The sequence below is a fragment of the Microtus oregoni genome, unplaced genomic scaffold (genome assembly GCF_018167655.1).
Source record: "Microtus oregoni isolate MIOR12 unplaced genomic scaffold, Mior012 000044F_ref0000062, whole genome shotgun sequence".
Classification (NCBI taxonomy): Eukaryota; Metazoa; Chordata; class Mammalia; order Rodentia; family Cricetidae; genus Microtus; species Microtus oregoni.
The window spans coordinates 16,449,889-16,594,067 of NW_024543218.1; the positions used below are offsets into that span (position 1 = coordinate 16,449,889).

Sequence of the window (144,179 nt, forward strand, 5' to 3'; positions counted from 1 at the left end):
TTGGTTTAGTTCTGTCTTATTTAGACAAAAGGGGGAGATGTAGGGTTAAGCCAGCCCCTTTAGGGGGCGGGTTTGCCTCGGGCGAATGCGTATGGATAAATCGGGCTCTTGGGAGGCAGCTTGTCCCTTTTCCTGCCTCCTGTGAAATGGCTGTGCGGGAACCTCGGTTCTGTAAGTTTATTTAAACATTAAAGTTGTATATATTCTTTAATATCTGCCTGCATTTATTCACGCCGATACACTGATTAGTTCTGGGTTCCAAGAGACAATCTGTCTCAAAAGAAACAGACAAACAAACAAACAAATAAATAAATTAACAAAAGAAATAAGGCTGAAGAGTAATGAAGAAAAGAGACGCAATTCTTGCCTTTTGTTTTGACATAAATATGTACACAACAGAAAATCAGCAACCAACACACACACACATGCACAATTCACACATCCATTTATCTTTTTATATGTATTATAGTACTTAGGATGGATATCAAGATCTTATGTTGGAAGCTATATTATCTACAGAATTTATAAGACTGAATTATCACTCTAAGTCATTAATTTTGTGTGTATTTGTTACTACATAAATAGGAAGAAAATAGAAGCTTAATTGGATTTGATTGTTTGTTTTCTGATTGAATGAAAACTCAAGAAAATCTTGGCTTTCAACCTGACCATTCTCTCTGGGGCAGTTTGGCAAAAAACAGAGAAATGCTTTCCCTCTGCCTCTGTTCTTTCATGGACCAGTGAAAAAGTATTTTCCCTATATAAACTAAAATCCCCAACCTAACTCTACTGATTTTATTTACTATAACTACAAGCCCATTCTGACAGTATAGTGTTTTAACATGGCATGCTGGGATATGGAGATGAACTGGACTGGACTGGCAAAGATGGCATTTCTTCTAGAGTTCCACTTCATTTTTCTCTGTATACTAATTAATTGTTGACAACATGTCCCTCATCTCTTTCTTCCTAGCCTCTAGTTCTCATGTACTCATCACCATCATGAAATTGCAGTTGCTTAGAATTGCCATCTTATTACATGACCAATTAACCTATTTAACCCTAGCTACAATTATAAAGGGATATCACTTAAATTATTTCATTTCTAGAGAGATACTGAATCCTGGGGCCCACTCAAAGATGTAGACCAGACTGCAGCAGGGTCAGCATTGAGATTTGGAGACATCAGGTGCAAGGCAGAGGAAACGCACGTCCATTCTGATCCTAAATATTGGAGAAAAACGGAACTTAGTGTACAAGCAATAACAACCATGGAGTAGTTTGCATCTCATCCAACTCTCTGTGGCAAGCTAAGAAAGAAGAAGCTGTCCACAGAAATTGTTGACCTTGGTTCTATCAAACTAAAATTAAAATATTAGAATTGATTAGGGGAAGTAAGAGTTATTGAAAGGAATATGTACTTTTTCAAGTTGCCTTTGTGTTCAGAGCGTAACCACAGTGTGCCTGCCTATAAAAGGAGCTGACACCTGTAGATTTCTCACCAGGACAATTTGTCCACTTGTCCTTGAGAGTAACTATATAGAAATGATAATATTTTATTAGAAAAGAAAGCACTTCTGCATGGCTTTGAAAATGTTACCATGTCTCAGTGTGATGTATGAGACTAGATAGCCCAGGGACCTAGAGTAAAACCAAATACTTCTGTTCTTTAAAAAAAAAATTGACAGCAAGATGACAATTAATGACATTTTGCTATACTCATAGATCCCTGTTCAGTCATCATCAATTACCCTTCCTCCTGCAGCAGATAGAAACAAATACAGAAACCCACAGACAGACATACAGAAAGTGAGAGACCTTGGAACGCTCAGCTGTAAATGAGTCTCCATCAAATCTCTCTATTTCTTTATTATTGTTACACTCATAAGTCATTGTGTGTGTATGTATGCGTGCATGCACATACATGTGTGTATGTACAAAGGCATAAATATAGCATACTGTCCGTGTGTGTGGTGGGCCCATATTTCTACACTGTGTGACAGCGGAGTTCTCAGGCTGTTGCTACCCTAACAAAAGCTCAGCATCTGTTGCTCCTTTTCTTTTGTAAATATGTAGATCTCCTGAGAAGAGGTGTGAAGTCCAAGCTTGTTACAATAGCACTTTCATCGGACTGCAGAGTTAGGCTGTTTGAGCATCAAATATGGAACTCCCAGAGAGAAGACGGGGGGGGGGGGGGGGGGGGGGGGGGGGGCGGCTGTGGACTGACTCTAAGCTTTCCACTCTGAACTCAGTCGGGAAACTACCAGACCTTGGGTTATTCTTTGTGAAGAGTCGGTTCAGAGTAGGGAATTTGACGAAAACAAAACAGAGTGTGCACCCAAATATGAAAACTAAAGCTGTATTTATGACAGGTAGACTGGCTTGTGCAATAGTGCCCTAGACCTGTCACTTACAAAGGGTAATTCTGTGTGTTGTAAATAAAGGAACCGCTATGCTCAGTGGAACAGTGGGAAGCATGTCCCATGTAAGCCATATTAAAGAAGATGTCAGAGGGACAGTCAACACAGCAGGCTAAAATCTGAGAAAATACCATCCGATTCAATGAAAAATAAAGAAAGCTCTGAGACAGCTTTAGCTTCAGTCTTTCGATTTCCAAAGCAGTAACAGGATGATATTCTGTAGCTTTCATAGACAATGACTGTGATCCAAACATGGAATCCAGAAAATTTGAGGTAATCAAATTACATTTCTACATCGGTTCATCTTGAGGACGAGGGTCACAGTGAAAGTGCACAGTTATTTGTTAGTTTGGTAACAAATCAAAATGAGGATAAAAATGCTACAAAACTACAAATCTAATTAGGTAAAACAGGAAGCTGCACTGAAATCGTAAATGTGTTTTTGCTTGGAATGTCTGTGAAGTCATGAAATAGCAAAAACCCGTATCTTAGTGTCTCCGCCACTTTCACATAATATGCAAGGCTGGAAAATTTATAAAGAGCAAAGATGTACTTCATACAGCTGGGGAGGCTTAGAATCTAGTGTCAGGAAGCTGCCAGGGCATCCCACAGTATGGATGTGAAATTTGAGTTCAGAGTTTCCTCTTTCTTTCTATAAAGCCACAAATTTCAGTATAGGGCCCAGGCCTCCTCAGTTCACCCAGTCATATTTGCCTCCTAGAGTCCTGATCTCCAAATGCCACAACATATTGAATTTGGGGTTAAGTTGTCAAATATCAGTCGCATACAAACAACAGCATACTTCAAAGATTGCAGAGGGAGAAGACATTTCATTGTGTTCTCAGGGCCTTGCTCTATAAACTTCTTTAAAGATACAGTGCGTTATAACATTCAAATAGGAATGGCACCATTATTAACCAGTACTAGATGAAGAGTACCTACTTAGGTTGGTCTTCCATGCATGCCTTCTTCAACAAATCTAATTTTCAATCATTTATAATTTTATTATAATTACTCTTCCTTTACAATGGTAGCAATCTCCATTCTATGGATAAAGTTAAAAGTATTGGCAACAAAATCACAATAGCTGTGAAGGCTTGATTATTTGCCTGGTACTCAGGATTTCATACAGAGCAAACCTATAACAATCAAGCTTCCCTGGTTTTCGTCTGGGCAATTCAGCCAATTCTTGTCTGCAACTTGGGTGTCTCTAGACTTGATGATATGTGTTTTATAACTTTTAATGTAACTAAGAAAATCGAAGTAAATTTAAAAAAAAACACTATAAACACCAAAATAGTCAGGGTAAAATGCCTGGGAAACAGGCCAATGGGATTGTGAAGTACAAAACTGAATCTAAATGTATTTTAACTATGAAGGCAGGGTTATGAAAAGGAAATCAAAGAAAATTTCCTAAGTTAGCTTTAAAATTGCAAATCTCCCATAGATTTCACTACATTATTAAAAATAACAGCTGTCCCAAAATTGAGAGCATTATTTTTCTCTCATTTGACTTTTCCAGTATCAGTAGCCACATAAGACACTAGGAGGGTTTTAACCACAAAGGTGAATTATGTAGAAAGTTTTTGAGACATTTCACACAAAATGCTCACCAATATCTATTTGTTAAGCACTGATTATGATTTAAATCTCCAAACCCTAAAATGGGGTTTGGAAAAGTTACTTGGCAGTTAAGAGTGGGATCAGGTTCCCAGCACATGGAGGGGGAAGTGCCAAACAGCCAGTGACCCCAGCTCCAGGGAATCTGATGCATCTCTGGTCTCTATGGGTACACACACAGACATATAGACACACACAGACACAGACACAGACACACACACACACACACTGAAAGAATGATTGAATAAATGAATGAATGAGTGATTAAGAAATCTTCTTTATACCTAAATAACAACAACATTTGTGAGGGTTTCACAAATACTGTACTCTCTTCTGTGTGGTTAAAATTCACATAAACTTCAAATTGACAGCAACTATTAAGATGAACGGTCTATTTTGTACCCCTTTCCTAAGATGATAAAAATGAGTCAAAGCAAGATGGAGTAACAATGCCCAAGTTAAGCAATTAGTAATGGAGTCAGACTGTGAACCCAGACTGCTATAGAATAGCATACTAAGCATTCTGTGATAACAGTTGCAGTACTGATCACAGTATTAAATAAACACATTAACAATAAGAAGGGTAGTGAGTAGTTCAACAGACAAAAAAAAACATGCAAAAATATATAACTATTGTGCCCTTCACTATATTGTCACATTGACAATATAGATACCAGCATATCTGGTACTGCGGTTTTGTGAGCTAAAATTGCATTAGTGTTCAGAGAAACTCCAAAGCCATGAGTGCAGAGAAGTGGGCGAGTCTTATGATGGCTCCTTTGGAAATAAGATAATTCTTTAAATACCTCTGACAGACAAGCAATCGTGGGTTTGAAATCTTGATTTGGCTGTGGAAAATTAGCCTATCAGAGATGTCACCTCTACCAGTTGGCAGCATTCAGGGAGAACTCACACATTTCCACTTTTCAAAGAGGAAGCAGAGAGGGAAATCAGAGAAGCATCACCTTTCACGATAGCCACAAATAGCATAAAATACCTTGGGGTAACCCTGACCAAGGAAGTGAAAGATCTACTTGACAAGAACTATAAGTCTTTGAAGAAAGAAATTGAAGAAGACACCAGAAAATGGAAAGACCTCCCTTGCTCTTGGATTGGGAGGATCAACATAGTAAAAATGGCAATTCTACCAAAAGCAATCTATAGATTCAATGCAATCCCCATCAAAATCCCATCAAAATTCTTCACAGATCTGGAGAAGACAATAATCAACTTTATATGGAAAAACAAAAAACCCAGGATAGCCAAAACAATCTTATACAATAAAGGATTGTCTGGAGCCATTACCATCCCTGACTTCAAACTCTATTACAGAGCTACAGTATTGAAAACAGCTTGGTATTGGCATAAAAACAGAGAAGTCGACCAATGGAATCGAATAGAAGACCCTGACATTAACCCACAAACCTATGAACACCTGATCTTCGATAGAGGTTGAGCATTCTTGAATCGGGTTAAATAGAAGAGTGGTTTTTCAGAGATGTATTGAAATGAAGGGTATCTTATGAACACTAAAGTGTTACTGGCTCTAAGAATGGAAACAGACTGTATGTGCACTAGTCTGGATCCCCTGCTCATGGATGTGTGATCAGATTGGTCAGGCTTAAGCCAAGAGGCAGGAAATAAGAATGTGATTGGAATGGCAGTACCCAAAAGGGCTCCGCTCTGCATAGCCCTGTAATAGGAGACTGCTCATTTGTTTCCCAGCTGCCCAGAGCTAAATAATCACAAAGAAACTATATTAATTACAAGACTGACCATTGACTCTGGCGTCTTACTAGCTAGCTCTGATATCTTAAATTAATCTATTTCTATCAAACTGTGTATCTCCACAAGGCTGTGGCCTACCAGTAAAGTTCCCAAGTTTCCAACATGTCCTCCTCTGTGGGAAGCTACATGGTGTCCCCCTGACTCTTTCTCTGATCTCTCTATGTCTTTTCTAGCCTCGCTATATTCTGCTCTGCTATAGATAAGAGCAGCTTTATTCATTAACCAATCAAAGCAACACATATACAGAAGGACATCCCATGTCATCTCCCCTTTTCTATCTAATTAAATAGGAAGGTTTTAACTTTAACATAACAAAATGTTATGTTTTGTTTTATATACATAATAAAAATAGGTATAAAGCAAGAATTACAATATTTAGTCATCTATCCTATCTTTGTGAACCAAAAGTTTTATATCTAACTTATCTTTGTCATAACTAAGGAAAACTATAATTATAATTATCTAGTCTTCAACTCCATGAAAGACTCCAGAAGGATATAATATTACCTAAGTAAACAGGAAGTACATTGGAAACAACATCTAAAACTCTAGAATTGATGGAGACATCTTGCTGCCTGGACAGTCACTCAAAGTTCTTCTGTAATATTGAGACATCAATCTTCAGGCTACAGGTCCATAGTATCCAGCAGACTTTATTATACAATAGAAAATTTGAAGATTTGTTCTGCCATGTAATGGGAAAGTTTGTCAGTCACTTTTTTTGTGTGTCCTGCTGAATATCTGGCATATTCTTTATAAAGCAAGAACTCTGAAGGACTGTCTCACTTTTAGGCATGTTCATTTTTCTTTGGGTCCTGCATGTTCAGTTCATACAGCATAACATCAAGCAGTCCAGGCAAGAGCAGTTTATTGCCCAAATGGCCAGCCTTGTCACAATGAAGGCAAATTGTATAATGAGTTTCTTCAGTCATCCTCTCTGAAGTAATTTGTGCTACCAAAAGCAGACATGTCTCACTGTCAAGAAATGCCTAATTTCTTAAAACATTTAAATGCCATATTCTATAGGTCTTTGAAGCATTGAAGGTTATCTATCTAACTGAAATATATCTCTATATATTAAGAAAACCTAAATAATATGACTATAAGCTTGACTATTATAAATGACTCTCTATTAATCTACAAGTTTTAATTATATATTACATTTTAAATAATCTCTATAAACATATAACCTTAAATAAGAATAGAAATATATTTATAACAAAACTGACAGCAAATTTTTATCAATAAACCAAAGCAAAATCATACCAATGCAAAGTATTCATCTTTATATTATATCTCCCTTAGCCTTTTTTAAAGAAAGAGTTTGACTGTGACCATTTAACCATTTATAATCAATCCCCTTTAAATGAAAACAAACATTTATAAACAATCATTTTGGGAATTTGGACATAGTTTTCTCCAAACTGCTTCCTGCTGTTTGTTGCACAAATTATTTTTAGGGTCATGCAGACCTTTTGAGGGGTCTTGTTCCATCAAACCACATAAACCTGGATAGAATCAACAGGTTCTCATCTCCCATGGAAACAAAAGAAGAACCTCTTTTCCAAAGCAAGATATCCCTAGACCCAAATTTTGAGGTCAAGATGACTTTAAAATATTTATGTTGGTTTAGCTTAGCAGGCCCCTGAATCAAATTTCTCTCTGTAGTCAAGAAATTCAAAGGAAACACAATAATATGCATAATCCAGACTGAATTTTCCATCTTTACATGGCTTATTTTTTATTCTATAACTTTTTTAATATTTATTTTATGTTTACTCCTTTTATCTATGACTGTCTGTACTGTTATTTTACTTTTACTGTCTCTTTAAGGACTTTATTTTATAACTGTCTATAATCTTTCCCCCCTCTCTCCCAAGCCTATGCACATTTTTATACACACTGTGTCTCATTTAGAGTTCCTTTATGTCTGAATCTGTCTTATTATATATCTGAAATCCTTTTCTGACAAAGAGCATTTTAAAATGACAAGCAGTATGGTTGAGGCAGTCCTGGGTGCTGGTTCCACCTCTCTTGGCCTTTCAATTTGGCAGAGGTACATTTTCTGCCAGCTCTGGGTGGGAGCCATGCTCACCACCTCAACTCTGGGAATCACCAAGCAACACTTAAACCCTTTTTGTCTGAGTAAAAGCTAAATCTGTCATGTAGCATGCTGTGCAGCTTGGAGATATCTGTGTGTATGGCATCAGGAATCCCTCTGTGTATGCCTAGAAGACCTAATCCAGCTACTTGCTCAGGCAGGGATGCTGAGCAACAGGTATCCTTTCAGTTACTTTCCCCCTAACCCCTAGAGGGCATAGAAGCACCTGAACCAGAAGTGTGTGGGCATACAAGCCCAGACCAGAAGTATGTGGCAGGTCATGCTGGTTAGCCCCAAATGTAATGGGTGCCATTCTGTAGAAGGAGACAGCTCATTTGTTTTCTGGCCACCCAGACCCAAATAATCACAAGCAACTACAATAATTACAATGCTGTCTGGCCAATGACTCTAGTGGATTTCTAGCTAGCTCTTACATCTTAAATTAACCCATTTCTATCAAACTATGTACCGCCACAAGGCTGTGGCCTACTGGTAAGGTTCTTAAGGTTCCAGTGTGTCCTTCTCTTTTGGCAGCTACATGACAAAAATAAGAATTAAGAGGATTAAACAAAAACCACCACAGTGAGGCTGGGGAAAACAGCCCAACAGAAGGAAATGGGCTCCAAGAGCAGGCTTAAGAGAACTGTTGAGGAAAATTGCTTTAACCATATAAAAGTGTGCTACATTTGTTTATGCTGCATTTGTTTAATTATATAAAAATGCTATGCTGTTTCACCTTGCTTGCCTAAGGCACTTGACTGGTCTAATAAAAAGCGAATGACCAATAGTTAGGAAGTAGAGGTACAGAAGAGAGGTTGGAGGGGTTATCTGACAGAAAGAATAAGTAGAAAGAGAGAGAAAGAGAGGTAGAGAAAGAGGGGAGAGAGAGAGGAAAGAGGGAGGATGGACACACTGGGACAAGCCAGCCAGGCAGTCATTAGGCAGACAAATATAGAGGGAGCAGTGAAAGCATGACATACAGATCAAAATTAAGGTAGAAAGTCCCAAGGCAAAATATAGATGCAGAGAAACAGGTTAAAATAAGTTATAATAGCTAGAATGAAATACTCAAAAAAAAAAACCAAGTCTGAGCATTCATAACTAATAATAAGTCTACATGCCATGATTTTGGAGCTGGTTGGTGACCCAAAAGAAAGCTTACCAGAGAGACCCACTGGTTCACAACACTCAGAGGTCCCAAAAAAATATTAAGCTGAAAGCTATGATATATATGTAGAGTATGTGGTGCAGCCCCTGTAGGCCCTGTGCTTACTGCTTTAGTCTCTGAGAGCTCATAAGAGCCTTGCTTAGTTGATTCAGAGTGGCCTGTTCTCCTGGTGTCCTCCATCTTCTCTGGGTCTAACACTCTTTCTAACTCCTCTTCCACCGGGTTTCCTGAACCCTTACAGAAGGAATCTGACGGAGACATAGCTGTGTGTTTCAAGAACTCTCTCTTTCTCTGTGTAATGTCTGGCTGTGGGTCTCTGCAACTCTTCCCATCTGCTTCAGGAGGAAGCTACTCTGATGATGACTGAATATGATACTAATTTATGAGTATGGAAGAATATCTTTAGGAGTAATTTTATTTATATGTATTATATGTTTTTATAAATATAAATATATGTATATATACATATATGCATACATACACACAAACATACATACATACACACACACACACACACACACACATATACAGTGTTTGGTTATTATCTTGTCCCTTGTTCTTGGACACCCAAGCAATCATTGTCATGGAGTCAAATCAGACATTGGTTGGTTACTCCCCTATTCTCTATGCCACCATTATCCCAGTATATTTTATAGGCAAAGCAGAATTTAGCTGAAAGGTTTTGTGGCTAGGTTTGTTTCTTTGTATCTCTTTTGGTAGCCTGCAGAGTGTTCCCACACCAGCAGTACTAAAATGTAGGAGTAAAGGTTTTATGTAGGCACAAGCTCAACTTCTCCATGTTCAGCGAGTTGTGTGGGTGTTGTCCTCAGCAATGGGGCCTTGCTGTCAATTTGTGGGGGACAACTTATTTTTTTTAGCAAACAGTCTGGATTGTTTGTGAATTTCTATGGGATCCTTTTGACCAACATCTCAATTAGCTGAAATCAAGTCTGGATACTGGAAGCTTCATTTGATGCGAAAGGATGGGCAATTGGTGTTCTGTCGCCATCATTATTTGGAAACTTCATTAGGGTTGCCTTTATATTTCATAGGAAGTTTACATTTCACTAAGTTTTTATATCAACCCTCAGGTGTTCTTTAGTTTTTGCTGTCTGTCTCCTCCCTCCCTCCCTCCCTCCACCCCACTTCCGCTCTGCCTTCCTACTTTATCCTACCCTCCCTCCTCCATTCCAGTCCATCCACAAAATCTATTCTATTTTGCCCTCCCAGGGAGATCCAAGTGCTCTCCGACTGCCAATCCCTCCCTTCCTCTATGTGTAACCTTCTGGGTCTATGGATTGTAGCTTGATTAACATTTGTTTAATGGTTAGTATCCAGATATCAGTGAATATATAGCATATTTATCTTTCTGCATCTGAATTACTCAGAATGCTTTATTCTACTTCCATCCATTTGTCTGAAAATTATATGATGTCATTTTATAAAGAGCTGATTAATAGTCCACTATGCAAATGTACCACGTTTTCTTTATTCATTCTTTTGTTGAGGGACATCTAGGTTACTCTCAATTTCTGGCCGTTATGAATAGAGCAGCAATGAACAGGGTACAGCATATGTCCCTGTGGCAGGATAAAGTTCCTTTGGGCATATGCTCCAGAGTAGTATAGTTGATCTTGAGGGAGATAGACTCACATCTTTCTGAGAAACTACCTAGGCAGCATTTTAAAGCATATGCACATGACACTTAGAGAAAGCCTCAGTCAAACACAAGGCACTGTTTGCACGTAGTATAAAAAAGAAGCTGGAACGTTGATATGAGCTCAAAGAAAGAAAGGCTTTGACAAGGAGGCTTTCAATAATACTCAATTATATTAAGTCAGAGCTAGTGTGGATTAAAATAGAGGGCAACATAGTCCCAATTCTATTATTAAGCATGCCAATCTAGATTTCAAGGGGTTGACTGACTTTCATCAACAATTTTAAGGGGAAGCTCAACAAAGGCAAGAAAACAGGGGGGAAAGAGATAAAACACCCTTTCAACCATAAACTAGTAATGATTCAGAGAAAAAGAACTTCCCAACTAGAGATGCAGACAGAGAATATGCAGAGTTCCAGATGGCCAATTTGAACTTAAAGATTTAGTAATGTCCTCTTTCTCTGTCTTTCTCTCTCTTATGAAGCTTTAAGTAAGTTAATGGTTATGTGTTTGACTGTGTTCCTAAATGTCTTGAATCACATATGACCTCTGAATTATATGCATCTGGATGAAGTTGTTACTCAGCACGTATGTTATCCAGCTTCTGTAATTACAAAACACATCTGTGATAACAAACTTATGAAGGGAGAGGGCTTATCTTGACTTATGGGTTTGGATAGATTGATCCCACTGTTTTAACTCTGAGGCAAGGCGTCATGCTGGAAGCACATGGGAAAACGAATCCACTCACCTCTTATGCCATGCAGTAAAGAAAACAAGAAGGGGCCAGATTCACACAAGCCTCTTCTAAAGGACACCCTCATGACCTAAGGACCCCAACTTCTCCAAGATTCTACCACCTGCCTTCTAACTACCCTTGGACAAAAAAAAAATTATACATGGGTCTTTGGAGGACATTTAACAGCAAAACTATAGCAGCAGCTAAAGGGTAATAACTGATTGAAGAGAAAATGATGAAGCATTTGTTTTGGGCAAGGTGATCTAGGGAGTTGAATTCCCATAAGGGGCTTGCATGCAGGCAATTTTTATATCAAATTTTAGAAGAACATGTAGATAGGGCAAACTCAAACTTCTCAGACAAGTAAAGCCAAGAAGACAGAGCACTGGAAACAGAAAAGAAGCTCCCGAACACGGATACCTAAGTTCTAATGCAAAATGAGTTCAGTCAACAGGGTTGTAAAATTTTAAAAATTTAAATTTATTAGGATGTATTAGTAGCACAGTTACACAGAGTAGACTTCAGGGATTCACCAATGATGGTCACCAATATGTGCTTCTTCGTGGTTTTTAAACCCTATTTTCCATCATTCAAATTTATTCAGATAATGGTTGAATTTCATACAGAGCTTCACAATCTGGGTCTGACAGGTCTTCCATTAGTAAAAATGAATGGAAACGTACATTTCATGAAAGGCACATAAAATAATCTAAACTAACACGGGAGGAATTTCGATAACCTCAATAATTTCTTGACATTGCAAATAAGAAAACCATTTCCCCCAAAGTAAACCACGTGAATGCAATTCATGATTCTCCATACACTTACGTGTGCACACATGCCAACAAGAAGACTAAGGAAATGGTAACATCTGAGGCGAGTGAGGAACCGCACGCTGGTACAGTCTATAGAAAGACTTAACTTTACAGGATGAGTCAAAGAGGGGACTGAGCCGGGCAATGTTACTCATTTTGCCAACACAAGGGCACATGGACACACTGTAAACGATGAAAAGAAAAACGACACTAACAAGGTTCAGTATGTAGCTCTTATGTAACAGATATGTAAGCACACACATACACACTCACTGATCTTGTTCAATACTACTATTCAATGTCTAAGTATAACTGTCCGCTTAATGTCAGAAACCACAGTGTAGCTTTAAATGAATATGAATTCCGGCGAGTGGAAGGAATTTGGAAATCGAAGGGAAAAGAAGCAATTTTTGACATAAAGTGATAAACTTGAAACTAGTGAATTACAAAGCTTGTATGCTATCAGTAATAGAGGATTTTCTGGTTAGCTTCCAAACAAGGAACTATCATGTATGCTTAAATATGAGGGACTTGCCAAAGAAAATACATACATGAATGTCTCAAAATTCACCCACAAAAATGTTTTCACCACTCACCTAAACTTTGCCATAAATAAACTATGTTTTTAAGGGTATAAAATTAATCTGGCATCACCCAAAAGCAATGCAGAAATGCCATCCGGGTACTAAGGTTCAATTGAAACAAAGTGGTGGACTAAAAGCGAAGTGTTTTTAAGTCTAAGATCCTGTATCTTCAAAATTCTGAACCTTTAGCTTCTTCAGACAAATTTATGGTAGAATCGTAACATCATGCATCCTGTAAAGAAAATGTCAATGCACACGATGCTTGCTTAACTGATACAAGGGCAGTGTGCTAACCTCGGTAAGAACGTCCCCGTGACACACAGAACCTTTAGAGGACAGCTCGTGGTATTAAAATAGTCTGTGCAATGTTTGTACAAATAACATTTTATGAATACAAGTATACATATAATCAAGGAAAGGGCCGTGACATTTCCTAATATTAATTATGGTACCTAAAATTCATAGGACACGAACATAAATAAAGCTGTTTGAAACTGGCAAACACGGAGCTATTCTGTGTCATTCAGTACAAGGTACTTAATAGTTATATTATTTCCAAAGCCATCACACTGGAATCGTAAGTTGCCACTCTTACAACCTAAACATAATATGGGAAATCAAAAGATATAAATACATCTTACATTTGCATATTTACACTTACACAGAAGTCATCAGTTACACTTGAGCCCAGCTTCCACATCACACCTCCCTTTGACATTGCAAGACCCTCTTTCCCCTTTGAGAAAGGTCCTAGTCCTTCCAGATAAAGACACAAAACAGAACAACTTTGGTCACGTCCAGGATGCATTTGCCGTACACTACATTCTGTGTGGCTGGGAGACTCTAGTCTAGAGAGATCCATAGAGAAGTACTCATTTGGTTTGAAAATGCTTGTTACTACCAACTGCGACACTTAGAAGAGGCCGCAATCTTTTAGGTTATTTTTTATGATGACGTCGGTGACAGCGTCAAACACGAACTGCACGTTCTTGGTGTCCGTAGCACACGTGAAGTGGGTGTAGATTTCCTTTGTGTCCTTCCGCTTATTGAGGTCTTCAAACTGACACTGGATATACGCAGCTGCCTCTTCATAGGTGTTGGATCCTGAGACGGAGAAAAAGAAGCATGCAAAAAGTTAGAGTGGTATAGGGTTAAGTACAATACGCCTTTAAACACAGGCCACTTTTCTGCATGAAAACTATAGGGACTCCATAACTCCACTTAACCCTCTAGAACAAAATGATTTCTTTTTCCAGTTGAAAAACACCTGGGTAAACGCCTCTTCACAACTCACCTTTAACCTTAAGAAGTCCTTCCCATGGTAGTCTATGTTTGCTCCGTTTCTGCGTAAGTTTCCAAGAGCTAGACCCCTTTCTATCACTGTCTATCATCGACATCCCCACGCTGGAGAATTCAAGCCACCGAACCCTAATGGTGGCTTAGTAATATTGAGATAACCCAGCGGTGAATCAGCAATGCCAGCTGAATCCGTTTCTCTCCCCCTTCATATTTTCTCATTAGTCATCTTTTTGTCATCATTTTTATTCAAAATCGATATCATGTCTCTAATATGGTAAATGTTATGAAGTTACCAAAAAAAGAAAAAAAAATGATGTCCTACTCCTGCTTTTAGGTGAGGGGCTTGAGTCTGGCTCTGAGCAAGAACAATTTAGAAAGGGCCTGGCAGAATCAGGGCATAAGCACACACATCCTCTGACCCAGAAATTCCAGTTGTTAGGTATAGGTTCAGTAGAGCTTTGTTATGGTCAAAGAAAGTTCACAAATAATGTTAGCACAACACGACCTTCTACTGGAGGAAATAGGGCCTGCAGAGAGCAATTTGGGCTGACAACATAATTTTGCCCAGTTAAGAATAAATACAACTATGAAAGGATAGTTTGCAAAAGGAATACAGGTCTGCAGACAGACTTTGGTGAAACCGTAGCTCTCAGTGATAGGAGAGGAAGTGCATTGCAAGGAAAACACCCAAGGGGCTGGCAGGGCCACCCAGGCTTTATCCATACAAAGCCATAGCCATAAGATTCTGATGCTATGCCAGAAACAACTGAGCCATTCACAGAGCAAGTAAGTAGTGCAGATTTGAAATTATAATCTTAGCCTTTGGGATATCAAATAATTATGCGATATTCAGTGTTTATCAAAGACACTTCCTTTCTGCATCCAACGATACTCTAATTAAAAAGCAGCTTGACTGGGGCAGATCTGCAGACATTGCGTGATGCACTGGGGTCTGAAGTTGGACTCCGTGGCTGCACCGAGCTCTTGTTCTTGTCAGAACGGGGTTGGCCAAGTACAAACCCAATATCAGCTCTGTGAAGACACTCACTCAACACTCACTAGCAACCCACCCACTGTAATGCTAACTCAGATTTTATTTAGACTTTACGAAGTTCTTGAGAATTTTTTTGTTCTTTCAAATAGACTAAGGCAAAGGTTAAAATATTTATATTTAGAGTTCATACAAACTAACGGCAGTTTTGTTTTTTGAAGGGAAAGGGCCCCTCACTTAAATATATATAATACATATTTAATTATGTCATATTAATATATATATAATATATATATATATATATACATACATGTATATGAAAACTGATTTACTTTGCTTGTACGTGAAGCCTGGAACAGCAGGAGTGGGTAGATATTTCTCTTCTCGGCACTCAATTTTTGTTTTGGAAACAGGTTCTCAGATACCCTGGTCTGTCTTTCCACTTACTACGTAGCCCAAGATGGCCTTGAAGTACTAATCTCCCTGCTTCACCTTCCATGTCTGGGGCTTACAAGCGTGAACACCAGACTCATGTTCAATAGCAGCTCGCGATGTATTCCATGGAACTAAACCAAATTTCAACCAACGCTTTATCCCAATTCCTGACTTTACAGACGAGGCACTGGAACCTAGAAAAGGCATCTGCCTTGTTCAAGATTGTGGATTTAATTCTGTAAAAGCTGGGTCTTTCCTTCAAATCTGCTGTGCTCTAGGAGCTCATTGGCCAGAGCATCAACACTGGGACGAGCTGCCCTACTGGCTCCTCTTCCCTGGTCTGCTCAAGTCATGCTCCGTCCATTAGGCTGAGTGACTACTATTGTTCGTCATGGGCTTATTAGCATGTGTGGGTGTTTGCCACGAGATAGAGAACAGAGACAGATCTTATCTTTGCTCATCAAATCTGTCATTAGCTTATTGTATGAGCAAGTCAGTTTTTAAATTCATTAAAGACATGGAATCACCTTAGGAAATTACCAGAAAGCTTTTCCAGAAAACGGACAAGAGAAAACTCATCCGCATCTTCAAGATATATTTGTGTTCAGTTTGGAAAAATACTATGTCCTCCAGTGCAAGAATTAGTAAGCCAACAAACTCAAGCCAACAACTGAAAATCATGCTTTCGGGGAAGTTTCGCTTAGATACACATGATTTGCTAAGTTAATCTAAGAGTCCAATACCTGCATATTCCGGGTAGCAGATTGTGAGGGGGCTCTTCTTGATTTTTTCTTCAAAGAGATCCTTCTTGTTTAGGAAGAGGATAATGGAGGTGTCTGTAAACCACTTGTTGTTACATATACTGTCAAACAACTTCATGCTTTCATGCATTCGATTCTGGAACATAAAAAAAATCATTTTCATGAGCAGCGAAGGCTTTCAGGAAGATTGTTTTTATTTAATTAACATTTTTCCTTTAGTTTTCATACTGACCATAGTTCCCGTCCCTCTTCTCTTGTTTCCCCCTCCCCTACACTCCAACTAGCCGCCTCTCCATCCACCTCCTCCTCCTCCTCCTCCTTCTCTACTCAGAAAGGGCCAGCCTCTGATATGACCTTGACGCCCCCTGGCTCCTACTATCCCTCCTCCCTTTCCTCAGTAGGGCTCCAGAGTTCTGCCCAGCATTATTTGTCATAGCCAGAACCTGGAAACAATCTAGATGCCCCTCTATTGAAGAATAGATAAGGAAAATGTGATACATTACACAATGGAGTATTACTCAGTGGTGAACATCAATGGCCTCATGAAATTTGCAGGCAAGTGTATGGAATTAAAAAAAAAAATCATTCTGAGTGAGGTAACCCAGACTCAGAAAGACAAACATGGTGTGTGCTCCCTCATAAGTACATATTAGGAGTAAGGTATAGGATAACCAGCCTATAACCCACAACCCCAGAGAGGCTAGATAACATGAGAGGTTAGCTACAGGTTGCATGGATTTCACTGGGAAGCAGAAATAGAAGAGACCTCCTAGGTAATCAGGGGTGGGAGAGCAGGGGATGGGAACTTGAGGAAGCAGGTTATGTGGGTTGCGTGTGAGGTGGATTGGGGGCTGGAAGAGAGGGAGAATAATGAAAGAGACATCTTGATAGGGCAGGGCATTCGGGGTTAGGGAGAAACCTGGTGCCAGGGAGGCTCCAAGGAATCCACAAGGACCCAGCTACGACCACTAGCAATAGTGGAGAGGGTGCCTGTACTGGCCTTCTCCTGTAATCAGATTGGTGACTGTCCCAATTGTAACCATAGAGCCATCATCACTCAGTAACCAATGGAAGCAGATGCAGAGATGCCCAGTCAAGCACTGGGGAACTGTTTTAAAAAGAACAAACATTGCACCAGACCAGATCTTTGCAGCTGAAAACCGTTCAACACCCCGAAGGACGTCCCAGCTGTTATCTCATCTCCAATTTTGTCTTAACCTGCTCTGTCTGAGTCACTTGGGCTGATTTCAAACTCAAGCAAAGAAAGCCTTAGCCGGTTTATTCCCTGTGCTGAGACAGAGGCTGGCCCTGAGTGAAAGCTATTACCTCCTCATGGGAAACGAACCTCTCTTCTTTCCTACAAGTAACAACAATTTTCTAGAAGCCAGCAGGAGACCCTGCACAGCTAGGCCTGAGACAATGATCATGCAGACCAGGGTTTGACCCAGACAGTGGAATGATGCATACTCCTCCCCCTTGACTTCCGACTTCTTCTTCCTTATTTAGAATCCAAGAGCTTTTCTCACTATCCAACTATGAGCATCTAAGATGCTGAGACCCTGTTCTTCCCATAAGGCTGTACTGAAGGAATATCTTCTACTTATTCCTAGCCAGTTACCTCCTAATTAGACTACTGAGATGAGTGGTGGCCAGGTCTACTTGACTGAGACCTCTATCCAGTCAGGTCTCCCAATCAAGAACTTATAAGCATTCCATAGCAATACATTTTTGTCATCTCTACACAAGCAGAACTTGGATTTTAGATAAGCTGACTGTCTCGGTATCACCTCATCACCGCTGGCTCAGTGCCCACTGTGTAATGTCTTATGCCTGAGGTCCTGCTGCTGTAGCATGTTGTAACCCAGGGGTGTTCATGTCTGAACCCATCAAAGAAATGTCACTGTCGTGCAGATCACCTAGGCTGAAGACGCTTTGGAGAGTAGTTATTAAATTGAGCAAACTGAAATCCAAGTAGGTCAACACTGTGGATACGAGCAAAGATGACTTCCAGTTTTATCCGCTACCCTTTGAGGGACTGAGTTCAAAGAGGACACTGCCATATTTTACAGCGTAGGAATGAAAGAAATGTATACGTGACGCTGTATTTTCCCTTCTGGCCAACAGCTGTTTGTACTTGATGTAGAAAAACCTGAAATCTTCCCCCTTGAAATTTTCTTTGTACTTAAGGCCCAGAACTTTAAATCTGGATCCAAAAATGGTTCCCCGGGAGAACAATGCATTTGTAAAACGCTATTTGAAAATTATTTTTCTATACATAATTAAGGGTAGCATATATCAAAACAACAAGCTATCAGAGTAACTCGTGAGAAAGTGTGAGCCTGAAGCGGATGCAGGAAATGCACAGGTGTGTGTGTGTGGGCACCTACGCCTCCCAGCATCTCTACCCTCCAGGCTGCAGTAGAGAAGCCACAGCGAACAGCCTGAACTTTCAAACACTTCCTTTGTAAGCCTGGATTTCTCACAAGAGTTCTTGGCAACATCTGCCGCTGCCGGCGTTTCATGCTGCACCCCAGAAGTGCTTCTACTTGCCATTTCTTCATCCTCAGCTAGAACCAGGTCGTAGTCACTCAGGGCCACACAGAAGATGATGGCTGTCACGCCCTCGAAGCAGTGGATCCACTTCTTCCGTTCTGACCTCTGTCCCCCCACGTCGAACATTCTGTAAGAGGAAGATTTATGACTTGACACCACATTCAATGTTCAAAAGCCCCGACAAGTTCTGCAACGCCAACAGAAATGCTCCGCATAGCTTGGGGACTGTGGGATGGGAAGAAAGGGACAGAGTGGGAGGGGAAAAAATGTTACCAATTTGTTTTCTCAAAGGCCCAGGGTGGGGGGTTAAGTTATTTTTTTTTAAATAAATTCTTTGATTGCAGCAAGAGTAACTCTAAACCAAATGAAAAATATTCTTAACAAACAACACATATGGGCCCTTGATGTGTCTCAGAAGCCTGAGTTCAATCCTTCGGTCCTTTCCACAGGCACTCTGTGGCATGTGTGTATGTGTGAGTTCATGTGCACACACACATACACACACACAAGTGATGAATAATTAAAATTCATTTTTTTAAACAGTACAGACATCCATGAACAATCATGAAAGCACTTAGGATATCAAACCAGCAACAGATTAAAGGACCTCACTGCTTGTAAATACTGACAGCCACATAAAGCAATGGAGGAAGCCGGAGACCAAAGGAAACACACTCGACTTGCCAGTTCCAAGCAATAGAGCCACAGGACAGGGCTCCCTGTTCGTACTGAGAAATGAGTTCGGGCAGGATGTTGGAACGTCAGGGAAACCATCTCAGTAAGAAGAGGGTTATGAGACAAAGTAATTTTAGAAAATGACCAAGAGGTTTGTCTAAATTAAAGACTAAAATGAGAGAGGCGGGGGGAAGAGGTAACAGACCAATAAAATAAGAATTCCTCAATAATTATATAATATATAACTATGGACAACGGGAGGTTAGTGTGCATGGTTCTGGCACAATCAAACAATATAATGCCAATGACCTTTTCTTCCTGTTCCTGGCAAGGATATGAAGTTAAGCCAAAGTTTAAATTTGCATAGACTACATTATACTGCCTAGAAATAGCCACTTATATAATGGAAACACTGCGTAAACAGGCACATTTTAAAGGCCCCATTTATCTCAATGGCGCACTAATTAAAGCCACTCCTGGTTAATTCCCCACAGAGAAGCAGTGGCCTAAAACCAAATCTGAATCCGTCCACCAGTGCCGTCACTTTTGCCGTCTTGATTTAGCTGGATGTTAACCTGCTCGTTAATGTTTGCTATAGCAGAACGATCCTACCACAGCAGACATCAGAGCAGACAGGCTAAAAGGAGAACAGAGGGTAGAGGGGTAAGATGCAACCCAGTGTAAAGGAGAACAAAGGGAGAACCGATTTAATTCCATTAACATTAATACAAGAATACAATTTGTAAACAATTTTACCATAAGCTTAGAGAGTTTTTTCACACAGCACGCCTCGCCCATCCATCTGGAACAACCCATCCCTTCCTCCACTTTCTCTGTCTGCTCTGCTCACTCCGTGACTCAGTCACCTACTAGTGCTTCTATGTTACTGATGTGGTCGACGTCTAGAGATGCCTGACTTTAAGCAAAGCAGACTCTCCTTAATGGGGTAGCGAGGCTCCCTGCACTCAGCCAGGAGGGCTAGAACCAAAGCTAGGGTTTCTCAGACAAGAGATGAAAATATCCTCATGATGCCACCACAGCTTTTAGTTGAGCCTGACAGTCTGCTCTGCAAACTCAGGTCTGCCCGTGCCTTCGAACAACTTAATCATTCCTGCTCTCTGGAGAATACTGAGTGGAACAAAAGGAAGTACCAATAAAGGGGGATACAGTAACAAAGATCTCCAGGTGTGAAAACGAAAAGGGGCTTGGAACTGGATACATGAGTAGCATCTTCAAGTGTCCTGAATTACTTCACATAAAAAGAAACAACCAGATTTTCTTGAAATATAGACAACAAAGTTAATTTTATTTCAAATTCAGATGAAAGCAAAACCCCCGGAGTTTCTACAGTCTTAGAGAGTGCATAGACTATGATGAACAGCATGCAAATACCAAACTGCTAAGAAACAGTTTTAATGAGTTCTCAGAGGAAAGGGAAAATGCCCACTGTGGAGAAGGTGATGCTGTAACAGACGGGCAGAAGTGGCTGCTTAGCTTATCTGCACCAGTTTGTATGTAGTGGACTTCCCTTCTTATAGGAACACAATAGCAGAAAAGCAAACTTGAGGAATGAACTCCAAGCCAAAAGGGAGTCCTCCTCCCCCACACAGGAAAGAGCGACATATGACCGCACAGTTGGCAGAGGTATAAGCCAAGGTGTGCCATGAATTGCCAGCAGCTACCAGACACTAAAATCAGGTCAGGAATATTCTTCCCTGGAGCCTTGAGAGGGAGCACAGTCTCCCAACACACTGATTTCAGTTCTAACCTGAAAAAAAAAGGAGGATGATGATGTTTACTTGTTCATGAACCCATTTTTGGGCAATTTGCATGGCAACCCCCGGGAGTGATAATATTATTTGCAAAGAATATTCTTTACTCGTAAGCTCTATTTTCTGCCTTAGCAATTACCATCTCCTAAAAATGAAATATCTGCTTATTTATCTGCCTTTTTCCTTAAACAGTTTAAAAGCAAAGACTGTCTCTCTTTGCTTGTTTATGTCCCCAACATTTGATACACAAAGAACTTACTACTAAATAAATCAACCATGCCTACTGAAGACTTTTCAACATTTTCAAGAAATAATAGACTAACGTTGTGTTTAAGATTTGGAAATACTTTCTATATCAGGGGAATGTTAAAACCAAAGAGATTTCATTATAATGTGACAGTCAGATAATTTGAGTAGAGAAGGAACCTCCCCAATTTATTTAACTTATGAATTATAAATGAATGATGGTCCTTCATACATAGGTCATAAAATGGAAAATTCATTCTACAGCAGTGGTTCCCAAGTAGCATCAATCAGAAACAACAGTCGGGAGATGCTGAAGTCACTGGTCAGAGACTGTGTTTTGAGAAAGAACCTGAAATCCAAGGAGCAACAATAGTTGTGACCAGATTTTGTTTAAATTTATAACTATTTAAAGAGCTAAATGAAGATAATAACCAGATTAACTATTTTTACTACTCTTTTCAGATTCCATATAAATCAGGGTACTCAGAAATGTCATAATTATTTATTCATAAAATGTTATTAATGTAATTCTTTGATACATTTTTTCTCAAATTCTGAGTATCTATTTAAACAATAAAAATTCCTCATAAAATCTGTTCTCCTTTATATGAAAAGGCTGTTAACAACTAGAGAATCAGGTTGAATTTCTTAGGTGTTTTTGTGATGTGAAGTCAAAGGAAATGTTTCCTGAAATGCACTACCTTAGCCTTTGAAATCATCTAGGACCAAGTGGCCAGGACTGACCAGTACAGAATCAGCTAACTCTATATGACTATCAAGCTCATTAAGAGAACAGCGTGTCCCAAAATCTATTACACATTTATATTATAGAAAGGAAATGGCAGGTTTTCTTAAGTCAGGTCAATTTTATGACAGAAAGGATACATGAAATCGATATCTGGAAATAAATAACCAGAGCTGCTCAATTCTTTCATTAGACAAAGACCCTGACCATAAAAGCCCAGTCATATAGCTAGATACTTAAACTCTAAGAAATTCTCTCATAATTCATCTTCTATTTGCTAAGCAATCGTATAAAAATACAAAATCTATGTCATTTACCAGTGAAAGTCAGACAAAGAATTGTAACAGGAAATATACAGAGCATTACTAAGAGAGTACCACAGTCAATGGTTCATAGTAGATTTATTCTAAGTACATTTCTGCCCTAGTCCATTTCAGGCCAATTTAACACAGAAAAAGAAAAGTTATAAAAGCATATATAAGCAATCATTGTGATTTACAGCCCCAAATCCAAAAGAAGAGCATTTACCTAGTATTAGAGTAACCTGTGTTTATCTCTACGTCACTATATGAAAAGTGAAACTGAGCACATCCTGTAACACTGTCCCTCAAGGGTCCTCACCCCTGGAGTAAAAATAGTTTTCTGAGAGGATCACAGTGACAGCCAACCTCATCAAATCCTAGGGTCTATTTGATGTTGAAATGACTACTTTGACAAAGCTTGGAAACGTATGCTCTGGTAGCAAACACGTAAGACTATCCTGAACACAGTTAAAGTGATTTCATACGGCCAGACTGTCTTATGACTGAAATAATACAATGGCATGAGCCACCATCACCTGTCACATTGGTGGAGTTTTATCTTTACATAATTATTTTCAAAAGAAAAACAGACTCATTTTGTTATTGCAGTCCTGATTAAAGGCAACATGCTAATATCCAAGCATCTCAGTGGGGTTTACCAAGCTACATAGTGGAGTAATCACTGTCCAAATTCCTTCTGTTTTAACTGAAATGCTTTCCAATTCCTCCTTAGACCACATGACTTCACCATCAGCCATTTCCTCACCAAAACACACTTTTTTAGTCCATGGTCACTAAAACTCGAAAAACTTGCGGATGTGGCAGGGCACCCTTTTAAATCCAGAACTCCAAAAGGCAGAGATGCAGGCGGATCACTATGAATCTGAGACTAGCCATAGTGAGCTCTAGCCAGCCAGGGCTACAAACTAAGACCCTGTCTCTAAAACAAAGCAGAAAAAAAAAATGAACAAACAAAACCTAAGTAGACAAAATTTTTGAAAAATCAGACTTGAAGATGTTTTGTAGTTAGGCAAATATGTTTTAAGTCTTCAAACAATAAACATTTTAAGATTAAATATCATTGCATAGTTTTAACACAAATGGATATGTCTGTTGTGGCAGTCCCCTCTGTGTGTCGTGATTATAATTAGTGAATAAAGAAACTGCCTTGGCCTGTTGATAGGGCAGAACTTAGGTAGGCTGGGAAAACTGGACTGAATGCTGGGAGAAGGAAGGCAAAGAGAGAGATGCCATGGAGTTGCCGCCACCGGATATAGACCTGCTGAAACTTTGTTGGTAGGCCACAACCTTGTGGTGATATACGGATGAATAGAAATGGACTAAATTAAGATATAAGAGTTAGCCAATAAGAAGTTAGAGTTAATGGGCCAGGAAGTGATTTAATTAATACAATTTCTGTATTGTTATATCAGATGTAAGCTAGCTGGGCGGCTGGGAACCAACAAGCAGACCCCCTGCAACTTATGTCCCCAGAGCAGACATTGCATATGGCTACTTAATAACCTACAAATTTATCAGGAGGGTTACATGGCAAGAGATTCAGTAGAAAGGAAAAATATACCCACTATGAGGTGCAAAAAAAAAAAAAAAAAAGGAAGTGGAAACAATAAGAGTGAATTCAAAATCATTCCTACTAAATAAAATTTGTATTGAAGATAAACAGTCTACACCTTCCCTTAAGACAGTAGGGAAATGGCCACTCTTTCGAGGTAGAGGACATTATAAGAAATTAGAAAAGAACTGATGTTCTTTGGGAATTCCTGATAACACAGTGACATTGACATTAGCAGGTAGGCTTCACTTAAAGCACACACACACACACACACACACAAGGAGAGAGAGAGAGAGAGAGAGAGAGAGAGAGAGAGAGACAGAGAGAGACAGAGAGAGACAGAGAGAAGCAAGCTGAGATGCTCCAACTTCCCAGCGTGGAGCACTGAGCCTTCATTAGGAAGTGAACTGACAATGGTTTGTTTTGCTAACAAATCTCCAACTGACAATCTCCTTGACAAAATATCTTTAAAAAAAAATCTGTTCCTTTGTCCTTATCATTGGAGAGAGCTGAAGCTACCTGAAGCAGTCTAACCCATGATTCATAGTAAATCTTTCTTTTGAATGACAATCTTGAACCAGAGCATTTTACAGGCAAAGCAAAACAAAACAGAAGATAATTTCAATGACAACATAAACTAGTCCATTTCAAGCTGATGTGGACAAGGGCTGTGGAACAGATGATACAGCAGTTGCTGCTAGCTTTGCCTTTTGTTCCTTTGTGCCTTCAGCTTTTCAGATACTGTGACGATGTTGTAGAAGAAAAGCTAAGGGTATATATATATATATATATATATATATATATATATATATTCTTTTTAAAACAATCTTATTTTCCATACCAATTCCAGTTCTCTCTCCACCCCTCCCCCATCCACTCCTTAGCAGGCTGAAGCCTGCATGGGGAGTCAACAAAGTCTGTCACATCACTTGCGGAAGGACCAAGGCCCTCCCTCCTGTACCTAGGCTGAGCAAGGTATCCCTTCATAGGGATAAACTTTAAAGAGCCAGTTCATGCACAAGGGATAAATACTGGTTCCAATGCTAGTGGCCCCACAAACTGCCCAAGCCACACTGCCACGCACATTCAGAGGGCCCAGTTGGGTCCTATGCAGGTTCCCCAGCTGTCAATACAGAGTCAGTAAGTTCCCAGTAGCTCAGGTCAGCTGTTTCAGTAGGTTTCCCTATCATGGTCTTGGCCCCATTGCTCATAATATTATTCTTCCCTATGTCTGGACAACAGGAGTCCATACCAGTGCTTATGTGTGGATCTCTGCATCTGTTTTCATCAGTTGTTACTAGATGAAGGTTCTATGATGACAATTAGTCATCAATCTCATTACAAGGGAAGGGCACTTAAGGTACCCTCCCCACTATTGCTTAGATTCTTAGTGGAGGTCATCCTTGTGAATTCTTGGGAATTTTCCTAGTGCCACATGTCTCCTCACTAGCCCCATTATGGCTCTCTATATCAAGATGTCTCTTTCCTTGTATCCCCTCTCTGTTCTTCACCCACTTGACCTTCCTGATCCCTCATATTCTCCCGCCTGGCTCCCCCTATCCCCTCCCCACTCCTCTACCAGCCTCCCTACTCCCCCCATGCTTCCAATTTTCTAAAGAGATCTTTTCTATTTCCTCTTTCCAGGAGGGGGAATCTTGTGGGATAATGCTCTTGTACACTGTAAATATTTGACACTCATATTGGTTTAATAAAATACGGATTGGCCATTAGCTAGGCAGGAAGAATAGGTAGGGTGACAAGATTAGGAGAATTCTCAGAAGAGGAAAGGCAGAGAGTCAGTCACCAGCCAGAAGCAGAGGAAGCAAGATGAGAATGCCTCACTGAGAAAAGGTAGCAAGCCATGTGGCTAAACATAGACAAGAATTATGGGTTAAAGTTGTAAGAGATAACTAATGAAAAGCCTGAGCTAATAGGCCAAATATTTTATTATTAATATAATCCTCTGTGTGTTTCTTTGTGACTGAATGGCTGTGGAACTAGGCAGAACAAAAACTTCTGCCTACACAGGGATCCAAGTATGTCTTTCTTTGAGTTCTCCTTGTTTCCTTTATTCTCTAGGGTTGTGGACTGTAGGATGGTTATTCTTTACATTATGTCTAATATCCACTTATGCGTGAGTACATACCATGTTTGTCATTTTGGGTCTGGGTTACCTCACTTGGATTTTTTTCTAGTTCCATCCATTTGATGCAAATTTAAAGATGCTATTTTTTTTAAGCCACAGAGTAGTACTCCATTGTGCAACTGTACTACATTAACTTTATCTATTTTTTGGTTGAGGAGCATCCAGGCTGTTTCCAGGTTCTGGCTATTATGAATGATGCTTCTATGAACATAGTTGAACAAATATTCTTGTAGTATGAATGTGAATCCTTTGAGTATATCCCCAAGAGTAGTATTGCTGTGTCTTGAGATAGACTGATTCCCATTTTTTGATAAACCATGGTACTGATTTCCAAAGTAGTTGTACAAGTTTGCACTTCCATCAGCAATAAAGGAGTGTTTCCCTTACTCCAAATCCTCTCTAGCATAATCTTTCATTAGTGTTTTTAATTTTAGTCATTTTGACAGGGGTAAGATGGTATCTTAGAGTTGTTTTGATTTATATTTCTCTGATGGCTAAGAATGTTGAGTAGTTCTTTAAGTACCTTTTAGCCATTTGAGATTTTTTTGTTTAGAATTCTCTATTTAGATATGTACTCCAATTTTAAATTGGATTATTTGATATTTTGATGTGTAGCTTCTTGAGTTCTTTGTATATTTTGAAGATCTGCCCTCTGTTGGGTGTGTGGTTGAAGATTTTTTCCCATCTGTAGGTTGCCGTTTTGTCTTGTTGACTGTGTCCTTTGCCTTACAGAAGCTTCTCAGTTTCAGGAGGTCCTATTTTTTAATTGTTGATCTGAGTGTCTGTGCTGCTTGTGTTGTGTTCAGGAAGGGGTCTCCTATGCCAATGAATGGAAGGATACATCCCACCTTCTTTACCATTAGTTTCAATGTGGGTGGATTTATATGGAGGCCTTGGATCCATTTGAACTTGAGTTTTATGTAAGGGGTAAGATATGAACCTATCTGCATTCTTCTACATGCAGATATTCAGTTATGCTAGCACCATTTGTTGAATGACGATGCTTTCTTTTTTTCATTGTATAATTTTAGTTTCTTTCTCAGAAATCAGATGTTCATAGGTGTGTGGATTCTTTGGGTCTTTGATTCGATTCCATTGGTTCACCTGTCTGTTTTTGCACCAATACCAAGCTATTTTCACTACAATAGTTCTATAGTAGAGTTTGAAGCCACAAACCACGTAAAATATCTTGTTGTGACTCTAAACAAACAAATTAAAGACCTGTATGATAAGAACTTTTAAGTATTTAAATAAAAATATTTTGAAGAAGATATCAGAAAATGAAAAGATCTCCCACGCTCTTGGATAGGAAGTATTAGCATAGTAAAAATGGCAATCTTATGAAAAGCAATACAATGCAATTCCCATCAAAATCACAGCACAATTCTTCACAGATCTTGAAAGAACAATACTTTACTTCATATGGAAAAATAGAAAACCCAGGATAGTCAAAACAATCTTGTATAATAAAGGGTGTATGTATGTATGTATGTATATATATATATATATATATATATATTAATCATATACAGTTTGAATTTATATAAAGCAAACATAAAGCACTAAAAATAACCTGGAAAAGAAAATGTGTAATGCAAAACATAGGGTATGAATATCATGACAACAGTTTTCATAAGGAGGACTTATCATAAATTTCATTTCTAATAACTTCCGTCGTGACAAGCTGGGGTCTGCTCAGTCTCAGTCATGGGATCTGTCGCGTCCCGAGGGAACATGAAGGCACCTGCGTGGACTTACACATGAATATAGCTGCAGTGTCCCTAGACTTATCTTACTCACACTGGTTTAAGGAAACAACCAAAGGAAACCCCCGCCTGCTGAGCCAAGGAAAATGATACAAAACCCACGCAGCACATTTAATTCCAGGCTTGTATCCTTCCTCTGGGGCTACTAATTAGCTGTTACGTATATGGTCTAGGGAACATGGTATTTAATATAGTCTGAGTAATCTACCATCAGGTTTATGTGACAGGGGGGGCCCAGCAAGCTGTCCAAAGCTTTACATCAAAGAGGATCCTTGCCTCTGGACACAGAACTAACACTTAGGGGATGTGCCAGTTTAAATGAAATTAACCATAAAGCATGCGGTATTGAAAAACAATTTCCTCCAGTTCCTGTATAGTGCTTCAAAATAGAGAACCATGATATGAAGGAGGGAAGATTGATAATGAAAATCATAAACAAGTATATAATTATTTGAAACATCAAGTAACAGCACAGTGGTCTTAGATTTCTATGAAAACACAGGCAGTTTGTTTCAGTAAAAGATTCTGTAGCCAAGTCATTGTTTTCATGCATACATATTTATGTAAAATAAGTAGCCTTGTTTTCCTTGATTCTATCGTCATTACTTAAATGAGAGTAAGGTGGACAAAATGAGGAGCAGCAGGGTACACGTTCAGCAGTTCTGACTGGGAAGGCATTGGTTTAGCAAGTCGAGCAATACAGCAAAGAAATGGGGGTCAAAAAATGAATATAAAACTCCAGCAGCAGGTATTGACAAGGGAACACTGGATGAAAGAAACTACCAAGGAGGCTTTACGACTGGAGGTGGACTGGCAAATTAAAATTTGGGTTTGGCTAGGATTCAATCCCTGTCTTTCTCATGTTTTTGAAAAGTATTATTTATTAGAAGATACAGTTTTATGAATGTCTATATGATTATTCATTGCCTTCCTCTGAAACTGGCTCATTCCAAGGAAGGAGATGGAAGGAACATCCCCCATACCCTTTCATTCCTAATGCTCCATTATGTACCACTATTCACATGCAGTAGGTTCACACTGGGACACACTTGAAACAAACATTGCCCCCCACCAGACTTCAAATATCAGTTTGCTTCATGAAATTTTTCAAGAAAAAATTAAAAGGCACCTTTGTGTGGTGATATTTTGTTTCTGATCTAACAAATAAAGCTTGCCTGAAGATCAGAGTGACGAGGGAGCCACTAGTTAGCCATACAGGCCAGGCAGTGGTGGCAAACACCTTTAATCACAGGACTCGGGTGGCAGAGGCAGATGGATCTCTATGAGTTCAAGGTGGCCCTGGGCTACACAAGATTGAAACATTTTAAAAGAGAAATGGAGCCAGGTGGTGATGGCTCACACCTTTAATCCCAGCACTAGGAAGGTAGAGAAGGGAAGGGATATCACTTGTTGGAGTGGGGAATGTAAGGTGGGAGGAGACAGGAGCTCAGTGCACTCAGTCTAAGAACTCAGTTTGAGGATTTCATGGAGACAGGATCTTGCCCATCCTGGGTCTAGATTTGGTAAAGGTCTCTCTAGTATCTGGCTCCTTTACTTCTCTGATCTTTCAGCATGGATCCCCTAATATCTGATTCAAAAGTTTTAAGTAATAAGACAAATTAGAATTCACACAACACCTTTCTTGAAACAGTTTTCTAAGTAAGCACATATTCTATAACTAAAGCTTCCCATTTTACCTAAAGACACACAGTGATGCTCTCGTTAGACATATGCTCATATATTAAAGACACATCTTCTGTTTAGTCAAAATAGCCAGACACTATTATGGTTTGGGCACCTGAAAAATAGCAGGCAAAGGGCACTTGTCTGGTTATTTTTCCTTAAATAAAAGTTAAAATATTCTTCTGAAAATGTTGTTCTCACTCATTTCCATGCAATTATCTGTCTAATCTTCTGAAAAAAAAATTCCCAACAGTAAAAATGTCATAAACATTTATTACTTTGCCTTTTGTTTCTAAAGCAATGCATTTTATAACCAAGCTTATGAACAATATATTTGAAAGTTACTCACTTAAAATGAAGATCTTTAAAAGTAAAATGGGTCTCCACAATTCCTGTTGTTTTCACCCTGGTTCTCAGGACGTCCTGCTGAGTTGGGATATAATTTGGCTGTGCTATTCTGTCCAAGTCATTCAAGTAACTGAAAACAAATAACAACCACATTGTCAAGAGGGACTAGAGCCAAATAAGAGTGCTCAAAACAATAACTACAGCATAGTTTAGTTATGCAGTGCCCTGAAGTCTTCAAGGGTCTTTATGATCAATAAAACAACCAGTTTAAGCCTCTATGTCACATAGTTACTCACAAATCTTTTAGTACCTGTTCAAATTTGTTTTCTGGTTATAGAAATTCAAAGGAAGGTGGCTTAAAAATGCCTAAACTGAAAACCATCATGAGCTGTTTCTTAAAACTCTAACTTACACTTTTTGTATAACGCCATGCTTGGGTCTATACTTTGGCCTCCGCTGAAGACCTCACAGGACTTAATTGTGGAGGCGGTGGTAAGCAAGCTCAGCAAACACTGGGTGGGATGTTCTTTCCTTCTAGCCCTCTATTTCACTGTTCTGTTCTCAGATTCAACAGCTCTACAAACATCGAGTCCCCCAAAACAACATAGGCTCTTGTCAGTGGCCTTAGTTGCCCATCACAATTAAAGAATAAGACACTACTGTTAAAGGTGCCACACACTCCAGCTTAAGATATAGAAGAAGCAAGTTAGAACAATTTCTTCCCTGGAGGCAAGTGTCCCAAAGGTGCTATGCAGCTGCTGAGGGAGAGAAGACACCACAGGGCTGGTGAACCCTATGATTCCAACATCCAAGCTGCCAAGCAAGACGTTCCCATCTTTCAACAGTGGCACCGCTCTCACAGAGGTAATCATCTGCTGTCTGATCTTATTTCAGACCTGCGCCACAGCTGAGAATCCCACTAACAACCTTTGTCTGGGGAAGTCGTAGGCCCAACTATAGTTACTAAATTGATATAACATAAAGCTACTTTCTAAATATCTATGTTTATGCTCACAGACAAAAGCTACTCTCAGTCTTAACCAGAGAAGCCTCTTTCTACGGTAATTGATGGTGAACATTGAGACTCGACGATGTCTAAGAGGAAGAGAGGAAAAGATGTCTGAGGTCTCCAACCTAAACAAGACATTGACACCACCCTCTCTAAGGCACGGAGAACTTAGGAAGAGGAGGAGGGTGTATAAGAGCCAGATCAGTCCTCTGAGAAAAGCAGAGTGAGTTTTTGAAGTTTCAGTGACATTCTAGGAGGTAAATTGGAGAAAACCCTCTTCTATACAGTTCTAATTAGAGATTAAACATGAAAGATGCTTTTCGGAAACATGGGTAATAGCAGCATTGCTACCACAAACATATACACACACATGACAGAGAAAGCATTCAAATATTATCACTCAGAAATCATGAGTATAAGAACGTGCCAGGCAGTTCTCCAGAACAAATGACCTGGAGATGGATTTGTTAGCATGATTCATTAAAGCTGTAAGATGATTCATTAAAGCTGGGTTTTGAGTTTAAGCTATGGCTACTTACTATGCAGCAGAATCATTCAGCTGGTACTCCCGGGATCTGTTGAAGCAGGCTTGCACACCGCTGTCTTTCCACAATCTCTTTATGACTCCGGCAAGCTCTGCCGTCATGAAGCCTTCTTCTGCAGCCCCAGCGAGCACGAAGAGTTGGCGAGCGTCATCCTGCACATTCGACGGAACCAGAGGTGTTAGAGTTAAAAGATCCAGATGGAGAGATGAGCAAGAAGAAAAAATGCAATTGTGAGTTTCCTTCGTGGTTTTTATAAAGGGCCACAACGTTTCTCTATCTAAAGCACCACTTGCAAAGTTGGCTTATGCAAAACAAAGTGATAAACAGATGTCACAAGCCTCTGCTTGGTGGTCCAGGTGGCAGCTATTTAAGCACCTGGAGCAATAAGAATAACTAATCATGGCCTGTGAAGAGACCTCTGCTATCCACTGACAGAATGCTGTCGACTGAAGCTCATTTAAAACAAAAAAGATGGATGATTCAGAAAGTCATTCTTCTCCAGAGACTTTTAATCAAAGAAGCACAGCATCATTAAAGACTACCTAAAGCACAATCTAATTAAGTGTTAGCATTTTGATACAGTTTACAGATGCAAAATATTGTCAGGGAAGAGAGAAATCAATGTGGCGAAAGCAACAATGGTTTCACAGATTCTCACTATGTACACATACTGATAATCAGGGAGAGAGAAGCTAGGAGCAGGGTCTGTTAACCCAGGCATAAGGACAGACATCTGCAGGCTTTGGAGTAGATACACCCACAATCCACGTGAGGACAACACACACCAAGCTCTAAGAGAAAGAAGACTGGATATAAAGGGGGCCTGGTTCTGCGTTGGAGATGAAGCTGCTAACAGTTACCGAACCACAAATAACCAACCACTCGTAGTCACTGTGGCCAAAGAGAAACAGGGGAGGAGCCTCTGGGTGTGATCCAGGCTGCCTTACACAGCCATGCGCCAGGCAGAATAAGCTCCCGTTTCAAGGAGTCTTCCACATCTGGGCTGTAGTGTAGCACATCTTTGCTAAGACCAGACACATATTCAAGTTCTGAGCTCCGAGTGTGGGTAGTAATTACCATCCCTGGTGGCAGAGTGGAGACTTTAGGGAGAAACTGTCTAAAAAGGAAACCTTGGTGTCACAAGTTACTACTTTACTCGGGTTATTTTTAGCTTGAGATGTGTGGTTTTGTTTAGTGGGGGGTGGAAAAAAAAACACTGCTATTCCCAAGGGCCATTCTTCCTAGCTACATCTGGCTCTCCAATCTTCAGGTTGAAGGTATTTGAAAAGCACCTACTGGGGATGTATAGAGGCTTTAATATTTTGTTATTCTTATCACTATTCTATGCAAAATGCTGTATAAAATCTATTAGCCTATATGATCAGGTTATTATTAACAGCAACCTAAAAATGATTTAATATACACAGGTAGGATTTCTGTAGATTACATATAAATACACTTTTGGCTTTTCTAAAGTAGGTGTTTACTACACAGTCCTGACTAGCCTTGAACTGGGGATGCTCCTGCCTCACTGCCAAGTATGGATACTACAGAAGGGGACCACCACATCTGGAAGCCAAATTATAAATAAACTTGATCACCTTCAGATGTTAGTATTTGCTGGGCTTCCTTGAACTAATCGCCCACCACTACTGGGGGATGAAAGCATTGCAGCTGAGTCTTACAGACAGACGACGAAGTATAAGGAAGAAATATGTCTCAAGACAGGCTTGTGGAACAGACAAGCTGACGATACAAACTCCTCCTACCGCTAATTCATGAAACATTTTCTTTTCAGCTGGAACTCATCATAGAAACTAATTAAGTTTCTCGGCATGGGAACACATTATCCAAGCATATGTTTTCTTCCTTAGTAAACCACAAGAGAACTGTGTGCAAGCCAGCAACATGCACACGTCCTTAGTACAGCAGTCCCTCAGACTGCAGCCACGCTTGGGTACCTTGGACCTAGCTCCAGGAGCAATAAGGCCACCCACCTTCCACGTAATAACCTATGCACAAACAACCTGCCGATTTTATTTACCGAACCACAGAAAACGTGATTTTGCTTAGAAAAATACTTAAGTAGTTTTTAAAACTGCACTCCAATTATGCGATCTCTCGTCAATGATTGTGAAGCTTTGGCAGAAGAGAACAAGACCCTCCAGGTTATATCATCGGGTCGAGGCCCTTTCTTGCATACTTTCTAGGAAGAGGCCCTAAAGAAAACACGTAAGGAACTTTAGACGCTGTATTTATAAACTGCACTTCCCTCCCGAGGCACTCAAATGTCTCTTCCGTTTTTAGACTGCACACGTCAGTGAGACCACGCGATCCCTTTCTTTCCATGTCTGCCTTATTCGACTTAAGTCAGAATCCTCCAAGTCAGAAGAAAATGTTGGCCGAATGTGCAGAGGTAGAAAATTAAAATGTGCCCCCCCCCCCACCAGGGGAAAGGAAGTGGGTGAAGCAACAGGAAGTGTTCTTCAAAGGATAAGCAGCAAAAAGCAGTTTGAGATTAGGTAGTACGAGGAGCAATTGCACAGCACCTAAACTAAACATATAAATTGCATTTTATTAGGATTATGTTAATTAAGCTCATGTTAGCCACTCCCCTAAATGTGAGATACAGGACATGTCAATTCACTTTCCTGTAGTAACTACGCTATTATCCTGTGGATTCCATAACATCGAATTGCAAACTCCCAAACTACACAGTAAAACTAGCATTAAAAAAAAAAAAGAAAAAGGAAACTCTCTTCTTCACAAAATGTCAAGGAGCTTCTTCCCCTAAAGTAACTGGAAGCCTGGCATGGTGTGATGGTGGACAACTGTAGTCCTGGTACTCAGGCTTCTGATACAGGAGCATCTTCAGTACTAGGCCAGCCTGGGTTGCATAGTGTGTGCAAAGTCAGTCTAAATTACAGTGAAACCCTGTCACAGGAAAAACTAATGGATTTGAGCAGAAAGCACTATAGGAAGATGTCTACCTAACCTTCTGTGTTGCACAACCCAAGCGATTTGCCTCAAATCACATAAATCAGTACAAAAAACAATCAGCAAGTCCTTATTGTCTGAAATAATTGCCTAGAAATATAAAATATTTGTCTAATAAAATAAGTCCTTTTCTTCTCTAAAGCAAGAAAACAAAACTGTAGGACAATGACAGTGTTTATACTCCACTCTGGAACAAGTGGAGTATATGCAAAATGTACATAAAACAAAACTCAGAATCATTTGTCGGCATCGACAGGAACACATGCGGTAAGAGGTAAAAGGCACGGCGACACAGAAGAGAGGGCTGGAGTGAGGTAAGCCTGAAGCAGTTTACAGGAGCCTGAAATGGTGCTGAAAGCAAAGAAGGGCTGGAGGGCACAGCTCAGAGCTAGACTTAGTTTGATTTCCAGTCTCCCTACCGTGTCCAGACCAGACCACACTCCACATACTAGATAGCGCGGCAAGCAGCATGTGGGGCACAGTTTATGTATATAATGCCCACACACATAGAAATAAATATTAAACAAATTAATTTTTCTTTTTAAAGACAGAATGGACATGAACATGGAAATAAGCCAATTGAAATGTGATCTGAGAGGGTAAATCCTAGCTCATAACTGAGCTTTGGAGTTCATAAAGAAGCCACTTCAGTACTGTATTAGGGAGACGACACAGGCTTAGCCAGGGGTAGCTAAACACTGGGCTGGGCTGTGCATTTTATGTGAAACTATCTTATTCTCTACAAGATTCAGAAGCCTCTATCCAGGATGGGGAACACTTTGAAGGACCAGGATGGTTCACTTTTGACATGCTAAGGATCACAAAAGGCACAAAAAGTGTATATTTCCTATTGGGTACAGAGCAGCAACAATGCACTCTCAGGGCCAAACACATCGGGATTCATTCAGAAGCTCAAACACTCTTTAGTAGTCAAAGCAATCTGAAATATGAAATCCCCAGGGGAGGCTTTTAAAGTAATCATGACAGAGAAGACAAAATGCCAGTAATCTTTGCACACCGAGCATCAAAAGACCCGTCTGAAATACAAGATGAACAATATGATAAACTAGATGAAAAGCAGTGATAGCTCTGAACTGAAGCTTGTAAGGATAACTTTGGGCCATCAGGTCTGACATATGAATGGACATCCCTTGTCCCAGAGCTTACATCATTTATAATATTTGTCAGTGATATTGGAAATCACACAATGATAGCTTATGTGTAACCTACTACATTCCTATAAATATGTTGCTATATATATATATGTATATACACTACATGTATACACACACATATATATACAAATAATATATATAAACAATACACATATAAATATATATACAAACAATACACATATACACAAAGAATAACAAATATTCATAAATAAATAATAAATAAAAAGTTCTGAAGAACCTTAATCGGGCAAACAAAGGCTTCAGTGTGTTTGACACTCTGTGGCTCAGTGGCAACCTCAGATGATGAAGGGTTGCTTTAAGGAGCATGAAACTAAATATATTTTCTCTACAATCACAAGTAAAAATGACAAAAAATTCGTCAGTCATTTTCTTTCGCCACAGTATTTAAAAGGGTAAATTTTGAGGTAAGTCTAAAAAAAAAATAAAAAATAAGTTAATTTTAATTCCATTTAAGATGGCAAAATTTTTTGCTAAATTTCAGTGAATTGATGAGGGATCATAAGCTTCATTGTATTAGGAAAGGAAATTACTGATATTACCAAAAATAATTTTATTCATGTTTATGACAATAAATATATCCAAATTCATAAAAATAAAATGTACTGTCATTTTTGCTTTTCATGTGGATGTTCAGAAGTCAACAGAAACCCAGAAAGACATGATAATTAAACATAAACTGACACAAGGACATAGCCTATGCTGGAAGAACACATTACCCTTCAAATTTTCCTGTCATCCTCAGATGGAAACACACACAACTCCGAGCTCCTCACCTCTCTGCTCTAACATAAAGTGGACCACTACTGCGAATACCTCCGGTGCTCATCCAGCAGGCCCAGCGAGGAAAAATGCATCAGGGACATTTTGAAGAAATGAGATTCAGAAAGAGTAGAAATTACTGGCTATTAAAAACCTACAGTATGTGGAACAGTCTGAATTTAATACAAGCCAAGAAGATAAAATAACCAACATAAGCTTGTATGATAGAATGAATCATTGTAAAAGTATGTGCTTCTCTGCAAACACTGATAGGTAACAAGCTATAAATAGGAAAGTAAACACAGCTTATACTATCCATACTAGTAGCTAATAAGTTATTAATATGGAAGCATAGATATGGAATATTGTGTTCATCCAACAGAAGTTTTCGGAGGGACTAAGGAACAAACAAAGATACCAAAATTCACTGCCTTGCAGAACCTTTAAAGTGGGCATAAATATTTGGTAAATCCTTGGTCAACTGAAGATGTTCTATATAAAACATAGCAGAAATAATACTGTAGGGAGTTTAAATAATGAAAAAAAATGAGATGAAGGATAATAAACAAAACATAAGAAACTAGTTACTAATTACTATTGGGGAACAAAAGGCTAATGCAAATGGACTTACAAACCAGCAAACAGTGGGTAAGCAAACAGGGCACAAGCCACAACAGAAAATAATACATAGCAAGTAAGGGTGTGGAAAACCACACACCTGAAAGAATTCGCATTACACTGAGCTAGGACTCACTAACCACCACAAAGCAGGCAATTCCCTTAACTTTGGCTGCCTTGGGTAAATATATATATTTTTTATATACACACACACACACACACACACACACACAATTTATACTCAGATTGCTGCCAAGGTGAACTGTTAAATATTCCCCAACAGCCATCTTGCAAATCAGGCAGACAGACATAGAGTAAGCAACAAGCTGATGAAAACAAACCACACAAGTATTCAAGGAGAAAAGTGACCATCTTCTTAGGGCAAACTGAGGCTGGTCAAGAAGATGCTTAGTGGACCTTGGGCAGGCTCAGGGTTCCTCATAGCATAAGGCATGAGTGAAATTATTAGCTATGTTTATAATAATAAACATCCTAGAATACATACATAATAATATAATATAAATAATAATAAAATCCTATATAATAATAAAGCTGTAATAATAGTTTAGATTCATTACCAATTTATTTCAGATCTAATACTACTAGAAAAATAAAGTCCAATGATATATAAATAAAACTTCCTATCTTCAAAGCTATCTTAGCAAACATTCTCTGCCAATCACTATGAATCCATATAAACATGCTTTCTGCCTGGCCTCATTCTGTGTATTTTACTGTAGGCTAGACCATTGCTCTAATTAGAGTAACAAGGGCCTATTATATGTTAACAGTTCTACACAAAGCTTCCTACCACATAATAATCTAAATTATCAATGCTTCAGTATGCATAGATGGACCACCCTCACTCTGAGAAAGATTTAAAGAGACAGCAGCCATAAATTTAACTGTACTATGTCAATCTTGAGAATTATTTGCTGTGGAATAATCCTTCTGAACACTGTGAATATGTATTACTTTCAAGGGTTAATAAAGAACTGACTGGCCTATAGCTGGGCAGGAAGAGATTGGGCGGAAGACCCAGATTAAATGGATGCTGGGAAGAAGAAAGGCAGAGTCTGGAGTAGCGAGGATACACAAAGAAAAGCAAAATGGAATGGACATGCCATACTGAGGAAAGGTTCCAAGCCATGGGAAAGATCATAGATAAATATGGGCTAAATTAAAATCTAGTTAGCTAGAACAAGCCTGAGCTATTGGTAGAGCATTTATAATTAATATTAAGCCTCTCTGTATTTATTTGGGAGCTGTTGGTGGGAAAGAAACATCCACCAACAATAATTTTTCACAATTAAAATATATAATGTGAGCTGTGGTCATATCAGTCTGAACATGCCTGACCTTGCCTAAAATAGCCAATGTATATACTGTGTACAAACCTGCTATTTGTAGAAATTACCATACATTGGTCATAACTTCTGAAAAGTCTATTCCTTTTCCCCTCACTTCTCAAGAAGCAAACTGCATATTAAGATATAATCTCAATGCAGATGGGGGAAATCTCACGGGGCCCCACTCCTAGATGAGGAGTGATAAGCAATGAACAATGGCTGAGAGAGGGTGAGATTATCTCCCATAAGCATAGCCCTCTTACCCCATGTTATATATGAATACATATTATTTATATAATAAATATATGTTTATTCATTTATGTGTATATGTAACAACATGGTTAAAAAAGGAGTCCTGAATTAGGGAATAAGGGAGGGCAGAGAGGGAAAGGGAAATCATGTAATTATACTCTAATTCATTATTTAATTACAAAGATATACTCCCAACAAAAACAAGCAGGCTTTTTTAGCATTTGTTTCATTTCAACAGAATTAGAGAAATTAATTCTCAAGTCCATTTGAAACAGAAATGCATACTGGTCTTAATGTCTGAGAAATGAATGAGGCAGTGTGATCAAACCTACTAGGTGCCAATCCATCTGTGAAGCAAAGCAAACTAACACCCTGTGAATCTGTCAACAATATCAGTACAATTATAGATATCAAAATTAACAATTCATTGAGATCTGCTATGTCCAAAGAATGTTATAAACAATCAGTTCTGATGTTATCTTTTTAAAAATCCTATGAGGTAGATGTTCTTATTTTTTCCCATTCCAATATAATAAAACAAGATTAGAGGCATTGAGTGACATAATTGGTGGCTTGTCTGGGAAAGAAACAAAGTTACATCAGCAGGGGGAAAGAAGAGTCTATACTCACAACCAACTGACTGTTAAAAGTAGTATTCCCAAGTCATTGGTGAATGGACGTCAGGCAGGAGTCAAATCATATGACATTTTTAGACCTTATTTAATAGGAAACACCCGCAAGTAGGTGGATACAAACATGTGGTATCATAGAACTTGTAATTTTCAGGTTGAGAGGATGGGTCAAACAGTAAGAGCCTACACACAAGCATGTGTACCTAACTCGGGTCTCCATCACCCAGGTAAGAAGCCAGGCATGGCATCTCTAATCCTAGTTTGGGGAGACTGAGATGGGAGGAGTCCTGGAACGCCCTGGATAGCCAACCAGGCTGAATTAATAAACTCCAGGTTCAGTGGGAGCTTCTGTACCAAAAAATAAAGTGAGAACAATAGGGGAGACAAAAGAGGACGTGGACTTCTTTTTGGACACAAAATGCACAGGAACACACACAGTTGCACACATACACACACACACACACATGGGAACACACACCACACACACATGCACAAACACACACTCTCAAGTTTAAGACCATCTTAAGATCTACATTGGATTTGATGTCATTCTAGGATACATGAGACCCTGGCTAAACAAGAACAGCAGTAATCAGAGTAATTGGGAATATTGTCTTTATATCAAGAGCAAGACAGGATTGTTAGAATTAATTGCCAACAAACAAACAAAAAAACCAAGCAAGCAAACAAAAATCTTTAAAAAAGAAGAAAATATTTCCAACAGATGAAGGGTGAATGTCTCTAATATTAAAAGAAACCTGCTGCAAAAACAACCAATTTAACAAAAATGAGAACATTTAGAGGAATCCATGGTGGAGACACAAATAAAATAATATAAAACATTCTCATCTTTGATCAATGCCAAAGAAAAATGAAAAGGTGACCCTGATAATCTTCCCCATTTGTAAACTGCTCAAAATTAGAACACTGGTAAAATTTAAGTCAGTGTGGCCCTCAGAAAACAAACAGAGACGAAGGTCTTGTTACCGAGGATTATCCACTCTTCCTTCACGTGTGAAGCAGATCTGTGGTCCTTAGCAGAATTAACATCTATTTTTCTCTTAGCTTATAACATTCACAGGGATGGCTACTTCTGTTTTTTTTTTCTTTTCGTTTTTTTTTTTTTTTTTTTTTTCGAGACAGGGTTTCTCTGTGGTTTTGGAGCCTGTCCTGGAACTAGCTCTTGTAGACCATGCTGGTCTCGAACTCACAGAGATCCGCCTGCCTCTGCCTCCCAAGTGCTGGGATTAAAGGCGTGCGCCACCACCGCCCGGCGGGGATGGCTACTTCTGAAAAGGGAATTTTCAAAGTGCCTTTGAATACACTATTCCTTGGTTGTAGACTGTCTTTTCTTCATTTTTCTCTATAAATGTCTGACTCATTGTACAATATTCAGCTCAGGTGTGTCGTCCTCAGGGGTGGCTCTATTTAATTCATCTTTATAGCCCTGAGAGCAGTTGCAAGGGCCTTGCAGTGGTTTAAATTCTATGCAGACGCAAGGCAGCCTGAAATACAGGACAGCTGGAACGGCGATAGACCCTGGGAGAACACACCCTGTGTGTGAAGCGGTAACCGAGGAAGGCTGTGAGCATCAGAGATAATGGACAGAGAGCAGAAAGGAACAACTGCTGGGTGCAGTAGGGAGCTGAGCAGAGTGGATACACACACAGGTCCCACAGCTGCGGGAGACAGCCATAAACCAGAGCTAAGGCTAAGCAAAAAAGCGTATTAAAAAAAAAAAGAGTTTGAAAAAAAAAAAAGAATTCCTACAGAGAAACGCATGAAAATCAAATGCCTTCTCATGAAGTTGCCTGCATTGCCCCTGCCTGCTCTCCCAGCAGAGATTTGAAGCATCTTTTCTTGCAACCACAGGAAGATCTGCTTCACAGTGCGGTGAGTGTGGATTGTTGCTGAGTTTGGTTTGGTTTTCAAAGATGAGGTTTCTCTTTGCAACCCAGATTAGTCTGGAATTTACGATGTAGGTTTCTGAGCTCAAAGTTATGACAATTCTCCTTCCTCAGTTCTCCCAAGTGCTAGGATAAGAAGCATGAGGCACTAGACCTCACTTACAGAAATGAATTTGCTAAGTTTTAAATTGCCATAATTGGAATTGGTATAAAGTATGATTTCTGTTTACTTTTTCTCCTTAATCTCAATGTGGACTCCATCTGTGCCATTCTTTTAAACGGAGATTAAAAAGGTACTGTTGCTGATATTTCCAAGAACATCTCAAAATAATTTTTAAGAATTCATAATATTCTTCTAAATTTTCTTTCCCAAAATAAGAGTTGATAATATCTTATCTCATCTACTAATCATTCACTCTGTAATATATGCATTTATCATTTATTCCACTAACAAATGTCCTGAATGTATTGAATAAATGAAAAATACATTATTTAAAATGATCATGACCAAAGCCCCCAAACTGGACATTTTCTCTCTATATTTCTTTGCCTTATATGTCTGCTACTTTGCAGACTTCCAACCACACACCTTCATTTCCTTCCACTCTACCCTAAACCCCTACTAACAATTGCTTGCTTTTCTCTTTGATACTTGACTTCTATATTTAGTTTTGATTATCATATATGTAAAACCAGACAGTACTTTTTCATCTTTCATAATATTGTTGAGGTTCATCCATGGGGCAAAAATGGCAGACTTTCCATTCAGTGGTACATGGACAAAAAGACAAGCAACAACCCTGAACCAGACAGATGAAGTCTCAAATGGAGAGAAAGAAGGAGAAAAATGTGCCCTGTGGAATGGCCCAGGCTCTTTTCCACCAAACCGAAAGCACGTTGGAGTTCAAAGGAGGGAGTCCAGCCCAGCACCTGGACCAACACTGTGCCTACTGCCCTCAGAGCCTGTGGCAGTCCTGCCATGTAACCTCCTGCCTCCCGGCTGCTCTACCAGGCACTGGCTTGTCTGCTGAAGTCCTGTTGAGCTCTGAAACTCTGATTCATATCTTTAAGTAGCCAGTATTTTTCTGTTCCAAAGATAAGCAATCTCAGATAATGATCCCATTATTCAAAGTTCAGTTATCATTGTTTTAGTCTAGGCCCAAGAACAAATCACTAAATCATTTCAGTGCTCAAATGTCTTGTTTTCCTGCTGTGTAGCCCAGGCTAACCCAAGTGGTCCAGCTTGGAGGTCATTGCAGCAGTCCTCCTGCCTCAGCCTCCCCAGTGCTAGACTGAAATATCTAAACTCGTGGGTCAAAATAAATCTTCCGTCTTTTTAAGCTAATTATCTCTTGAGAGTTTCGTTGTGGTGACGGCACAGAATGAGTACTGGACACAGAAGCATCTAACATGTCGTGGTCTGGATATAACAGGGTTGCTAATGTCCGTGTGTTAAATGTGTAGCCCTGGCTCACGGGCGATTGAGAAATGTCTGAATTGGTGGTGGGGTGAGTGATAACATCATCAGTAAATCAAACCACTGGCAATTTCAGAGGTCAACGGGCAATTAGAACTGGGGCCTGGCTGGCGGATTCAGGTCACATCGTGTCCCTGGCCCCTTCCTGTCTCTGTCTACTTCCTGTCTCTGTCTACTTCCTGTCTCTGTCTACTTCCTGTCTCTGTCTACTTCCTGTCTCTGTCTACTTCCTGTCTCTGTCTACTTCCTGTCTCTGTCTACTTCCTGTCTCTGTCTACTTCCTGTCTACCATGACGTGACCCACCGTTCCATCACACATTCCCCACCCTGCTGTTTCAGCTTGGCTAAAGACCACAGCCGTGGAACCAGCCAACCATGGACTGAAACCTTTGAAGATGTGAGCCAAAAGCAATTTGTCCCCACTTTATGTGGGTTTGCTCAGGTGTTTTGTAGGATTGACAAAAGGGTCCTAAGACTCTAATGTACCTGATGTGTAGAAAATACTTCAGTGATTCCTGGACAGTCTGGATAAGACAGGAGAAACAGCAGCAAGGCTGAAGAGTACACATCTGTGCTCTTCTTGTACTGACTTCCAAGGCTCCATGACTCACGCCTGTCCTTTTGACTTCTTGTGTAAAGCCTCCCCAGTAGCTGTCTGGCCTCAGTTATGCAGCTACAGAACTATCCCTGTAGGGGCTGAATTATATTATATAGGCCCATATTCCTACATTGTCTGGTGGTCAGGGAATGTTGAGAGAGCTACAAGGCACAGTTTGCACCTGCCACACAGAAGGTGGTCGCCTAGCCTTTTGATACTGAAAGAACCTGATGCCATCTAAAGCAAGTAGTCAGGATATGCTAATGTCGTTCTGCTCCTTCTATTGTAATTTAGGAGGTTGGCTGGGGAAGAGGTGTTTTTTTATGTGACAAAATGGGCATGTGCATGGCTGTAGTATTATGAGCGGTGGGGCTGCGTCCCCAGCACCCCGGCAGCCTGGCTAGCTTATGCTCCAAAATAACAACACACAAACTGTATTCATTTAAACACTGCTTGGCCCTTTAGCCCTAGCCCTTACAGGCTAATTCTCACATCCCGATCAACCCATCTCTAATAATCTGTGAGCACTGGTCTTACCGGGAAAGATTCAGCATGTCTAACATGGCGGCTTGCTTCATCGCGTGAGTCTGCCGGGGAGAGCGGAGCATGGCGTGTCTCTGAGGCGTCTGCTCCCGAGAGGAGAGCCGTGGAGACTGAGCTCACTTCCTCTTCCTCCCAGCGTTCTGTTCTGTTTACTCCTCCCACCTATCTTCTAACCAATGAGGGCCAAGCAGTTTCTTTTTATTTAACCAATGACCTTCCTCCATCACATGGCCGTGACAAAACAAGCATAGCTATAGACATGACCTAAGTCTTTCCCCTTGCTACCTAGGAAACAGAATGCTAAAGAATCTCCCCCCCTCAATTTACATTTTGAAGTACAAGTTGTTTGGATAATAAATGTGGGTGATTTTTAGGATGTGAACTCAGGATTTCTTCAAGGATCACCAAAACTTCCTCCCAAAATAGTTGAGTGAGTTGTGTTTTCATTCCCACATCTCCACTCTGATATAAGAAATGGTTTATGTCCAGGCTGGTCCCAGACATAATGGCCCACAACGTGGTGCCCAAACCCACCACCATGAGACTCAGAGTCTCATGCTTTACCGACAAGATAGTCCTCAGACCAGCTCCAACAAAGCCACTGACTTACTGCCCGAGCAGAGTCTCCGAAGTCTATCTTCAACCTCCCCATGGCCCTGATGATGGCAATGATGGACTGGATGGTGTTACTGTAGACCACGGCCTTGTACTGTTTACACTCTTCTTCTGAGTAACCAGCTTCGTGGATGATTCTGAGGAGAGCAGAGGAAAACAGGCTTACTTCCTGTACAGAAGTCACTCAGAGATGTACAAACATGTCTAATACCTCCATCTACTTACTTCATTTGCTTCACAATAGTACTTTTCCCGGATTCGCCAGCACCTGGAAAATAAAATAAGGATTTTCTCATTCAGTATCATCACTTAAGTATCTCCAGCTCCCAGTGCGCACACACACATGCGTGGGCAACACCCTCTTTGTCACTTATATTGAATGTTGTATGATATTACAGCAAAATACAAACTATGGAGGATGAAGAAGTACAAAGACCAAAGGTATAAGGTGCATCACACAGTCAATAGGAAGTGGTCTCAGAACTAACATTCTTCTTTCCTGACCTCTTCCTTCCCATTCTTTCTTGTGGTGCTAGAGATCAATCCTCAGGCCTCACATATTCAAGGCATGTAAATGCTCTACCACTAAACAATATTCAGCCCTGTATTCAGGATTTTGCTAAGTAAATAGATTCAGCCATTCTTACCACTGGAGGAAAAATGGGTAATTGTGTGAAATGGTTAGTATTAACTTTTTATGACAGTAACCACTTTACTATAGAGAGATCTCTTAACAGTATGTTGCACATCTTAATACATTATAAAACAGTACAATTTAAAATTAACTTTTCCTGCCAGCATAAAAATACTCAAATTTAAGTCTATTTTCTATTACTTCATAATAAGCCTTTCAATGACAATATACTCGGCTGAAAAAATGTTTCTGGTATTATATATTCTCTAAAACATTAGAAGTATTCAGTCTTTTGTAGGCAGAGACTGGTCGTTCATTCCCAGCTGCCCAGACCCAAAATAATCACAAAGACTGTATTAATTAAAACACTGCTTGGGCAATAATTAGGCGTCATGCTAGCTAGCTCTTACATCTTAAATTAACCCATTTCTATTAATCTGGGAATCACTATGTGGCTATGGCATATGGAGTAAAGTTCCTAGGCATTTGTCTCCTTCAGGAGCTACATGGGTTCTCAGTGACTCCACCTACTTTCTTCCCTGTCTTGGCTTGGAATTCCTACCTTACTCTATTCTGTCCTTTGATAGACCCAAAGCAGGTTCTTTATTAACCAATGGTATATAGAATAGAATCTCACATCAGTCTTTGGCTGGGCATGATAGCTCACAGCTATAACCCAACATTTCTGAGTCAGAAGAATGACACAGTTTAAAGTGACCCTTGGCTACCTAGTGAGTTTCAAGATAGCTAGTGAGCCTCTATATCACAAAACCAAAACTATGAAAATAAAAATAAATCAGCTCTGATTGAAAATTGAAGTATTATAAATTGTTTTGATCATGGTTTTCCACATTGGTAGGTATTTCAACTGTTGGACAAATATCTTAACAGTAACTTTTGGCTACTTTGAAGTAGAAAGACACTGGTGTAAGAAGCCACTTGAGGGACTGGAGCGATGGCTCAGTAGTTAGAAGTACTTGCTGATCTTACAGAGACCCAGGTTTTGTTCCTAGTACCCACATTAGAGAGCTCACAACCACCTGTAATTCCACTTCCAGGGTATTCAACATTCTCTTCTTGTCTCTGCAGGCACAAGGCATGTATGTGGTACATATTCACACATGTAGGCAAAAGACTCATATACACAAAATAAAAATTGATATTTTAAAAAATCCAGAGAGCCATGGAAATGGGTTAGCAATTAGGAGCCCTCTCAGGTTTGATTTGCAGCACACACATGGCAGATCACAACAACCCTAACTCCAATGCCAGTAGACTTGATGCCCTTTTCTGATATACACAGGTGACAAGCATATACATGGTACATACACATACAGGCAGAACATTAATGTATACAAAATAAATAAATCTAGAATAAGAAAGAAGACGGGAAAGGGGATAATAGGTGATAGGGATAGAGGATGAGGAAGGGGAGGGAGGAGGAGATTTAGAAGATGAGGGAAGGGATGGAGGATCAGGAAGGGGATCCATGGAGGAAGGGGCATCCATATCCATGATAGCCACAGTCTCCGGGAACTGTAGAGATGGTTCAGCACTTAAGAGAACTTGTTGCTCTTGCTAAAGACCCTGCATCTTAGCACCCACATGGTGACTTTACAGCCATCTATAACCACAGTTACAGGAGATTTGACACAGTCTTCAGACCTCTGTGGGTATCAGGCACACACATAGTGCATATACATATATGCAGGCAAAACACTCACGCACATAAAACAGAATTTAAAAATCCAGAAAAAATTAAAGAAGCTACATGAGGAAATTTTAAAGAGTAAATGTCAATAGAAAGGGCTCTGCACTGCCTGCCAATCGCTAGGCAGCAAGGTTATGCCAGACAGTGCTTTTTCCCTCTTCCTTTCAAGGAGGTCACAAACCCAGGAGCCATTCTCTAACCTGTCCCCCTGACCACTTGCTACATGCAAAAGGTTTCCTTAGGAACCAAACCCTAGCTTTATGCGGTACTACCACATAAATATTAGCAAGGAAACGGGGTTCCCCTTCATTCTCATCCCACTCAGCAAGAGCTGCTCTTACTATCTCACACAAGACCAATTACACTCTCTATGTGTTGAGAAGATCTGAGCACAGGGCACAGGGAGAGCTGACAACTGCACACACGTGTGCCCTCTTTGGCATAACCATGTGTACAGAAGAACTTAGTTCCTGTTTGAGAAAGATTCTGGGTCATGTGCTTTTATGCACCTCATTCTCCTGTTTTCCTAGGGTTGTCCCCATGGTGTTTTCTGCTCATCATTACTGAAGAGCATAGACAGGAGAATGCCCAGGGCTAATCCCATTACAATTCTTCAAACACTATCTCCCCTGCTCCACACCCACCAACCCTGTTCTGCTTCCTCTGGCCATCTGTGATCTTCTATCAACCATACTTATCTCCTCTGCCAGCCCCGCCAGATTCCACAGGTGATAACTTGCTGCCTTCCTGCATCTGATTCTACTGGGATTCTCAGCACCTGTCACCACACAGTCAGCCAACCAGAAGGGAAGAAAGCTGTTATGTTGAAGATTTTAGAACTCATAGATGCTAAACTTCAGCATTGCCTTCGTCTTTTCCTCCTGGAGTGACTGACAGACATAGAACACACATGTATACACACACACACACACACACACACACACACACACACACACTCACACAGGGGGCATCTGAAAACAAGCTGTAGTTAAATGACCTGTTTGAAACAGCTCAAGAAGAAACTGACTAAGTTTACTAAGTGTTTGATATTCAATGAACCCTCACGTCAAATAGAAAAGCAGGCATTGAATAAACAATAGGGCTATTCTTTCTCTACAGACAGTCTTAATCTTTCGTGGCATCTGCCCATAAAAAAAAAACAATTCCAAGATAAACAACCCATCATTTGCTCTCGGTGACAGTGGCTTGGCTCTGTGAAAGGCACAATTGCAGGCATTGTGGCACACACATTTCTCTAAACCAGGGCTGGGTCCCCTAAATGGTACAGGGTAGCCAGTCCCCAGGAGGACAGTCTCTAATTCTGCATTTAGAATAGTGCAGGAGCTGAGAGCAGTGTGGCATGCCGTGGTAGAACACGTCAAAACATAGGGTCCATCAGGACACAGGGCAAGCCCACAGGTCCCCTCACCTGTGCTGTTAGTGAGACCATTCCGAGCTAGAGAAGCCAGTGAGGTCTGACATCCTTGCTGAAGAGAAAGTCAGAGGACTGGATGAGACTGTTCTCAGCTGACTATGTATACAAAGATTAGGGTTTACTTTTGCTTACTTTGTTTTGTTTTGTCTTTTAAGATAGGGTTCTCTGTGTAGCCTTGGCTGTCCTGGAACTTACTCTGTAGACCAGGCTGGGCTCAACTTGGAGATCCACCTGCCTCTACCTACCAAGTATGTGCCACCACCACCTGGCTATAACTTTCAAACCTTACAATGGAGGTAATTATTTTAATGCTAAGATTATCTTGAAATTCTAAACCATTTTTTCACTCTCTGAAAATAATTGGTGACATGGGGTACTTGGCTTACTCTGTAAGGAGCACTCAACCTCTTGCTCCTGTTGACGCCTGTTCAAGCCTGTAGGGTTGAAGAGTAGAAGTGGCCATCTTATTAACCAGGCATCTCCTCTTTCCACTGGTGACAAATCTCTGGACAATAGGTATCTAGAGGCATAAACCCTGAAAAGTTTTTTTAACACTTAGCAATGAATGTAGTTAGTTTTCAATTCTTGCTTCCATGCTAAGAAAATATTAGCATGAAAATTATAAATCCTTCCTGTTGCAATTTCAGCATTCCAAATCGTGATATCCTGCCTCCTAACATCACGAAAGGCTGTTCTCTGCAAACCTCAGTCAGAACAGTCGTGTTTAAGAGGGCAACAGGAAGCAACGTTAAAAATCAAACATCAAAACCTGTAAAGTGACAGAAGGAAAAGCCTGCTGTCCCCAGAAGTACTCCGCCAGGAGGCTATTACTTTCCACTTACATCCAGAGTGAGACAAGAAAAAACAGTTGCACAGACCCTACCAAGTGCAGCTTCAATGAGAACATGAAAGGCTTACGTTCAACACACCGGACAGAAAAGTCTCAGGCGTGAAGGCATTGGGGTCATAAGCCCAGAAGCTCAAGGTGACTCTCTGGTCACAGTGATGTGAGACTTGAGAGGAGACAGAGAAGGGGCAGTGACTCCTAGGGGACTGAGGATATGTACAGACATGCATAGGTCATGATGGGCCCGCAGAGCTAAAAGTGGAGGCATTGAGGGGAACCCTCCCCTTCCCGCGGGGCCTCCTTTTAGGAGGAAATGACTGGCAGAACATTGCACCTCTGAGAGCCCATGCTGGGCGCAGCATGTGTGTGAAATGGAGCTTAGCAGAAAATGACTCCAGAAACAGATGCTAGAAGAACAACATCCACAATGCAGGAGCCCCAGGACACAGAGGGAAGGCCTTGCAATAGGAGGTCCCACCAACATGGCAGCCCATCAGTGGGGTCACTGAGAATACACTGAGGACAGCTAGGGTGAGGGAGGGCAGTGAATGGAAAAACCTAAGCAAATGTGGGAAGTCTGTAGTCAATAACTATGTGACCCAAATTCCTTGAACATAAGCACAGTTAGGAGGGATTGTGTGCTAGTGGAGGAAGGTCTAGTTCTCCTGCCTGAAGACTCGGTTACTGCTCAACTCAAACCCTCATCCTCAGCTCGACTACACAATCTCTTAGCAGGCTCTATAATAATACACCTTGACTATCACTTTAATGGTTATTCAATAATAAACATACTCTACTACGTAAGGAAGGTTTCTGGGCTGTGTGATTTTGTTATAAATTGTAATTCCTCAACAGTTGATATAATCTATAATCTTTTCTACTTTGCTCTAAGAGCTCCAAATGTATTTAACTTATATTTACAACACGCCTGATAATCTAAGATAAAGGACAATTTGATGACTGTAATCCCAAAAACTTAAGACCTCAAAAGGAATCTATTTTCTTCAATTAACATAAAATTATTCATCATGAAGAACGAGTATACAGGAAGCGAAATCAGCCTGGCTCTGAGTTATCCACATGCTCACTACAGCACTAGTCCCACAGTTCAGACAGCCTATGAATCTAACGGAAGTGGTTCGAGAACACATGATGATGATGGGCATGCCCGTGTGTGTGTGTGTGTGTGTGTGTGTGTGTGTGTTTGTGTGTGTGTGTGTGTGTGCCCATGTGCGCTCGCGCTTCATGTGCTTATGTGAGTACTTGAAATTTGTTGGCAGCAAATTTTAAATATCTTCAGCACAAAAAAAAAAAAACGGTAGGTATATCGTGATGGATAAGACAATTAGATTGGTTTAAGCACACATACGCATATGTACTAAACATAGCAGTTATACACTGTAAGCATACACCTTCACATCTATTTCAAATACACATGTATATCGCATGTCATAAAAGAGGGAGAAAGTGATCCTACCAACACCTCAACCTTGGAGCTCCAGCCTCTAGAACTGTGAAAGAAGAGTGTATGGAAGGAAAGAGAAAAAGTCGATGTGCTGGCTAGGGAACCCCAGAGAGAGAGGAGAGCATTAAGGAGAACTGTGCTGCACGCTGCCCATCCCGGGCATTGCTGGGAAACACACCACAGGCGGGCCAAACTATGGTGAAGAAGAATGGAGGACTAGATGCTACAGGCGCCCTTCTGCGAGTGTCTGCAGGGAGTTTTAATCCAGCGGTTCTTTTTGGACAGCAATAATAACAGCTTATTCTACCCTATTCTGAGTCACTTTCATGGCTCCGTGAGAGACAAACAATACCAAGGTCTCTATCACAGTTTGCGGTTATATCTTCTTGAATTCGAATTTGAAGCACGCAGTGGCGATGCTGAGGCATGAATGGGCAGCCCGTATATGGCGGTTCTGTTGAACTTGTCCATATTGGGTTTCATGATCTACGTTGATGAGGACAACTGACCAGGTCTCTTCCTAATGGGGGGGTACCAGATCTCATTACAGATGGTTGTGAGCCACCATGTGACTCCTGGGAATTGAACTCAGGACCTTGGGAAGAATGGGTAGTGCTCTTAACCACTGAGCCATCTCTCCAGACCTTATGTTTTCTTAGCAAGCATCATATACTATGCACTGTAGTTGTTTTAGTTGTCAGTTACCTAACCAGCAACCTCCAAAGATGGAATTATGTATTTTGAGCTAGACCAGTGTATACTACTAGGCCTGAAGCTTCTTAGGTTTGCAGGTCTTAGACAAAGTAGACAAACTAATGACTACACGCAACCAAAAAGAAATCTCTCTGGGTACAGGACTATCTCCCTCCCCAAGATACAGGTGCAAATCAGGTTCCTCCCATTGCCTTGACATTGAGATTAGCTCCAAATATCAAGGTACTAAAAGAGTGATACAAAATTGAACACACTAAAATCACTTTGCATGATCAAATGGTGGCCGGAACCAGAAAAAAATAAAAAAACAGCCAAAAGAGTCCCAACAAGTTGTGAGAAGGAAAAGATTCACTTATCTGATTTGTTTATGCTTCGGGGGGTGGGAGTGGATGCTAAGACAGGTCACATATAGTCTTCACCGGCCTCACACTCCCTAGAGAGTCGTAGCTAGCCTTGAACCCCTGATGTTCCTGCCGTGGCTTAGCATGGGCTGGAAACACAGGTTGCCTCCACATCTGGCTCTGCATATGCTTATAAACTGGAGTTAATTCATCACCATCACGACCGATCAGACAAATCAGGAATCCTATCACCCTAGTGTGTCACCAAGGATAAGTCTAACTTGGTATCCACACTTGCTATTGAAAATGAATATAGTCTATAAAGTAGATATAGAAATTTACCCATGGGTAAATTTCTTAGCAAAAGACATCTGGATTTTCATAATTATTTGCGCATTTAATATATTTCTTTGGTTGAAGAAATGCACAAGGAAAACTCAGTTTCACAAGTTATGTAGTTAGAAAGGGGAGGGCATTAGTACATCATTTCTTGATAACTGGTGGTTTTTGATTCGGTATCAAAATTTTATGATGAGAGGCTTCTCTGTACTTACCCACTGGTAATTTCTTGTATAGGTACAATACACGTAGATCATATTTACTCTGATAATGTCTTAAAGTTGGTTAGAACACAGAATCCTAAATCATTTCTATGAACTCTTCATATTTTTTGGTCAGTAACATCCATCAGTTTATCTTGTAGTCTTTGAAGTGGGTGTTTTTATGCATGTCTGTTCTAGAAACTGGCTCACTGATTTACACAGAATTGGATGCTGATGTATTTCATTATGAAAAATTTTAATCCTATTTTATTATACATAATTTCATCAGAAAATGTGTTCGGGGAGAGGGGGCTACAAGTCCCATGCAGGAGACAAGTAGTTTTCTGTCTTGAAAGGTTAAATGTTATTCCTCACTGTACTGTTCAGTGTTTTCCCTGGACTTAAACACTAAGGTCAGAGCCCCAAGTCAGAAGGACTATAATTTTGCAGCCTGGCAAGTAAAAACGGTTTCCAACAAAAGCAAGGTGAGTCCCTTTCACGATTCAGTTACACGTCTGCTTTCCCGGGAGCATCATTACACGTAGGGACACTGCAGAGGCACTTTGGGGGTGCTTCTGATCTAGTTCTATAGAACATTAATGAAGTGAGCCCGGGGACCTGCACTAGTAATTCCAGCAGTCCAGGCAAGAAAGTGAGGAGTTCAAGGACAACCTGGGCTATATAGCTGGATCCTGAACAAAACAATACCAACCCGATAGTTGTAGAGATGCGTGCAATTAAGAATAAATAGTTAACAGAGAATGACTCTTAACTCTCATTTTTCTCTTTTAATCAGAAGGTGCAGGCTGCGGAATACAGTAATTACTAGTGCAATCTGATGTCACTGACTTAATTCCCTCTGCTGACCAACATTCTGACCCATTATAGCTGGGGTACTGTTAGTACCAGGAAGAGCACAGCAGGAAAGAACAAAGGTCCTATGAACATCTATGAAATAGTATCCTAGAATGTCCCACACCCAGTATCACTCTGGTGATGTAATGTCATCTTTGCCTAACTCACTACACTCCCAAAATAAAGAGAACCCATGTTTTTCACCATCGTGAGAGCCTACTGCACACTGCTGTATTTAACACACAACAGCAACTCAATAGATTATAATGAACTGGTCCAGAGGGAGAGAAGAAACATCCCATGAAATATAAGAAAACAGAGCAGATACGTGGATTGTGGGAGGAGGCAAATGTTTGTGGGAGAAAAAATGAAGATCATGGTGGCAGCCTGAGTCTGGCTGCCCACGGGAAGAGGTTCCCTCTCCCTTCTATTCAGGCAGTAGCTGGGCAGTGTTGAAGGGCAGCCCAGAACAATGCTTCCTTTGCAAGCTCAAAGGCCTGAGTTTGGTGCTAGCAATGCAAAATATAAAGTCGGGAACATGTCTGTGATTGGACAGCTGTGTCCCTCATGCTCTCCTGCTGCTAGAAGGAAGTCATGTCATTCGATTTGTCACCAAAGCCCAAGTCACACCCATACAAAGCAAAAGTGGCCATGTGGCTTCTAATTCTTACCCTTCTATATGAGGAGACCTATTCCTATGGACTTGTTCTACAGTGTGGATTAAGGCAATGCCCAGGAGATAAAGGAGCAGTAAGATGCCAGGACCTGGTCTCTGAATGACCGGAAGTCTACCACATGACTCTGGGGTACCATAAGCGTCTTCTTTGGTTAAGTTTCTCAGATCTAAGAACTTGACTTCCAGGATGACTTATTCTTTTTTCATTGGTCAGAACCTAAGTAAAAGTTAAAAGAGTAACACAACTACATAATAGGGAAATGTTCATAAAGAATAAAGATTTAAAAAAAATGGCTCTTTACTAAGTCATGAAATATTAATTGATAATAAAAAATTCCAACATTAACAAAGTGCAGCAGCTGATAAGAAATTCTGGGGTGGGGGTAGAGTGATGGATCAATGGTTAGAAGCACTTGTAACATTTTCAGAGTGCTTGGTTCAGTTTCCATGACCCAAAGGTTGGCGCACATCTATCTGTAATTCCAGTACAGATGTTCTCTTCTGGCCTGCAGTACCAGGCACAGTATGTGGTACACACACACCACACACACGCAGACACTTAGTCACACAAAATAAATCCCCCCTTTTTTTAAAAAAAAGGAAGAATCTTTGGCAGTGTAGATTATCAACTACTTCCCAGAAATAGCCCAGGACTCCAAATGATACATTTATTTAATATACTGTATCCCAGGCATTGGTTTAAACAGAAAAATTATAAGAACTCATTGTGAAAAAGATATAAACAAAAATTTAAAACTATTTATAAATATATGTATCATATATTAAAACTATTTATAAATATATGTATTATATATTTATAAATATATAAGAGAATATAAATATATAAGAGAAACTTATAAGGAAATAGAGCATAATGGTATTTATATCTCAGTTATATCATCAAACATGTCTGTGGTTTCCCACTTTTTATATTGTCCATAAAACTGAATCAAAATTATGTAATTTATTTAGAAAAATCCAGTCACATTTCTCCCATGTTTAAAACTGAATAAAATCATCCTCTTTAGGCTCATTTGCATCTACCCACCTTCCCATCTCATCAGCCATGCACATAAATCTCACACTCCAGTTGTAGAAATTTACTTTTATTCTCAGAATTTCATGAGCCCTCTTGCCTGCATTATTCCCTGGCCTCATTCCAGAACTGAGCACTGTACCAAACTGGGTCCTCAAAAGGTAAAGGACATGGTTAGCACCGGAGCCACTGGGGGTTCAGTGTTCCCACCCAAGGCCATTCTCACTCTCAAAGGCTATGCTACGTGAGTTGACAGACGCTGAGCTGGTTCATGGATCACCGTAGTAGTAGAAGGGACAACGACATCAGACCTACACAGTGCAATTGACACTTAGGGGAGAGTTCAGGGCCACACTTAGAGGGAGCTATGACAGACAGGCTCAAAGCAAAGTTGTGGAGCAACCCCCTTCGTCACCCTCAGACCAAAGGAAGCAGAGTGTATCGCCCTATCAGGTGCAGGCTATGCTTGCCAAAAGGAGCTCAGGTGCTTACTCTTTCCCCCCTCAGACTCACCTTCTCTCCCCCACACTAGGGATACAAAGAAGGGGACAATATATGAAGGAACATTTTCCTGCAACATCACATGCATTGACTGTTCAAATGTCTGGGCTTCGTTAAGGTTCCCATGAGTTGTTTTATCTTGTAAACACGTTGTAGTCCTCCCTCCTAACCAGCAGGCGATGATCTGACTACAAAATAAATTCAGATGGTGTCTCTTTCTACATGAGAGCAATTGTATGAATTAGCCCCTGCAGTCCTCATCACTTATAAGTAATAGATCTTGAAACATATTTAGAAAGGGAACTGGATATTAGATTTTGACTTTCATCTCAAATGTAAGCTGACTCCATCTTTATATGAGCTTTGCAATGAGTGGGAAGAAGCACAGAGAGAAAATGGAAAAATAAAAAAAAAAAGTTCTTTCCTAATAAAAGCATAAACCCAAAAGTTCTTATTGCTTCTAGTCCCATCTCCATGGCTACAGCAAACTGTTCCAACTGCCCTTGGTTTAAACTAAGACTCTGAACTACACTCACTAGGTATGGGGAGGTATATCCCAGAACAGTTACTAAGGGCTGCTTAGCAGACAGCCAAGAACTTTGCAGCATGTAGAATCCTATTCTGTCCTTACTTTCCCTCTGTCCCATTGCTTTTGAAGTGAGTATTATGTGATTCAATATACGCATAATTAAAAAGTTGAAACAGTGTCCAGTATGGGTTCTATCTCACGGAGTGGGCCTACAGTCAAATCAGACATTGGTTGGTTGCTCCCATAAGTCTGTGCCACCATTGCTCTAGTGTATCTTGCAGGCAGGACACCGCTGTCAATCCAAGGGTCTGCGGCTGCATTGGTGTTTACATTTCTCTTTTAGTAGCATGAAGAGTACCTTCCTCTACCAAAGACACTAGAATCTAGGTTTCTTTTTTCCTTCATTATAATCTTTGTCCTGTAATTTAAGTCGAATGCCTTGAAGAAATGCGAAATTAGGAAAATAACTTTTTTAAAAGCCATGAATTCAATAAGGGTAAGGCAATGGTTAAGCACGGAACTGAACTATGCAGTTTGGAAGTACCCTTCATTCAGACTGCTTTCTGCCACTTAATTTTGAACCATGTCAAAGAAATAAAGGATCTATCTTGAGTTTAGAACGAAAGGAAAATAGAAACTATCAGCAATGAATCATAACAAAACAAAGTCATGAGCTCGTGGAGAACATAGCTGGGTGAGAGACTTTTCACAACTTTTCAAGTAAGATAACTTTTGTTTTAATTTTAGAATTTCCCCTCAAGAAAAGTTGTTGTTGGCTGTCAAATCCTGATACCAAAAGACATCCCCTGCTTGTTAATTTAAAACTTAATTGCATCCAATTCACATGAGAATGGGAACAACTGTACCAATTTTTTTCTGCAGCCTTCCAAGCACAGTGCATAAGCATTGCACAACTGGATCCAAAAGCCTTTTAGATTCCCTCTTTACATACATCTAACTACCCAAGGCCACATATATCTCTAAAATTACCTAGTCCACACAGTCCAGATACTGCGGCCTCTTTTATCAATAACTATACTTTTAAATTCAAGCAGAAGAATGAAGGGTAGAATTTCCAAACTCTCTGATCTTCAGTCCAGACTGCAAGGAAACAGAACCATTAGAGTACCTTTGCATTCATTCAACATTGTGGATTATGTGGATACCATTTGATGGACACACTGTGAGACACCAAGGAAAGAGACCACGAGAATCCGATTTGTGTTTCCTGCTCATAGAAGGGGGAGGGAGCACAGGTGGCAGGAAATACTTCACACTGAGTGATAAAGAAAGGAAGTGATTAGCATACATGGAGCCTAATCTTAAATTACTAACACCTGCTATTAATATGAATCAAAAACATACATAGGAACTCATCGTGATAATTTAAATGAAGGAAAAGCAAGAAGTGACAATAGAAGACTATAAAGAACTCAGTATAAAGCTTGCACTCACAGAGAAGACAGCCAAGTTCAAGGTCTGTCCTCTGCCATTTCAAACACAATGCTACAAATCTGCCCTACTTGAAAGGATCCTGGGGGTGGGGGAAGATTACAACCAGTAGATGGTGTAAGAAAAGACAAACTGTTTCCATTTGAAGGGTGATGAGGCAGGAAATGTTAAGAAGGGAGAAAAGCTAGAGGTAAGTAAGATATCTCATGAAGAGCTGAAGATCCATCACACAGAATATATTACACCATGTGACACACGAAAGATCAGAATTAACAACGGAAACAGCAGTCACAGATCTGGGACTGGGGCTGGAGAGACAGTAATCTGTTAATTATCAGATGGCAGAACATAGCCTACTCTGTCATTTGTCATAGACTTGCCGCCCTCCACACTGGTCCTTTACTGTTAAATGTTTCACTGGGTGCCATCAGTGTGTGACTTTGACGGAAACAGTAAACACTACTCACTCGCTGGCATGCCTGGGAAGTACGGACTTTGTCTACCTTGATTCAGGCAGAGATTTGAAAATTTTAAGTTGGGTATAAACATCAGTGAAACCACCATATAGTTCTCACATCCTAGACATAGCCAGGTCTACAGAAAACCAAAGCACATGGAAATCAATAAATGATTAGACAGACTGCCTTTCTTCATCATCTCTCTTCCCCTGACTAGAGGGAAACTAAGGATGATAAATGACAATGTGGCTTTAACTAAGCCCCTACACCTCCTCATACCATAGACATAGTGAACTAAGGTCAACAGAAAACTTAGCACTCAATAACTTAATTTGCTTCTCTTTATAAGGAAATATGGATTTTATGGATTCTTTTGGCTTTTCCCCTTTTCTTTTCTCTTATTTCTTTCTCTTTTTTCTATTTTAGAATGAGAATGTTATATCAAATTCTTTAAGAATGGCCCCAACATGGTAAAGTAGGAGCAACTAGTCATTCCTTTAAAAAAATAAGTTGAGATGGTACAGCCTAAGTTATTTAAAATCTTCAGCTGGTAATAAGAGACAGAATCAGTTAGTCTTAATCTGAGAGTGTCAGATTTTACAAGTTGCTATAGGGACTAGAGAACCCAAAACAATAGATTTCTTAACTATTAAATGTGTTATTATTTACAAAATGCCTTTTCAGTAGCGATATTACATTTACTGTGAGATATGAAGGTGCTCTAAAGTGTAAAAAAGTGTGTGTGTGTGTGTGTGTGTGTGTGTGTGTGTGTGAGCTAATGAAATATGGTCTGAATCCCCTTGATCTATTCCCATTAATAGATGTTAATAGCAGGCTAATGCTTCCATTGGAGATTCTAAAGTATAGTTAACTTTTAAGAGTAACGAAATCAATAGGCTTTAAAAGATATTCAGTACCACGGGTGACGGGAGAAACCAATATCCAAATGACAGAAAGACACTACTAGGACTTCAAGAATAAAGACAGCAGAATGAAGGTGAAAAGGGGGGACCTGTGGAGTCGTCCTCACATAGTTCTGGTGGGACTATGAGCCAGGCAGTGATCTTGGAAAACACTGCTAGACCTGAAAGATGTTAAACAGTTACCATTCGACTGACACTTCCAGTCCTCCATGCATGCACCCATCAGAAATGATTGACACTTCCAGTCCTCCATGCATGCACCCATCAGAAATGATTGACACTTCCAGTCCTCCATGCATGCACCCAACAGATATGATTGACACTTCCAGTCCTCCATGCATGCACCCAACAGAAATGATTGACACTTCCAGTCCTCCATGCATGCACCCATCAGAAATGATTGACACTTCCAGTCCTCCATGCATGCACCCATCAGAAATGATTGACACTTCCAGTCCTCCATGCATGCACCCATCAGAAATGATTGACACTTCCAGTCCTCCATGCATGCACCCAACAGATATGATTGACACTTCCAGTCCTCCATGCATGCACCCAACAGAAATGATTGACACTTCCAGTCCTCCATGCATGCACCCAACAGAAATAACTGACACTTCCAGCCCTACATATATGAATCCAACAGAAATGAAAAAAGAAATCTGTCCAAATCATCATCCATGGGTGTTCACAGAAGCGCCGTTAACAGCACAAAGCTGGTAAGGATCCAAATGTCCACTGTGGGTGGGCAGAAGACAGCTCATCCTTAGCACTGAACTGCACGGCCACGCACAAGAATGAGGTTCACACTGGGTCTACTGCAACACTGGCCAAGGGCTGCAATATCCATGTAACTGAAGCAGGCAAAAACAAAGGCAACACGGTGAGGCACAGGACTGCTTACAAAATGTCCAAAGCAAGGAGTAAATAAGGACAGAAAGTAATGAATTCTTCTTTAGGGAGGGAGTTGAGGGTGGCAATGGAGGTTACTGCTGAAGGCCACAGACTTGCTTTTAGGGATAAATAGAACACGCTAAGGCTGACACATGGTGACAGCTCCGCAGTGTTGTGAACAGACTCAGAGAAATATCAAACTGGACACTTTAAATGAGTAGCTCACGTGGCTGGTCAATGGAAGCTCAACGCCCTCACTGAAGTTCATGAAACTGAATTATTGACGATAAGAAACCATTGTGGTTTAAATGTGAACTGTCCCCACGATCGTGTACTTGCACGCTTGGTTGTCCAGCTGCTGGTGTTCCTTTGAGAAGCTGTGGAACCTTTGAGAAGAGAGGCAGAGTGCCTGAGGTGGCCGGGGTGGGCATTTGGGACTACAGCATGACCACTCCTGCTTCCAGAAAAGCAAACTTTGGTGCTGCCACTCACTGAGCCGTCCTGCCCCAGGACAGAACTTCCTGAAACGGAGTCAAGATGACTCTCTTCTCCCTGAAGTTGCTTCTCTAAGTTATTTTGCCAAAATGACAAGAAAAGTAACTAATAAAATAATGAGGAATTATGTTCACCGTTGTCATTCTAATTACCTCACCTTGAAACGCGACCACCGTGTTCCTCGCTCAGAGAAAGCCGAGCCTCTCCTACACACAACCCTCGCTCCCCCAGCTCCTCTCACCTTGAAGCCTTTCTAACCACACAGTTTGCTCATGCCCACTAACTTCATATAAAGTTCCACGATTTTTATACCCAGCATGTGGGTGCTGTTTGGTGAGAGGCTGGTGTATTTACATTCCTTCACACCATCCTAGTAAAACCTCCCTTTGCAGGAAAGTTTAGTCTCTGTGTCTCCAGCTTCTCAAAAGTATAAAGACCTAGGCCACTGAGTAGACAAGACACATCTGGTCCTGGTAGAACAAGCCTGTTGCTAGGGTTCATGAGCCTCCTTATTCGCCAGGGAAAGGTGAGTGCAGTATCCACCCATTCCTTGGACACAGGACAAATCAGAAGCAACAGGGAGTCAAGTCAAAGCAGGAACTCTGTTTATTACTGTGTGCATCCGCTTATAAAGGGTAAGTGACATCCTGTGATATAAAGGGTACCTCCAGCTGATGAGAGGCAGCCAAGCCCTCCCCCTGGCTGGAGGGGTGTCTACCTAGTTTTTGCTGTTTCATGCTTACTCATACTTGAGCCAGGCTTTTCTCTGTCCTACAGGCCTCGGAGTACAGGCCCTGAGATAACTGTGGACAAAAGCTTGTGGCTACACCTACTTGGGAGACAGAGGCAAGGAGATCGCGAGCTAGAATCCCACAATTGATCCACAGTGAGGCAGAAGCCAGTAAGACCCTGTCCAGAAATAAAAGAAATGTGCACAGTTTAATTCTAAAACACTTCTACAGTAGTGTGAAAGGGCCTAGGTTCAAAGTCCAAAATCACAAAAAAAAAAAAAAAAGAAAGAAAAAAACATGCCCTGATATAACTATATTAAAGAGGCCAGGAAGGCCACTGTGGGCAAGCACCAGTCATGTGTGAGATATGTAATCGCGCTTCATAACTGCCATCTTTTAAGGGATGACTCTCAGTCTCTGATCTGAATCTTAAAAATCTGAGTTTTAAAATGAAAAAGAATATCATGAGTTAAAAATGTTGTAACAAATGAAGTGGAAAATGAAATAAAGAACAAAAGAGCAGAAAGAAGACAGTGAGAAAATCTCATGTACATGTAAAATAGGCTAAGATGAAATCAACACATCAATACAGATTAAGGAGAACACAAGAATCGAGACAGAAGCACAGGAGCTGACGACTGAGGCACACACGGGCTCCGTGCCCATGAAATGCCAGCTCATGCACTGTCAAAAACATTCTTCAGAAAATACTTCAGTGACACCAGTGAGCCAGATTGCTGGAATGTGTGCAAAGAGTCTGCTTGCTTCCTGAGAGCACAGTTACTGTAGACTTTCCATCCTAAATACAAACTCAAGCATCCTTTTTAGCAATTGGTCCTAACACATTTATACATTTTAACTCTGGATTAAAAGAAATAAAAACAGCCAGCCGAGATATTCATGAACAGGGATTATATAAAGATCTATATATGCGATGCATTTTTAAATGCATTACATGTGAGGGTTGGATAGTCAACACAAAAAGTGTACAGAAAATGCCAACACTTTCTAAAAGAACAAGCATAAGGCTGAGAGTAGTGCTGGTTTTTATATTCCCTGCAAATCAAAACCAACATGAGATACCAACTGACACCTCCTAGGGTGGTCGCCATTTCACACACACACACCTCATACATACACATATACATACACACGCACACACACACACATATATACAAGTAAGGAATGGGAAAAGTGGGAGTTTTTCACACTAAGTGTGGGAATGTGAAGTTGGGCAAATACTAGAAAAAACAGAACAGTAAAAATGTTTTTAAATGTACTGGAAAGATGTGGAGAGATGGTTCAGTGGTTAAAAGCACTGGCTCCTCTTCCAGAGGACCAGGTTCAGTGTCCAGCACCCACATGGCCGCTCACCAGTGTCTGTAACTCTAGCTGCAGGGAATCTAATGCCTTCAAATAGACATACATCTTGTCAAAACACCAATGTACGTAAAACAAAAATAAATAAATCATAAAAGGAAATTCTTTTTGAAACATATATATTTAAAAATACAATTACTATATGATCCAGCAATTTTGGTTAGGATACATACATACAAACATACATATATACATATATACATACATACACACATGCACATACCAAATCCATAGTCTCAAAGAGACATCTACCCACTAAAGCTCACTGTAGGATTTCCAAAAGCCAAACAGTGAAGCAACTGAAGTACACGTGATGCAGATGCACCTACCCGCACAAATGAACCTTGAAGGCGTGTGATGCAAACAAAGCTAGATGGAAAGATAAATATTTTTACAGGGGCTTTAGAGATGGATCAATGCTTAAGAACATTTGCTGCTTTTTTTTGAAAATTAGAGTTAAATTCCACGCACCAAGGTAAGCTGGCTCAGAGCTCTATAACTCCAGCTCCAGAGGCTCTCAAATCTCTCTGGCCTCTACAGGCATGTCCACATCCACACACATGCAAATACACAAAACTAATATATATATGAGTGTGTGTGTGTGTGTGTGTGTGTGTGTGTGTTATACCTTCATGATTCCGTATTATGACATTATGACTTTCATACATGACACTCAAACTCAAAGAAACACAGAGCAGAAAGGTGGGTGTCAGGAGCTGGAGGAAACAGTGATGGGGAGATACTGTTTAATCACTGAGTTTTGGCATGGACTGATAGTAAAAATTATAGAGAATAGACATTGATGATGCTTAGACAAAAGGTGGTTATACTTAATTTCACTGAATTGTATATTAAAAAGAGCTTAAATGGTGAGTTTTATTTATCATGAGTAAATAAACCTGTTTCTGCAGGTATGGTCATTTTCTATATACATCCTTGTTTCTAAACAATTTTACAGTGATTTCAGAAAAATAATCCAGTACATTATTGAAAGGAGAATTAGATCCACAGCGGGGATTCGAACACAGCTTTGAAATGGTCAGGTTCATGTATGTTCTCTGTCATTAGGTAGTACCGGGGTGTAGACTGCTGGCTGAAGTTCCAAGTCAGCACAAGGCAGAGCAATGGGAAGTTTAAGAGTATCTTCAGTTATCTGAATGTTTGGGCACACTACCCCATATACAGAACTTCTCAATGTATACTGACTATCTTCCTGATGCACATGTTTTTGAGGACTCTTTGTGTATCCTACTTGGGAACAGATGGCAATTGTATTAGCTCTATTTTCACCATGAACACAGACCTTTTTGTATGGCTTTAAAATATGTTTAATATCTACAAGAGCTAGTTCCAGGTCAGGCTCCAAGGCTACAAGAGAAACTCTGTGTCAAAAAACAAAAACAAACAAGCAAAATACATTTAATATATGTTTTTCTTAGCAATGCACCTACTAGAAAAAATGAAGACTATCGCTTGTAAATTCTAGAGAACTTGAGCACCACGCCCACAAATCATATCCTTGGTGGCACACAGACTGCAGTACAGGAAGCCACAAATGTTATTATTTATAGAAGAAACAGCATTGGTTTCTGTAGTTAAAGTGCTGAAAGCAGTTACATACTGAGAAACACAAATTCCCCTTTCTTCTTTTCCTAATACACTGCAGTTAGGATGGGCTAAACTTAGTAAACATACGAAGACAGACAGGTTATGTATACATTTTGTTTCAGAATATGATATAGGGCAGAAGCTATTTGTTAAGAAAGGGAGCACTGATTGTGATAGGGATGAGAACCATGAACTGTCCAAAATCTCGGCTTCTTTTCCCTCCACACATAAGTAACAGAGCTTTCCTGGTCGTGGTATAGACCATCTTATGCACAGGCAAATGACACCGCCTTACAGACTCTACAGATATCTCTAAGGTCTGCCTTCCACAGGATGCACTACAAAGGAAGATGCCCATGATCTTCTTCTCTCCCTTCCATCCTCCCAAGTACTTAGAAGCCAGATGGCCCTTAATACAAAGCTTTAGGAGGACAATGTTCAATTTCATATCAGCTGGGAGGCTACACTAAGGTCAACTCCAAGTTCCTTTCCTAGTCTAAGTCTACCACATCACCAGCTGTTCTCGGATGGCTCCAGTTATGACACATGACTGGGGAACTGCCATCCACTAGCCATTGTTATCAGCACTACCGTATGCCTCTTATCTATCTTTGTGAGCAATGAAGCATCCCCGGTAACACACTCTAAAGACAAATATGTCACATAAAAAGTACTACAGACCTTATCAACTCATAAGCCTGAAGGCTAAATAGCAAAGCACCAGAAACCTGCAGGAGGAAATGGAGAAAAAACTTCAGAAACCAAAGAGATGTGTGTGTGTGTCCATAGATAAATGCAGATAGACAGACAGACAGACAGACAGACAGATGGATGAATGATTGATACATTACACAGAGAAGATTAACATATAATCTCATATTCCTATTCTTGGGTGTAAGGCTAATATGGCAGATAATTAAAAAAAACTTCTTTATTTTTATTTGAATCACTGTCTCATGTAGCCCCAGATGGACTTGAACTTGCTACCCAAGGATGTCCTCTTCTTGACCCTCCAGCCTTCATCTCTCAAGTGCTAGAGTTACAGTTGAGAATTGCTACGCTAAAATTTTCTGAAATAATTGTACAGATGTAGCTGTTCAAAACTCATATATAACTTGATGAGACTGGAGTTAATTCAAATCAAAATTCAAAGTGACTAATTCTAAAGTGAAGGGCTCAAACTATCAATGCCAATTTGTAAATATGCACGCTAGAATGGACTTTTTCCTTCTTCCAATAGCATCCCATTATTGTTTAGGCTCTAACACATGAAAACTCCCTGCCTAAAGCCAACACCTTTGTCTGAATGATGCATCCATCTGACGTGGGAGTCCCCTCTGTGTGTTGTGATTATCATTAATGAATAAGGAAACTGCCTTGACCTGTTGATAGTGCAGGACATAGGTAGGTGGGGAAAACTAAATGGCATGCTGGGAGAAAGGAGGCAGAGTTGGAGGATGCCATAGAGTCCACATGCCGAATCTTTGCCGTTAAAGTCACTGACACATGTCGATATACAGATTAATAGAAATGGGTTAAATTCATATAAGAGTTAGCCAATAAAAAGCTAGAGGTAATGGGCCAAGCAGTGTTTTGATTAATACAGTTTCTGTGTGGTTATTTTGGTTCTGGGCGGCTGGGACGAACAAGCAGCTCCTCTCCCTGCAACAGCCATCCACCTTTCAAAAGGAAATAGTATCTCTATTTTGGGGGGAAAATGTTTTTAAGAGTTTGAAAGATTTGTTTGGCCCAGTGATTAATTATCCAACTCACAACATGTGTTTTGTGTAACACTGTAGTTGATCCCTTTGGGACTTGGCCCGGCCTCCTGGTGTAGACCCAGGGTCCTGTAATTATTCTTTGCTACCCCTTTCAACTGTTTCTAACCCATCTTCACTCCTTTGTGACTCCTCACTTGGCCTGTAGAACAGTTCTCTACCAGGGACCCCACAGTCCCCCTGCATGGGTAAGACTCAGGAAGCCCGGAGTTTCTACACTTGGTTGGAACCCGAAGTGGAAACAGCATCCAGAGAACACAGTTGTCTCCATGAAGACATACCTCAAATGTCCTAAATCCAGATGCCTGGGTAGGTTCTAGCGCAAAATCACAAACATGAACCACCAGAAGCCAGCAGCCTTATTTTAACAGGCTCTGAGAAAAGATCGCATTTCTATGAGGCTTTTTTTCTCATAATTTATTTCTTCCGTCTACCTTAGCCATGCAGGATTGTGCCTCCACAGAAGAAGTAATGAAGATCTTCCTTCTTGTATACTCTGTCTTTAGCATTGTTCCTAATGAGCAGCGGCAGCTAGCTGAACGTTTTCACTAATACCTACCACAATTACCGCTAAGCGCTCACTGTGTGGCCAACACTGTTCTGCTTTCACCGTTCATTCATCCTGACAATCATGTCCTCACCAAGCGACATTTTCAATGGTAAAATTGGCACAGCTCATCTCCAAGGCAGAAACTTGAAGAGGTGAGATTCCCAGAGAGCATCTGTCTTTTTAGGTAGCTGATAGACCCTGCTCAGTAGCAACGTATTTTTATATCATTACTGTGAAAAACACCTCCAATTACAGAATTATTTTGCCAAAAGCACTGCCTAGTGAGAAATGACCTGAAGGCAAAATAAAAACAAGAGCACAGCAAAAAGAAATAAATGCTCTGTCAAAACGTTAGAGGTAAAGAGAAAATAAAGGCCGTTTTTAAAACTGAGCTGCCGGCATCCCATTGCTCTGCGAATTGCTGACGTACCACAGAAGTATTTAGGTCCCAGCTAAAGATGTGAGGTGGAGCTTTATTTCACTCTGAGAATAGCCCAGCAGATTTCGTGGTCACTTTTCCATTAGCAGATTCATGAAGGAATGCTAACAGGACTTTAAATGACACCCAGAGAAGGCACAAGATGGAACCCGGTGGAGCAGAGCTCTAGACGGGCAAGCAGACTTGTGAAAAGAGTCCTAGGAAGAAAGGACGCGTGAAGGTCAGCGAGTCCCAGTCTGCCTGTGGGGGCACTGCACGGCTCCTACCTCACTGCGGATGAAATCCAGTTATTTCTAAGAGAGTTTGGAGTGGGAAAAAGTCACAACATTTTCAAAAAGACATTCCAGGGAAGAAAACTATTTAGAATCATAAAATTCGACTTGTGCTCCACACAAATCCTTGAAGGAAGCAGTGTAAATTCATTTCCTTGTTTGGTCCCTGAGGAATGTATACAACTTTGGGCTATCAAAATCCAACTTCACATGAAAAGTCTTTGGCTTTCTCATTTCAGAGACAGATAGGCATCCTCAGTTTTCTCTCAAAGGCTTCACTTTCTCAACGTTTCAAAGTCCTTCTCCATGCTGTCTTCATACCTGTTTAGAGGCCCAGTCAAGAGGTGGGAAATATGCTAATGCACAGGGTTAACCTCTTTGGACATCCTTCTGGCTTCTCTGATTACAGGTACCTTTGTAAGTTGATCCAAGTGGATACAAACAATCACGAGTTACGTTCACAAAAAGCCGAGGTGGAAAAGCACCCCGAATGTAAAGGAAAACAGAAGCTAGACAAAGCCTAGAGTTGACTTCAAGTGATTTTGAATACAGCATTGTGACTAGTTAGAAAAGAAATCGCAAGAAGTAGCATAAAAGCACACACACACACAAAAAAAAAACAAACTCAAGCAACAACAACCCAATCCCTTTTAGAAATGATTATTTGACAAGAAAAAAGAAAACTGGCTGTGTCTGAGACCTGCCTGATTTCAGTGAAGCTTAACAATGTGCCCTATAATGCCACCGCACTCTATATAAAGATGCAAAGCCAAACTCAAGTCATTCGGTGAGTTTATATCTAGTGGTACAGCCATGTCAAAGAACCCTTCTGTAAGAGTTAGGACCAACATCCGGATATGCTACAACGTGAGCAAAAAGATGCAATGCCAGCTAGTCTCTTCTTGTCAGAAATTCAGTAATAAGGACTGCAACAAACTCTTCACATACACGGAATTTGATATAAAACATAAAACGTGCTAAAAGTGTTCAGTTACTCACATATGTACTATGTGTTTGAGCTAAATACTAAGCTAGTTCAATTAGTAAGTCAACAGTGAAGAGATCAGTAGTGGAGAACCCACTATGAACAGAGTTTATGGAGATATGTACAGGGCCAACACTTAGATGAGAGCTGGACTTTGCAAAGAGGTCTGAGCATGCTCACAGCTGGGTTACTAGGATCCTGAGATAGGGGGGAAAATGTAATAAAGATGACCACAGGGATAAAAATATTAAAGTAAATAAATTATCGATAAAATAATAAAACAATCTTGATAAAGGTCATCTTGTACTTCTAGTAAACAAACTCTTAAAGATGCCATATCAAGGAGAAATGACAAACCATATTGCCACAGAGGGATAAATGCAAGTTCAGGGTGACAAGTAGGAAAGATATGCCAGCCTCTCAGGCAGCAATCTCGTAAACCCTCCTCGATAGAAAGTTTATACTTCCTATAAAAAAAATCCAGATTTGCAAATTATTTTTTCAAAGATTTAACAAAGATTTTATAGGGAGACAATGGAAAACATTTGCACAAGACACCAATCAGTGACTTGGGGTACGCTGGATTGTGAAACTCTCATCTCAGAAACAAACCTACCCTCACGTTAACAATAATCTTGTATATTAACATGTATGTAAATGTAATTTAATAATTTAATTTAATATGTAACATACATGCAAATGTAATTTAATAATTTAATTTAATAATATAGTGTATATGTAAATGTAATTTAATAACTTAATTTAATAAATGTAATTTACTGATAATCTATAATGACCTTCTGAAAACATACGACTTTTAATGAACACCTCCCTTGTTTTCACAAACATTACCAAGGAGTGGAAGTTCTCTCTAGCACACCTAGGGTCAAACAGATGGTACTCTTGAGATTCATCCTCTAATCTGTATATTTATTTTTAATCACCAAAACCATATTCAATACTTCCAATACTTCTCATAACAAGATACTGGTATAAGACTTAACTTCTTCCTCTAAAGACTTATTAACCCCCAAGCAAATGAGTAGGTATGCAGCTGTGGGGCAGCCACGACCTCAGAGATACATGACCTGTCGGGAAGACAATGCTTCACAGGACCGGAGCATCAAAAGATGCCCAAAGACAACACCACTTTACCAGCTGCAGAGAACATATGAATGAGTCTCTCAGAACACTGACACGAAGAATTGTTAACACATGATCTGTGGAGGCCACGCTACACAGTCGAATAAAGTATAGATCACACTTTCCTTTTATAAGAAGTTCTCCAATTATATTCAAAAGAAGACCACAGCTTTAAAGTTTCAGTTTCCTTTAACTCAACACTTGCTAGATATAGTCTTGAAGGCTCTCTGGCACGGTGACTCAACAGAAAGAATATAAATCATATACCTCTCGATTTACTTAGGAGATAAATTGTGTTAGCAAAATATCTTCCCCACTAACAGATTTTCTAATTGTTATAAGGAGTATAATATGTGTTTATATAGTCCAACACACTATTTACAAAAAATAAAACTTTCAACTTTCTAACCCGATAACTTCTTTAATGTCATAACTTACAAACTTATTATAAAACTGTATTTTTACAACTTCATATGTAAAAACAAAAGTTGAGGATAGGTAAAACAGTCCTGAATGAAAAATGAACTGCTGGAGGTATCCACTGTAGTAGAGATTTCAAGCTCTACTACAGAGCTATAGAAATAAAAACTTCATGGTATTGGCATAAAAACAGATAGGTTAGTCAAAGGAATTGAACTGAAGACCCAGACATAAATCCACGCAAAAATCCATAATTTTTGACAAAAGAGCCAAAATTATACAATGGAAGAAAGAAAGCACATTCAACACTTCAACAGATAGTACTGATCAAACTAGACATATGCATGTGTGAAAAGGCAAGTAGATCAATATTTATCACTTTGCACAAAATTCAAGTCCAAGTAGATTAAAGTCCTCAACATAAAACCAGGCACGCTGAACCTGATAAAAGAGAACATGGGAATAGCCTTTGATGCAATGGCATGGGAGACAACTTCCTGACCCGAACACCAATAGTGCAGGCATTAAGATCAACAATTAATAAAAGGCACTTCATGAAACTGAAAAGCTTCTATAAAGCAAAAAGCACCATCATTTGGACAAAGAAGCAGTCTGCAGAATGGTAAAAGATCTTCACCAACTCCACATTCAAAAGAGGTGTAATATACAAAATATATAAAGAACAAAAGAAAATAGATATCAAAAACCCAAATAACCCAACTTAAAAATGGGGTACAGATCCAAACAGAGAATCCTCAATAGAGCAGCAGTTCTCACCTTGTGGGTCATAACTGCTTTGGGGGCCACATATCAGTTATCTTGCCTATCAGATATTTGTATTATGATCCATAACAGTAGCAAAATTACAGCTATGAAGTAGCAATGAAAAAATTTTATGGCTGGGGGTCACTACAACATGAAGAACTGTACTAAATGGTCTCAGCATTAGGAAGGTTGAAACCTGCTGCACTAGAGGAATCACAAATGGCTGAGGAACATTAGAAGAAATGTTCAACATCCGTAGTCATTAGAGAAAAGCAAATAAAACTCTGTTCACTGTGGGAGTGCAAACTTTTACAGCCACTATGGAAATCAATATGGTGGTTTCTAAGAAAACTGGGAATCTGTCTACCTCAAAACTAAGTTATACAACTCTTGGGCATATTCCTAAAGGACATGCACCACCAGAACACTTGTTCAACTATGTTCACTGTGGGTTTATTCACAATAGCCAGAGCCTGGAAACAACCTAGATGTCCTTCAAATGAAGAATGGATAAAGGAAATATGATACATTTACAGCAATGGAGTATTATTCACTTGTTAGAAACAATGACATCTTGAAATTTTTCAGGCAAAATGAATGTAACTAGAAAAAAGTCATCCTCAGTTAAGTAACACTGATCCACAAGTACAGTATATATTCACTTATAGGTGGATATTGGTTGTTAAGTAAATGATAATGATGCTATAATCCAGACCATACCCAGGGAAGCCAGGATAATAAGGGGGGGGCTCTTGTGGAGGAATGCATTGACCTCCTTTGGAAGGGGAGACAGAATAAATCTTTTGAGTAGACTGGGGATGGGTGGAGACAGGATGGGGCAGGATGAAGTGCTGGAGATTGGATTGTAGAAAAGAGCAGATGGGGCAAGAGCTGGAATTGGGGAGCATTTTGGTGGCAGAAACATGGTTCAGTGGAAACATCCTGGAATGTATGAGGGTGAACTAACTTAATTTGGACTCCAAGTCATGAAGGATACAGAGTCTGAACAAGCCATTATTTATAGCCAGGTAAAGCTTCCAATGCTGAGATTGGTTTACATGCATTTGAGTTGCTGGCCCAATAGTTCCCATGGAAATCCCTAAACAACCCAGACTGATGCTAGAAAAAAAGGTTCCTCTCTAAAACCTGGCAGTGGGGCTCTACTGATGAGGACAATATCCATACCGCTCATAGAACACAGGGAGGTTGAGCTGGTAACTGAGTGAAGCTTTTACCTCGTTGTTCTAGTCTCTTTGGCACAAGAAGGCACTCTGAAAGCTACCAAATAAGAAACCTGGAGAGCAATTCAGTCACAAAACCCTAGACCTATAATCTGTCTTGCCTGCAAGATATACTGGGGCAATGGTGGCTCAGAATATATGAGAAGAGCCAAATGTAGTTTATTTTGAGGTCACTGCATAAGAGGTAGCCCATGCTCCACACTACCTGGAATGGCCAGATACCAGAGACTGGATAGACCAGAGATATAGGTTAGAACCAAACACAACTGGCAAAGAAAAAAATTCAAAAAAGTAATCCCAAATGATTTTCTGTGATACTTAATGATACTCTGCTATACTCATCAATTGGTGCCCTGTCCTTGTCCAGTTGTCATCAGAGAGGCTTCCTCCAGGAGCAGATGAGAGTGGGTGTAGAGACCCACAGCCAGACATTAAGCAGAGAGAATGTCTAATTTGGAGATCTCCATTGAATCATTCTCCTCAGAGATCAGGAGCTCCACGGAAGAAGGAGAGGAAGGATTGCAGGAGTCAAAGGGGATGGAGGAGGACACCAGAAGAACATAGTTCACTGAATCAGCTAAGCAGAGCTCACATGTGCTCAAAAAGACTGAAGCAGCAATCACAGGGTCTAGTGGCAGGACAGAATAGAGCTGAGCCAGAAAAACTAAACTGAATGCTGGGAGAAAAAAAAAGATAGAGTCAGTGAGAAGCCACACAGCTGCTGCAGGAGACAGATACCCCCACAGGAGCCCATAGGAACTTTGAAGGTAGGCCACCACATCGTGGTGATGCACAGATAAATGGAGATGGGTTAGTTTAGGATAGAAGAGCCAGCTAAAAATATGCTTAAGCTATTAGTGAAACAGTATTGCAAATAATATAGTTTCTTTGTGATTATTTCAGGTCTGGGCATCTGGGAAATGAACAAGCAGCCTCCACCAACAGAACTGGCACCAATGTGGGTAACTAGATCCACATAAAAACCTGAGACCTTGTATAGGAATTCTAGACACCAAAGAAAAGAGTTTAGCACAGTTTCTTGGTAGCCACATTTTTTTTTTATGGATGGGCTTGCAGCAAGGGTGGCACCATGGCCGCTTTAAGAGAGGTGCAGTAAAAATTGTGCAGCTTCTTTAAAACTGGCAGCTTCCTGGTTTGTCAGGATGAATGACTCTGACTCTTTCGGGAGGTCCAGCTATACAGCATTTACATTGGCTCTGTGAACAGACTTCTACAACTTGCTTTATGGCCACACAGATCCTCTGTGTGCCTGAAAACGAGGCTCTCAGAGGCAGCAAACATGCCTCTGCCTTGTTGATCTTGGTGGAGTTGTTCCAAGCCACACGCACTTAGAAAAAAAAAATCAAAAAACAAAAAACAAAAAAACCCCACACTCTCCTGGTCAGAAATAAACCTCTGATTGGGTCACAATTTGTTTTTAAAAGATTCATAGGCTTTATATAAAGAGAAGAAAAAGAGCATAGACAGTTATAAAAAGAAATAGTTTTAAAAAATAAAGCAAAATCCTTAAAGAGACAGAGTACAGACAGTCATAGATTAAAGGGGTAAAGAAAAATAAGCCATGTAAAGATGGAATATACACAGAGAGTCTGGGTTATGTATATTAATGTGTTTTCTTTGAATTTGTTGACTGTGAATGAATTAAATACAGAGAGGCATTTCATTGTACTGGCTGCTAAGCTAAACGAAGATATATATTTTAAAGGTATCTTGACTTCAAAATTTGGGTCTAAGGATATGTTGCTTTGGAAAAGAGGTTCTGCTTTTCTTTCTATATAGAATAAGAACCTGTCAATTCCTTTCAGACTAATGTGGTTTGATAGACCAAGACACCCTCCCCAAGAAGTCTCCATAAACCCCTAAAAGAAAATATTTTGCCCAACAAAAAGCAGGAAGCAGTTTGGAGAGAACTATACACAAATTCCCTAAATGATTTAGAAATGTTTGTTTACATTTAAAGGGACGAATTTTTACATTTTATAAATGTTTACATTTATAGAGACGAATACTTTGCATTGGTATGAATCCTGGTTGATTGATACAAACATAAGGTCAATTTTGTTATATGTACATTTCTGCTCTTGATTAAGGTACTGTGTTTGCCCAGCTCATTTAAAAATGTAATGCATAATTAAGAAATACAGGTTAATAGATAATCATCGACAATAGTCAAACTCGTAGTCAAGTTAATTAGGTTTTCTAGATACACAGAGATATATTTCAGCTAGATAGATATCTTCAAACCTTTTCAAAGACTAAAGAATATGGCATTTAAAATGTTTTAAGAACTTAGAACTTTTCATGACAATGAAACACATCTGCTCCTGGCAGCACCAATCTACTCCAAGAGGATGATGGACATCTAAGAGGCCCCTTATGGTGTTTGCTAGACATTAAGGCAAGAAAATGCTCTTGCTTGGACTGCTTGATGTTATTCTGTATGAACTCGATATGCAGGACCCACAGAAAAATGCTGAACTTGCCTAAAAGTGAGACAGTCCTTCAGGGTTCCTGCTTCATGAAAGAGTCTGTAAGGCATTCTGCAGGACATAGAAGAAAGTGACGGACAAAACTGCCAATATAGGCAGAACTGTCTTTGAAATTTCCTGCTCCATGGGAAAGTCTGCTAGATACTATGGTCCAGGAGGCTGAAGATCAGTGTTCCTATGTTACAGAAGTACGTTGGGTGACTGTCCAGGCAGCAAGATTTCTCTGTAATGTCAAGAGTTTTTAAAGTTGCTTACAATGAACTTCTGTTTACTTCGTACAATTACATCCTTCTGGAGTCTTTAATGGAGTTGAAGAATAGAGAGTAATAGTTTCCTTAGTTATGATAAAAGATAAAATACATATAAATATTGTAACTATAATTCATACTTGATAACTGTTTTCTTGTATGTAATCTTGTAATGTTAAAGTTAAAACCTTCCTTTTCATTTAGACAGAAAAGAGAAATGGTCTGGGAAGTCCTTCTGTCTATGTGTTGCTTTTATTGGTTAATAAAAAAAGAAGCTACTTTGGCCTTCACCAGGGCAGAGTAGAGCTAGGTGGGGAGGGGGGATTAAACTGAATGCTGGGAGACAGAAGACAGAGTCAGTGAGAAGTCATGTAGTTGCCACAGGAGACAGACGCCTCACTGGTAAACATTCCTGCTGGATCATTGCCAGTAGGCTATGACTTCAAGGTAATGCACAGATTAATGGAGATGGGTTAGTTTGGGATAGAAGAGCAAGCTAAAAATACGCTTAAGCTCTTGCTCAAACAATATTGCAAATAATACAGTTTCTGTGTGATTATTTCGGGTCTGGGCAGCCTCGGGCCAACAGAATTGTAGGGTTGCTCTAAGTCCTCTGCATATATGTTACGGTTGTTAGCTTGGTATTTTGTGGGACTCCTAACAGTGGAAGCAGGTGTGTTTCTGACTCTCTTGCCTATTCTTGGGACTCTTCTCCTCCTTTTGGGTTTCCTTGTCCATTCTCCACATGAGGGCTTTGGCCTGGTCTTATTTATTGTCCTTTATGTACAAGGTCACATCCTGGAGACCTGCTCTCTTCTGAAGAAGATAGAGGTAAGCAGATCTGTTGGAGAGGAGAGGTTGAGGGGGAGTAATGGAGAGAGTGGAAACTGTGGTCAGGTGAAAAGAATCTATTTTCAATAAAAATGAATAAATAAACTTTAGCTTTGATTTTAAAAGAATATCACAATTATTACTCTTTAAAATATTTGAAAGTTAGGTCAAAGTGAGTAGACACTGTCTGATCCATTTCTACCTGACCTCAATGTGAATTTCCCCTGGATATTTATTTCAGGATGGAAACAACTGACTCTTGTTATATGCAAACTACCTGACTGAAAGACAAAACTAAACAAAGTAGATCTTCTCTCATAGGCTAAATTTTTTGAACACAGAGACAATCTTACAGCATCTTTTGACTCACTCATCTGATTTGTAGTTGCCAATGTATGGTCCAGAGAACTCAACTTGACACTATGAAACACTAATATTTAAGCTATGCTGCTGACTGTTCCATGATCACATGTGCAGACACAGCTCTGCTTCCTTATCAGTTTCTCAATGTCTTCAATTACCCAAAGGACAGGGGAGTATAATCAACACAGTCTACCTGAAAAGCAAGAAGTCAAGAAGTCAAGAAGTCAAGGCCTGAGCATGGTGTCACTCAGTCCAGAACACTGGGACTTATTGTTGAATGGAACACAAAGGTACTACAATACAAAACTAAGAAAACCCCAAAGAAGTAACTCACAAAAATCTAGGTGCTAATGTGACGGGTAAGACATTAGAACTTTTGCTAGTTGCTATATCACTTATTTATGTGCGGTAGGATAAAACTCTCAGCTTCATCTTGAGAACATGGCACAGGAGAGACACAGCAGCCCCAAGCCTTGTCAATAGTGGGCTACGATATTGTACTAAAGTCAACTCAAAAGCTTTGAAAGAAACTTCAACCAGGCCACAGTAAGAGAGGGGGCAAATGATTAAGTCCATAGAAACCAAGAGCATGATAATGAAATCTGTAAATCAAGACTTAGGTTTAGCTAGGAGACTGTTTGTCACTGTCAACAAATGGATTCTAAAGTTTATATAGAAATAAGAGATCCTGAGTCGCCTTTGACATGCCGAAGGAAAACAACACTGGAGCAGTTACATTAATTACCAGTCCTCAAGATTTTCAGCGCAGTGCAGCTCATCAAAACCATTTGCTCCTGGTCAGAGAGCAGAGGAGAGCCAACAGTGGGCCAGAGTGAAAGGCCAGCAAGAGACCCACACACCGTCAGCTGACCTTGGACAAAGGCACGAAAGCCATGGGAAGGAAGCAGACGGTCACCTCAAATGTCAAGAGTGCCGAGCTAGACGTCTGCATGAAAGGAATCCAGGCAACTGTTGAAAGTGAGAAAACAATAATCCTCCTGAAGAAAGTCTACGTGATCTGAGCTAGTCTCAACTTACTCGATTCAGCCCGCAAGCAGAGTGTGTTAAGTGGGACCTTAACAAATTTGCATACTTCTGCTTGATGAAGGTACTGCCAAGACAATACTGGCAGAAATTGTCTACAACATATAGCAAACAGGGATATCATGCAAAATATAAAATGGTCTAGTCAGTTTAAAAAATTTAAAAAAAACTAAAATATAAAATATGCACAGAAGTCTTAATAAAACATATTAAAAATTAGACCAATGACCTTAATAAGAGACACTGGTAGCAAATTAGTAAGCGAAAAGTTGCCTCCCATTTAAGAGCATCAGGAACCCACAAGTGAGTGGAACTCATACACTGCACGCATACCAGAATGTCCCAGTCACAAACCTGGAACGGCAAAGTGTGGGACAGGAAGGACTCTACACACTGTTGGTGGAAATAGAAACAGAAACAACCAGTGTGGAAGAGTCCGGCAGTTACTGTTTCACTACTGCAGAAACCAACACCCCTTTCTGTTGACAAGGAGCTGGAAACAGGTCTATACAGAAGTCCTGTACACCAATGCTTACAGCAGCTTTATTCATAACTGTAAAACTCATACCACTCTGGAGACAGATACTAAGAACACAGAAGGCCAAACACGGATAGCTTATCTGGACATGGGGAACTCACTGTCTCCTGCTCAATACTGCTACCAAGGCAAGGATGCTACAGTAAGAAGCCTATGACTTTTAAGGGGTAGAATTAGACAACAATGTTTGCAAACCTCCCCGCCATTCACCAAGAGATGAGCACACACTCCGGAGCTCTGTCACCCCACAGACGACAGTCTCCTGCGCCCGCGTCCCCACAAATACTCTCTCCCTGTTGGCTTTCGCATCTTTAGAGCAAGCCCACAGCACATGCCTAGTGAACACAGTGCGGTGTGTCGAGCAGAGTTTGGGACGGTTCTACACATGAAGCAGCATCCTGAAACAAGCAAGGCCTGCAGCAGCAGCTCTTCCTTCCTCGAGTCACAGAGTGGAAAGGCAGCCTTGCTTGCTGGTGGGTACATTAGCTCCCTAATTGTCTGCTCAGTGACACGGAGCTTTTTTCTTTTCCCCCCTTAAGCACCCAACTGCATAACTCTGCTATCATTCCTCCTGGAATACCACTGCTACTTAGAATTTCAAAACCTCAATTATAATCACTGATCTTTAATAATAAAGACACCAGCCTACTCACTAACTTTGACACCTTAATGACTACGCGTGCAGTCTTGAAAACCAGACTATACGAGATGTATTTAAAGAAGTAAGCACATAGATTTTCTTTAATTGTGATGAAATCATCTTATTCCAGAATAAGAAAAAAATCTCTAATAACTAAATTCTGAAATGGTCAATTATCATAGGCCTTGCACACAGTAAAAAGATCATTTTATGCATAATTATACTGTCTGTTCAAAGTGCAAAATTAAACATCTCTTGAAACAAGTATAATAAACAAAATTGTATTTACTTATTTATACTACAACAAAGTCATTTTGATTGCAAGCATCATTGGTCTGAATAGTGGGCTGATGAGAATGAACCTGGATATTTTGTCCTTCTTCAAGTAAAGAGACTAAGAAGTGGACCAAGCGCTTACTTTCAAAAGCACTAAAAGCTAAAAATGTACACAATCCCAGTCACTAACGTGGAAAATCCTCTGCGCTTTTGTTACAGTTGTAACTAAAAGATGGACAGGACATTTAAGATGAGTCCAAAAGCAGATTAAAAGAAAACAATGCCCAATGTATCAATCCAGATTTTCTGTAGTATGTCATAGCTATTTGAACTGAGTATGTGTCACTAAGGTAAAAAGATACTCTATAGAAAAATAACCCACTTTAAAAGACACTCCACCTGTAACCTACTAAGCCATAAATTCAAGTCTTTAACAATTATATTCCTCCCATCACTCTGGAACACAGCCCATAACTGTTGATCCTGGAATTCCAGTTAGAACCACTGAAACCATCGAAGTTCTTGCTACTCGGGAATAACGCCAGTCTCATATAGTTCTATTTCAAACATAGAATCTATTCATAATTTCCTTTCGTACAAACAAGAAAAAACAAGCCTTCAAGAAGAATGTAGTAATTAAATTATCTATCATCATGAGCCTATATAAAGGTGCTGGAGCAAATTCCCTTCCCAGCATGAGAATGTTGTCTTCCATATGGCGACCTCCATGACAGCTTAACTTAAATGGCATGGCATTCCCTCCTCCATTTCTGTACCTACCTCCTACACACAGCTGCCAAGACTTAAAGTTTGTGTGACCTTGGGTTTTTCTTTATAAATAAACATCTAATACAATTCTCCTCAAGCTCAAAATAATTATATGTGTGGTGTGAGTGTGTGTGTGTGTGCGTGTGTGAAAAATCTCAAACTAAAGACTAGAATACTGGAATGCCTAGTAACTTCAATCTGGAAACTGGTGCTCATGAGGAGTATGCAGAACTGTCCCTTCCACCAGCTTGGAGAACTGCCACTAGATCCTGGGTACCAAGGCCAAGGCTAGTCCTTACAGTGCACCTACATACAATTCATCAAATCCACACAGATACTTGAAAATACACCCCTAAAAATGCTTACAACCCATCACTCTGCCACAAGACAGTAAGGGCACAAAATAATAACTGAAATAAAGTATCTCTTCCATTTATTTCCTGCAAAGATTAACTTAGTGGCTTAACTAAAGCCGGTTTCCATGGGAATTTATGCTTGAAATATGTCTGCGTATAATGCAAAGGGAAATATAAGTCACAGAAGACAATACTGAGATCAAAAATCCAGTAATCTACACACAAACAAGAAAACAGTATCTTCTGATGTTGTTTTTTATTTTTATTTATCCTTTTTCTCATACATTTACATTACATGCCAACCGCAGTCTCCCACACCTCCTCTCCTCCCAGCACCCACCTCCCTTTCCGAAAGGAGCAGATATCCCAGGGATTTGAAGCAAACACGCATAACAAGTTACAAAAGACTAGGCACAACCTACTATATCATTGTCATACGATCCTGAACACGCTCAACCTCATCAGTTTGGGTTTCTTAATTTCCCTTTCCTTGACAACAGAACAGAGGGTGTACATCTATCTCTTCACAATGGCATTTGGGGACAGATATCTAAGACTGTGGTTGGAATGCTAATGTCATTGACAAATATGACCTCTCAAAATGAAGTCAAAAGAAATATTCTTTCTATACTCCCATCACATTAGTGTTTGGGATAGCAGGAATATACTGTCATCCTGCTGACTTCACTGACAATAACCCCACTAATTTCTCCAACAGCACCACAGTCACAAGACTACAGTACATTCCCAGCCAAATCGGAGTTGGAAATGTCTTTAACTTCAATTAAGTCGTCAAAAACAAGTCAGTTTTCAAGCAAACTCGGAATGTAATTAGAAAAAGGATGTCTTAATTTCAGTTGGCTAATTTTAAGATAAACAGTTTACAAGAGAAACATTAAACCTAGAATGTAAAACTTTATTATGGCCACAAAACGGAAGGGAAACAAAGTCAAAATGTGTCCTTCAATCCCTTTGAAGAGTAAAGTCATAAACTTCATTAATATCTTCCTTTTCCCAGTCTCCCTCATAAAACTGGTAGAAGCCAGAATGCTAGGACATGGATATTCCTACATTGTGCCAAGTTCCCACAAGTTCAGTATTCTTGTTTGCTTGATTAATGGAAAAGTCATTGAGATCTAAAAGGAAATGTAATGGAACAGTCTACAGTCTATCTTCAGTAAGTACAGTGCATTAGATGTAATTAACTCTCCCTTCAAAGACTCAGGACATGAAATTGCCTCAGGTTTTTCTTTTAAATAAATTTAACTTTTTAGTTGAAATATTTCATCCCTAGATACTGACGATGTAAGACATGAGAGTAAATACACATATATATTAACTCCAGCTTTATTCTGGAATTAGCTTTTCATATTCTAGTTTTTAAAAAGCAACCCATACCGTTTTAATGCATATAATCTTATATATATGAGATTCAGTCTCACCTTTAAAAAAAACAGATTAGGCATATGTTCTTATTCATGTTAAGTGGCTTGTTTATTTTTTCATCTATCATTATTATTAACTGATTCAGTAAATATGTGGTTAGTATTTATTCTGCCAATGCTTGTTTCCATAAGTAAGAGACCCTTCCATTCAGAGCTGCAAATGTCCGCATTTTAAAAGAATGTAAGGAAACTTTGCTCAGATTCCAATGTAGAAAATTACTTAGAGGAACATCAAGAGATTAAAACACGGAAGTCAGGAGAAAGGTAAGACCCAGTCTGGCAGCTCATATCGTGGGTAAATAAATTAGCTGTCAGTCTCGATTTCCTGCTTTGTAACATAACACCGACTCTATTTACACCGTCTCTAGAAAACTGAAAGAAGGATGGAGCAGAGAAAAGAACAAGAAATAAATGGAAAAGCATATACACATTTTTAAAAACACCAATGAAAAGGAAACATATAGACAATATGCTTTTTATTTGAAACCAAAGATTTACTTGATGTTTCCGTGCCTGTGTGTTTGTGTATGTCCATGTGTGCAGAAGCCCACAGTGGCCAGAAGAGGGCATAAGATCCCCCAGGGATAGAGTTAAAGAAATTGTGAGTTATCTAACCTAGGTGCTGGGAACCAAACTGGAGTCATCTTGTCCTGTACAAGATTCAAACCCACTCTCCAGCTCACATCCTTTCTATCTTGTTTTCTTCGACACTACATTTCTCCAGGACAGAATCCACTCTAGACACAGGTTTGAATCTGTATCGCAACCCATGACTGACAGTAACTTACTTAGTAGTACTAACTGATAATTTGCATTTAGGCAATTTAAATTCAGATACAGATGAACTGTTGTGGTTTTTGCATTTTTTATACTACCCCCTCAAAAGGTGATAATTGGAGTTGCAATAATGAGCCTTTTTTATTTTTAATCATAGATGGTGCCTCAAGGAAGAATTCATTCTGCTGAAGAAGGTGGAGCCACTCTCCAAAGAGGATTTTTGCAATCCGAGGAAGAGGAGGAGAGTGCAGAACCATCCGGCTTTTGGGAGTAGGCATGGAGCATGCAACTCAACCTAGGCCTGTGTGACATCACACCTAGATGTCACAGAGTATATGGAGCGAGCCAATCTGCTCCACTTTGGAGTTTGTATGCAGTTGTTTGGCTTTGTAGTTATCTAAATCTTCAGTCTAATTATATGTTTGCATAATTACACATATTCAAATAATTATGAAATATATTTAAATCATTATTAGGAATCAATAAAGAGTAACTTATTAAGAATCCAACATTCAATATTGCGAAAAAAAATCTCAGATTTTGTTCTTGAATTTGCATAGTCAAGACTGGAGCAAGTGAGAGGGAAGGCACGCTGGGAAGAGGAATATGACAAGGACACAGATAGAGATCCGAGCCTTCAGATATGCTTGACGTCATATTCAAACATGAGAAGGGCTAGAGAATGGCAAAGCCAAGTCATGGAAAACATGCAGAGGCAGAGTGGAAACCAAGCCCGGTGGAATCTTTCCTACCATGGTAACAATTAGGGTGGTGCTCTGTAAAGATGGGAACCAGCAGGGACTTCTGAAAAACTTCCGATAAGATCAAGGCTGTCAATCAGGAGGTCTGTAGGCTGAAGGCATGCAGGAAGGCAGACTGGGGAGGAGACAAGTGCAGCAGATAGACTTGGGTAAAAATGGAAGAGATGGTTGGAGGGGTGTGCAGACCACATTCCAAAAGAGGAGTAGCAAGACAAGGGGACAGCAGGGTGCAAAAGCACAGGAAGAGACATACACAAGTGGGCAGGTTTTGGCCCGCTTTTATATGTGAAATAATCTTGCCAAGAAAACAAGAAGATAAGCATCTGAGTACCTGGCACCCTAGGTAAGAGCTGAAGCTTTACAACACCGTGGCAACTCTTCTCCTCTTGACCCTTGTAACAGCTCAACACCAATAACCTAGGAATTTAAAGACAAACCCAGGAACATAGGCACAAAGTATGCTCAAGGCAACAGACTATGCTACAACAAAACAGGAAGACCACAGTCACTAAGGTGAGACTGGTCACATGATCTGTGAAATGGATGATAATAAAGCAGACCAAAATAACTAGACTATTTGATTTGATGGCAAATGTTTAAACACTGTTTTCTCTAACTCTTATTAGCTTCCCAAAGACTGTTCCATTCCAAGATATGTGGAGACGTAAGCCATAGAGTTGGCATTCTATAAATATTTGTTAAATGAACTACACGTGTTTAAGAACCAGATGTGGTGACTAATTTCGAGTAAGCCCAGTCCACAAATGATACTCAGGAATGAAAGAAGCTGAGGACCATGGGCTACATCTGATCATCAGTACTTAAAATTATTAATGAGAAGCTAAGTCGTAAGCTCAGAATTCCCTCCTAGATGCAAAAATCATGCCACAACTTTGGATTAGAAAAAATTAGGTTATGAAAAAATACATGAATGACATACATGATCAATCATTTCAAGTCCAGTCTCTATAATTAACATGTTCACCCGATTCTCAGCATCCTCACACTTAGCAAAAGTCTCAATTGGTTTGGGCTGCTCTGACACCCAAACAGACTAGGCAGCTTTGAAAATGAAGTATCTGCTCCTCGCTCTTCTGGAAGCTGGAAAGCTGTGAGGAGAAGCCATCATTATCTGCTTCCACCCTGTGATGAAGGTCTGATGCCCCTGCTGAACTCCAGCCTTTGGTACCTCCGATAGGCTCCATGCTTAGTATTACATGGGGAATCCAGATTTTAGCAAGAGCCATGGGAGGACACAGAATTCACCCAAAGAGCGACTGCCCTATATTTACGATCAACAAAGGCATTTCACCACCAATGTCAACAGAAGAAAACAGCCATAAAAACATTATGGGGGCACTTCCAGCCAGACCTGAATGATCTTATCATCAAAGGGACTTCACTTGAAAGCTCTTCCATGCACAGAAATAGAAGATTGATTGTCACTAATTATAATTTTGGGGTCAGTCTTCAGAAAGTGCATGTTTCCATGTAGGAAACTATTTTCCCTCAAAATGTCCTACTCAAATTAGTCTTCAGATTCATATCAGAAATTTATAGAGTAACAACGATATTTAAGCATGAGAGATATTGACAAATATGTATGTGTGCATATGTGAATGTAAAAAAAAACAGCATAATAAGGCTTCACGTTGTACACGTTAAACCCAATTGATAAAGATTACATGAAGTTTCATGAATGCGGCAGAGAGAGAGAGAGAGAGAGAGAGAGAGAGAGAGAGAGAGAAGACCAAGCATGAAAAGACTTATGAGGAGGATAAATGTGACAATCATTTCCTTGAGGATTGCACACTTCATAACGTGGACTGGCTGTGGGCCTGTAGCACCCAGATCCCCTGGGAGTTTGAGGAAACAATGCAGCCTCTAGGACCGAATGCTACACCTCCTGAGTCACAGTCTGAACCCCAGCGCTCAAGCACATCCATGCATGCTAGAAATTGAGAAAAGCAGTCCTAGAAAAATCGAGCTGGCGCTCTTGATATAGCAGAGGTGGCTAAGGGGAAGAATTTCAGGAGAAAAAGATTGTTAAAAAAATAAAGAGAAAAACATAACTTCAGAGCAGGCAACCAAGAACGTAATTCTCAAGGCTAGAGAGTGGGCTCTGTCGAGGGGAAACTGAGTTCTATTCCCAGAATCCACATCAAGCGTCCAACAACAACCTTAACTCCAGCCCCAGAGGGATCCACTGAAACCTACATTCCTACGCACATACCACCAGACATACACAAACACACACACACAAACACACACACACACACACACACACACAAAGTATACATAAATTTTAAAAGAGGATGATGTTTGTAATGTTTAGAAATATGCTGGTCTGCTGGTGGTTTCTTTTTTTTCTTTTTCTTTTTTTGTACTTAGAAGAATAATAGGGAAAGAAGCAGACATGAGTGTCATCCAGATGGAGATTGAAGAATATCCAAGTGGCCTACTTTCCCAAGCAACCCTCTTGGCAAAGGCTACAAGCTTGGGAGGTAATCAGTAGCAAAGGGAGAAGGCAGATGGGGACAAGCCAAGCTGAGTTGGACCTCTCTCTTCGTTTCTCCTCTGGACCAAAGTTCTCGGGGTAACTGGCAGCCCAGGAAGAGGTTCCAGGCAGTCTGGTGGGGAAGAATGGCTAGGAAAAGCTGAACCTGGAGCTTCCAACCTCACAGAACCTGTGAGCAATGAACACAGTGTGTAATTCTCCAGAGGCTTGAAATGACCAGAAAATGCAGAGCATTCTAGACAGTTCAGAGCTTGGATCTCCACACAGACCTTGCAGCAACAGGATGCAGGAGGAAAACGGTAACTGGGGAGAAACACAGCATCCACATAGACAGTCAGTCAAGGCGGAAAGAAAGGGTGGGCCAATCGAAACAGAAACAAGAAAGAGTGGATTAACAGGTGCAGTGACGCTTGAACGGGGTTTGCCAAAAGATAAGAACTATCTTAGGGTACTAGCTGCTGTTGATGGGATCTCAACATGAAAGTCTGTAAGGATCCCCAGGAGAGTACCAGAAACTTCCACGTTTTCGCATATCAAGAACTGACTGTACCATCAACTATGGAAGGAAAAAAAAAAAGTGGGGGAGGGGAAAAGTGTCTAAACAAAGGATGAGAAATGCTACCTTGGACATATGGTGTTGGGAAACTTAGAAAAACCTACCCTCGCCTTGCATTGCACAGGACCCACGGGGGGGGGGGGGGGGCACCCTGCCAGTATTCACAAAACTCACACATTGCCCTATGTGCACTCATGGGAAGGAGCCTCAAGGAGACACACTCTATGGTGGGATAGCATCAAGATACTTTGAACAGCAGACCACACAACTTTTCAAACAACACACAGCAGGCAGTGATTAAAACTCTGGAAAATAAAAGAGACAAATAAGCAAACTTAAGAGTTTAGAAATGGTTTCCAGAAAAGGGTTTAGAAATGACAATGGCACCATTAAAAGGTCAGCACTAATATAATTAATTTTAAAAAAGCAGGATAGCTTGTCAAGGAGCTTATTAAATGAGGATTTGGAAGCAGCACAGAGAAATATGGAAAAGTCCAACTGAAATGTAAAGTATTTCATTCAAGAGGTAAGGAAAAACACAAGACACTATCTCTTAAAAAAAAAAAAAACCACTGATAGGTGCGGTAATATGGATGTCTTTTATTTTCCTCAAGGCTTCTAAATCTGTGAAAAAGTCTTTAATTTAAAGTCACTTCATTAAAAAAATCCATAATGTAGGGAGATATGGTGGTACATGCCTCCAGTACCAGCTAATTTTAGGGAGGCTGAAATAGGAAGATAGCAAGTTCAAAACCCATCTGCGATATACAGTGAGTTCAAGGCCAACCTGGGCTATTGGAGACCCCAACCCAATAAAAGAGAGGGAGAAAAAAACAAGTCTATATAGGGATATAACACTGGTACAGAAACTTGCTTAACATTCATGAACACTTCAGTTCAACGTGCAGTACCACAAAAGGTAAAAAAGAGACCAATCTTTAATGACCAAATTATGACTTATAAAAGCAGAAATAATCTAGTATTATTTAAAAGATTTAAAATTATTAAGAAACACATGAATGGCTTTCTTTGTCTCATATTACCTTAATGCCAGCATGAGTTGAACTTGTCTAAAAAACAGGGCACAGAAGTATGAGGATGCCAGAAACCATGGCGACGAGAGGTACAGCCGTTGGGGTAAGTGAGGATCAATGATGGGGCAGAAGCAGAGTACAGTCTCCCATCCACAGAGCAAATTTACCAACCAGTCATGATACAATTGCTCCAAGTGACTACAAAGACCTGTGCGAAGTCAGGCCGCTAGTTATGTTTATAACATATAAAAATGAATTTTAATTCTTAAAATTGGATTAACATCAGGACCACTGAGTCAAAGAAGAGTTTTTTTCTGGATCCCACTCTACGGTGATGATCTCACTGCAGCTTTACTTACCTGACCCGTGCCTGCAAAACACAGTGAAGCAGAGAACTGGTGTGTATTAGATTCTGAAATAAAAGGCAGCTTTCCAAGAAGGAGAATTACAACAAAGATTATGTACATAAATTCTGAAAATAAAAGCTCAGGACCCTAGCTTAGGAGGGCTATGCAAGCAGGAAGCATTCCTTATAACTCCTGTCTGAACCTTAAGGGACTCTTTTTACTGTTTGTCAAAAGGTACCAACACAGGCCTGGAGAGATGACCCAGTGGTTAAGAGCACTGGATGCTCTTCCAATGGACCCAAGATCAATTCCCAGCACCCACGTGTTGGCTCACAAACATCTGCAACTCCAGTCCCAGGAAATCTAAAGGCACCAGGAACACATGTGGTACACAGACACATGAAGACAGAAAGTCATTACACATAATCTTAATAATTAAAAATTCAAAAAGAAAGAAGAAGCTGGGTGGTAGTGGCACAAGCCTTTAATTCCAGCACTCTGGAGGCAGGGGCATTTGTATCTTGTGAGTTCGAGGCCAACCTGGTCTATAGAGCAAGTTTGAAGATGGTTCCAAAGCTACAAGAAACCCTGTCTCAAACACTAACAAGTTTAATAATTCATAATTTAAAATAAAACCTACTATAACTTTTCAAGAGATGCATCTCCTCTCCCAAAAAGTAAATTTAGGGTAGGTCTGGAGTTTTATTTTTTTTAAAATCTTGAGAATCAAAAATATGGTAACTTTAGGAATTATTTAAAATATTCTGGAATATAATCAACTTTCCCAGGGAAAAGTACGTTCTTTTGAATCTGTCCAAATGATGTTTCAGAATGTAGTCTTACAGGTTTGTTTTATTTCAAAAAAAAAAGAGAGAGAGAAATATAAAATGAAAATATGTAAGAAAACCACAGCATTTATATTATTAGTGAGTAATATCATGAAAGAGAAATACTGTAAAATCATTTTAAAAGTCTTCTGACTTCAGAATTCTAAACAATGTACACACATTTCCCTGGTGTAGCACCAGTAAAGGAACCTGAATCCATGAGGAATCTGTGGTAGGAGCAGAATACAGTAATTGAAATTGATTTTTACCTCCAGAAGTCTTTGCTATGCACACATCTTTGCAAAAAAAAAAACAAAGCCAACAAAACGATTGTTTAATACAGGAAATGGCTGAACTCATAAGGCAGTCTAAAACTACAGTGTCTATAACCGTTTCTGTCTATTAAAAACTCATGTGTCCCCTTCGCTCATATTATTGCTCCTCCCTCTCTATGACTAGACCCCAGGAGCTCGGCCCCGTGCTTAGCTGTGGATCACTGCATATGCTTCCATCAGTTACTGGATGAAGGTTCTATGATGACAATTAAGGTAGTCGTCAATCTGATTACAGGGGAAGGCCAGTTCAGGCACCCTCTCCATTGTTGCTTAGATTCTTAGCTGGGGTCATCCTTGTGGATTCCTGAAAATTTCCCTAGTACCGGGTTTCTTGTTAACCCCAAAATGGCTCCCTCTATCAAGATATCTCTTTTCCTTGATCTCCCTCTGTGTCCTTCACCCAACTTGACCTTCCCAATCCCTCATGTTCACCTTCCCCTGCCCTTCTCCTCAGCCCACTCTTTGTCCCCTTCACCCCATCCCCCATTCCCACTTTATTCAGATCTTGCCTATGTCCCCTTCCAAGGGGGATCCACACATGTCTCTCTTAGGTGATAGGTAAACCCTCAGAAACAGCTGACCCAGGCTAGTGGGAGCTCACTGACTCTGGGTAACAGCTGGCATATGACCCAACTAGACCTCATGGTGGGTGACAGTTGTGTGTGTGGCTTGGGCCCTTTGTGGAGCAACTGTTCCTGAAACCTGTATTTATCCTTAGTGCATGAACTGGTTCTTTGGAGCCCTTCCCTATGAAGGGATACCTTGCTCGGCCTAGGTACAGGGAGGAGAGCCTTGGTCCTGCCTCAAGTGATTTGACAGATTTTGTTGACTCCCCATGGGAGGGCTCACACTCTTTTGAGGAATGGATGGTGAATGGGGTGGTGGAAAGGTGGGGGTGCAGGAGAAGGAAAGGGAGCGGCAACTGGGATTGGTATACAAAATTAAAAAAAAAATGTTTAAAAAAATAAAAGAAAAAAGTAAAAAAAAGAACTCATGTGCTATTTTCTGAGAACTTCAGTACATTAACTTATTCTATCCCTAGCCCCATAAGCCAGATGTATTGTATTATTCAGCATTTACAATTTGAAAAATGGGAGCTTAAAAAACCGGAACTACTTAAAGAACCGGAACTACTTAAAGCCTTAAGCAAAACAATTGCCGGGAGAGTTCTCATTCACCTGGCCTTCATTCTGGTGACCACCTTTACAAAGCTCAGTTAACCTAAGGGGATAGAAACTATTTACAGATCGCAAAGGGCCCACTGGGATGCTGGACCACACAGAGCTCACAGCCAGTGAGGCTCAAATATGCCAGAAAAAACATGACAGAGACTGGTGAATTTATAACCACAGGCATTCTGTGCACTAAAAGCCCCCAAACCAAAGTGCATTCTTCCCTACTGCTAATTCTATTCTCTGACTTCCCCTTTTGCCTATGGGAATATTGATTTTTTTTAATATAAATATGTTATTTCTCTAAATATGATTGGTAAGCCTAAGACGGATAACAAAAGCATAGGGCATACTTTATAATTGCCACCAATAATAATTCCTGCCGCTTGAGGACAAGCAACTCAAGAAGATACTGTGGGTGAATCTCAGCACACCCTGTTGGGGAGCAAATTATCCTAGGTGACACACAGCTGAGATAGTGCATGACTCCTTTTGTGACTGCATCCAATTCTAAGGAGTCAAAAGTGAAGAAGTCATGTAACAATCCTGTCTAAACTATCTGTCTGTCTATCTATCTATCTATCTCTATCTATGTATAAATATAGATCTATCTATCTATAGATATAGATCTTTCTATCTATGTATAGATATAGATCTATCTATGTGTAGATTTAGATCTATCTATATCTATTTATCTATATATAGATATAGATATAGATATAGATATAGATATATACACACATATAATAAATGGGGATATGCTAATATACTGGGTAAAAGTTTATTCAAATCACCCCAGATCCAACACAAATGTGTCAATTCTTTCCACAAAAACCCTACTAGTCAGTCTTAATGTTGACTCACGTCTGTAGTCACTTCACCAGCAATGAAGAGAAGGGTGCTACAGGCCGCCCCATCAGGTGGTAAACAAGTCTCACGGGATTCATTCTCTGAGAGCCAATCCCACGGAACAGGGCAACCGACAATTTTTCTTTTAAGTCTGCGATTTCAGTATGGTGCAATCAGGAAGAAAGATTAATTTAGACTCGATGATCAAGAAAAACCTCACCAACGAGGAGAGGGAGGGAGAAAAGCTACCTTCATAGTATTGTACATAAGATTGCAGGGGAGATGCCCGGTGGAGGCAGCTGCTGCACATCTGGCAGGACACAGTCGCATTGCCCTGGTGTGCTTAGGATGCACACGAACCTGAGTTCTCTCCGAGCGAGGGCTCAGAAGAAAGACAGAAGCGTGATCACTTTGAAGTTCTCATTCACACCCTGTTGGGACACACAGGAACTATGAACGCAGCAGAGAATAGCAACATGGAAAGGAAGGCCACTTGGTTAGGTACAAGAGTAAAGGCAATGTTTATGACACAGAGTTAGAGATTCCTGTGAGAAGCCAACTTGAATATTCAAATGAAAAGACTTTGTGTTTTTACATATTATAATAATAGTAACAGATCGATATTACAGTAGTGTAGGTGTATTCTGTTTGGGTTAGCTATTTCCTTTTTGCTGAGTATGATCAAATGAAAAACATACTTCTCACAGGTATGTTGTGAAGAAAATGAAATAATGCTATAAGACCATCCAAACTCTTTGAACAAGAAAAGGAATGTCGTCACTACCAGCTGCAGATGTGTGCGCCCATCCCTTAAGGAGAGAAGACCACAGGGCAGAGCGCAGCATCTCATGGTCCAGACCCTCAGCAGATCTTCATGGACGGGAGATCTGATGGCACTTGGGAGCAATAGAGAAGGACTCTTTTCTCCTGCTCTCTATGGATTCCATTTTAAATTGGTGTGGTGGGGGCGTGTCTAGATCTCATGGCCTCTTCTTGTTGCATCATTACATTCTGGAGCTGACAACTTGTTCATCTGTTTGTTTAGCCAGTACAAAGACTCTCACCCACACACAATCAGAAGCTTCACGGGTGCTGTGAAGGGCAGAAGCCCTGCAGACATTTTACATGCAGAATAGACTGAATCATTGGGAGCTGCACATTTGGCTGTGGCAGGTTCAGTGAACATCAAACCCCAGCCTCAGAACCTGTGAGGGTTGCCTTATCTGGTAAAATAAATGCTGCAGGTATCACTGTAAATTCTAAGGTGGGTGTGTTACCCTGGAATCTGGAGGTGAGTTTGATATAATCATAAGATTGTAATAAGTGAAAAAGAGTAGGGTAGGGGAACCCCAGTGGCCCCCGTGGGATCTGAAGAAGTAGAGGACTTCTCTAAGCCAATGAAAACATGTAGTCAGAACCCCCAGAAGAAACATCTTGCCTTTATTCTTCTTAAACTAGTGGAAACCCATTTGGAAATTCGTTCCTCCAGGACCCCAAAGTAAATCTAGGCAGTTTGAAGCCACTTAATATAAACTAATAAACATTTAGTTTAAAATTATTTCCTCCGACTTGTGTTAAGATTTCTAACTATCAGCCGGGTGGTGATAATGCACACCTTGAATCTTAGTACTCAGGAGGCAGAGGCAGGTGGATCTCATAAGTTTGAGACTAGCCTAGTCTATGGAGCCAGTTCCAGGACAGGCTCCAGAGCTACAGAGAAACCATTTCTGCCTTGGGAAGGAGAGGCGGGGAGGATGTCTAACCATCATTTAACCAAATTATGGCAAAGGTGGCCTGGGCATTGTCAGATAATGGATGCTCTCTTAATCTTACTTCCTAGGGTCCAGCACCACCTGGGATCTGAGCCTCACTAGGACCTTATCCTGTGGAATCACAGACTCAGTAAATCATGCCAAGGAACGCGTGACCAAAGAATGTGACCAATACACTACATTCCTCTCACATGAATGTGATGATCTTAAATGTTCCCAGGAAAAGAGAATAAACAACAAAATAAAATTTCAGATTCTGGCTGGGTCCTCAAGTTCTTGTTTAAAATCTTGCAATCAATGCTTTCAGGCTTTACTAAAATCTTTACAGAATTCTATTTCTTAATTCAGTCACTAAATCCTGTAACATAGTTACTGCTCTTGATACATTTCACAAGTCTTGGGCTCTAAATGAAAGGAGCCCAAAGAAACACTGAAGCAGAAGATCTACTTCTACCAAAAAATAAAAACTAAAAATAAATGCACCTAGGTCTCCAGGGCAACTGGAGCAACATTCTCGGCTGCAATAAACTGCCAATGTCACTTTCTAGCATTTATTAGATTTATCAAACAATATGGCAAGTGTGGAGAATTAAATGTTACAGCATTGCACTTGCTTTTGGATACCATCCATTTACTTTGGCCATTTCATATTTTTCGGTAGTCCTTTATCTTTAACACGGGCTGCAGATAATAGAAATTGATGAAGAATACATTCCAGCATAACTCTACATGATTTAGCACACATTTACACACAACAGAGTAAAGGGACAGTAAAGAAAGTGCAGAACACAAGGAAAACATAAGGACTTTGCCCCCTACTGTGGTCACAGTAGTTGGACCCGGGTGAAAACCTAAACACGTGACATCAACCTTGATCTGTGTTAACTCTTCGGTGGGAGGAGTGGAAACCCTGAGAAGATAAAGGCAGGGGGACTCGGGTCTAAAACAAGTTTATCCTGCAAGCAATGGAGAAGGCAAGGAAGGTCCCAGATGGAGTAGACAGCATAGAAGGGCCATAGGGAAAGGCAGGAAGGAAGGGGCAGAAAACTCTTTAGTGTGTGAGGCTGTGTGAGGCAAAGAGGCCTGTGGTTAGGGAGTGGGAGGGGGTAGGTAGAGAACAATCGAAGAAAAACTCAACATATCCAAAACACAAAATCACATAACCAGTGGCTTCCATTAGAATACTTGCTCGTACAAACAGACCAGAGACAGAGATACACACAACCCAGTTGAAAACGGCAGGTCCATTTGTCCAAGGAAACAGACTCTTTTGATAACTAAGGTTCTGGGCCAACTGTTAAGAAAGAGCTAAAGCAATGCAAATTTAAAAGTCTGGCTCAGCCAGAATCTCTCAGCTAGGGAAGACATTGTGTAAGTCTAAAGGTAATAGAAAATCGATGATGGGGGGCAATGGTAAGGAGTCCATCAACAGAAGACTCCAGATCTCTTCCCCCAATTTTTCCCCAGGCCTGTAATTTTAGCTATACTAAAGGAGGGGGTAGGGCCGTGGGTTTTGATTTGCTTGTTTGTCTATAAAAGTGGGTTCAGCAAAGAAGAGGACTGATGTGATGGAGAAAAATGAACTCAACGCATTGCAACTGAACAACTGATTCATGAAAATTGAACTTTCTTAATATAGCGCCTTTTATCTTAGAAAAATCATCACCAATTTTAATTTAAAAAATACCAGGAGTACAACATAGTCTAACTGAAAGACACCATAGTTATACTCATATTCCCCTTAAAATTATGAATTCCAGAATCCCAAAGATGTAACAAAAAAAAAAAGGCACTTTCCTCTGAAACAATTATCCATGCATAGTGGAAAGAAAGCTAAGCACAGCTTAGTTCATGTAAACCTCTTAGCTTATTCAATTACTAAATGCTGAAAATTGAAGTGAAAGAATTGAGTAAAGAAACATCAATCCAAGTTCCTTCAGGTCAGTAGACCAGATGAGGTCCTCTCCATTTGCTTAAGCCTAATTCACTGTACCTAAAGAATCACGTGACACCTATAATATAAATAGTAAATATTAGACACCCAGCACCCAAATAATTACTTATTATTTCTAAATCTCATGCAGGAATCTCTCACTTCAAATGTTTAGAACAACGTATGCTTTCATGAAGAACTACAACATAACCAGACAGATAGACTTCTAAATTTTTTTTCTGCTTTAAGTATTTGTAAGTAAATTGTTGGAAAAAAAAACTGAAGATGAAGATGTCCTCACAAAAATCGAAGTGCAATTGGTTACAGGTTAGCTAGATACCACTGTAAGTCTCACATGACCAACTTCTACTTGTTAGATAGGCGAAACCATGCAATTACTTGCACACAGCCTTAAATATCCAAACATGGGTCAATGGTCAAAATTCACTGCTAAACTCTGATCTGGGGGAAAGAAAATGTTTCAAGTATTACAAGAACTAACATTTGTGAAGTAAGTACACCAACATATATATATATATATATATATATATATATATATATATGAACTAGTGTATCAGAACGCTGGCCAAAGGATAGAGCAGGGTAAGACAAAGCACTAGAGGGTAAGAAGACAGCGATGCACTGGGATTCTAGACCAAAGAGTCAGTTGTAGGGAAAAGCAAACACTCAAAGCTAGAAACAACATGTAAGGAACCCATTTGCCTTTTGTTTGTTTGCTTTTCATCATTTGGGGATTTTTCTAAAACACTTGTTTGGAGGAATAAGAACAGCATAATTTCTGCAAACCAGGACTCTGGTCTGGGTCTCATCGCCTCTCTGTAGATGGTTAGACATCAACTTTAGTTCTCTGTTGAACATTCAACTCTATTATTCTATTTAATTCTTTTTTTCTTGTTTTTCTCATATTTATTCTTAATCTAAAAGATTAAAAATGTAGCCTTCAGCAGGCTACATTTCTGCCTCCAGGGGGCATTTAGCAACATGTTGGGAGATTAGAGCCAACCATGGGACATTCATTAGCATTTAATGGATGGAGATCAACAGCATTGCTTGACATCCTACAGCACACAGGACAGCCAGAATCGACAAAGAATTATCAAATTCCAAACGTCAACAGTGCTAAAAGGGGATACCGTGCCCTCTGAGCCCTGCAGAAGCAAAAACCCTGCTCTCCAACCCTTTCATAGTTGTCTAGCTAAAGACAAGCCACCAAGGGCAGCTCCTTTACAACTGCTTTCAATATGGTGGCAGGCAGCTCCAACGGAGAACTAAAATCCATTAAGATATTCCAGGCAGGTGCACCAAAACCACAGGAAAATAATTTTATAGTCTTTTTATGTCGTAATTATTGTAAGTCACCCAACGGGCCTCTACGTGGTTCAGTACCAAGTTGTGTGCCTTCTTCGGTCAGTATTCTAAATACCAACGGCCCCACGAGCACACAGTATCTTTTTAATACAAAAAACTCAGGACAATCCTATTTACAGAGAAAGATTTATGGGGGAGGCTGTGGAGGGTGAAAAATACCACCCAGCTCTTTAAAATGCAAAGTTATTTCACAGTTTGCTTGCAAAATGACTCAGATCGTTATTACTTTTAGTCATGCCAAGTTTGCTTCTTCTAAGCCTACTAGTAATGGGGAAAGAACGAAATAACCACCATCTTCCTGCAGTCGTTAAACCAGTGAAACAGGGGCTTGCTAAAAAGCAGATCCGGGCAATAATGTTTCTCTTTTTATAACAACTGTTAGAAAAAGGGCAAGCAATCGCTGGAAGTGCAAAGGAAGATTCTAAGAAATCGGTCATCTGCCTAAATACCTAGAGCGTGGGAGGAAAACAAAAGGAAACCCCGACTTACAAATCTGAAAGCCATAACCTATGGATGCTTTCCTAATACATGGCTCAATCAAAATCCGATTTATTCCCCCACCTCCGGTTCAAATAAAAAAAAAAACCTGGAAGAAGGACCTCCACATCGGCTCTCAGCTAAACAGTGTTAAGAATGGATTTTTAAAAAGCCTGATGCACCTGTCAAGGCTCGCTAGAGCAAGCGCTGCAGCGGAGAGACGACCCTGTCGTGAAGGATGAGAGAGAGCCTCGCACCTCTCAGGGCTGTTTGCACCGCGAAGCATCTTCGTCTCCTACTATGCGAGCAAACGTAAGCCAACTTTGGTAGTTTCCATCCCCCACCCAGGCAAAATCCAGCAGCCAGCGCAGCTCTTGTTCTTACGCAGGAAAATCTACTCAGCGCTTCTTTCCATGTGAAGTTGACAGGCGAGACAACCGAGACCCCCTACAGAGGCCACACAAAAGGCGCCCCGAGGCCACCCAACGTGACACTTTCCCCGGCGTGGGCAATTACAACGCGGCAAGACACCTCTCACCGCGGGGTGTCCGCGGAGAGGGGGTGCTCGGCTTTTAGGTTCCGAATTATCCCTCATCTAGGGAAGGCAGAGCTCAACTTTCAAAATAGGGTTCCCACGCGTCCGGCCGCCCAGCCACGCTGCCCGTTGCCCGTGGGGTCGCGCGACAGTCACCACCGCGGCCGAGAAGCCGCCTGCGCTGTGCAGGGGCTGGGATGCCGCGCTCGCTCCCCCACCGTCCCCCGGCCCCGCGCCCCGTCCCCACGGCCCCGCTCACCCAGCAGCAGCAGCTTGACCTCCCGCGCCGCCTTCTCGCCGTCCTCCCGGAGGTTGCGGTCGATCATCTTGCTGCGCTCCACGGCCGCCTTGTCCTCGGCGCTCAGTGTGCAGCCCATGGTGGCCGAGCGTCGCCGCGCCCTCGGCGCCGGGGCCGGCTTGGCAGCGCGGGGAGAGGCTGGCCCGGAGGCGGCCCCGCTACGTCCGCAGCTCCGGCAAGCTGGAGGTAAGGTCTGCGAGCTCGCACGCCGCCGCCCCGGGCGGCCGTCCCCGCCGGCCGGCGACACTCCGCGTGCAGCACCTCTCGCCGCTGCAGCCGCCGCTTCTGCTGCTGCCGCCGCTGCTGCTGCTGCCGCCGGTGGCCGAGCCGCTGCAGCTCACAGCCCGCGCGAGCCCGGCGTCCGCGCGCCGCCGCGGCCCCGCCCCTGCCCGCCCCGCGACCACTCCCAGAGCGCGCTCCCGCCCGCCCGCCCGCCCTCCCGTGCACGTGCGCTCGGACAGCGCCCCCTCCGACGGCCGCGTGCCCGCGTGGTCGCCGCCCCGGGCGCTTCCCGCGCGTGCCCCCGAGGTGCCCAGCGCTCGCAGCCCTCTCCGGCCACAGCCGGGGGCCCCCAGCTCCCATTCCCCACCTCTTGAGATCCGCAATCCGGGATCAGTGCGTACCTGTCCCTTATGGGTGCGGATGGGACGGTTGCCAAAGTTGCCAGCAAGAAAAGAAAGGCAGGCCTGGGCATTTGAGCATGCCCGGCGCTTGCAGCCAAGCACGGGTTTGCAAAATGTGTCGGCTTGTGTGAAGCTCCGTGGGAAAAGGAGTGAAATGAGCGTGGAGTGCTGGGAAACCCGAGGTGGGGACCATAAGCAACCAAGAGGGAATTGTGGAGGGAGTCTTGGGGCTACGAATGTCCACATCCTCCCTGCCACTTTCTTTCTTCCAGATCTCCCTGTAATCTATTGCTCACCTTCCTTTTCATAAGGGAATGCATTTTGAAGAATTCCTTCCGAGCCTGAGAAGACGTTTGACAAAGAATCAAAGAATGTGTTTTAAACCGACAAGAGCAACAAGACACACAAACAAGGCTGGCACTGTGGTAATGGGCCGCCTTTAGGGCACATATAAGTTCCTAGCCAAGCTGTGTGGCCATGTTTATGACCGTGTGGAAACTTCTGTGCCCGTGGGCATGTTATTCCGTTTTGTAGGCCTTAGCTTCTTTGCTGGTAAATAATCAGTTGATACACTATGCAGTCCATCCTTTTAGACCCAGACCTAGCTAGGCCTAGGAGGCTTTTTGCCCGTGTAAGGAGACAGGCAAAGGTTTTAAGGTCTGGGCTCTGCCTGTCAGTTGCTCTGCTGATTATAGAGGAAGCAATGACTGATTAGAAAACGGAGCCAGGAGCAAAGTAAATACTTTCTTTGATGAGGTAAAAATTAAGAAATTGCTCTTTGGCTCCCGCTTAAAACTCATATTTTCTAAAAATCATTTGGAAAGCTGGTCTTGAGTTTGAAGGGGTGCCTGAACTAACACAGGGACAACAGCTGCCGGTTGGATCCCTCGGAGCTGGTAGGGCTTGTGGGTTCCCATTTGGTGAAAAGGGTCAACCCTGCTGGGCATGAGATATGCAATTGTAAGAACTGCCTCAAGCTTTTCTATGATTTCTCAAAATAAAACAGTAAAATCTACACACTTTTGCCACTGGGTCGCCGAGCTCTCTATCTCCTGGCATGCTAAATGTTCATCTGGAATTCCAGAGTTAATGAAGCCAACAGTCAACCCAGTGTGAGCTAGCCATTGGAAGCTGTAAATTAGCTGTCTATCCTGTGAGCTGGAGGCTCAGATGAAGTGCAGGGCCAGCAGCTCAGTCCAAGGAGGAATAGGACTGAGAGCTGGAGGGGAATTAGGGATGATTGAGACCTGGAGGGGATTAGGGAGGACTGAGTGCTGGAAGGGCATTAGGGAGGACTCAGTGCTGGGGAGGATTAGGGAAAACAGAGTGCTGGAGAGGGATTAGGGAGGACTCAGTGCTGGAGGGGATTAGGGAGGATTCAGTGCTGGAGGGGATTAGGGAGGATTGTGAGCTGGAGGGGGACTAGGGAGGACCGAGTGCTGGAAGGGCATTAGGGAGGACTCAGTGCTGGGGAGGATTTGGAAAGACAGAGTGCTGGAGAGAGATTAGGGAGGACTCAGTGCTGGGGAGGATTAGGGAAGACAGAGTGCTGGAGAGAGATTAGGGAGGATTCAGTGCTGGGGAGGATTAGGGAAGACAGAGTGCTGGAGAGGGATTAGGGAGGATTCAGTGCTGGGGAGGATTAGGGAAGACAGAGTGCTGGAGAGGGATTAGGGAGGATTGTGAGCTGGAGGAGGACTAGGGAGGACCGAGTGCTGGTGGAAACAACTTGGGTTTTGCTGAAATGAAGTTGTAAAGAAAGACATGAATTGCGTCTTTCCTCTGAAAAGCTTGTCAAGGAGGGGAGGAAAGAAAACAAATGAATAGAAGTGAAGCCAATCTTCTAAGATGGCATAAAACGATGGAGTGGGTGAACGGGGTGCTGGCATGGGCTTTAAGGGTACGTGCTGGAGCATCCGCCATAGCAATGTGCGCTGGTGAGATGTCTCAAACAAAGGGATGTGTTTCTCACATTTCCAAGCCTGGGAAGTCCAACGTTAAGGGGCCGGTGGATCGAATGCTCTCCAGTGAGGGGTCTCCTCCTGGCTTGTGCATGGCCACTTTCCTAAATAGGAAGAGATAGAGGAAGGATAAAGAGGAATGAGAGAGGGGGCAGATTTCTGTCTGGTCTTTCTCTTCTTATACCGGCATTGACACACCCCCACCTTCAGGACTTCGTCTGTACCTGTGTCCTCCCCAAAAGCTCTGCCCCCCCCCCCCAGTACCATCACACCAGGAGTTAGGGCTTCAAGCTAAGAACTTTCAGGAGACACAAACATTCAGCAAAAAACAGGAAGTATCCAACTAAAAGATTAATAGGCAAAGAATGCATAGAAGATGACAATTGTTTTATGATTGACGTCACGTTTGTTGTGATAAATTAAAGGTTATGAGACAATTAAGAAAGCTGCAAATATTAAGATGAAAAGTTAGACGTCATGCAGTGAGTTCCGTGTCCCTACTTTCCCGAGTTAGGCAATAGATGTATAAAAGGAAAAAATGCTCCTTGCATCATATGCAAAACAAACAAGCTACCAACAAGTGGGTGACATTAGTAATTCAGATATGAGATGGTAGCCCACGCTCAGGCTAATAAATTACATAAGTATGATGCTGTGAAGCATGATTCAACAACCTTGTCATGGAAGGGGAGCAGACATTATTAAACTACGTAATTTATAGAGAGTCAAAGAATGAAACTGGGATTACACAGGTTAAAGCTTCTGAATGCTTGTTTTCCTTTGGAACATCATGGTTGTTTTTAACAGTTATGCTAAGACATAAATCACACCCCATAACATCTTCCCATTTGAAATGCACAGTTAAATAGCTTTTAGCATAGACACAGACTTCTACAACCATACTATTTATAAGACGTTTTGTGGCTCCCCAAAAGAAGCCCCACAGCCTATAACTATCGTCCCCAATCCATTCCATTCCCCAGCCCAAAAATATCACTGATCTCATTTTTCTTCTATTGCCTTTTCTACACATTTACATAAGCAAAAGGAACCATATAGTCTTCAGCCTTTTATTACTGACTCCTTCTATTTACCACTGTATTGTCATTGGTTTTCTCTGTTACTTCTTCCTATTGCGAATGACACTGAGCTTCATATGCTAAGAGAGATGGACGCATATGTCAAGAGAAAATTTGGAACAGGTTTAGTTAAGAGTATCAGTTTAAAATAACTAAACTGTGTCATATTATTATCACATACATTATCTTTGGAGGAAAAAGTGTATATTTAATGTAGAAATGCTAAGGCACATGTATTCTGACTGTTATTTACAAATGAAAGAGGATAGGTCATAAATAAGAGGCACTGTCACTTTAAATCTAGAATTATGGAAAAAAAGCAACAGTAGAAAAAAACAGTGGAAAAAGTAGGAGGAAGGTAATGTGGGATGGGGATGTCCTTCTGTATATGGGTTGCTTTTATTGGTTAATGAATAAAGCTGTTTTGGCCTATGTAAAGGCAGAATAAAACCAGGCTGGACAAGAAATATAGAGAAGAGTAAATGGTGTCAGGAAGATGCCATGTAGCTGCCGAAGGAGACAGATGTCATAGCCTTATGCCAATATACAGATAGCTAGAAATAGGTTAACTTAAAGTGTAAGAGTTAGTTAATAAGAAGCCTGAGCTAATAGGCCAAGCAGTGCTGTAATTAATATAGTTTCTGTGTGATTATTCGGGTCTGGGTGGCCGAGAAACGTAAGAGCAATCTCCATTTACAGGAAGGGGCATACAATTCCTGCAAAAGACAATCTGAGAAGCTCATTCATCATTCTCTAAGTCTTAGACTCTAAGACATAAACATCTAGACTGAGCAATCTAGACCTATAAGAATTTTTAAGATTTTGTATTTTCCAAACATCAAAGAGACCGGAGTCAAAAATGAAATTACCAGAACCCAGAAACGATTTCTGACACTAACACTATCCTACTCATAATAATCTCAGAAAAATAATTAAAAGTTCCCTCAGATGTTGCTTTGAGGGCTCAGTGGATTAGTATGTGGAGGAAGAACACAGAGAAAATGAAGTCAGGATACCTATAGGTTAGGATATAAACCAGGAGTGAGAGAGGTCTAAAGGACGCTACATGTCATTGACTACAGTGTCAACAGGGACGACTAATCAGCCCTGCATCTTTGATTGCATCGATTGAGCTTCTACTTAATAAATCAGAAGAGTTTGATTTAGATAATCATTAGGGATATTAGGAATATGTGGGAGAGCCTGGCATCTCTTTCCCATTAAAGATTTACAGGTCCTGAAATGAAATCATTTCATGAGATGTCATGTGATTTCTAAGCAAAGATTGGGGGGAACCCTATTGAGGTGACACAGAAGATCTGATCATTAGAGCTAATGGTCAGCTTGACAAAAACCTAGACCAGTGATTCTCAACCTGCGGGTCTGACCACCTTTGTGGGTCACATATCAGATATTTAAACGATAATTCATAACAGTAGCAAAATTACAGTATGAGGTAGCAACAGAATAACTTTATTGTTGGTGGTCACCACCACATGAAGAACTGTATTAAAGGTTCGCATCATTAGAAAGATAGAAAACCACTAGCCTGGACTCACCTAAGGACCTTTGGACATGTCTTTGGGGAGTTATCTGGATTACGTGAACTAAGGTGGGGAAATCTGCCCACTGTGGGTGTCACCTTTCACGTTACGCTTTCATTATAAGAGTTACAACACCATGATAGTAAAATCAGATGCTGGTTTTTCTCTACACATAACCACCCTGGCATGGAGGAATTAAGATCATCTACAGGCAGCCCTTTGGGCGTGGGTAGTTTCAATTCCATAATGGACCTTTTCCACTGCAATGTTCCGTCTCCCTCAAGAAGCTTCACAGACAGTGGCCACAACCAACGGAATCTTTAAGAGCAGGTTATGGAATATCTGAGACAGGATCATCAAGCAACAGACTAATTCATGAGTGCACATGGGTGTGGAAGACATCTTGAAGCACTCGGAAATATTGGGACACGTTTAATTTTTCCAAATTAAACTGTATTTGGGAGGTTTAATTTCCTGCTGATGCTAGTAATTCTTGAGGTCCTTGTCGGTGAAGCCAGGAGGCAGAGGTGAATGAGGAAGAGATTTTAGAAAATAAATAAATAAGTAAATAAAGGAAACCTAAGTTGCTATTTTTAACTGTTGCCTGGAACACACATGAAGAAAAAACACTATCAAGAGTGGGGAGAGGGAATGGGCTCTAGGCCTGTGACCAGCTATTCTTGAGACAGTTCAGAGGTCTGTGTTCAATTACATACATGTCTTAAAAAGTTACAGGCTCTTCTAATTGCAGAATTCTTGTGTGTCAACACAAATATGGTGAGTTAGATCTCCTGTGAGGGTCTGATTACTGTGTATTTTCACGAGCTGTCATTTCAATAGGACAGAAGCCTTTTGATATGCTCTTATGCACAGAAGCCTTACCATGCAGGATGAAGTCATGAGCAAATATGGGGGACGGTGGCAGGTGAATGAGGAGGTGCAGGCATGTGGGGTAGCACAAAGAGACGTGGCTTGAGGACTTGGGCTTTCCTTCCACCTAGACCCTTCCTAAGTGATTGCACAGGGAGGGCTGGAGCGCATTGTGCTCCGAAAAGAAGAACATGCCTTTCCTATTCGCTGATTGCACCTCCAATCTTCTCACTTCTAGGACCTATTCACCATCAATTTTTCAATCCAGCAGATATCTTCCAGCCATTAACTGACCATATTTTATTTTCCCACCCTCTCTGCCTTGCCATGGGTTAATTTCTTGCCTTAATCGATTTAAATTCTACTTTCTACCAGGACAATTATTTCTTTGTAGATATCTAACATCCTTCCCCCCTCCGCAAAAAAAAAAAAAAGGTAAAAACTCCTCCATTGTGTTCAATAGGGAAAACTCACATTCCAGCTGACTCTAGCCTTTGCCTGTCTATATCTGTATGGGCTAAAAATAAGTTCCACCACAGGAAAATACTAATCAACAACTCTGCTTTTCATTTCTCGAGGTAAATACTTGATTTGTTTTCTTTTTCCCCAAGGTCTAAATGCTCAAACTGTCAAGAATAAATAAATCCTATAAACTCTACTCTCAAGAATTCCCAAAGTCTTGCATCTACACCAGTGTACTCCAATCCCAGCTATCTGTGGAGCTGTTGTCTGGCTTCTCGTTGTCCACTCTTACCTTCTACTCCTTTACACCCAGTGTCAAGAGTCAGCCTCTTTAGATGTCGGTGAACCTTTGCACATCCACCTACCTAACGAGAACATCATTCCGCCAGAAAGTTGCTTGATCACTCTCTTCTTTCATTCCAATCTCTGTTCAAATGTCACCTTCTCAGATGGGGCAATGTCTCTGTCCACCCAGCCATGCCTCTTTATTCCTTACTATGCACTACAATTTCACTATAAACGCTTATCATATAGTGCACAATTTTGTGATTACTTATCACCCATCTTCTCTCTCTGAAGACGCATTCAAAAGGGCAGAAACTCTGTCTCTTTCATTTCCTGTTTGGCGTTCAATGCCTTCAATAGAAAAAGCTGTGGAAAGAAGCTAAAACCAGGAAATAAAACCCATTGCTTAATTCATTCAAAAATAGTCCATAAAGACCCCTATGAACTCAAAACCATTCTTAGCACTGGGATAAGGTAGATAATAAGACAGGTAGCCATAGAAATAATGGCAGTGGAAGGAGGAGGATGTTTTAAAAATACGTAAATGGATAAATGAAATGAAATAAAATAAGTCCTCAGACTTGAGGACTGAGATAGATTTGATCGTGATTTATTATAAGTGCCCAGGAAAATCAAAGGCAAACGTGTTCAGGAACAGACTATGAGAGGCCTCAAAGCAAAGCAGCTAAGAAGCACAGAGAAAAGACAAGAAAGGCCTAAGGGACCTCTACTCACTATATTCTGTGTAGGTATTGCTCACTAAAGGAATCCTGTATTAGGCAGAAATTAAAAAACTGTCTAGCATTTGATGTTCAGGCTTGGTTTGAGGCAGACTTGTTAGCTAGGGGGAGCCCAGACCATGAATTTAAAATATGGCAGGTAGAGCTGTCAGCTAACCATACTCTTTGGAAAGCTGACCTGGGTGATGAAACTCAAGAACCAGTTAGTAGAGGAGGGAACTTAGACTCTTTCGCCAAACGTTCAGGGAATTGTGATATATAAGAACTAAGAATTAGATAACAAGAATAAACAATATTTGAATGGAAAGATTCTAGTCTCTAAGGCAGAATGCAAAGTCAATAGACTGGAGCTGAGGCTGGCGTGGTCAAGGAAACTCCACGTTAGATTGATTGGAGAGTAGTAATGAAGATGCAACAGGTAAAAAGTAAGAAGGACAAAGGCTGCAAGTCAGGCAGAGGCCAGATGGCGACTTGTGGAGGCTATTCTAAGGTCCAACGTTCCCCATTCTTTCTAATAACTATGGCGGTTTCTTCATTACGATGGAGGATCTTGGAAGGATTGTGACGATTAAATAAGATGATGTGTAAAATTGTTCTGTTGTATGCTCATAATTACAGTGCAGTTACTGAGCTCAGACTAAGGCAAAACTAGAAAAAGACACGAAGATGGAAGGAATAGTTAAGGACATTGAGGGCCAAGATTAAGGGGTCTGGGTAAGAGATAAAAAGGCCAGATTGTGTGATAGCCAAATTCAGAGTGAATTATTTACTTGTAATTTGTTAACAGAAGATTATATGTGTGTGTGCATGTCATTCACATTTTCTCCTTTCCTTCCTTTCTTTCTTTCTTTCTTTCTTTCTTTCTTTCTTTCTTTCTTTCTTTCTTGTGTGTATGTGATTTTCAAACGTCAGTTCCTGTTTTCCACTTCATCAAAATGCCAAAAGTGTTGTTCTATTAAAGAATCGAGCCAGCCATTGGCCAAGCTCATTGCAAAGACTAGCTTCTCAGAGCTACCTGCTCCAGCTTCCTTGGAGTCTGTTTGTTTACTACATGAGATTTAAAAACAGTTCTGTTGCCACCGCCCCCTCTGTTGGGGCTTCCTGCTGGCTCAGCTCTTTTTCTTTCACTGCAAGGCTCTGGGGAAGCTGTGAGACTGACGTGTTCTTCTTGTTCTTCTCAGCAGGACAATGAGAGAGGGGTTGGTAAAGGACAGACGCTGGGGACAGTCCAAAAAATTCTGTGAGGCACTCAGAGCTTTGCCATTTTAGTCATTGTTGGTGGCAACATTATTCCACACACAAGTATTAAGAAAGTTAGAAACCTGTGCTGAATATCAACACCTTATTAGGCTACATAGGAAATGTTTTAAGCTACATATGGAATAAAAGGGGAAGACATATTTTATATTACAGCTATAAGACATAAGCTCTTCTGTCTTTCACTGGGTGGGCGGACTCAACCACGACATCTGTGTGAGTTTCTTCTCTGTTTGAAGCAGCACCTGGGTTGCTGTACAGGCTCCAAGCCTTCCCGTGCTACAGTGTTTGTCGTGAGCCCAAGCACACTGGCCCACATATTTCTAACTTGGTTTCTTCTAAATGAGAGTTGAATTAAGTCATACATTATTGTTTAGTCTTTGTTTTTGTTTTTTTTTTTTAATTTTAGGATTCCCTTGGTCAAATTACTCTTTCTCTGAAGCAAAGGACAGTCACCTATCCCAGTAGTAGCTGCAAGACAGTAGATATGCAACCACACAAATGGGGGGGTTGAGGGTATGTTAAATATAACTTTAGTGGTTTCATGAAAAGCCCTGAAAGCCTTTAATTATGGGAATGTATTTTTGAACCCTGCTGCAGAGACTTGCTACCTCAGTGTGTTCTGTCACTATCAGACTATTTAAAGCAAGCAAATTTAATACAATAATACAGCCCAGGATTTGTTGCTTGCCCTTGCTATCTGCTCTGAGGCCCAAATCTCGCAAGGAGATTTTGGGTCAATGATTGTACTTTCCTCGTCTGTCAATAGGTAACTGGATGGGCTGTAATTAGTTGATGAGCTCCTGGGTGGAATATAGAAATGAAATGTTTGTAATCCCAAGTCAGTGGATGCCTACCTTTCCTGGGCATTCTGAGTGGAATAGATTCCACCTCAGCCTCTGTTTTAACACACATTCCTTCCGTCCCAAAGGGATTTGGTCATTACATGTAGAATTTACAGAGACACGCACATACTCACACACGGTTTCTCATTTAGATAATGTCTACAGAGAAAACAAATTATCAGAAACTAAAAATGCCATAAGAGACATATTCTTTTCTAAAAACTGTAGGGTTTAGCAGAAGAGATGGCTCACAAGCTAAATGTGTGCACTGGTCTTAAAGAAAACCTAGGTTCGGTTCCCAGCACCCACATGGAGTGGCTTACAGTAACCTGAAACCCCCAGCTCCAGGGGGAGCTGATGGCTATGGTCTCCTTAGGAACCTAAAGTTATGTGCACATGTGTGAGCATGCTCATACACACACACACACAGACACACACTTAAATGTGAAAATCTTTAAAATAAGTAAAACATGGAGGAGGCGTTGTTGAACAAGATTCTGTACTGTGGGGAGAGCTCTGTCTCTTCTCTCTACTCCAAGCAGATTCCATGGCCTGCGCTTCTTGGGCTCTGCCTTCCCACCCCCTCCATGCCTTGGTTTTGCTCTCCAGTCCCCTCAGGAAGAAGGGCAATGCCTTTAACTTTCTGCAACAGAGAATCCTGAGCCTCTTTTGTTCTTGTAAGGTCGCTGGTACAGATGCCCTCAAGATCGCACTTCTCTTTCAGGTCCTTTGTTGAAGTATCTTATTTCCTCTCTCAAAGAAAATAGCTCTGTCCCTCAGAGAAATTCTGTTTTTATCTGTTAGCATAGGGCTTTTCTTTTTCGTCCACTCTCACGGGAGGGAGCTGTGGAAAGTTACAGAGGCATTGGCTCTATAGAGAAGTCTTATCCAACGCTCCAGTTTGGGGGGGAAGGGCTCTCTTCAGGGCAAATAACAGTCTTCACCCCACCCTTATTTCACTTCTCTTAACCTTGATCATTCCTAGTTTTGCAGGACAGATACCCTTAGAATCTGTGTTTGAACACGAAAGACAAAGCTAGAATCTTTATATGACTGCATCTGCAAAACACATTCTGTGGCTCCGTGGGAAGCAGCGCCATTTCACTTATGAACAGGCAAAAGAAATCTGGCTTTAGGTTTTTTTTTTTTTTTTTTTTTTTTATGCTTCTGACAGAGAACAAACAGAAAAGATGAAAGGAGAAGCAATTGGTTCCAGTTCTTTCCTGAGAACTTGATGTGTCCCTGGTTTCAGATACCAGGAAACTGTTCCCTGTCCTTACCACAGTATCCTCTGTCCACCTTTTGTTCCCCTCCGGCTAATTTGAGTTGATTTCTATTGCTTAAAATCATGCGATTCCTAATATGAGAAACAGTAGCAAAAATGAGGGCTTGTTAGAGTTATTATTGTTAAAATCGTTCTGAGCTTTCAGAAAAGTCAATCTTTCTCTCTTTCTTCCTGTCCCCCGCTTCCCTCCTGCCCAACCTGCATCCCAAGATAAAGCATATATTCTGCCTCATTTGGTTCTCACAGCACTTCTGTGAAGTAAATAAAGTGGTAATATTGTCCCCGTATTCAAGACGAGAAAATTGACTTCCAGAAAAATTAATTGGCATGATCTTGGTTATATAATCAGCGGTGGCAGAAGCATAAAAGAGGACAGAGATTGTAAGAGACACCCCAGAGAGTTCAGAGTGCCTTCTAAGTGAGCTTCCCAAGTGTGTATGTAAAGGGCTTGTCTCCGAGTGTGGGCACCGGTGGGTTCTCACTAGTCACAGACAGTGGTGAAATTATTCTAACAGTCCACTGCTGGACTGAGTGCCCACTTCGTGCCCTAGTAAAACAGCCCTGTTATTTCACTCTTATCGCACAAAGCTTGAGAGCATCCAGCTTGAGGTAACGGCAGCAGCATGAACCTAAGCCCTATTCTGCCCAGGATATGACCACGCTCCTTAGAGAAAGCAAAGCCAATGTGATAGTCATACCAATGTAAATGTGGCGTGCCAATCACTCTCAACTGGACTCTTAAATGATGCTGCACATTAATATATAGACCTTAGATGAGTTTTCCAGCTTAGCATAGGAGGTCCTTTCCCCTTCCTCAAGGAGCTACAGTCCACACTTTTCCCACTGTGTTTCGGCCATTAAGTCCCTGGAGACAGACTCTCTGCTATCCTAAGGTCTATCTACCCTGTTACTGGGCCTCAGAAACTTTGGGCCCAGTTATTCTAGACTATGATTGGACTTGTAAGAAATAGTAACTGACATAAGATCCAAAAGACATTATGTGACAAATTTAAATATATATTCTCTCAATAATAACACAGGTAGAAAATAAAACAAAATGCCGTAACACGAGTGTATGAAGACGCCACAGTGAATCCTATTACTTTATATACTAGCTTAAAACGTAAACTTTCAAAAGTATTTCCTTTTCTACACCTGTGAGTTTCTTCACATTCATCATGAAGTTTGCCGTGTAGAAATGTAACAGTAGCCTGAGACACAAAAATGTCAATATTTGGACAATATGCTGGGTATGCAATACCGAATTGTTGACCATATGGTGCAATCAAAGCACAGAGCAAAGGTAGTCCTGCCCATTTGCTTCCTCTACTTTGCGGGTGTTATGCTTCTGGAGGGCCACTGCTGTGGATTCTGACCCTTTGGAACTATCCTGGGAAGTATTTAATTCCTGATCTTTGCAAACTTCTGCGGGATCCTCGACAGGAGATATGAGCTTAAAAGTGACACACACTGTCTCATAAAGACAGAGGAAGTGTTCCTGTCCATACGCCTTTGTCTTCTAAAGTTGAACATGGTATCCTTCCAGAGGCAGGAACAAATGACAGAAAATGGCCATAGATTGCAGCCACTTATATTCACAGGCTTGCATTCATTTTTCCTTTTAAAGAATAGCCTTGCATTTGCCTAGGGTTGTTTTTTAAAGTCTTCTTTAAAAGGAGATATCATCATAGTAATGTATTCACAAAGTTAGAAATAAATCTTAGCACTATAAAAATGTGCTCTTGGTAGAAGTCATTAATATGTGCTCCATACAATGGGTCAGTCACTCTATGGAAATAACAAATTTTATAGTGTATAAAAATGTTCTTCCAAAAATTTCTCTTGGATCCCTCAACTTCTTGACCATTTAGCACAAAAGTCGAAAAGACGTGAGATTCTTATAACCATTCTTCAATAGCAAATGTGTCTTTTAAATTCTTTTCCCCAACATTGTATACAAAAGTAAAAAATAAAATACCTGTTTGACTTTCACTAACAAATAATGCACTGTTCCATAAAGTTAGATACTAAGCAATTGCTCCAAAATTCTAAATATATCTTCTTTATTTATTGCCTTCAAAAGATGATTTAGTCAAATGCTCAGTCAAATAAAAAGCCCATTAAAAAATCTTCATTTTAAATGCTTGAAACTATATATATATTGAATAACCATCCAATAGAAACAAGCTATAAATCATTTACATAATTTAAAATCTCATTACCACATTAGGAAAACTAAAAATAAATTCCTTGAATATATCTTTGTATCATGTTTCACTTTTTAATATCCAAAATATTACTATTTTAATATGTAAACCATGAAAACATTATCTTGTATGTTCTTTTTTCTTTTCTGCAAAATAATCCATGCATCTCTGTTCTAAGATTATAGTTTTAATAATTAAAGTGACAAACAGCCATGACAAAGTGATGTTTGCAGGAATAAATATTATTAATTACTTTAGTCTTAATTTCAATTTTTTTGCTTGTTTTTTTGTGGTTTGGTTTGGTTTTTTGAGACAGGGTTTGGAGCCTCTCCTGAAACTCACTCTGTAGACCAGGCTAGCCTCAAACTCACCTGCCTCTACTTCCTGAGTGCTGGGATTAAAGGCTTGTGCCACCACTGCCTGGCCCTTAATTTCATTTTTAATAATTAAAAATAAAATTAAACCTAAAGTTAGTTCCTCGTATATATAACCATATACATATCAATCAGAATATATAGATCTCAATGGTAAAACCTGTGAATTGTATAATATAATTGCAATTAGATTCCAACTAGATAAAAGGAATTAGGTACTTATAGATTATTTTTAATTAAGTAATTGTTAAGTAAAGATGAAGGGCTTTCTCTCCAAACTAAATTCTCTTTAATGCTGTGAGATTGGAGGAAAACCCAACTATCAGATCAAGGAACGTAGCAGTGCTTGTTTTCAGAACAGTGTTGGTAACATAAGGTTACTATGCGAAGGTCAGGCAGGTTAAACATGGAAAAATTCCCATTAGTACCGTTGACTCTGACCTTGATCAGGAGAAAAGAGAATGAAATCAAATGTGTGTTGTTTCATTGATTAATAAGAGAAATGAAATTAGAACAAGAAAATTGAGTGAGTGGAAACTGCTGAGAAGAAGAATAAAAAAGACATACGGTAGCTGGTGGAGATGGGAATGGGGGAGTCGCTTTTTAAAACTGGAAACTGTAGACGATATTCATATGCACAGGAGAATTGATCTGACGGGGGAGAGTGAGTTCTTCCGTGCGCATGCTTAGGGTTGCTGCAGGAATGCGTGGACCTCTGCAGTAGTTTCCAGGGAGCAGTGAGGTCAGGTGTAAATCAGCTAATTATTAGATAGAGCCTGAGCTGAGTGGAGACTCACAAATCACAAAGAGCTGAGTAACGGGAATAAAGGTGGGTGAGATATATTCTCACCAGGAGCAAAGACAGGATGCTGGTTTGCCTTACTCTAATGTCATAAGGAGTGAGTTATCTTTAAGGCATAAGAAATTTAAAGTGAATGTCATACAACTTTTGTGTTTTCAAAGGAAAAAGAGAAGGAAACGAAAATGAGCCTCCATGTCAATTTTAGAAGCCGTTCTCTGATAATTAAGAATCTAGCTGACTCTCTTTTCCGCTTAACTGCCTTATCGCCCGTTCTCTGTTTAGTTATCTGAGAAGTACTTGTCTTCTATATGCAGTGACACTCAGCTAAACTATGATAAAGTTTCGTTGCTTAGATGTAAACGTCCTCAAAACAGGAGGTGTTGATAGTCCCTGAGATGGAATTCAGAGTCTAGACGCACCTCTCCATATCCTATCGATCAGGCAGTGCTGGTTCACCGCAGAATTCTCCATCACATCTTGAAAAGATTTTTCTAAAATACAAAAATAAACTCATGTGCAAAATTTATTTAATGATAGTCAAGGAATGACTAAGATAAATTAAGCGACAGCGTAATATTAGCTCTTGAGAGACAGGAAAACACAGAAACGTGTTGTAATAACCATGCATGGTTATGCTGACAGAGAACCTAATGAGTGCTGAGGAGTTAGTAAATGTCCCACTAAACAAGTCAGGACACTATATCACAAGCCAAATTAAAATTCTAGAATAGCCCACTTTCTAAACATTTAAAGTGCAAAACCAGCCAAGTTGTGTAGCATAGATCCTTAGGAGGCTGCGGGAGGAGGATACAAATTCCAGGCAAGTCTAGGCAGCATAATGAAGTCAGGGACAGTCTAGGCAACCTAATAAGATCCTACTTTAATTTTTTTTTAAATGCAAAGAAAAGGGAGGGAAGTTTGAGGATACTGTTCAGTGTGGACCTTTTGCCTGTTAAAAGTGAGACCCAATTTTTAATCCTCCATACCAAAAGCTAGTTTTATATAATATATATCAAACTATATTTTTTTCATATATATATATATATATATATATGAAAGAAAATATATGTGTGTGTGTGTTTTGATTGCATGTATGTATGTGCACCACATCTATGCAATGGCTATGGAAATCAGAAGAGGGTGTAGTGCCCCCTGGAAGTAGACTTGCCAACTGTTGTAATGTTCCATGAGAGTGCTGAGAACTGAACCTGGGCCCTCTAAAAGAATGGCAAATGCTCCTAATTCCTGAGACAGTTTTCCCGCCCCTCAAACTACATTTCCAATTAAGCATCATCTGCATTGTGATCTCAGCATATTCTCTGTATGTATGCTTTTCCACAAGCTAGTGTTTGCATGAGGAATCAAATCCACTGATATGTAATATGAACGTATTATTTCTATTCCTTCATTGCCCTTAATTCTAGTAGGCTTATTTTTTAGTTGAATAATACATTATGATTACTGGGTAAATGTTATTATAACATCATCTCTCTATGTTGTCTTGTGGAACTCTTCATTGATCAGTCAAGTATCAAAGAAAATTAAAGTATTTTTTATTGTTTACTACTCAGTACCAGTCTATCAAATGAAAGTAAATGTAGAAAATGCTTATGTCTCCTCCATCCACTCCAAAGGACAATATTGAAGAGTTCAAATGACTGTAACTTTGCCTTACCCAAGAATAATGTCCCAAAGGTCCAGTCACTTGGGATATGTCTCTTTCATATAGCAACAGCTTCAGACTTACATAGTGTTACATCTTGAACCTTCCCTCCACTTGAAAACTGGCTTCTTGGCAAACTGCCTCTTTCTGCTCTTTATTATGTTTTTATTTAATTGTTTATTTCATTTTAAATTCCAATGACAAGTCTCCTGTCACCTCTCCTCCTACCTTCTTTCTCCCCCCACCAGCCCACTGTCCATCCACTCCACCCTCTGCATAAGGGCTCTCATGGGGAGTCAAGAAAGTCTGGCACGTTAAGTTGGGGTGAAGACTAAGCCCCTTGCTCCTTCATTAAGGCTGAGCATGGCACCCCACCATAGAGAATGGGCTCCAATAAGCTAGCTCATGTACCAGGGATAGATCCTGGTCCTACTGCCAGGTTCCTCAGAGATCCTACAAGCTTTACCACTGTCTCCCACATATGGACGGCCTAGTTTGGTTCCATGGAGACTCCACAGCTGTAGGTCTAGAGAACATGAGTTTCCACGAGCTGAGCTCACCAGTCTTTGTAGATTTTTCCATCATGACCTTGACCTCCCTTGCTCATATATTTCCTTCTCCCTCTCTTCAGCTGAATTCCCAGAACTTTGCTTGATTCTTGCTTGTGTATCTCTGCATCTGATTTTGTCAGTTGATGGATGAAGGCTCTTGTGATAGTTGGGTATTTGTCAATTTGATTACAGAGAAAGGTCAGTTTAGGCCCCCTCTCCACTATTGCTAGGAGTCTTGATTCGGTTCATCCTTGTAAACACTCCAACTATTTTTTTTAAATTCCATTAAAGCAAGTATCTGTTAGACCAATTAGTCCATTACCCAAGTACTTTGACCAATCAGACTATAAAACCTCACAGTGTCTACTTCATATTTTATCTATTACTTTTTTTTGCCTCTTAAGAATATTAGAATTTTATTTTTATTTGTGTGTATATATTTATTAAAATAGTATCAGTACTAAATATCAAATAAAAGAAGCATGTACTGCTAAGCTAGAGTGTTTTACCTGACATTTTTATAAATGTTACTTATAGTCCATCTATTCTTCGAGCATGTATGAATTAAATTTCAACATCTCTAAACTCCGTCCTTACTATCATGTGTGATGCTGTAGATATGTAACGAACTATGTAATATCGCAAGCCAGTGCCAAGTACTTACATCTGCTTTGAACGCAATTTTACCAAAAAGATTTGCAGACGGAATGACCTGTTCTGAGTCTTTGCATTCTCCTTGATGCCTCCAGCCTTACTCCAAGAAGAGAGGCCTTTCTTACTTCCTGGCTTCTTTGGCCAGTGGCATTTGGACCAGTGTGGAGGTGTGCTGGCTCAGCCAAGGTTTGAGAGGCCTTCATTGCTTTTCCTGCTATCCCAGGCCTGCGGCATGGCCACAAGAAGGTCAACACATCATCCAGGTTCCTGTTCCCTTGGGAAGGATCAGGATCTATAAAGGAGTATGCCAGCTGACTGGAACTCAACTTAGCTGCCTATGAACAGTCTGAAGCAAAGCCAAAACATGTACTCATCCATCTCCCTCTCACTACTCCCCAAGTCCTCATTTCCACCCCAAACTGAGCGCTCACACCTACACTTAGTTTCTGGTCGAGTGATGGCAGAGGCTGGGCCGGCTTTATGTGTTGAAATACTACTACCAGATAAAGGTTCCTGGCTCCAGACTGGAACTCTTTCTGTGATGTAGTACGGCTTTACCAAGAGCTGAAGAGCAATGTGTGCTTGCTGTAGAGGTGTGGTGGCTCATTCACTAGCTGGTCCTTCTGGTGACAGATACTCTCATATCTGTCAGAAAATAAAAATGTTGTTTTAACCACCAGATTTAGCGTTGATTGTTATCAAACATTAATGTAGTAGTGGTCAATGGATGTTATAGGCCTCTTAAATTAGACACTTAAAAAAAAAAAACCACAATCCTTGACTTACCAAATTTGTAATCATGTATCATTGTAAAAAATAGTGTATCACTGATGTGGGAGTGTCATATATCAATCTGTTGATTTCATTGGTTAAGCAATAAAGAAACTGCTTGGCCCTCATAGGTTAAAACATAGGTGGGTGGAGTAAACAGAACAGAATGCTGGGAGGAAGAGGAAGTGAGCTCAGACTCGACAGCTCTGCTCTCTGGAGCAGAGACGCCATGCTCCCCTCTCCCAGGCAGAAGCAGACGCATGCGATGAAGCAAGCCGCCACGTTAGACATGCTGAATCTTTCCTGGTAAGACCGGTGCTCACAGATTATTAGAGATGGGTTGATCGGGATATCAGAATTAGCCAGTAAGGGCTAGAGCTAAAGGTCCAAGCAGTGTTTAAATGAATACAGTTTGTGTGTTGTTATTTCGGGCATAAGTTAGCCAGGTGGCCGGTGTGCTGGGGATGCAGCCCCTCCGCTCTTATTACAACATATCACCATTATTAACTTTTATTTTTAACTTTTTGAAACCATGTATTTATGTGTGGAAGTTAGAGAAAAACTATTAATCTATTCTCTCCTTACACCATGTGGCTTTGAATATCAAACTGAGGTCAGCAGGCTTAGGGAGAAGGGACTTTTCACATCGAGTGCTGAAGTTCCAAACTGAATTCATAACATTGATATAATTTTCTAAAAGTCAGATGCTTCACCCCCAAAATTTTCACTTCTGGCATCATTTTGATCCCTAAACTTAATGGCAAAATAACTTTAGTGTTCTTTGAATCAAGGTTTTATGTTTTCTTATTTGAAGCATCTAATAGTACTTAAATAAAAATGACATCAGAGCTATTTCCTACAGTTTCTAGGTGGCAAAGGAAATTTAGAACTGAAATAAGTTACGTTATTTTTAAACAATCCTTGTGGTGTAAATGAAAGCTCACTCTTAAAAATAGAAGGCATCAATGCATGAGTGGAAGAGTCACTGAGAAAATCCCTGTGTGTGCGTGTGGGGTGCACACATAAGTGTGTGGAGGAAATCCCTGTGTGTGCGTGTGGTACGGGTGCACACGTAAGTGTGTGGAGGAAATCTCTTTGTATGCGTGTGGTACGGGTGCACATGTAAGTGTGTGGAGGAAATCCGTGTGTGTGTGTGTGTGTGTGTGTGTGTGTGTGTATGATTGTGGGGTATGGGTGCACATGTGTGTGGATAAATCCGTGTGTGTGTGTGTGTGTGTGTATGATTGTGGGGTATGGGTGCACATGCAAGTGTGTAGGAGTCAAAGGTGTCTTCCTCCTATCTCCTTTCCCTCTATTTTTTAAGGCAGGGTCATTGACTGAACCTGAAACTCATTACAGTTTTAGCTAAACTTGCTGACTAGAAAGCCCCCTATATCTGCTTGTACACACACACACACACACACACACACACACAAACACACACATATCCTGAGGTTACAGAGCTCATTCTGCTATGTCTGACTTCTATTTCTTTATTTGTTTTTAATCAGCTAACTTCTTACAAACTTAGATCTTCATGCTGCACAAAAAGGCCATTTTCACTGAACTGTGTCCCCAGATTTTGAAAAATCCTTTTGAGAGTAACTAAAGCTTACGTGCTTAAAATGGCCAGAAGACTAATTTAATAAGAAAAATTAAACTATTAATTTTGTAATAGTGATTGATTTGTGTATTCTTCTAGTGACAATGAACTGCATTGTGGTCTCTTTGGTGAGCAACAAACACAGACACATTTTGGTTCAGTTCCCATTAGCTCCCTACTTGTTTGCAAAGTGATGCAACTATTTTTTTTCCTTAGATATGACTTTTGTGTTTTGAGTCGATTACCTCCAGAGGAGTCTATTTAAGAATAAGAAGCTTCAATGAACAACAAAATAGATATTTATAGATTTGCCATATTTAGCAAATGACAGAACTATTCTGACAAGAGATTGCAAAGAATTTTCTACATTATACTGCAGCACAACAGGCTCTTCTTCCAAGTGTCTGATAGCAGCCACTGCTTCCAAAGCATCTCTGAAGACCACTTGAAACCCTAGCAATACGTAGCCTAGGCTGCTTATATCTAAGTGTAGCTGATTTTGTCAGCGAGCCTACTGTGTGCTTGTTCATCAGAAGATCAACATTAGTTATGCTGAAATTGGAGAGGCTCAAGAAAAAGTCGATGGTTATTGTTCGCTGTTCTTAGTAAATATTTCCATACCGGACACAGAGCAGATGGCAGAAATACAAAGACTATGGCTACTGAACTCAGGATTGATGATTGTAATGGGGAAAATTAACACTAGTATTCTCACTAAAATTGAGAAACTCTGGACAAATGATCAATAAGTATGAACAAATAGGTGTGGTGTGCTCTAGACAAGCTAGCAACTGAAGACAAACACCACACACACACACACACACACACACACACACACACACACACACACACACCCCAGTAGAGTAATAGACTTCTCACTGGCTTCAATTAGTCTGTCTTCTATTCTTCTTACAAAGGAAAAAGAAAAGCGGCTGTAAAATGTCTCTGTACCAATGAGAGGGCAAGGTGCTGTGAACAGCGAATATAGCATCTACTCTATGATCTTAGTGCACTTTATGGTATAAAGCAACATGGCCATGTTTGGACTTGATTGTTCTAGTCATTATAGCCATCTCTGGTGTCTTCGGTTGTTATAACTTTCTTTCTGGGACATTGCTTGAGATGTTTTTCTTTAGGAAGATAATGAGAGTATCAGCAAACTAAGTATCTTTTATGTTGATGATAAAAATTTTAATTTACAATTAATTGGCTTTCGGCTGTTAAAACTAAACAGATAAAAGTATCTATAGCTTTCTTTTCAATGTTTACCTATATCTTTTACTTTGCTTATTTCTGAAAGACATCTTTGCATCTGGTTGTGGGATCATTGTGAAATCAATGTTTACAGAGGGCCTAGCACACGCAGGCACAGATCCCTAGTGCACTCACGTGGAGAGAACCATCAGAGGACCTAGTACATGCAGGCAGAGCACCCTACAGCACACACATGCAGAGAACCATCCAACAGAGGACCTAGTACATGCAGGCACAGCACTGTACAGCACACACATGCAGAGAACCATCCAACAGAGAGGACCTAGCACATGCAGGCACAACACCTCAGTGCACTCACATGGAGTAAACCATCAAACAGGACTGCAGATATGTTGAGTACTATTAAATCTTTAATTTAAAATGTTGAAGAAGTCGACCAGTAAAACATATTACTCTAATCACTTGTTATTTTCTTGCTATTCTAATAAAAAAAATTTCAGTAGAAATAAAACAACCTTTTCTACTAGATTCTGAAATTCCGAATTATTCCTGTTTGCTTACTGGATGCATTCAGTGGCCTAATTACAATATTTAGATTGCAATAAGAAGCCAAGATGTGAAAAAGTAACCCTGAACGTAAATAGGATTACACTTCTTTGGAATTTTTTTTCTTCTCTTCAGTACCTGAGACTTCTAAACTTCTCCACCTGTTAGACTTTTTTTCCCCTTGAGCAATTGTGCAGTCTCTAATGTGCAGTCTGATAACTGGTAATGTTGTTAACGTGCAGGTTAGTGCCCCACAGATCTGATTGGAGGCCTGACACTCTGCTTCCCAGAGGGAGCTAATTCAGGTGCATCCAAGGGACAAGGCCCAGAATGACAATCCTAGAGGCTAATCATCTGCTAGTGTCATTAAAGTAACCGTGACAAATCAGCCACACACTGTGCTAGAGTTGATAACAGCATTGTGGTAGCTGCCGGGGCAAAGCGGTGAGCTCTGCAACACCAGGGGTCACCAGGATCCACCATGGTTAGCTTCACCAGGATCCACCAGAGTTTAGAGTACTGAATGGCAGAAATGAACTGTGCATTTTCACAGTTGGACTTTAAGAATTTCTAGTGTGATCTTCTATACATTATCTAATCCAGGGATGTATAACTGTCAATCAACAAAAGCAATAAAGGTAAAGATTATCTAGGCGTTTTACTGAAAATACAAAATTTGTTTGGCAAACTGCATTTATGGCATTTTCCTTTTCTTTTTTTCTTTTCCTTTTTTTTTCTGTGCAAAATAATTTTTTATTGAAGGGACGAGTCCATCCACCAATCTTGGCAGCAGCTTCCTTATGGCTTTTGGTACCTGTGAGGGTCCCCATCCTTTTCTGTAAAAGGGCAAACCAGTGCAGAGGTTCCTCCATCTTGTTTTCTTGCTGAGGCTGTTTCAGATTTAAGTAGAATTTGATATTTTTCACTGAGAATCCCATGGAAAATTACCAAACTGTTCTAGCAACCTGAAGTCAGGAAGTTCTAAACTAACTTATCTTCCTTTCTGCCAAACTGCCTGTTTATGTGGAACCCCTCCAGCTAACTAACTCCTTATCTTAGCTTCCATTAAACTGCTTGCTTATGCAAAGCCTCACTCCACCCTTTCCCAAGCCGCTAGGACGCCAGGACTTAGTTTATTCAAAAATCCTGTCCTGGACATTCCTGGCCACACATAGGTCCCCGAAGATTTGGGTGTAATCCCAGCCAACTAGAATAAAGACTATTAACCATGTTTGAGTGGTCATCTCCAGTGGACTAACATTAGCATTGATGTCCTATAACACTTTGAATAGCTCCATGACAGAAGCTTGTAGGGCGTGAAGCCACACACGTCATAGATCATGTCCCACACATACTTGGTGTGTGGTGAGTGGCCGGGATGCCAGTTGTCCCTGGGCCTGCTGATCGTTGTCACCTTAGGTCCCTTGTGGAGGCCCATAACCATGGGGCAGCGTAGGGATGTGACTGCTGCCCTCTGAAGGTAGCTGCATCTGGGAAGCCATCAAATATTCACTCTTCACATTTGAGACAAAGCTCTGTTTTCTCCTACACAGTCTACATTGATTTTAAGGACATAAACCCTTGAGTCTGCCTCCTCAGTGCTGGGATTGCAGTTACATACCACTCAGTCTGGCAACAAAAGCATATGAATCTTTCGTATGTATAGGCTCTTGCAAGGATGGGCATATTATTTAACACGTTGCTCTAATATTTGTTACTGTCCATTTTCCTTGAATTTCTATGTAAAAGAAAGCCTATTGGGTAGGATAAATGTTTTCTAAACATGCATCTGCTGTTGTAGAAGAGAATAATAGGACTAGTGTAAAAGTGGAATTTCATTAATGCAGTGTTTGTTATCAATTGTTTCACTGAGTACATAGTTTCTCTGACTACACACTGTTTCTTCTAGTCTGCAGAAACTCTAGAAATGTTTTTATATTAACCTGCTATATTAAGAAAATGGGCATTTAAAACAAAACAAAAAAAGTTCTATTTCAGTGGAAATCAGAACCCTCAATTTCTCTCTGAACTTTGAATTAAAAATAGCGTCATTTGCATGAATACAATGAAGGTTTTTTTAAATGTGGCTAGGATCATTTCCATAATTCTATATTTTCAGTTTTTCCTTAGAATTCTAGAACCTGACATGGCACTATAATTTGCAAAGCTGAACTCCATTCAGAAATAATTCTTGGTAGAAAAGAGATTAACTAGGAAGGCAGGTAGAGCCTTCGTTGCAGCGTTTCTCCGTCTCTGTTAACCGGCTGTGGGAAAGCAGAGCATCTCAAACCCAAGGGCAGCTTGCAGCCACTGGCTGGAAAGGGGCAGCTTCCTCTGGGGTTGATTGGCTGATACTTAGCACCATGGGATTTCACCTGGGTGTGGAAGTCCGCAGGTGCCTGCCCTGGGCACGAAGTGTACGTGGGAGCTGCATTCTTCTCTGACTGCTACACCCTGCTATGAATGGTAGATGAGAAATTTCACAAGGAAACCAGGAATGTTACAACACTTCCGTGGCACTTTCTAGAACCCTGGGTTTCACCCTTGTCTCTATAGCTGTTTTTGTTCGTTTATGAACAACAGGCTTGTTCTGTGTGTGTGTTCAGTTTATTAAAGGGATTTGATTAACTACATGTTTAACTGAGGAAAGCACCTTTTTCTTGTTAAAAAAAAGGGGGGGGAGTTGAGAGTTTGATTTAAAGCACTTCAGTAAGTAACATTTCTTTATTGTATTGATATTTAAAATTTTTGTCAGGGAACTACATCTTTTATAACCATCCCACCCTCCCCACCCCCGAAATAAATACAGTGCTACTACAAGGAGTTAAATATAATTCCCCTGGAACTTTTTATTACACCCTGAAGAGCAAGCACTTAGGCGTGTAAAGTGAAACCATATCTCATAAGCCACATCCTCAATAGAGATCTTTCAGAGGAAGCCCTTTTTCCCCCCAATCGAAATGTGGTAAGAGATTTAGAGCCTGAACAGATAAAATAGAACCTGTTCTGCAGGTCTCGTTCCACATCTACACCTGCCGTTTATTCTTTTGTAAATGAACTAACTAAAAATACAAATTGGATGGGTTGTGTGGAATCCATAATTTCTGTAATTGGCTCCAGTCATGTCTTAGGACCGGAAGTCACTTCATGTTATTCGTGTGGTTTTAAAAGGTTGCTCTTAGTAAGCTTGCCAATTTTATTCTCATTTTGTTTTTTTATTTTGAAGTTGAAATAAAATAATAATAAAAGATTAGCAAGTTTAGCATGAATGTATGAAAATGCTCAACACATAATTTCAAACTTTACCGCTACAGAAACATCAAGGTGCTATTCCTTTCCCTCTTCCTGGACTCCTGGAGAGCAAAGTCGCTTCTGCACTTTGTCTGCTCTAAGGCTGTGCTTGTGTCCAAGATAATCACAGTGACACAAGCTGCTCTCTATCCAGCTCAAAGTCTCCTGCCTACTCAGAATCTGTACTGCCGCCTTTCCCTCCGTCCCTCCCTCCCTCCTTCCCTCCCTCCATTCTTCCCTCCCTCCTTCTCTCCCTCTCTTGGTTGCTCTTTTTCTCTCCCTCCCCCCCTCTCTTTCTCTCGGTTGCTTTTTTTCTCTACCTTCACCCTCCTCATCACTGTCCTTCCATTTCTTTCCTTGTCTCCTGTTCTTGCTGCTTGTGCGCCCAAGTCTGCTTTTTTTTTTTAACCAGTTATCTTTCTTTCCTTTCTGAGTGTAAACATCCTCGTGTCTTCAGTTCTAAAAATATTGTAGTATAAGTGGCCTCGTGTTTCCTTCCCTTCAAAGCCAGACGACTTGAGAGAGCGGAACTCTGCACACCTACCCATTTGCTCAAGTCTAGTTCAGTTAGGAGCCGGCAGCAATTTGGCCTCTCGTGTCCCTTTTAAGGAAGCAAAGGCATCAGGAGCTGACCCCACTTATACTGCCTTGGGGACAATGTTTTGCCAGAACTGACAGGTTCTTTCCAGAACTCATCCCTCTCTGGATTGTCTTGTTTTCTACATCCCTTTTTATCTCTCACCCATCTTAAAACAAAAAATATTTTAGTGGGTTATTAGTGGATGAAACAAATCTCTAAGCATAAATAAAAAAATAATATCCTTTTTATTGTAGGCAAAGGGGGTAACAAACTGCCCTGGTCCTAAAATTATATATAAGAAGTGCACCTATATGTCTAATTAGCTTAAATACATAAAGCTATGATTTTATCTTCAGTTGTCACGATAGGAAGAACTGAATTCTTCTACCCTCATATCATGCAGTGGAAGATAATGTTTGTCCTGCCTGAACTGACTTGGCCAGGAGAAGCGGCCATTCAGGGAGCACGTGCAGCAACTGCCTCCATGTTCCCATGCTCATCAGGAAAAAGTGCTCGACGGGGAACTGCGTCCAGTTTTTGTTTCCTAAAAAGAAGGGGGTGGGCTTACAACATACTAATATGAGATAAATTTTCTAAAGAAGCAAGTAACTCTATTTGTTCTTGAAAATTCTGCATTCAGCGTGATGGAAACATGGTGAATCTCTGTCTCAGAACTGTCTAGACAAGGACTCAGATAGCTGTGACTTGTCCCACACATTTATACTCTTACAGCTCTGGAGGATAGGAGCTGAAAACAAGGAGTAGTCAAGGAGGCTGGTGGGGGCGGGGAGGGGAGTTTGCTGTTCTCCCATACACTGCAAGTAGTCGCTGCCAGACTTTGCTTCCTCAGAGTATGGATTTGCTGTTCTGACTCTGTATTCAAATACCATTGTCGCTACATGGGTGTCTTCCTGGTAAAAATGCCACTATTTTCTTAGGCAATAGTCACTTTGGGTTGAGGGCATGCTGGAATCCAGGATAACTGCATTTACAAAGACTTAGATTTCAGGTTCATAGTAGGCATGTATTCTAGGCTAATGCTGGCTGAAATTCATCTGGTTGCCCCTCAGAAGACCTTACGTGCTTGCCCCCAGGGCCAGCATCACAACTACCTCTTCAGAACATTTGTATAGTGATGAAAGATAATGTAAAAGAATGAGACGTTGCTGTTTTGCCTGAGCAGGGAAGTATTATAGTCACTGGCTGAGCAGCAATAGACGGCAAATATCACAGCATTAGGAAAGTCACAATAGGCTACTTGTTAGGGAAGATAGAATATTTACATGAGCATTATTATTTACCTTCTGTCTTCCACTGCCGAGCCTCGGGGGCACCTTTCAAATCATATAATATGACTACACACTGGCATCATTTAACTAATAGGGTACCTCTCCACGTCGGGAAGGCTGAGAAAAATGAACACTCATGCCATGCAAGTGCTAAATTCTAACTGGTCACAGTGTAACAAGCTTTGAAAATGTTTCGGTTGTAAAGTTGGGATGGAGGTACATTTATTTCTAAGACAGGAAATTGAGGAGGAGCTGTGTATGTGGGTCACGGCTAGCCGGATGAGGATCTAATGTTGACGTCGATCGGCAGCGTGAACTGCACGCCTGCTACTGTCTGCACAATGTCCATGGACGATCTTTGTGGACTTAGATAAAACTTTAAGACTCGGAATATTATAACTGTGTATTGAAGCAGGAGTGGGGACCAGCTGTTTCTGTTCCCCAACAGTTTCATACTCTGTGCTCAGCATCAGCATCCATCGTGAAGAGATGATTTTTCAGGAAAATGAAAAATGACTCCTACAGACATACAAATATGCATACATCAAGAGCTTATTTACTGATACCAAAGGAACATATGAGATGGATCACTGGTACAAAGGAGTCATAAGGAAATCATAAACCATCACGGGATGAGGAAATAGGATAGGAACTTCAAACGCAGACAGAGCTAATCGTCTACAGAGGAGAATCTAAGTCAGTCATAGCCAGGCACAGCACAGTGACTTACCAATAGTTTCCTACAAGGCTCTAAAACTTAAGAACTAGCCTTCAGAAATCAGAGTTATTTTCTGACGGCCCAGCGGGCTCTATTGTTGAAGATATGCGGTTTCCCACAAAAAAAAAAAAAAAAAAAAAAACGAACACAGTTTAGTCTACCGTATGTGTTTACCCTTCATAGAAGAAACTGAAGATTAAGAATTGTTTACACCTATCTATATAACTTGTAGATTAGAAAAAAAATGACTTTTTCTTGTAGCCTCAAGAGCTGTTAACAGGTGCAATTGTATTTTCCCCGTTGGAGACAATATTGCCTGTTTACCGCCTGAAGATTGCTCAAAGCAGAAGGATTTTGTTTTCTGGCATTTTCACCTTTAAAGTAGAGATTTTTAAGCCTCCAAGTGTCTGTAAAGGAGACACAGACTGGAATTTGGCGCTGAAGCATGGGAAGACACCATCTATGTGTTTTTCCATATCGTACAATCTGCACAGCTCCACGGAGGCTTCTCTCTTCCCCTTTCCTCTCTCTCCTCTTCTGTGCCCCGCATCTCTAGTTCCTTTCTGCTATCTGAACTCTAGGCAAGTGGTTCTCAATCTGTGGGTCACGATCCCTCTGAGATTAAGTGACCCTTTCAGAGGGGTTGCCTGAGATCATCCGAAAGCACAGATATTTGCAATCAGAAGAGCAGCAACATTACAGTCATGAAGTAGCAGCGAATTAATCTTATGGTTGGGGGTCACGACACCATGAGGAACTGTATTAAAGGGTCACAGCGTTGGGGAGGTTGAGAACCACTGTACCACAGTACTAAAGTGGACCTGGTTGAACCTTGCCGACTTTGGATGCAAACTTAGTACAACAAGCATAGATACAGAAGGTGAGAAATAGGCAATAGTACTGATTTTTCCCCCACGCTTGCCCAGTATGTTTCTGGAACATTTATAACCACCACACAGTACATACAGCATCCAGAGAGGTTGTAGCACAGCTTTTCATGACCATATTTTTCCCCAGGAGGCCACAGAAACTATAATACTACTGTGCATGGCAGAGCCTGTTAGAATAAGCAAATACCTGCACAGACATGTAAATCAAAGGAGATAAAGGAGTAAATGTGCTCAAATTCGTCCTTCAGTCAGGTTTTATGGTTACGCATTCATGTATTTTTATGTATCTATTATATGTATTACATGCCAAAGCCACTTTCCAGGTTATTCAAAAATTACAAGGATCTTGGGGGATTCATTAGTTCTATTGAGTCATTAGAGACTAATAAAATATGAAAGTTTTCATTGGCACCTTCTGCAAATACCATCGTCTTCCATTCAGGTCACAGCTTGAGGAGGTAGATACTTGGCACGGTGAAGGAACAACCCAGTTCAATCAGTGGAACTAATCACAGGCAAAAGCATTGCAGCCGCCTCCTTCATGTTTGCACTACAAACAAAGTGAACACATCTTCGGAAGACTCATTGGGGAATGTAGGAATGTTTCAGATGAAAGACAGATCTGCAATAGAGGACCATGCTGTCCATACGTTCCGTGTCCTAATCCATAATTTAGAAATGGGAATAATTTTAGGAAACAGTGTCTGGAAGCTGCTGTGTCCTGATTACATCACTGACTTCTGTTAGCCCAATAAACCGCATGGCTGACGCAGAGATTCAGGGGCAGAATCTCTTCCCCCACCTCTTTACTCAGCCACACCAGTGCTCCTGTGCTTTCCCAAGGTGGCAGGAATATTTTAAAATAGACTGTTTATCTAGTAACCAGATGACAGCTGACAGAGGCAACTTCATTTTAGAAACTTTTGTTTTTGTCGCTTTACGTGATATGCAAAAGATAACAGACTGCGGTGATGGTGATCTTGTGGTAAGCACTTTCCTGTGATCCACACATCTGATACTTCTGCAACTGTGCCCTCACCTTCCCCTGGCTGGGCTAAACAATCTGGAGCCCTCGAGTGAGAAAAGGAAATCCTGATGCTGTGTAGAGTCTTTGATTGGGTTATAAAGTCTGCAGCTTCTTTGGGGGCTCACTGTTTCTCATCACACTTGTTTATACATATTGCAGTAGCTATAAAGAATTCTGTCCAATGAGAAGGTGAGCTCTCTAACAAGGAGAAAGGAAAGCTTCCCAACCATGTGTGAAAGAACTTGGAAGCAGATCCATCACTTCCAGATGAGACTGGAAAAGGCAGGTCCCTGGCTGACAGCTTATCCAGAACCCTGTGAGAAATCTTGCACCAGAACAGGTCAACTGTTCTGGCTTTCAGAAACTGTGGTCTAAAATTAAGTGAATGGGTTGGAAGGTTGGCTCAGTTGTTTAGAGCATCGTCTGTTACTGTTCTTGCCAAAGACTTGAATATAGTTCCCAGCACCCAGTCAGGCAAAACGCCAGCACCATTCCAGTTAGCACCTCTGGCCTCTGTTGGCACCTGCACATGTGTGCACATGCACACAGACAGGCATAAACAAAAATATTAAAGTTAAATCTTTTGAGATTCTGAAAATTTTCTGCTGATAATTTTGAGAAAAAAAATTTATGTGGCAATAGATAACTAACATAAGATCCTGTATATAATAACGTATCAACTTGAATATGTAAAAAAAAATCAGATGGCGGCTTGTAGGTGTCTTTGTCTAAGTAGATGATGACTTAACTATTTTAGTGTTCTGGGTTAGAACTGGAAAACCCTTTGTTCTATTCAAGGGACTTCCTTATAGCTTTCCATAAGTGACCATGTGTAGAGAGGGAAGTTGTGGGAGGCATTATGCTGGACCAAATGGCCATCAGTTCCTTTTAACACCAAGTGATTGTATTCTTGCTGATTTATTTAGGTTTATTTTAGGGAGAAAATAAAATATAAAATATGTCCTTATGTGCTGCCATATTTATATAAAAAGCTCTGACCTATATGTTATCGTAGATTGGTCACTTCTGAATGTAATTTCATCCTCTTCAATGTTAATGTGGACACACTTATAGCTGATTTAGCATCTATGGCAATTACTGGATTAAGCAGATTTACTTTTACTTTCAGTAAAATTTTTCCTGTTACTTTTTGTGCAACCTCATTTCTAACATCTTACAAACCATCACATAAAAAAGATATTTTGAATCCAAGTAAGAAACTTTAAAATACTTATGCAATATATTTTCAAGTTCTATAGTTATTACATCACATGTATTCAAGTCTCTTAAGGTTTTGGTTTTAAATTATTTATTAAAAATAGCTCAGCTTTGACAGCCAAAGCTTTTCATTCATGTTGATAAATTCTTTGCTTCATAACTGACTTTATATTTCATGTTTGTGTGCATGTGACTAATCCCAGATAAATATAATTGTTGTTATATTTTTGTCTCACATTAAAATATGACTTAACTGGAAAACAAAAGGAATATAAATTATTTATCAATGATACTATCATGAAGGATGTTTATTTTGTTTTGTTCCACAAAATAGTGGTACCTAGTGGTCTATCCAAAGCATATTTCCAGGTTTTTCCCAGCTGTCTTTGTAACTGCAGTGTTTCCAACAGCTGGCTTAGTTCTCACTTACAATTAGTAGAATCTTTTTGTTTTACACCTTTTCTCATATGTCGCTGACCTATGTCTTAGTTGCATGCCTTGAGTAATGACTTACTATTGGTGCACAGTTAGTCTAATGTTGAGCCTCATGCATGGCTAGTGTTAATGAGATATACTAGGAAGAAGACAAATTACTTTTACAGCACCAAACAAGAGACTGCCTTAGAACAAAGGGCTATGGAAAGAATGTGCGCCGGGTGATAGTGGGCATACACCTTTAATCCCAGCACTGGGGAGGCAGAGGCAGGCGGATCTCTGTGAGTTCGAGGCCAGCCTGGTCTGCAAGAGCTAGTTCCAGGACAGGCTCCAAAACCACAGAGAAACCCTGTCTTGAAAAACAGAAAAAAGAAATAAAGAAATTCACTTATAGGTAAAATAAAGTTTGTCCTTGCTTCTAACAGGACAGTTATGTGCTGTGTTATTATTCTTTATTAGTATATAGCTGAGTGTTCTTTATACATATCTACTGAAAGTCTGTAAATATGACTACAGGGCATTTATGTTTTGAACTTTTTATTTTGTTTCTTTGTCAAAGGGTGTTACTCTGTGGCCTGTGATGGCCTGGGCCCCACTTGTAGCCTAGCCTGTCTTCAATCTTGCAGTGATCACCCTGCTTCAGCCTCCACAATGCGGGAATTGCAAACATGACCCTATACGTCCAGTTCTGAGCTTTCTTAAACATTGCTCGTCTGTAGAAAAGGTTAACGTTATCTTCCTTTTCATATATTATCAGTAGATAAGTTCAAGAAAGACAAAACATTTTTATATAGAAAGAAATGAATGTAATGATGAAACACAACCTTCTTTCAAAACTGAAACTTTTATCTGCCTAATTTATCTACCTGATGTAATCTACAAAAGACAAAGTGATAATGATTTCAAATACCAGAATATAATTGTGTTTTAGAATAAGTTCACTCATATATATTAAAAGTTAAATTTAGATCTAATTATCATTATTTTCTAGAAGTGATTTAAAAATAATTATAATGTAAGTTTGCTCAGAAATGAGTTGAATAGAAAATATTAATATAAACAAATTCATAGTTACACCTACTTTCACATTTGCTACACAAAACAAGGAAATTTCATAATAGTCACATGATTTGGAGGCTGATTATATCTTGTATAAGTTTATATCACTGGATTTGATACTCTTCTGAATCACCAACTCTCTGAATATTATATATATCAGATATATGCAATTAAAATTTATATTAACAACTAGAGAATGCAAAAATTGAGAATTTTGTAGAAGTTTTGGTTTTATAACCAATAATGGAAAAATTCAAGCCTTAATAAGAAACTTTACATTTTTTTATTTTGAGTGTTTCTGTATATAAGTATGTGTGCATGTGTAGGATATATGTATATAGGGGTGATTGTACCATTGCACACATGTGTAGGATATATGTATATAGGGGTGATTGTACCATTGCACACACGTGGGATGTAAGAGGACAATTTGTGGAGACAATTCTCCCCCTAAACTATTTTGGCACTTCTCAGAATGAAACTCAGGTCTTCCATCTTGCTCTGTAAGAAAAAGAGATGAATGAAATAAGATACAAAAGCAGAGTTTTAATTCAATAAGGAAACCTCAACTGAAAGAATGCTGGAAAAGAAAAACCTAGTAAACCAAATTAAATTCTCAGTGGAAAGTCTCAGCAACAGGCTGGGTCATGCCGAAAACAAAATTGGGAACTGGAGACACAGTTAAATAATTAGATTACTCAGTGTAGGTCAGAGGGAAGTTTTAGAAACATGAAAGTGAATGGAAAGAGTTTTTTAGGACATCAAGAAAGCATATGTCCTCTAAAGTATTGGCCTAGAAGGAACAGAACACCATAGTAACAGCATAAAAGATATCTTCAGTAAAACCACAGAAGAAAAATTCTTAAACCTTGAGAAAGAGATGCATATACAGATACAAGAGTCCTCTAAGACACCAGACAAACCAGAAAAGAAATTCTCCATGACATACCAAAATTAAAAACATTAAAAACACAGAATAAAGTAAAGGTATGGCAAGATACAAGAGAGAAATATCAAATCACTTACAAAATCAGGACAATGATAATAAATCAAATTACCTGACAGAAAACTTTAAACCCAGAAGGGCCTGGAAAGATGCTCTCCAAGTCTTGAAAGACCAGAGCTGTCAACACAAGCTATTATATCCAGCAACATTATCTATTTAGATTAAAAATGAAATGAAGACGTCTGTGATAAATTCAGACAAAGGAACTTATGGCTACTAAGTCACTTCTACAGAGAATTCTGAAAGAAACGCTTTAATCTTAGAGAAAGATAAACACACTCAAGAAGTCTCAAGAAACAGACAATACTAGGACAAGTCAAGACAACACAACCAAATCAACAAAATGACAGGAATTATACATATCTTTCAATAATAACTCTCCAAATTAATTATTGTTACAACTAGCTGCTTTTCTATTACTGTGATGAAACTCTATGAACAAGGCAGCTTAAGCAAGAAAACATCTAATGGAGCATGTGGTTTCATAGGGTTAGGGCCCATGATGGTGAAGAAAGGACATGGAAACATGAATATGTGAGAGCTCACATCTCAAACAACATGCAGGTGGAAGAAAGCTAACTTGAAGTGAGATAAATTATTCAAAACTTCAAAGCTCAGCCCCAGTAACATACTTCCTCCAGCACGACTGTGCTAGCCAGTCCTCCCTAAGTAACTACCCACTGGGATCAAGTATTCAAATACCAGAGACTTATGGAGGATATCACATTAAAGCCACTACATAAACAAATGGAACTAAGACACAGACTCAGATATTTTAATATCTGACAAAATAGTCTTTCTACCAAAACTAATCAGAAGAGATGAGCAGGGACACTTACTACTTATTACAGGAAAAAAAAAATCTACCAACAGGATTTTATAATCCTAAACATGCATCTGCAAAATCCAGGCGCACACAATTTCACAGAAACAATCACTATTGGCTGTAAATATGCAAATTGACCCCCAACCCAGTGAGAGTAAAGCATTATTGAAGTACCTTTAATGCAGGGAGTATCACAACGCAGCCACAGCCTGAAATAAAATTTAATGTCAAAGTACGTTATCTAACACTGATTCCTTTTTAAAATTTGTTTAGCTATCAAAACTAATTAGCAAAAGATTATTTTATTTCACGGCTACTTGAAATAGTAGAAATAGAAATGGAAAGGATAAGATTCATGCTAGAATTCAAACAGAAAATATGAAAAAATACTGCTTTGCGATTAGACATTTAAAAGTCATGTAATTTAGTTTAGTGAACATTACAAGCATCAAGCAAATTAAAAGGTACAATTGGAGTAAAATTGTATCATGTAGTTTCTAGTTTCAGAAATAATTTAGAAAATGATTCAGAAACTCTAGTTGTAAATATTCATGAAATGATTATCTGGTGGATCAGAATGCTTGCATGTTTTCAGATTATTCCAAAATTATAAGGCATATCATTAAGATACTATTTATTTACAAATGAACAAAAGTATTTCTGGATGATTATTTTCTTTTTATAATTAAAATATGGTTCCAAACTACTGGAGTGCATCTTCAAGAAGAAATGATGTCTACCCATATCGAGAAGACATTCTCCATCAAATCTGGGGGAGAAAACATAAGAGTTTCTCAAACACTGGATCTATGTCCTCAGAGCCTCCTGGCCTTGTCTAGTTGATGTCATCCATTGGTCCGCATAGAGACCAGGGACACACAGAAACTCTTCTCATGGAACAGACTTTGCCAGTAGCTGATAAGAGAGACAAAAGTGATCAGCAGACAGTTTTCTGTGTATTCTTCCTCCTGTGGTACTGTTTTATTTAATCAGTTTTTAAGGATAAATAATGACACCCCACCTAATGATATCATTTTGAATTTCTTTCTGACTTCTTTGCGTTACTTTTTCTTTCACTACTGCCATGAGAATGTGCCGTCTATTACTTAGTACATGGACAAAAAGACCTTTCTTACCTCCCAGACTACAAGATAGGGATTTTGTTTTTTTAGCTCAACTTGTATATGGGAAATTTTATATTACCACGGTAATTTAAAAACACAAAATCTTTTATTTTAAAATAGAAGTTTTAGTGCTTTTAATTTGAGACAGAGTCTTGATATGTATATAGTACAGGCTAGACTAAGACTCAATAATTCCCCTGTCTCATCATCCTAAGCGCTGGGATTACCATAAAAACTTCAGTTTTTATCAACATCTGTCGCAGGTACTACTTTTTAAAATACGACTTGATATAGTTAGTGCTGCCTGAGAAAAATTGTGAGAAGAATTTTTGTATTGTTGAGAACGGAGGACACAGCATGAGTTCAGTTTTGGACATTTAAACTTGAGGTGACTTTTGGACTTCGACATCAAGAGAGCAGTTGGTATAGATCTTACAAGGGGGTTTCAAGATGGAGACACAGCATCAAGAAGACATACCAAGCCAGGAAGTTAGAAAACATTGCCAAAATGGGATGTTGGTATAAGGATATGGTCCTACAAAACAAATCACTCAATTTCTGAGTTTCAAGGTAAGGAGACTGACAAATTGGAGTCCAAAAATATATAAGCGAGAAAGGGTTGCTTTTTTCCAGGAAAAGTGTCAACTAATATGTGCGCCGACGTTGAAAGCAAAGGAAAGAGTGACAAAAGGACTTAGAGTACAGGGCACAGAATGAACACTGACATGCCATTACTTCAACAGGAATATATTTGGTGAAGTGGAGAGGGTGAAGAGTTGATTAGCAGGGAAAGTGGGTGTAGAGACACATCATTCACGGAATTTGGTGGAGAGAAGAAGAATGAAATTGGGAACAGGAGGAAGCAATGAGGTTATAGAGAGGATTTCCATCAATGATTTTCAGAAAAATAATCTTTAGGGTTCATTTAGTAGGCTCCTTGTGTAGTATAACAGGCAGCCTACCGCACAAGAGGCGAGAACACAAAGATGCAGATGGTTGTACACTTTGTAATCCCTTTCCAATATTTTCTGACTGGTGTTTTCTTAAGAATTAGAAAAGAAATACTTCTTTGTCTTTATTTCCTGTCTTCCTTTTGGACAAGGTTCTTCTGTAACAGTTTTGGCTGTCCTGGAACTCACTCTGTAGACCAGCTGGCCTCAAATTCAGAGATCTCCCTGCCTCAGCTTCCTGAGTGCTGGGATCAAAGTTATGACTCACCAACATCTGTCTCCTCTTTCTTCTTTTCTTTTGGAAGCAAAGTCTTAAATTGTAAGTACAGGCTAGTCCAGGACACAGTAATCCCCCTTACTCAAGATACTGAATAGAAAATAAAAGAATTAGCTGGTCATAAAGATAGAAAATAAATTGCAGAAGAGGGGCTGAGATTACAGTAGAGAAGAAACATGTAGGTGAATAAATGAATTAATGACCTGTGTATTTGCAAGACAAGGTTCAGGATGATTGAGAATGACTTGGCTCCTCTTGACTGGCATTACATGCAGTTATAATATAGATATGAGTGCTGGGAACAGAAGTGAGGTTCTCTGCAAGAATAAAAAGTGCTTTTAATTTCTGTGTCATCTCTCAAGCTCCAATTAAACAATTAACTTCTCTAAATCATATGACTTTGCATGAGTATGCATGTACCGTATTTGTACATATGGGCATGCATGGTTTCATGAGTGAGGACATACATGCATGGGGTGCACTTTGTGTGTGAGCATTGTGTGGAGGATATTTGTTGGCATTTGGTACCTTAGCCACTTCACCCACTTTATTACTGAGCCTGGGTCTCTCACAGAACCCAGAGTTTATCTATTTAGCTAGTCTACTGTATAGCTTGCCTAGGATATTCCTGTCTCTGCTCCCAAGAGCTTGAATTTAGGTGGACCACAATTCCTAATGATCATATATTTTTATGTGAATATTAGAGATCCAAACTCCAGTCCTCACTCTGTGCAGCAATCAGTTTACCCACTGGGTCACCGTCCCCAGACCTAATGTGTTTTTAAGCTACTTTTTTTTATTTTGTTTTGTGTTGTGTTGAAATTGTATTCATATATACTAAAGTCTAAAAACTATTAGGAAGATTCTTTCTCCCTTAAGCAGGCTATTTATGATAGCACATGCCCTGCAAGTGACTATGGTTGGGGTTAGCCTTTTGATTCATCCATTAAATGAATATTAATTATAGTGAATAAACCTTTAAGTCTACATAACCCAAGCCTTAAAACTGCACTAAGCTTAGCAAATTTCTCTGTATGTACTCAAAGATCTTCAGACTTGAGAGCTGTTTTTCTCTGTTAAAATCACTCCATTTTAAAATTGAGAATAAGAGCAGCAAGTTTATATATAAATGAAGAGCATAGCTGTCTTTTGATAAAAATCATTTTGTACAGTAACAGTGTAGGTTGTTAGTCAATCTTCTAGACTGTCAATGAAGTTGTCTGCATTGTGATGTTCAGATCACAGTGAAACAATATCTTGAAAGTAAGGTGACTGCTGATGCCTTTCTATTGACAGATTGTTTGCCTGAATTCTGGAAGCCCTGGATTTGAATCCTGCATAAACCAGGAGTGATAGTGGAAGCTGTATTCCCAGCACAAGGGAGTGCCAGACAAATTTCTGCCTCTGATCTTGGTACAATAATGAAGTTTCTAATTATGTCATTGAAGTTTTCCAGATCAGATAATATGGTCTATGTCCACCCTAGGTTTAGGGACAAATCAAAAAATCCTCTTTGGGCTGGCCCTTCCTTCCTTCCTTCCTTCCTTCCTTCCTTCCTTCCTTCCTTCCTTCTTTCCTTCCCTTCCCTTCCCTTCCCTTCCTTCTTTCCTTCCCTTCCCTTCCCTTCCCTTCCCTTCTCTTCTCTTTTCTCCTCCTCCTCCTTCTTCCTTTTTTCCTTCTTTTATTCCTTCCTTCCCTCCTCTCTCTCTCTCTCTCTCTCTCTCTCTCTCTCTCTCTCTGTCTTTCTCTCCCTCTTATACTTGAAATAGTTATCTTTTAATAGGAAAAATAAGTGGATCTTGACTAAGGCAAAGCTGCATCAGGAAATAGAATGGACATAGAAAAAATTCTTCATCACAAAAATGTCCAGAGAGTATAAAACAGAAGTCAGCATGTTTACTTGTTGTATCAAACACAAGGACTGAGTGAATGGATAAAGTGCAGACGCAGGAATAAAAAAGAATGATCACCTAGGAAAGGGATTAAAAATACACTGCATGTTAAAACCAGCTCTCAAGCAACTTCCTGATACCCAGTCACATCTCCTTTATAAAGATCTAGCCCAAATGCTTGCTTCAATCCTGCTGGGAAGCAAAGCAAGTGTTCTTCAGGAAGACATTGTGGAGGAAGCAGCTATCGAATAAACAGTCTATTCTCAGACATTTACATTCCTGCCTTCTAAACAGTTGTTTCTCAGAAAATAGCTAAGATTAGATAAATATTCAAAGTTAGCATGTTTAACCTAACCAAACTTTTGAAAGCTACAGTCATTATAAGTGCTTCGTCTAGGGTTTTATATTTATCATTTATTCTTTTCTCGTATATATTACCTCCTGACTACAGCTTCTTCTCCCCCCTCTCCTCCCAGTAACTCCCCCACCTTCCCTCTCCTCCAGATCCACTTCTCCTCCTTTTCTCATCAGAAAAGGGCAGGCCTTCCGGAGATATCAGCGGAACAGGAGGGCATATCAAGTTACAATAAGACTAGGATCATCTCCCTCTAGACATTTTACTTTGATATTTTCTCTGTACATATTACCTTTTCTTTGCTTTCTAGACTGGTCAGCCACCTCACCCTACTGATGGGGGAGTCCCCTCTGTGTGCTGTGATTACCATTAATGAATAAAGAAACTGCCTTGTTCTGTTGATAAGGCAGAACTTAGATAGGAAAACAAGAAGCCTCCTTACAACACCCCACAAGGCCAATCTCCCCATTGTCTATTTTAAAAATATAAAAGGAAACGTTGTGTTGCTGATGCATCTTCTCTTATCCCTATAGCCAGAACAGTCAGCCTGCTTTGTCTACTGTCCAGGGACACTGCAAACAAACATATACACTGTCCCTTGCTCTCTAGGGACACTGCAAACAGACATGCACACTGCCCCTTGCTCTCTAGGGACACTGCAAACAGATATGCACACTGTCCCTTGCTCTCCAGGGACACTGCGAACAGATATGCACACTGTCCCTTGCTCTCCAGGGACACTGCGAACAGACATGCACACTGTCCCTTGCTCTCCAGGGACACTGCGAACAGACATGCACACTGTCCCTTGCTCTCCAGGGACACTGCGAACAGACATGCACACTGTCCCTTGCTCTCCAGGGACACTGCAAACAGACATGCACACTGTCCCTTGCTCTCCAGGGACACTGCAAACAGACATGCACACTGTCCCTTGCTCTCCAGGGACACTGCAAACAGACATGCACACTGTCCCTTGCTCTCCAGGGACACTGCAAACAGACATGCACACTGTCTCTGAGTACACCAGTGGAATCATTCCTGAACACCTACAGACACCAAACCCATGGACAGACAAACCCCCTGTATGAAATTGCAGTATTTTCTTGTGATCTGAACAATTCTCTTATGTTCCTTAGATTATGCCTAGATTGTTCACAATACATAATACAATGTTAATTATGTATGTATACATGTATGATATGCAATAGTATATATGTAATGTATGGTTGCTGTACTGCATTGTTTAGGAAATACTAATAGGAATTTAATAAGAATTAGGACTTTATTTGATAGTGGTGCCCTTTTCCCAACTATTTTGAGCATAGAATTGGTAGAGTCCATGGGCCAAGGCCTGGCCAAGTGCATATGTGGTTTTGTATGACCTAGAGCCACTGTGAAGTAACTGCTTCTCACACGGCACAAAGGACGCATGCTGCTCTTCACACGTTAACATGTTTCTGTGAAACTGGCCTTGGCAGGTGGTTAAGTTCTCCCCCTTTTACCCACTCTTCCTAATTTACACTTGCCTGGACATTTCTGGGTATAGCCAAAGGGTCACAGTGACCATGGGATTGTAGACTATACTTCACAGTCACCTGAAACTAAAGCTATTAATTGGGAGCCATATTATATCAAATACAGTATATTTTAAATATATGCTGAACTGCATTTTAACTAAAATATAAATACATAGAATATGGATAGACATATGGTAATATACAATAATATGGTCAATGTGTTAGTGATCCGGCAAGACATTCTACTGGATATCTACCAGGGCATAGCTTGTTACTGCTAACAACATTGTGAATCTGCAAAAGCAATGCTATCAAAAATATAAAGTATGCCATAATTAATATACAAAGAAATATGTAAGGCCTTCTGGAAAATTGTAAACCTTAAAACCAAAAGTTGAATTTAAAAACTATATTAATTTTATTTATTTTATTTTTGGTGTATTTGAGAAAATGACACTTTGCATCTCTGAACTGGAGCTTTATGTGGCATCAAATATGTGACCCTATGCTGGCATTATAGGCATATGCCAGAAACTTGGGTTAAAATTAATAATTTAAAGGTGGAAAATAATCTTTCATGTCAAATTTTGTATTCATATTTTGTAATGCCAATGCTTAAGGTCTTCCAGTTCAAATGTCTGAGCTGTGATAATAGATCTTGAAAGACTGATGTGTATAATTTTCAATGATGTGTTTGATATTTTCAGGGAATTATTTATTCCTCACAACCAAGTGATGTGTATGGGCGGTTATTTGTACAATTCTTTTACATTGAATGGAAGAATAGAGCCCTTTGTATTCATGGAGATATTTGGAAGCCTTTTCTAAAGATAGAGAATTGCTCTCAGCAAACACTGGGAGAAAACAGGCCGCATTGTTCCTCTCAGAGTACAAAAGGCAATCAAACTCCTGTAGCAGAATATGATAATTATTACTAAGAATCTCCACAGGACTCTAAGGCTAAACCAAGGGAGATAAATGCTTTACTGTGGATGCTTTTTCTGAACAGTCTAGTAAGAGATTGGAGGGTTGATGGTGGCAAACTTGTTCCCACTCCAGAGACAACAATCCCTCTGTGTAATCTTCCAAATTTTATTTCATGAATTTGTGTATGGAACAGGGAGGCAGAGTCAGTTGTCAGAGAGATAACAAACACACGGCAAAAAGTGGGGGAGAGAGAGCGAGCGAGCGAGAGAAAGACAGAGATGGAGAAAGCATAAGAGAGAGCAAGGGAGAGAGACAGAGACGACAGAGACAGATGAGAGAGAGAGAGAGAGAGAGAGAGAGAGAGAGAGAGAGAGGAGGGAGGGAGAAAACAGCGGAGATGAAGCTAATATGATGCTATTTGTAGAAGTGCTTTAACATGTCAGGATTTGAATAAGTAGAAACCCAGTTATTCAATCTAATTTACAAGGCAACCTCCTCCCAGGAAGATGAATTAAAAACTCAGGAAACAAATTTCCTTCCTGTTCTTTCTGTCTCCATCACACCTGCTCTCTCTCAAACTGCCTGAAGATAGACAGGTTATAGACAGTCTTCATAAGCATGCTTTAGTAATTTTAAAATGAACTTCTCTCTGCTACTTTTCAGATACTGATGAGTCTGTTAAACACCCAGAATGTTGCATTTTAAAAGAAATCTGACAGAAGAGAAAAAAAACTGTGAAATATTAAACATAAAAGAAATATGGCAAAACCAATTATTATCTTCAATATTAATTAAGCTAACATCCCTTTAATCAGTAATTTTAATGGCTAAAGAACATATTAGAATTTATATTCACAGCTCTAGAGAGACAATGACCTGGGCCTTATGGCACGTTCTTGCTCTGGCTTTAAATGTCAAATTTTTGTTGATACTTAGTATAGAAAACAGGGGAGATCACCCCTGAATTCTGAAATATTGCTAATTTAAATTTACCTAATGATTTTTACCTTCACGACCTTCTAATTTTTCAAAATTAAGGTATTTATGATTTATTTTAAACTAGTGATCCACTGTGCTACTATCCTTTCTTGAGGTCAATGGGATAATGAATTTTATTTCTTATTTAATACTCATGATAGAAGACGTATCGAGAAGTCAACATTTTTCTTTAAAAATAATAATATACCCATTATCTTAAGCCATCTAGTTTATGTTATTTAATAATTATGATTATTGTTATATAATAAGAGGAATAAGAGATGTGCCACTAATAGGTGAGGATTTAAAAAAATATTGGGTTTGGGAATATATATATATTTTCCACCAACATAGTGAGCTGTCTCACTCCATTGAGTGAAATTATAAACAAGTTTATTGTTGGGCCTCCCAACACCACGATACGTTCATCGAGTAGAATCATGCTCTCCCTTGTACTACGGGAGCTCTAATGGCCACAGAGGAAGGACTTCTCCTTAGTAAGAACCTTCCTCTGGTTCTAGGTGAAAACATAGTATTCTGATCTGCTTTAAAGATTAGAACATTATATAACATGTCTCTCCCTTCAGAGTTACTCCACTTTATTTTGTCAGTCGCTGAGCCAGCTGAGAGATGCTCCCTCAGGAAGGCTGATCCACCTCTAGATACGGTAATGGGAAGTAAAAACTAAGCATATTTTCTTTCCCCAAACCCTTTGTGGAGCTGCTACACTGCAAGTCTTTTGACTGTGTCTGCTTTTCTGAGTCCCACCTCAATCTCCCCTCTGCCTTTTCTGCATGCTCCTGCTTCCTGGTGACTGCTGAGATTCACACTTTCTGTCCTGTCCTAGTGACTGCTGAGGGTCACACGTTCTGTCCTGTCCTGGTGGCTGCTGAGGGTCACACTTTCTGTCCTGTCCTGGTGACTGCTGAGAGTCACACTTTCTGTCCTGTCCTGGTGGCTGCTGAGGGTCACACGTTCTGTCCTGTCCTGGTGGCTGCTGAGGGTCACACGTTCTGTCCTGTCCTGGTGACTGCTGAGAGTCACACTTTCTGCCCTGTCCTGGTGACGGCTGAGATTCACACTTCCTGTCCTGTTGTAGTTTCTCAAACTCTAATAAAATTGGTTCAAAAATTCCCACTGGACCCAGTTTTTAAATGTTTATTATTGCAATTTCAACTGTCACCCCAGTGTCATCGCCATCTTAGTAGCAGAACATCTGCTTCAGTCTCTCTTTCCTCCCTGACCCCATCCACGACAGATTACAGAGACCATTTCCAACCTTCCTTTCCCCTGCTCATCCCAGGATCCCAGCCCCCAGGATCATCAGGCGTTCCCTGGGAACACAGCAGCTGAGCAGGTCAGGGGAACTGCTGAGCTAATGAAGACTTTCACTATCCTCTGCTCTCCTCCAAATCCAATCCCCAGTCTCAACACCAGTTGCTGCCTTCCTCTCCTTCTGCCTACATCTCCTGTGGAGCCCACAGACCTTCTCCTCCTAGCCTCCGTGTCCCATCTTGTTGCTGAACCCAGCCCCCAACTCCAGCGGACACTCCATGCTAACCCACAGATCGAGGGAAGAAGGTATACTGTTTGTTGATATTCCCCTTTCCTCCTGTTCCTCTAGATCTAAACTCTCCAGGCTCATCGCCAGTGCTATAGCAGATGAATGTCTTCATTGTCTGCCCCATTCCAAGGAGATGGAATAAGTAGAGGATGGCTAAGCCCTGCTCTCTTCCCTTCTGTGGACCCCATAGAATTCTTAGTCTTCCTCCATTCCTAAGTGCCAGCTCCCAATACCCAGAAGCCTGTTCTACCTGGAGCCCCCAGTGGCCACAACCATCAGGTCCAAAAAACTTTCCTAGCAGGCAACAAACACATAGCAATCACACTCTCCAAATGAGAAAACAGAAACCAAGAACAAACAAACAAAAACAAATAAAAACAAGAAATAACCACCCACCCAACAAGAAAAATCCAAAAATGAACAGCTAGACCTAATAATGAACCCAATCCGAGAAGTCTAATCACACACAAGAGGAGAAGACAGCAAGGAATAATAAAACTCAGGGCTGAAATCAATAAAATTGAAGCATAGAACCATACAAAAAAAATCAATGAAACCAAGATTTGGTTGTTTGAAAAAATCAAAAAGATAGGAAAACACTTATCCAAACTAAAAGAAACACAGAAAGAATATTCAAATTAACAAAATCATAAATGAAAATAGAAACCAAATAATAGACACTGAGGAAATCCAAAGAATCAATAGGACATATTTCAAAAACCTGCACTCCACCAAATTGGAAAATCCAAAAGAAATGGAAAATTTTCTCAGTAGGTACCAGTTACTGATACTAAAGCAAGATCAGACAAACAATTTAATCATACCGACAACCCTAATGAAATAGACATAGTCATTAAAATCCTCACAAACAAACAATTAAAAGAATACTGGGTCCAGGAGGTTTTACCACAGAATTCTACCAGATTTTCAAAGAATAGCTAACATCAGTTCTCCTCAATTTAAAAACAGAAGAAATATTATCTGATTCCTTTTATGAGGTAACAGTTACCCTGAACATAAACCACATAAAGACTCCACAAAGAAATAGAATTACTGACCAATTTCCTTTATGAACATACATTAAAAAAGAACTCAATAAAATACTTGCAAACTGAAACCAAGAAGACATCAAAAAGATCACCCACCATTATCAATTAGGCTTCATCTCAGATATTGTGTGCATGACTCAATATATAAAAATCAGTGAATATAATATACCATATAAACAAACCACTAAAAAGCACATGACCTTTTCATTACATGCAGAAAAGGCCTTTGCCAAACTAACACACTTTCATGATCAGGGTCCTGGAGAGATTAGAGATACAGGGACATACCAAACGTAATAAAGGCAGTTTATAGCAAGCCAATAGAAAGCATAAAATCCGATGAAAAGAAACTCAAAGAAATTCTACTAAAATCAGGAAAAATAAAAGGCTGCCTACATTCTCCACTACTATTCAAGAACCTTGACGAAAATGGGAGAGAGAAGCCTGTGAAGTGTGGTAGGAACCCAATGTAGCAGTTCTGAGAACATCCATGCTGGAGGTCAGAGGTGCCAGAGGGGAGTTCTGCTTCCTGATGTCCTTCTTGTCTCTTCAAAGTGAGTGTCTCAACCTGAAAGTTCCATGACAGAACCTGGCCACATGGTGGGGTAATTGTACTGATCAGCAATGAATCATTCTTCACACGCTTCATAAAGCTTCACAAAAATTTCCACAAACTGCATCTCAGTGATACTCCACACCCTGGAAACCTCCCTGCCATATAGGAGTTATGGCTCCCTCTCTCTCCAACCTCCCTCCACCCCTTCTCTCTCAAACTTGAAGAGTCAATCAATCTATAAAGATATTCTAGCTTCTTCAAGGTTATTGATGGGAGGTTTGACTTAAGATGTGGCTACCAACAGAATGTCTTGAGCTAGGGTGTGGTTACTTGGTGTTCTGGGTGTTAAGATAGTAATTACTTTGTTCCTTGTTTCTACCATGGTAAAAATAAGTCTTGCCTTCTTCCTCCCTTTTGAATTCAGTTATTTAATGTTCATGAGAAAGAAACACAGGCAGATTCAGTATTCACAGGGTTGCCCTCCCAACTCTATCCTGTGTTTTTGTCTATTTCTTCTGTGTCTCTTTTTGTTTCTGTCAAACACATGCCCCTACCCTGGAATGTACAAACCTGTCGAGACTGGACCATGACAGACGTCCTCATCATGGGGCTCATGACAGGAATGTAGAGAAGGTCCTCAATGGACTGTCACAAATGTAATTTGTTGTCATTATTTCCTGGTACAAAGGAGTCTGTCAGACTGTGATTGTTGCGGAAATTCAGTTATCATAAATACAGAGCTGCGTGACTTCCAGTCTACGCTCTAACAATTTCAATGGCAAATACTATTCATCAGATGCAGGCTGACCCAAATCCATATCTCAGTGAGCATTCCAGGGCACAGGTGACCAGCATGCATTCCTAAACTTGAAGAACCAGATTTTAGATCATCTTGTCAATGATTGGAGCTTTTAATAAAAAGGAATTTGGACTGGTTCTCTTTATCATTCCTGACTATGGTATATCATGGTCGGTTTAAAGAATACTGTAAGAAACTGTCCCACAGACACTTCTTCAAAGGAAAGAAAAACATTTCTGAATCCTCAAATAGAACTTTTACAGTCAAGATCTGCCAAGATAGTGACTTAGCCATGTTCAACAGTAAACAAAACTTGAGACCAGAATTTATTCACTTTGTTCATTCTTATTAGTCCCTAGCTTCTGTATATAATACAAGTTTTAATAAAGAACCTGATGCTCAAATGTCTTAGTGGGTAGAGGCTGTGTCACAAGGGCCTGATGAAATCGATCCCTAGATACCATGAGGTGGCAGGAATGAAGGTCCTCCAATCTTCCCAGAGACATGGAGCACACCTGCACAACACACACACAAAAACACACACTGAAAAATAAATATTTTTTTCAACAGGGTCTGAATGAAGGAATAAACCAAATGTCTATAAGATAAAGTTCAGCCACATAATAGCTTTGAAAGCTCAATTTTGTCACTTACGTTGCAAAAAAGAAGTCTTAATGTTACAGGAATGCGGGAACAAAGTGTCAATGGCTTGTGGCAATGCGGCAATGTGGCAAGGGCTTGGCAAGGCAGTTTCTTTTTGTAAAAGAAGAATGTACATGCCCCAGATGAGGCTAGTGAGTGGCAGCCTGCAATTCCTAGGTGGCCTCTGTATTTTACCAAAGTACAAGGGGAAGATTGGTTGTTATTCAATGGCTAACGTTCAGCATCTACCTAATTGGCTAATTTAGAAAGCAGTAAGAAAAGGGACAAAGAGAACAACACGAATTAGCAACGTTGAGATGTTTAAGTATTTCAGGAATTCCAGGAAGCTGATTACGTCAAACAAGTTTAACTAGCAAAGCATTCACACACACACACACACACACACACACACACACACACACACGCTCTTGAAGAGAAGGGGGGAATGAGATAAAACAGATAGGCAGCCATGAAGCCTGTCTTTTTTGAAAGATGACAGCATCGCTCACAATTATAAATTTGTAATATGCTGCTCTGTTGACCCCACATATTTGAGGAGAAAGACCACTGACTCAATCCATGGCCAAATTAAGTAAAGCAAGCTTTTTTATTAATTGACATGAGCCATCACTCCCTAAGGTATGGTTCATGAGATCAGCATTGGACATGGGGAAGAAAGGGGATTTTTTAGCTCAGGAGTAGTGGCTTTCCAAAAAGAGAATTTGACAGGGAAGTAGGTGGGTTTACAGAAGCAGAACATACATGTAACAAATTAAAACCTCTTAAAACAAAGACATGGTTGCAAAGTAGTCACAAAAAGGTAGTCATAGGTAGGTAGTCATAACGACTCTTTGAAACAAAGGCACTGTTGTCTTTTCCTGGATAAGACCCTACAGAATCATTTATAGTTGAGGTTACAGGTGGGGTTATAGCTTAATTCTTGAGAAATGGGTTTAATCATACAAAGAAATGAGTCAAGTTTATTTTTGCTGTAGATGGCTTTCAAGTTAATATGGAGATAGGCTAGATTATCAGTTCCCTTTTTTCAGGGCGGGGGGGAGGGGGTTTGATGTGAGTATCAATTCTTGTCCAAAATACAGGCTCTGTTGTTGCCGACATTATTTTTAATAAAAATGATGGGGCTGAGTAGAAGTGTATTCAGAAATGACAGCAGCCAATAGGAAAAGACAGTGATGATGGAAAACGTTTTGGAGAGTGAGTAAAATGATTCACTCATATTGAGGAAATGGTGAGCAGAGAACTTCACAGAATGATGGCAAGTTCTGAATATGACTCAGCCAAGGTGAGCTGGAACTGCGGTTATTAAGAAGATACTCACAGATACTCTCCTTGAGAGTATTGGCTTTTTATATTATGTTGCTGTCTAATAATATATTCATTCTTCAGTATTATTCAGCAAAGTGATGTTGAGCATACTCTGAAGGGAAGTCATATACAATTATTTTTTTAAAAAATTGTAAGCAAGTTTTTGAGCCTTGGTAAACTTACAATATTTCAGATTAATTTTTCAGGACTGAATTTAGTAATATTTGAAACATCTCAGAGGCTAATATATGAGTAATATGTGCAAATTTTAAAACATACATCTATTGAGAAGAAGCTTTCTTTATGTAGTCTATAAAATACTTTCTTTCTCCTTATCTGTCATATCAGAGATATCTGGGATTAAACAGAAAATGGTTGGCAAACAATCTACTGGATTATACACCTAAAATGACTGAATCAAACATTTTATTGTAAGTATTT

The 144,179-nt window shown here is 40.2% G+C and overlaps 1 protein-coding gene across 1 annotated transcript; it reads right to left on the reverse strand.

Moving 5' to 3' along the window:
- Window positions 1-11,952: 11,952 nt before the first annotated feature.
- On the reverse strand, window positions 11,953-96,483 carry LOC121434752 (guanine nucleotide-binding protein G(i) subunit alpha-1). The gene is made up of 8 exons (XM_041633706.1): window positions 96,065-96,483; window positions 44,910-44,952; window positions 44,680-44,821; window positions 31,736-31,893; window positions 30,189-30,317; window positions 18,929-19,058; window positions 16,361-16,514; window positions 11,953-13,996 (listed from the first exon to the last, which is right to left on the reverse strand). The coding sequence occupies exons 1-8, from the start codon at window positions 96,180-96,182 to the stop codon at window positions 13,806-13,808; spliced, it is 1,065 nt and encodes a 354-aa protein (XP_041489640.1). The 5' UTR covers window positions 96,183-96,483; the 3' UTR covers window positions 11,953-13,805.
- Between the last annotated feature and the right edge of the window lie 47,696 nt (window positions 96,484-144,179).

Coding starts and splice junctions, on each gene's coding strand:
- LOC121434752 (XM_041633706.1), bottom strand. CDS start 96,182: ATGGGCTGCACACTGAGCGCCGAGGACAAGGCGGCCGTGGAGCGCAGC. Junction 44,822..44,909: donor ACTATTGTGAAGCAAATGAA/GTAAGTAGATGG, acceptor TGCTCTCCTCAG/AATCATCCACGAAGCTGGTT. Junction 31,894..44,679: donor TCGGAGACTCTGCTCGGGCA/GTAAGTCAGTGG, acceptor TCGAATGTGCAG/GATGACGCTCGCCAACTCTT.